At 37.6% G+C, this 144,179-nt stretch overlaps 2 long non-coding RNA genes across 2 annotated transcripts; both read right to left on the bottom strand.

Annotated features, from left to right (window-relative positions):
* Nucleotides 1-23,009: 23,009 nt before the first annotated feature.
* Nucleotides 23,010-75,567, bottom strand: LOC124383089. The gene is made up of 3 exons (XR_006925212.1): nt 75,512-75,567; nt 23,904-24,033; nt 23,010-23,247 (listed from the first exon to the last, which is right to left on the bottom strand). It is a non-coding gene; the product is annotated as an uncharacterized LOC124383089 (long non-coding RNA).
* A 30,483-nt stretch (nt 75,568-106,050) lies between these two features.
* On the bottom strand, nt 106,051-108,282 carry LOC124383088. Its single transcript, XR_006925211.1, has 2 exons — nt 107,934-108,282; nt 106,051-107,359 (listed from the first exon to the last, which is right to left on the bottom strand). It is a non-coding gene; the product is annotated as an uncharacterized LOC124383088 (long non-coding RNA).
* Between the last annotated feature and the right edge of the window lie 35,897 nt (nt 108,283-144,179).

The raw sequence follows: 144,179 nt of genomic DNA, 5'->3' as shown, positions 1-144,179 counted from the left end.
CATTTATACCTTAGTAAGACATTAGCTTTAGATGAAGGATTCCTTGTTTATTGTGTCACCACAAATAACAATTAATTAAATATAGTTTTGGAGATAAAAAAATATTAAATTATGTACTAATTTAATAATGATGTAGTTTATTTGAAACATTTGTATTGTATTTTACAAAGATCATTGCTGCAATTGCAACTATGAAGTCTGATTGAAAGGTTTGAGAGTTCCAATCCCAGTACCACCATTGCTGGGCCCCTAAGTAAGGCCCTTAACCCATATCTGCTTAAATAAATTAAGAGTAAGTCAATAAGTTAAATATAATGTGATAAATCTTATCTAAGATAAGATAAGATAAGATAAGATAAACCTTTATTCGTCCCACAGTGGGGAAATTTCTATGTTACAGCAGCAAGACAAAGAAATAAAAAATAGATGCAAATATATATAAAAAAATAAATAAATAAATGACTAAACCCGCTATAACGGTTTAGAATAAAAAGGACAAAACAGTCTTCATCATTGAATTAATGAAAACCTCAGCAATGATAAAACTATAAAGTATAGACATTTGGTGCAGCCTTAGTGAGGAGGGGCATCCTTTAAATCCTGGTTTCTCTTAGGGTTTCTACCTTATATTATCCCAGGGAGTTTGTCCCTCACCACTGTTATTTCTGTTTCTCTCACTTTGTATATAATTCTATAGATAAGGTTATAGAGACATTTTATGAATTTGAAATATATTTTTCTTAAAGGGGACAAAACACGTGGTTTGGACCAATCTCATGTTAATCTTAAGCACCTATAGAGTAGTATCGCATCCTTCACATTCCCGAAGTCTTTAGATTGATCAGATTTATAAAACAGATTTATGCTTCTCTCCAAAATCTCCTGGAGGCAGGGGCGGAACTAACGAATCGCGAACTAGCTCAGCTTTTTTTTGCATATCGATCATCTGCGAGCTGTGACATGGCTATAAATAAAACAGGAACAAAACCTCATAGTTCTTAAATGATCTATGACTAACAATGATCCAGTTGTAAATATTTGATCTTGAATCGAATCCCAAATTTGAAATTAAAGATCAAAGAAATCAAAAAGCAGCAACAATGACTAGTTTTTCTTCCCTCACATTAAAAAAGCACACTTTTTAGCAGACGATCTTCTGAAGCATGGTGATGGGTGTGGCTCTGGTTGCAGTGTGCCCATATAATGAATTCCATGAAGGGCCATTCTCGAAAAAAAAAAAAACTTGAAACTTATACTCACAGAAATACTCCATCGTACGTCCAAATACTTTTTTGAAACTTTGGCCATGTTTAGCATAAGAATCCACCATTGTACATACTAAGATGTTGTCCACTAACAACTTGCCCACAATACATGATAAGACAAATCATGTTTTGACCAAAAGATAACTTTTTTCATTAAAATATAATATTTATAAAAATATGATCTTTTTTTGACTCAAAAGTATAATTTTATAATAAAATTGGGAAACGTCATGTATGTGCTGTCACAAATACTCATAAGACAAATGGGAATAAACTGAGATTTTCATGTACAGGAGGCATACTGTCTACACTCAGAATGCATGAAATAGCAGAAATGAATTGAATTGAAATGAACTGAATTGAATCACTAGTCATTTGGTCCAAAAAGAAAATCAAAAAAATACCTTCTACAGGATACACAGAACTGTGTTCTCCCAAATTCTCTTTCACTTTCAGCATGACTTTGCCCTTGTACACAAAGCCAGATCCATTAAAAATGGATTGTGAAACTTGATGTCTAAAAGCTTGACTGGTCTGTACAGAGCCCTGACCTCGACCCCCGGTACAACACGTTTGGGAGGAACCGGAGTGCCGAGTGCCAGACCTTATCGCCTGACAGCAGTGTCCGACCTCACTAAAGCTCTTGTGACTAAAATCTCGGCAGCTATGTTCTAAAATCTAGTGCTAAGGCTTCCTAGAGGAGTGATGGAGCACAAGGTGGATTAAATCTACAATACATTAATGCATATAACAAGTTCAGATAAATGTAATGTTTGGGGGAACTGTATATTTTATGGATACAATATTTCCCATTGTTGGCCAAGCCACGAAATGGCAAACGTGAAGCTTTTAATGGTTGAAATAAGCAGTAATAGTAATGTATTACAAACTCGATGTTTAATTTGATTTACATTTATAGCGTTTTGGAAGATTTTGGCCTAAAAATCTGGCCCTTATCCAAAAAGACTTCCAGTTATCCAATCATCTCATTTATACAACTGAGTACTTGAGGGGTAGGGGACTTGCTCAAGAGCCTGGTGGTGGAATCTTGCTGGGAATTGAACTCATTTAGAAGTCAGTGTTGTTCCTTTCAAACTTGATTGGCCTCAAACAGTTGATAGGGAGTTGAAAAACATTGTGTACCGAGGCATGTGTTGGATTTTATATTAATTATAGTTTTATTATATTTATTTGTTATTATTTACAAATGTATAAACTTTCCTTTGCTGGAAACCAGTTAAATGGTAAAATAGGTGAGTTTCAGGAGGTTTCAATTCTTCCCCAAACTGTTACCACAAAGTTGGAGGCACACAATTTTATAGAATGTCTTTGGATGAAGGAGCATTGAATTTTAGAAGACACAAACCTGTTCCATAATGCCACATTGCACAACGTGAGCTCCATAAAGATATGGGTTGGAGTGGAAGATCTTCTAAGAATTGGAAACCTGACCACACCCAGGCGTCTTCACCCTCCCTACCGGACTTTATTAATGCCTTTGCAGTTAATAGATCTCCACAAGCCCACTCCAAAATCGAGCAGAACATCTTCCCAGAAGAGTGAAGGGTATTAGAACAGCAAACAAGCGCTAACTGTGGAATGTTAAAGAAGCAAATACGAATCGTATGGTCAGGAGCCCACAAGGTATTCATTCAAAAATCTAATTGAGAACATGATATGGAACATTGACGGTGGTCATCAAACACACATTTTTAAATAGACACAGGCTAAAAAGCTAAAAAGGGACTTGCTATGCCTTAAGAGACCTCAGTTGTGTCAATTTAACAATTGTCAATGACAACCTACAACACAAACATGGAATGCTATTAATGGAAAGTCATGATCATGCACCTTTTTTAGTAGGTATGCTAGCACAAAAGAGGCATTCAAATAAAATATATTATGCATACTTAAAATAAAAATATTGGGTGGGGGGTTGGATTGTGTGTCTGAATTGTGACACTGTGATTTCAATTCCACAGGAGTTTATAAATCGAACAATTATGTGCCCTGCTACGTCCATATTTGCATTTTTCATCCGAACCCTTCTGATGATGCCTCGGAATGAAAAATACATCTTTCCAAACACGAATATTGCGACGTGTATACGCTAACCATTACTCTTGATTCCCGCAAATTCAGAGCCAAGCAGACAGACGCTAAGCCGAAACGCATAGCAATAACACTGCTAACACACTTCTGATTGGTGAGTGATGAAACCGCCGGCCCATCTGATGTACAGAAATTTGAATTGATATGCAGGAATATATTTTTTTCTTACTTCATTAGGCTGCGACGCACACAGTAAATATATTAGCGCTCAGAAACACGGAGCGCCGCCTGAATTATGGGATGCTCGCTAGGCGATCTCTAACTCGTCAGGCCTAAAAAGTGGAGAAAATGACATGCTGAACTGTTGCTATGGCTACACCAGATAAAAGTACAAACGGATCGTCTCAAGATGCAGAACATTTCCAATAACAGGTCTAAGGATCGCATGGAATCAGTCAAATAATCTTTTTTGCCTTGGGGATAAAGTATGTTTATGAGCTTTCAGCTTTATGGGAAGTGCATTCAAGTATTAAAGCTGTAACTGATGGGCCCTTGAGCAAGGCCCTTAAGCTTTTTTGCTCCAGTGGCACTGTATCATGATTGACCCTGCTCTTGATCTTGACCACAGCATTGTTTAATCCTTGATTCTGATTGGCTCAGATATTCTAACATTAACTTTGAATATTTAATGAATGCGCAGCTATTTTAGATCATAGCAATACAGTTCCGCATCACTTCACCATGTTGGGAGAGGGGTAATAACGGATCTGTTAGCTTGCAGTCTAACACCACAGTATGCAGATGACACAATAAAATACATAATGTCATTTTTAATCATTATTTTATTACATTATTACTGCAGAGGAGATAACAAAATTAATATAAATATATATAATAAATATTGATCAGTGCTAACAGGGTTTTCTGTCTTATTACTGGAATTAAATCCCCCTCCCCGGTTTTTATGCCAAAATCTCTCTCTCTCTCTCTCTCTCTCTCTCTCTCTCTCTCTCTTACACTCTCTTTGCCCTCCCAGTAACTGCATATTAGTGGCACAAGCCTTTAAAAAAAACAAGTTCTACACACATGAACCTCCAAAATCCTGACAAATGCCTTAAAGTAAAATATTTGTACAATATTCTCGATGTGTTGTAACTGTGGTATAAACAGAATAATTGGCTCCAGGTCCTCTGAATTATTACAAAAGCAATGCATTGGATTTTTATTACTACTACAACTATTGCTAATAATAATAGTATTAATAATTATATATAAAATAATAATAAATAATAAAAAAGCTATACTTAATTATTATTTTTATTTCTTTACCAAAATAATTAGATTTTCAACATGTGAAAATCTTTAAAACCAATTGTCTATATTGTAATAATGGGTACATACAGTATATGAACTTTTTATCTATCTATCTATCAATCAATCAATCAATCTATCTATCTATCTATCTATCTATCTATCATCTATCATCTATCATCTATCAATCTATCTATCTATCTATCTATCTATCTATCTATCTATCTATCTATCTATCTATCTATCTATCTATCTATCTATCTATCATGTAGTTTAAGACCCACACATGATCTACATGTGAATTCATCATACAATCATACAAGATGTAGTATGTCAACTGTGATGTCGATTTCCAAGAAATGGTTCCCAAACCACTGTACAGACTTTGTACTCCTGGTTTCATTAATACACATAAAATCATATATACCATTTTTTTTTCCATTTCGCACTGGTACTATTTGTAAAGCGCAAGTTAAAGGCTGAAGACAAATCATGTTCAGATTTCCTTAAAAATCCATATTCATTCTGGGAGTAGCTTTTTCAGGATTTTGGGTGCTGAAGCGGGTCCCCAGGACCACCCCTGACTCAGTTGTATATAATCAGCTTTGTTTGAGAACATTATGTAAAGCACTTTTTGAGAAACTCCTGAGAAGGTATCAAATCAGCAACGTATATATATATATATATATATATATATATATATATATATATATATAGATAGATAGATAGATAGATAGATAGATAGATAGATAGATAGATAGATAGATAGATAGATAGATAGATAGATAGATAGATAGATAGATAGATGAGGCTGTGTGGTATTAAGGATGGTTTGGGTGATGATTAACACTCAAAACACTTTGCAAATCAACATTTCTTTCCTCCAAATTACAGGTGTGGGGGTTAATTAAGTAGTTATCACATTCAGTTATTTTAGCTTCAAGATATTTATTTTTCTACCTTCATCCACTTTATTTTGAAAGTGATACTTTCTAAGAAATAAGTATCAAACTGTCCAATTAAACATATTGTATTATCCTCAAAAGTGACTTACTAAGTGAAGATATTTGTAACATACACTATGAGGACAAAGGTTTGGGGACATCTGACCAGAAGATCCATATGATCCTAGGAGAAACTGCTTTTCTTCATCAGGGATTCACCATGACCACGATCCTCACATACGGCCATCCTTCAAACGTCTTACTGCGGCTGAGCATATATCTTCTGTATATATCAAGAAGCTTTATCACCACAAGCAATAACATTGTTGTCTGCCATCTTGCTTAACGGTCTCTGGACTGGTCCGTGGCATGCGTGTAGTACTGCCAGGCTAGCATTCATTTTTATACCTGCAAAATTTCCCCATTTGACTTGAATGCCCCTTATAGCAGGCCACCTCAAGATCCTCCACTGTACCCATGTAAACCATATCTCCATGGAGCTCACTTTTGCACATCTGAATTGTCATGCTGGAACAAGTTTGGGTCTCTTAGATCTAAAAAAAATTCAATGCTTCCACATCCAAACACATCCTTTGAAATTGTGTGCATTTGTATTAACAGAAATTTGCAAAAGAAACTTTTATGGCCTGAAAAATTTGGCGTCCCAGTACTTTTTTCTGTATAGTGGATTTATTAAATGAGCTATTATTTGTATCAGAAAATGTAGTGCGCTAATAATACAGATCGAAATGCCATATTAGGATTTCCCCAGAAAATAGATTTGTCTCCATTTGAAATAATCCATTCTTAAACAGTGTGTATAATGTGTGCAAGATTGTCTATTATGAGTGAACAATTCCGAATTTCAATAATAGCTTAAATGAGCTGCCATTCAAACTCTCTCTATCCGAGCCCATTTATTTATACGTTGTTCCACCTGCAGCTGAAATTAGACATTTGCTTCGAACCCGAATGACAAACTCGCTGTCAGTTCGCCGGAACCGAGAGATTGAGGTGGAAATAAGTGCATAGGTTTGAAATTCTTTGACGTGGGTAATCATAGATGCCTGTCACATCCTGAAAGAGTCTGCTGACACTGTTAACCCCTAACGTGAGCGCACTTCCTGTTCCGAGTCTCTCCGGAGTGCATGACAGCACCGAAACGCTCCTGTTGTGACAAGTCCTCATAAATCACATTCGTCTCCTACTGTTGACACCTGCAGCTTTGTCCTTCACACACTTGTGCTCATGTGCAAGAGTTTGTTGATTTCTGCGCTGAACTTCTGAGTACAAACGGTATCACAAACGGTGACCACGGATTTGGGTTACCAGGGGTCCGTGATGTCTTTGTTAATGAAATCAGTGAAAACGGTCTTCAAATATAGAATTTGATCACAAATAGTGGAAATTGATGGAGAGCACCTGCTGAATTAAGAGGAGTTACCTAAGATGGACTGAGATGGTACCTTACAGTGATGCTTAGCTACTGGGAGAAATAGCTAGTAGAACATGTATGTTCTACTAGATGGAGACCAAGAAGCTGCTTTTTACGGCTTCGCATCTCCTCGGCACCCCACCTGCAAGGAGCGCTTCTCCATCATACTAACTGCCAACACCTGAACCTCGTTAACCTGGCCTACTAAAGGGCCTCGGCCCCCTCAGGGGCGTTGTCCATTATTGCACGTTGTGCTTCGAGAACTTCTAGAACTCTGTCTCATCGTGTGGGCCGTGCCTCTTTCCAGGCGCACCACGGATATTACCTTCACGCTTCGGCGTCCGTCTCGGACTGTGTGGGCCTCGCCTCTTTCAGGGCGTACCATGGATATACCTACTCATTTTGCTTTCATCCTACACCACTGCTGTCCTTTCCTAAATAAAACTCGCTTCACCTACTACGGGTTCCGCCTCCATTTTTCTCACCTAACACTGCTTAAGAGATGACATGGAAATATGTGAAGATCCTTCTGGATCTTCTGGAATCTGTGGCTAGAATAAAAAAATCTGAGCTGATATTTGTTGCAGAAGATCCTACTCTTTTCAAAATTGTACCAGAAAAAAAATATATACCGTAATTTCCGGACTATTAAACGCACCCACTGCACCCACTGAATTTTACAAAGATTTTTATTTTGAACATAAATAAGCCGCACCTGTCTATAAACCTGTCTACACTGAAACTAATGAACTTTACACAGGCTTTAATGAAAGACCATCTGTTACACGGCTTGTATCTAAACAGTAGCCTACCAAGAAAGTCATTGTTCACTGTCTTCCTCCTTCCTTTCACAACAATTTCTCTCTGGAGTTTTTCTTTTGGCATCGTTGTGCGTTTAAAAATCACCATCGGTGAAGCTTTTCTCCCGATGCCGTGCAGCTCAGAACACAGGTGAAGTGTGTTTTCATGCCCGGTTGTTTTCAGCGTGACGAATGATTCGCATTTCCTGTAGACAGTCCGAGTGAGCGGCAGGTCAAACATCAGAGGAACATCATCCATATTTATGATGTGGTGCGGCCCGATTCAGTGGGAGCGCATCTAATTTAATATAAAGAGTTTCATTGGTTCACCTGAACCCTTTCAGCAATTTCATTGGTCTAATATTATGGGGCTCAGGTTTTTGGCTTGAAGCTTGTGAAACCGGGAAAAACCCAGGAAAAATTCATAAATTAGCCGCTTCGTTGTTTAAGCGTGGGGAAAAAGTAGCGGCTTATAGTCCGGAAAATACGATATACATGAATTAACAGCAATCAATTGCATCAATAAATAAATCCCCCCCTTCTGAATCATTTTAATGGGGGAACCTTTTTAATATTGGCTCTATATTAACCTTAGAACCCTGATAAAAGGCAACAGAAAACTGTGGGAATGTGGAAAAGAAATAATCACCTTTGGTAAAAATTTAAATTCCCTTCCCTAGCATATATCAGGTCACGCACATAGCAATCTTTAATATGAAGTTTATTTTGCAAGGGGGAAGGAAAAAAAAAAAAAACATTGTTTGAGACAGTCATTTCATTTCCGTACCTCAGCGTGTTGGTTTGGAAACGCAGACCTGCCTAGCATACTAATTCCAATCGCGACCTCTCTGAAAGGCTTTAGCACCCTACTTTGCAACCAGAGCACACATTTAATAACTACATAACTCTGCTCGAATAATACAATCGAGCAAATTCTATCCAGACGACCGACGGAAAACACGCGGCCCTGAGCTGACAGTCTCTGGCACGAGCGTCTCGCGCTCATCTGTGTCGCCATGGCGTATGATTCCTCCTGTGTGTATCATATTAAAAGCATAACTCATCGGGGTCAGGCCAGCGTCATTCTGTTGCCCCAGATTGACAGCTTTATTGGACAAAAGGAGGCGAACGTGTTAGGCGTTTATCGGTAAAGCAGTGGAGTAATGTGGGAGATAATAATGGAGAATTTCTTTTCGGCAGCTGGAGGTGAGCAGAAAGCTGTCAGAGTCTTTTGTGCTATAATGAAAGGTGTAAAATGGAGCTTTTCTCCCCCTGCAGAGAGAGAAATGTGTCCGCTGTGGTGCTACTATGGGACGTATTCAAAGCTTTTCATTTCGGATTTATCAGCTTGCGGTTTTTTGTCTGTTTGTTTGTGCGCATTAGGGTTTTTTTTTTTTAGGGATACGGCGCACACAAAGGCAAGGTGGCGAAAGTATGGCTGGGTGTCAAATGCTAATTAGCATGGTTACTAGAAGTCAGTGTAAAAAAAATAAATTTTATAAAAACAATTGCCTGGATTGTTTTTTATATACTTTAGTGGTGACATTGAATATATACAGTATATTTATATATATAAAACATTCAATGCTGTAGCATTAAAATCTCCGTATTGAACTGAGAGACCCAAACCTGTTCCAGCATGACTATGCCTCACAAACGACTCCTCGGCTCTTGAGCAAGGCCCTTAACCCTCAACTACTTGATTGTTATTTTAAGTTCCTCTGGATAGGAGCATTTGCCAAATATCAGAAATGACAATGTTGCCTTTCAGGAAGATATGCTTCATATGGGTTAGAGTGGAAGATCTAGCTGTAGAACTCGAAACCAATTGAACACCTTTAGGATGAATGTGAACTTGAACTGAAACCCAGGGGTCCCCACCTACACTCACCTACTTTACTGAAGTTCTTGTGGCTGAATGAGTCCGTCTCCTCGAAATCATGTGGAACTTCTTCCCAGAAGAGTATTTTTCTTCTTGTACACATTAATTATCACGACAACATTTGCAGTCGATTGACTACTAAGCTTTTTTGGGATATGCTACAACATCAGAACCATTCTGGGCTTCGTTTCATTGTCATTTCTGATATTTGGCAAATGCTCCTATCCAGAGGAACTTAAAATAACAACCAAGCAGTTGAGGGTTAAGGGCCTTGTTCAAGAGCCCAGGAGGGGTTTGGTGGTGCTGGGATTTGAATGAGGATGCATTCCCTCTTGAATCTGATTCCACTCAAGGTTTCTTCCTCATGCCCTCTCAGGGAGTTTTTCCATGACAAAGGAAGGAACTCATAACCATTAACCAGTAAGCTACCACTTCCACTTCTCACTATAACCTAACATTCATGAACAGCAACAAGATTTTCACTTGTTTGAAAATGCTTTAGCGTTAAACACTTCTGTAGATGTTTTGTAGCTCGAGCTTCAAAAGACTTTATGCCTGATTTTAAAAGCAAAAGGCAAATCAAGACCAGAATACCAGCACGGGTATGAAAGCTCGTCCGGAAGAGGGATAGAGTGAAGAAAAAAAAGCACTGAGAGGAACGAGAGATAGCAGATGAGGATGTGCTGGTGAATGTTATCTCGCTGTCCGTGCCTGTCCCAGGCTTTAATCTTGTTGAAATGTGATTAAGCAAAGCAAAACATCAAAAAAAAAAAGAAACGAGCATAATATTTCCAGACGCTGCGTAAACTGTTCAAATACGCCTACGAACTTGAGTTTTCGATAGCGCCATTTTCGAGCGAGTGCTAAAAGGCTGGAGATAAGAGCGGGGACATGCCGTATGCTGACTGTGGTACGAGTTATTTGGGTTTATAATGTAGATTTGATTTATATTTGAGGGTCTTTTTTCCAAGACTCTGATTTAGACTCATAATGCACATGAAGATATATCTGGTTTGCATGCAGGAAAAGCTGTATTTGAGTGTGACTTAAAAAAAAGGAGGATACTCGTTTTTTTATCGGGAGTTTCACCAAAGGGTGAGGTTAAAGCAGTAAAAACGGGCCTATGAATGAAGTTCTTCAATGCAGCATCATTGGGTAGTTCGGCTAATCAGCTAGCCTTTAATTCAATTTCATCTGAAAGCTAGCTTTATTGCAGGAGCGGTCTAAATTTTCCAAGTAATAAAGTTTACTCACTCTCAGAGGCAAAGTTATCCAATTTTACTTCAGTGGGGTAAAGTTTTTGAGTAAATCAACTTCTTTACTGTATTTAAGTCATTATTTTGGCTACTTTCTACTGAGTATTAAAAAAAAGCAGCTTTGACTCTCTACTCTACATTTATGATTCAACAGATGTACTTTCACTCCACTATATTTTAGACAATGAGCGTCATCAATTACAGTAAATGTTGCACCTCTGTTGATGTCATTAAGGCTCCCCGATCCGCATCCTCTGCCGAATTTATCACTGCTGACCTCATTTTCAGTCCAAAAAACAAAACCCAAGAACTTTGAGAACCAACATTTGTTAAATAAAACTTGGCCCTCTCTGAAACTGAGAGGTGCATCATATCGCAGTCAGCTCTAATATATTTGATTTTACTTTATCTAAAATGATTTGTCGATTGAATACTAATAGTTTTTCTACTGACATGATACTTTAATTCTACATTTACATTTACGGCATTTAGCAGACGCCCTTATCCAGAGCAATGCCCAAAAGTGCTTTGAGTCTCTAGTAATGAATAAATCTACACTGGTACACCAGATTACAAACTTAATATAAATATAATTCTTGAATTCTACAAACTTATTAGGTGCTAATTTAAGTATTTCAGGAAGAGGTAGGTCTTCAGTCGTGGCTTGAAGATAGTCAGGGACTCCGCTGTATGGACATTTAGGGGAAGTTCATTCCACCATCTCGGTGCCAGAACAGAAAAGAGCCTTGAAGTGTACTTACCTCTCATTCTGAGAGAAGGTGGTACCAGTCGAGCAGTGCTGGAGGATCTCAGACAGCATGGTGCAGTGCGAGATGTGATGAGGTCACTGAGGTAAGATGGCGCTGGTCCATTTTTGGCCTTTTAGACAAGCATCAGTGTTTTGAATCTGATACATGCAGCTACTGGAAGCCAGTGAATGGAGCACAGCAGTAGGGTGGTGTGGGAGAACTTGGGCTGATTGAACACAAGCCATGCAGCTGCGTTTTGGATCATTCTATTTGTTAGTTGGAGAGACCTTTTGATCCCTTTACCACTTTGTCTTTTTTGTTTTTAATGTGTAATTCTGTTGAGGAGGCTATTGTGTTGATGGTTATTGCAGTGTCGAGGTGCACAATTTGATTTTGTATTTTTCGGAAAATAAAACCTCACAAATCAACAAATCGCATGTGATTTGGCCATGAGGACTTTTTTGTTTATTTGAGCCTACATTTAATATGAGTCAAATACTTAAGTACTGTACTCAAATCGGATACTCGACTTTTGGTCAAGTCATATTTGAATTGTTGAATGTGTGGAGTGATTTGTGATAGAAGAGTATCTGCGAGAGCGAAAGGGAAAGTTTATAGGACTGTGGTGAGACCTGAGATGTTGTATGGTTTAAAGACAGTGACATTGACTAAAAGACAGGAGGTGGAGCTGGAGGAAGCAGAGCTGAAGATGCTGAGATGGGGGTGACGACAATAGACAGGATTAGAAACGAGTTGTTTAGAGGGAATGTGGGCCGGTTTGAAGACAAGGTGATGGATTGAGTCAGAAACTGATAACAGAGGGAACGTTTAGCTTAGGTGCTTGCTGTCAGAATGCGAAACACAACATGGAAAAGCTTTAAAAGATGTCTAGAAGACAGATTTTGCATCACTCTTCTTGTCTTCTTTGTGGGAATGGGGTAGCTCAGTGTTTATGATGTTGTTCTTCTGAACAGAAGGTCATGAGTTTAAATCCCAGCACCATTAAGCTGCCACTGCTGGCATGCTCAGCAAACAGTGCATAGAACCCTCAAGGAGATCACTTGATTGACAGCTTGAGCAGACAGATTTCCAAGGTACTTATCTATTATCTATCCAGTCTTCTAAACTGCTACAATCCGCCATGCTTCTAGTAGTTCCTAGAATAGCAAAGTCCACTAAAGGTGGTAAAACATTCTAGCTTCTGGTACTCATGGTAGATCTCACTATCCAGAGTTTTGTATTGTTTTAAGATCATACCCTTGACATCACACGAATGAGGATGGGTTCCCTTTTGAGTCTGGTTCCTCTCAAGGTTTCCTCCATATCACTTCTAAGGGAGTTCTTAAGTTCTGTAAAGCTGCTTTGAGACAATGTCCATTGTGAAAAGGCGCTATAGAAATAACTATCGTAGATAATTTTGCCATGTTCATTATCATCAAAAATCTCTCGTCCACCAAAATATGTAAAGTTAACTGCCCACATTCTCCACCAATTTATGGAGAAGGTTTTGCTGTGCATGTTGCCCTGCTAAAATAATTGTAAAGTAATCACCTACCCTATTATAGGTGGAGATTAGCTCCATGTGACTTATGTCTGTACACTTCTAGATGTTTAATTGGAGCTCAAGGTTTAACAGTATTGCTCTTGCTATTGGTCAGTTTCCAGAATCGCCTTCTTTACTGGATTCTGACTTACATGAAGGTCACTTTAATGAAGGCATACAGTCTTGTTTTAAGCATGCTCACCTCTTTACAGGAAGATGTTTAGGAACAAAGCCTGGATTCTGTGCCTGTTTGATTGCAGTTGCCAAAAATTGTCTTTGAACACATAATAGTATTTAATCATGCGTACTCTTAGTCTTTTGATTGGATGTTCAGAGAGTGCACTAATTTACAAGCTCAAACATTTGTGTGGATTTAACAGTTGTTGTTTTTCTTATTGCACAAGGAGAAGAAATTTATTTGGTCATATATATGGCTTTCAAGGAAATTTACAAGATGGACATTTCAAGAAAAGATGGACATCGTGAGGAAGTCAAAACAAGTCGTAATACTTTTGTCGGCTTTTTTTTTTCCTCTTATACAATGTTTTCTACTACATCGATGGTTTCTATAGCCGTGGTGTCATAATGATGGTATTAAGAGGTTTATTCATTCAGGTAGGACACCACTGAAGGCCTGGGGGGAAAAACTTGGCCCACTGCTAATAAAAACATTATTGTGAATGTGCTCTAGATATGCATACAGTCAGATATAAAGTATATAAAGCCCTTCACCATGGACAAGTGCTTGGTCAATCCCAAGGGGTTTGAATTGGGCTACTAGTTTAATCAGATTTACAAAATCGGAAGTGGAAAACAGTCTCGCAGCGTCACACAGACAGAGAGCAAAAGAACACAAATAAATCTCTAAGTCTGAGCAATAATTGTATAGACTAAATACTATTTGGCTAAGCCCTATAAAAAGCTCTTTATTCATTATTCTTGGGCTTTGTGAGCTTTATAAAGGCAATATTTATGATAGTATCCAGTTCCTATATGATTGAAACAGTTTTTGACAGATATACAGAATTGTAATAAAACATACATCAAATAATTCATTTATCTCTATATGCATGGTATGTAGACCCTGTTACAAAAGACCTAATCTGAACATATATGAATGGACCATACAAAACTCGAAACCAATTTAAAATCTCTTCATTTTTACAGCTCACAAAGAAGCTATTTCTGTCCAACTGTGCTCCTTCCTCCAGAGGAGCATGCCCGTGGAGTTGTAGTCTGAATTTAGACCTCATCATTGCACTGAAACAGCGCTTGTCAAAGTAACTAATGGCTTACTTATATTCTCTGTGGATCGGTCTCTCTACTCATACCACCTAGTGCAGCATTTGACATTATAGAGCATAAAATGCTGCTTGATACCAATGCGTATTATGCCAGTATTTTGTATAGAAGTTCAAGCCTGGTTTAGATTCTGCATTGATTCTATGTTATCGTATTCTGATGATGGTTCATTGGAACACAGATTAAGGATACAATTTAGTAAAAGGAGTACTAAAACATAGTAAGTCTTTAGACATTGTTTAAAGACTGTTGGTGGAAGCTTTATGCAGTGCGGGGTGAGCTACAAGTTGTGATACAGTGCTGCCTTCAAAAACAGCTATAAAACTACAATACTTGATGTTTTCTAAAATTAAAAGTTTACTAAAAGTAAAGCTAATAGAAGCCATTCGTTTTCATGGACAATCGATTACTTTAAGTGGACAAGAAACATCGGCGGCTGATTGTCCAACAACATGGCAAAGTGCGTTCATGCAAAAATGAAGTAACTGCTTCCAGAGAATATCAATTGAAATAAACACAGAATTGTGTCTATGATCCATTTCCTGGTTTGTTGTATCTAAAGCACAGCACTAGTTGTGCCATCCATCGCTAAATAGTTGTAACAGCAACCAGTAGTAGGAACCTTAAGGATTTGTCACATTCTGTCACACACACACACACACCTGAACCCAATCAACGCAATCAAATTTGCAGTCTGGTCTTCATTCTTGGATCTGGTTCTAATTGATTCCTTTTTTTCTAGTTCATATCCTATTTCAAAAACGCTCAGCTTGTCTTATAATTTGCATTTGTCTGCCATTTATTAATATTTTTTAAAAAAGTGAATAAACCACTAGATTTCAATGGGTTTTTTTTTTCATTTCCAAAAGTGTTTCCTCAAGGTTCTTCAGTTTTGTGCCAACACTGGACCTGTCAATCACATGACAGTCTAAAATGCTAATTATATGCAAATAAATGTGTTCAAATAACATTGGCAGATTTAATCTCAGTGTTCTCAGCAGGATCACATACATTATTGTAGAGAGAACTCGAATGTAATTATACATGCATATATGTGTATATATACACAAACACACACACACACACACATTTATCCAGTGCAGACAAATCCAAAAAAAAAAAAAGATAATTAAGCTGGAACTGTTTCCAAATATTGCTGGTGTACATTTCTGATCTAAAAATAGAGCATGGTTGATTTGTTAAACAGATCTTCTATTAAAGGATTTAGTCTTTTTAAGGTGGAAGCAGAGGCACATTCTGCATGCAGGAGATAAGAATAGTGTTCATTAACTGAAATATGTGTGTGGAAAAACAAAGCATTTGTTTCTGGAGTCCATTAATCCTGCAGTTGTAGCTACATTTCAAAGCACAGACAATTAAACTTAAAAATTAAAGTTTTGAATAATTACAAATGTTCATGGTTATTGGTCTGTAGATTTGTTGGAAAACACTTACCCACAAGGGCATTAGTAACGTCAGGTAGTAATGCAGGTGATGTGAGATTTTACAATTTTATTGTCTCGCTATTGTCACCATGATATAAAAAAAAAAACTTAAGGCAAATTATCGTAGCTCTGGGAAAATCTGTGTATAATACAAAAAAGAGGACACGTTGAATGCACAAGCAGTTTATGTCAGTTAAATCAGTATTTCAAATGAATGGACCACCACAAAATGAACATGACAAACTGGAGATCAATTCAAATAAGTACAATTGGGAAAAATGGCACAAGGAGTTAACACCAACAGCTACATTAACATTATTAATAGAGACGTGACACTCACACGTGCATGTAGTTTACTCACACAATCTACTTTTTCTGCCTCTGATAAATATAAAAATTCTTAAAAATAAATTTTATCATATGCAACCACTTTTACTGTGTTTTAGAGCAGTTTTATACTGCAAATGTCTGTAAGGAGCTTAACTTATAAATGCATAGGTGACCATGATATAAGTGACTGGAAGGTCTGTGGGTTTGAGACTATCAGCACTGTCAAACTGAATGTCGTGGGCCCTTGAGCAAGGCCCTTAACTTTCTTACAACCTGGAATATGTGTAATTAATTTCCTTATTCCTCTTTTTTGTTGCGTGTTGAAATCATGTATCTCACACCAAGCCGTGGATTAATAAACCCAATTATACTGTTCGTGTTAATGCAATGCCAAAAAGTAAATAATGGCATTAAAAGGGAATCGTAGTGCCTTGGCTCTGGATTTTTTTTTTTTTGTTTTATTAAAATCTTATTTAAAATTTCTAACCTCGAATCAATGCTTGCAGTTTCCATGCAATTTTCTTAACAAGCCAATTTAAAATGATACTATTTCAAATATTCCAAGTAATCTAAGCCACAGCTTTTTATATTAAAGTTGTAACCATGTGTTTGGTTATACTGCACTGAATTCTAGTATATTTCATAATTTAATTAGTTTAAAAAAAATTTTTAAGTAATAAAGTAATGTGGCTGGAGTAGGATGGCGCCCTTGAGTTTTCTTTGTTCCTTGTCAAGGTTTGCAACGTTCATTCATCATTATTCAGGGTTTATTGTAGCATTCCACTTTATTTTTTTACTCGAAAGTTCATTTAGCTGTCAAACGGATTACATGGTGCAGGTCTATTTGGCAAAATGACAGTGAGACATTATTAGTTTTATTGTCCTTGAGGGTTTTTTTTGAAACCCTGTTTTTGTGGAGAATTCTGCTTTGTACATGATAAAACTAAATAGGAATATGAAATAGAAGATGTTTTATTGTATACACAACATATTTGTCTGACACATTATACAGAGGAAAACCCGCAGTGAAGAACAACTAGTTTAAAAAGTGATCTCACATCCAGTGATATATTGGAATCCAGATATCACGTTTCTCTCAGTTTGACGTTTTTAAATCTTTTTTAATTAGTGCTGATGAATTCCTTAATCTGGTTACAGATCATACAATACTTCAGGCTGTAGGTCTTCTTCTGAGACATCTAACGGTGTGTGATACCAAGACATAGTAGCAGTCACAAGGTGCTATTGGGGAATCCAGTTTAGCTAAGTGGTGTAGGACATGTCAAAGTAACATTCATATGAATGCCAGGTCCTTTACTTTCTTAGTTAATTGATTTTTGTCATTTGTATAGCGCTTCTTACTTTGGACATTGTCTCAAAGCAGCTTTATTCAAATAAAGCGGTTATAAGGTTATATAAAAGTCTTATAAAAGCATTACCCAGAGCATCACACTACCCCCACCAGCTTACCTTCTTCTTAGGCGGTGAAGGGCTTTGCGGTCCGAAACAGTGCAGCTGCTGAACCACACTGAGATGCAGTTTGGAGGATGCTCTCATGGTACAGCGGTAAAGGTTCCCCAGTATCCACAGACAAGACTCCTCAGAAAGTACAGGTACAGGTGTTGTGCCTGTCTGATCAGGAGAAAAGATTTCACAGTCCAGGTGAGGATCCTTGGAAACCAGGTGTGGACCAGGTGTGGAACTTGATGCTGGGTACATGTGCAGAGGAGAGACATGAGTTATATTGGTAGAAGAATGCTGAGGATGGAACCACCAGGTAGGAGGAAAAGAGGAAGGCCAAAGAGGAGGTTTATGGATGTGGTGAGGGAAGACATGCAGGTAGTTGGTGTGAAAGAGGCAGATGTAGAGGACAGGGGGGGTGTGGAGACGGATGATCCGCTGTGGCGATCCCTAATGGGAGGAGCCGAAAGAAGAAGAAGAATTATCTGGGTCATTTGTATAGCTTGGTATCCTGAAATTTACTATATGATGCCCTGTAATTAACTTGTAAAAACGAAAACAGTTTAAATATAAAAGTATATATGCTGTAAGTACAAGTATAAAAGGGTCTAAATGCTTAATACTGTCCTGTTTGTGACACTAAAATTTAAAGCAATGACTTAAACTCATTTGCTAAGACAAAAACATATGTTAGCTTAACAAAGTTAGCTAGTTGAATATGTGAATTATGGCAAAAAATGTTCTTTAGATATCTACGGAAAGCTAGCTAGATTTTTCAAGTATGTAAATGCATGTTCGGCTAACTCAAATTGTTTGCTAATTAGCAAGCTAAGCCTGTTCAACTCTTAGATTACTGATATGTAGCTGTGATCTTCATGGAACTGGCTTTATAGACAGGGTTCTTACTGGAACAGGGTTTGTGTCTCCTAGCTCAAGTTAAGGGAAAAATGAAATGCTATAAATATATAGTTAAAAGACATCCTATACAATTGTCTGCCAACTTTTTTCTGATATCCAGTGGTGAAAAGTGAGGAAGTAAATGTAATTCGTAAGTAGCTTTTTTGCGTATCCGTACTTTACTAAAGTATTTACATTCATTTAAGAAGACTTCGCTAAATTTCAAAGTCAAATATTTTACTTTATTTTGCAAAATCAGTCGTTACTTTTTATTTATGAGGATAAAAACTGGTCAAACACGCAGCAAGCCACCAATCAGGGTCGAGCACGGGCTCTGTTTTGAACTTGTATTGATTGGCGCTTGGTGGTATCTACTCAGCATGAACATCGTCAGTGAAACAGCAAGCAGAACATTTAGAGAGGAATAAATGATGAAAGAAAATCCTGACTCGAACTCGCCACAACACCCGTGGCCTAATTTGGGCAATTTATTTAAAATAGTTAAAAAGAAGATTTTGGGCTCATGAACATTTTTGAATAGAAATCAATCAGTGTTTTATGTATTAATATCATTCTATTAATAGATTGATTATTATAAGAACATCAAAGCAATAATAAATCTTAGAACTTTGGACATTTAAGTACATTTGCTCAAGTGAAAATTTACAGGGAACAGTTTTAGTTTACTGAAATCCTATTTGTACTTCGTCCACCATTGGTGGCAAAAGTAAAAAAGAAACATGGCTAGTGTCTTAATTGTGTTTTCCATATAGTGTAGCTGCTCATAGGGAATAAACTCTTAAGGACTGTTTTGTACATGTATGATTAATTACCGAGATATATAATAATTACAGTAGAATAACTCGGTACCATCTGGAAAGATAAAGATTACGGTCACAAAATTAAAGCACAAGCTGGCCCTGATTTGTGCAATCAAACATTTTCTGTGCAGTGTGAAAATAGGTCAGAATCCAAGCTTTCTATGTTAATGTTAATGATTGGAGGACATAGAGAAGGTTTTAGATTCTGGGCTTGGATTTCCTGAAAATCCAAAAAATATAGATATATAAAGGCAGGAAACAACTGATATGTACCAAATTCGTTAGTTCCCCTCGAAAACCCTTCATGAGAATTGCATGTCTGGATGTCTGTGTCAGGAAAGGGGGATCAACGTCTGGTCCAGAGCTTCTCCGTTAGAATGGTTGATAGGCGAAATGATAAGAGCATACTGCAATTTTATGTTGAAGTAAATTTTATTAGACCGTGAACTCAAGTGCATTTGACTACACCTGCGAATCAAGTCACTAAATTATATCAAGACAAAAACAACAAAAAAAAAAAGAATAGAGTTCTCTCCCTTTATTTTCTTCTGAAATGGCTTAATCAGTGTTTAGACCACTTTCCCTTCATGACTGCCTGGCATGACAGACAGACAGACAGACAGACAGACAGACAATCTTTCAGTATTTAGACTCTTAGTTTAACTACAACTGCAAATAAAGCCACTGAATTATATCAAACAAATAAAAATAAATATACAACAATGAATTCTCTCCCTTTCTTTTCTCCTCACATGTCTGAATCTGTGTTTCTCGCACCACTATCCCAGCATGCTTTGCTCTGACAGCTCACCCTGTCTGTTCATGGACTCTCACAGCTGGCTGTGTCCTAACAGAGACACGTGTCCTCTCTTGTCCTTGCTTTTTTTTTTTTTTCCTCCTGAGGCACTCTGACCGTCCTCATCACTTTTATCGCACTCTGTTTGTTCTTCTTCCTCCCAGAAACTTTAATGCTGTAGACACCTCCGGCTAACTCCACATCTTCACCGCGCACATGTAAAAAAAAAAAATTTTAAAAATACCATTGCAAGAATTCTTCTGCTTCTTTTTTCTTTCACTATTTCATTTGTTTTCCCGTTATTTTAAATAAAACTAAAAACCCAAAAAACTATTTATTTATTTATTTATTTATTTATAAACAAACACACTTCCAATAGCCTTCGAGTATTTTTTTTTACTTCAACCCCAATAAAAAAAATGTTGAAACACTGTGTAAATAAAAATAGAATGCAATGATCATAAATCCAACTCATAAATGCTCATAAATGGGAACGTACCATTTCAACTAAAAAGGGGTAATTTTCAAATAGATGGCTGCAACATGGCTGTGTAGCATCATGAGGAGACCAGTTGCTAGAGTTTTGGGAAAGGAATTTTATCACAAATGGGTTTTGATACAGGATTCTAGCTGCTCAACAGTTCTGGGTGTCCTTTGTTGTCTTTTTCCTTTCATGCTGCACCAAATGTTTTTAAATGGTTAAAAGGTCTAGACTCAGTTTAAACGTTTGATATGTTTTCTTTGTGCATTCTGTTTTTTTTTACATTTTGCACCATCCCAAATTATTTGGAATTGGGATTGTATTTAAATGTGTAAAAATCACATCAACATTTGTGTCTGAACCTTTCAATATATATTATATATTGCAGTATTATCCCATGTTTGTTTTCTCTACATTTCCTTTATCACAGCACTTATAAAGTGTCACAACTTGGGTTCTCATTTACAGATTTTTTCTGAATGGTGGTATTCAGGTTTGCATAGCTTTATCTGTTGGACATTAACACTTTCCCCAACACATGCACACACACACTCACACACACACCCAGTCTAACCAAAGCTCCATGACATCTATTCAGTCCAAAAGTTTGCTGAATAAAGCAGAATAATGAGTCATCAAGGCAACCTAGTGTGCTTATTGCTAGATGTGACCTTTTGCTATATAAAACACTAAGGAATAAAAAACCACAAAATAAAAACTGGAGAAAAAAAATACATTTATATGTTTTTTTTATTCTCCTGGTTGGCATCAGCCAGTGCTGTTCCAAGGTAACCTTTCTCTAATTGGTATTTTTGTGCCCATTTTGTTGGCCTTGGGCACAGCAGGAGTCTCTATGACAGTGATGCTGTTTAAGCTACCGCCTGTTTTCCTGCTGAGAATGAGACAAAAAAAAAAGGAGGAAAAAAGTAACAATTATAAAGATTTGTTTTCTTCACTTATTTAGCAGAATAAAGCTTGAGGAACAGTGTTAGTATTATTCATTCATTTTGTTTGTAAATGCAAAGGGGAAAAAAAGACCAAAACAAGGCAACAGACATAAATGTGATTAAATATAATACTAAAAGAACTAGCTTAATTAAAAAATATATCTTGGCAACAGACAGGTTTGTGTAGTCCCATTGATTGGATGTGGTAGGATGATGGTTAAGGCTTTAAATTACTCAGACAGTCAGGAGTTTGCCAATCTGCCACTCTTGGGCCCTTGAGCACGGCCCTTAACACTCTCTGCTCCAGTGCTGTTTAAAGAATGACCTCAGCTTCATAATGTCGAAGATTTGCAAAGAGTTTTACAGTAATGTATATGTGACAAATAGAAGGCTATTTTTCTTTACTTCTTTCTTTCAGAAGGCAGTGTAAATGATGTTAAATTCTGGAAAACTGGTCCCTGTCCATGGTTCTGGATGCACATTCGTCACTTGGCTGCTCCAAGTTTACAGTGGAATTGTCCATGGTTCTGAAAAATGCCTTCTTAAAATCCTTGAAGTATACTACATAGAAAAAGGTATTTTTATGTTTTCCCATGTCTTCCCAGCCATATGTTTTTTCCTCTTAAAGCTTTGTTTCTTCACAATGTTTTTGCATGTAATAGCTTTATATTTTCACTTTAACTGAACTTGGAAATTCAAACCTGTTCCAACAGGACAATGCCCCTGTGCCCAAAGCAAAATCCATTGTTGAGATTAACTGTCGTTTAATGTATACTTAGATGCAATGGTATTCTTCGGAAATTCAACCATGCACATTGCAGCAAAGAGTTTATATTTAATCAAAATTCAAATCCATCTTCATGATTCTTATGCGCAACCCTCTACAGCAACATCATGACTCTTTAGGCTGTTCATGGATAGCCATTTTTGAGCTACACTGAGTCTTCTCCAATAAATGAAATGAGAAGGTGTCAGGATTAATCAGGCACATCTGGAAAAGGGGAGAGAAAAAGATATACAGCAGCCAATGCACAGTAAATGGACAATATATTACTGTATTACACATCTAAGAAGCACATAGATACATATTGTAGGACAGTGTATATTTTTCCAACAAGTCAATGACTAGGAATCATTGACATTTCTAAAAAACCCAAGGGGAAGCCACGGTTGAGGTTAACATCATTTAGGTCATCAACTGTTCACTGATGGACACTTAAATGCAAAACCATTCGTGGCAAATGCAGCCCTGAGCTATTGTTGCAAACTGTTCTATCAATTCCAGTCCGAATCCATCTTCATGGTTCTTGAGTTTAACCCTCCAGAGAAACCCCATGGATCTTTAAGCTGTTCATGTGAAGCCATTCTCAGCTTATGGTTGAAGAGAACTACCATCCAGAAGTAAGAAGTAATTAATGAGAGGAGTATTCTATTAATAGTGTCAATCAGTTATATAAGATGAATTGTGACGTAGCCGGTGTTTGGTACGATTGGTCCTGAATGTCATGGTCAATTGTCAAATTCAAATACCTGGATCGAAAGAAAGAGAAAAACAAGCAATGATATACTTTGAGTATTTCAGCATGCTGAAGTCTTTATATACAGGAATGTCAAGTCTTCATTTGAAACTCATTAAGTTTTTGCATTCTGATTAACCAAAAGCATGACTTGTTTGTTCACGACTATCATGACTATCATTTTAATTGACGAAGTACAAAATATTGCATAATAAAACACGTAATATTATGTAGCATAGAATATTCCATTGTAAACTCATTAGTGTCTGAGATAAGTCCGAAAATATGAGTAATATAAACACGCCTGTGTAGGTGGCATGTGTGACACGGAATAAGTCAGCACACTAACATGTAAAGTGTGTGACTTTTGAGGTCAGTCGAGCTCACGCTAAAAGTGTGTGGGCGCAAATGAATTCAGAAAAGAGCACCATTAATGTGATACTAACGATTCGTTCACCGTTAGACATTCAGATCTCGTGGGCATCCGACCGTTTGCTCGTGGGCATCAGTCCATTGCTCTGTTCTTAATGTGCATTTGTTCCCTAACAGATAGTTCTTCTTTTTTTTTCTTGAAAGTGTCTTCAATCTAAATGAAAAACTCACAATAGGACATACAGTATGCATTGCTCCCGCAAGCTGCATTGTTCTGCGAGTCTGTGAGACACTCACTTCCCTCATAAAATGCTACATGATGAAAATGCCAATGCCGTTTGTCGATGCAAATCCCTGTGGGCTCAGTGTCCCTGTTGTCATGGAGATATAAGGCATTTCAGGGGTTCCGTTTCCTCTTGACAGTCGCCTGCAGGAGAAATAGGCGTCTCGTTTAGAACTCTGCATACCTGCGATTGTTGTGTGGGGTAAAAAAAGAAAAAAGAAAAACTGAAAGTGCATAGATGTGCTAAAATCCTCAAAACCAATAAATACACATTACACTCAATATCACGGTGGTACGATTTTTTTTTAATGTGTTTCGAGTTTGTGTTTGTGTGTGTGTGTGTGTGTGTGTGTGTGTGTGTGTGTGTGTGTGTGTGTGTGGTCTTCCGAATCTAGAAACTTCTCCCAGGATGATCGATTCAATAATGCAATGAACCGGAGCTGTCTGGAAAAAAAAAGAGAAAGCAACTGAAGGGGAAGAAGTAGTTATGGTTGTCATGGCAAACAAAAGTGGCCCCAAAAGTGATACCTGTCAAGCTTACCATAAAAGGATGGGTGATAGATGTGCGGTATAATTTGGCAGAAGGAAAGAGAAAAAGGTTTTTTTGTTAGCTTTGTGGAAAATAAGTAAGAACTCGGATAATAAGAACAGAATTGAAATTGGCTTAATAATCATATATTTAATGATATTAATGAAACATTTGACTGATGCCCTGAATGTGAGTGTTGAGAGTTCTGGCTTTTTCATAAAAAATCCAACACCTTGAACACTAAGCTACTATTTCCCTGGCAATACCACTTCTAATATTAATAAAAGGGATTCATTAATGATTTGTAGTTTCACTCATGATGAGTAAGTTTTGCCAAAGGTGAAAACCCCTGCAAAATGTAAAGATGAAAGGTGAGGCAATGTGGCGTTTTTTGCGACATATTTATTTATTTAGCATAAGAATAAAATATATACAAGAAACCCGACAAAATGAGATGCAGATGAGAGGCTATGAGAGGCAGAAAACCCAAGAGGGCTTATTTAAAGCCTCCACCTAAACAATAAAGAAAGAAAAAAAAATTATAATAACAAATATCTTATTCTTTTAGCTGCTCCCATTACTACTCTGTCCTCTACATCTGCCTCTTTCAAACCAACTACATGCAGGTCTTCCTTCACCACATTCATAAACCTCCTCCTTTGCCTTTCTCTTTTCCTCCTTCCTGGGGCTCCATCCTCAGCATTCTCCTACCGATATATCCCATGTCCCTTCTCTCCTCACATGGCCAAACCATCTCAATCGTGCCCCCAAAACATCCTACATGCGCTGTACCTCTAATAAACTAATCCATCCTCGTCACTCCTAATAAAAACCTCAACATCTTCAGATCTGCTACCTCCAGCTCCACCTCCTGTCTTTTACTCAATGCCACTGTCTCTAAACTATACAACATCTCAGGTCTCACCACAGTCCTATAAACTTTTTCTTCCTACTATCACAAATCACTCCTGCTATCACTCTTCTCCACCCACTACTCTTTGTCATAACTTCATGGGGTTACTAATCAACTTAATCCCCCTGTAGTTACTGCAGGTCTGCACATCTTCCTTATTCTTAAAGATGAGTACCAGCACACTCCTTCTCCATTCCTCAGGCATCCTCTCACCTTCCAGAATCTTGTTAAACAATCTTGTTAAAAACACCACTTCATCTCTCCTAAACATCTCCATGCTTCTACCGGTATGTCATCTGGTCCAACCGACTTTCCACTCTTCTCACACCCTCTCCTTACTAGTCAAAACATTTCTATCTCCATCCTTTATTGCTCTAACTTGCAGCACATACTTCCCAGTCAGTCCCTCTGCCTGGCCAATCGCTACAAATCCTTTTCTTCTTCCATAGTGTCCAACCTCTTATACAGCTCCTCATATGCCTTTTCCTTGGCTTTCGCCACATCTCTCTTTACTTGCTGCCGCATCTCCTTGTACATCTGCCTACTTTTCTCATCACTCTGTCGATCCTGATTTTGTTTCTCCAACCTCTTTCTCCTTATGCTCTCCTGCACTTCCTCATTCCACCACCACGTCCTTTTGTCTTCCTTTCTATTTCCAGATGTCACACCAAGTGCCTTTCTAGCTGTCTCCCTCATCACTTCTGCAGTAGATGCCCAATCATCCAGCACCTCTTCACCACCACCGAGCCCCTGTCTCACCTCTTTCCTGAATCTCACAATATACAGCCTTGATCTTTCAGTTTCCACCATCTTATTCTTATTTTTTTTTATCTTAACTCTCCCCCTCTTCTTCTTCACCTCCAAAGCCATCCTACAGACCACCATCCTAAGGTGTCTAGCTACACTTTCCCCCTGCTAACACCTTACAGTCTCCAATCTTCTTCAGGGTGCATCTCTTGCATAGCATATAGTCCACCTGTGTGCACCCTCCTCTGCTCTTATAAGTCACAAATTATAATAACAAATATGTAATGTGTAAATTAATTAGATGGGTCAAAAATCCCAGGAATAAAGCACTGCTGCTCCAGCACTCCTATGCTGTGATCTGTGGTGCTGTCTCTGGTGCTGGATCATATTTGTTCACATTTTTGGGTGTAGTAGCTTATTTATTATTTTACTCATCCATTCAATTTATGATCATAAATATATAAAATGAAGCCCAAAACTGGTCCAATGATGGTGCTAGAATATTAGCAACAGATGGCACAAATGTTTTCAAAATGTTCCTTAGACACTTGATCAGTGTGTGGAATATTACGAATGGAAGGATGTGCTGCAAGTTAGAGCAATAAAGGATGGAGATGGAAATGTGTTGACTAGTGAGGAAAGTGTGTTGAGAAGATAGAGGGAGTATTGAGCAGTTGATGAATGAGGAATATGAGAGCGAGAGACACTTGATGATCAGTGTGTGGAATATTACAACTTTTGATTATACGGTTCTGTGGACTGTCACAGATACCACATAGAGAAGAAGAAGACATTTATTATACATTATTAGATAAACCTTACTTTTATTTAAGATATCTTCATTTTGTATGCCTTTGGTATTAAAGTGAAGGGTAATTTCAAGGTGAAAGAATGGAGCGAACCGAAAGTGAGACACAGCTGAGTCACTGTACATTGAGTCATTAGTGAATTTCCAGCACTTGCTACTGGATCATATGCTATAAAAAAAATAAACATTTTTCATGTATTTACTCAATGTCAGTAAGTCTCCTTATCAGGCTGGTGGTGGATCCAGAAGCTACGCTGGCTGGATGAGCCATGGTCCACCATAACTTGAATATTTAATTGCAAAAGAACCACACCAAAACAAATGAAGACAAACTCACACCAATTTAGTGTCCCAAATCTCCAAAATAAGTAAGAACCAAGATAAAGATTATGTAAAACTCCAGACTGATGTATAACAAATTTGCAACTGATTGGACCTTTTTTTTTTTTTGACAGTAGGACTAGCTAAATGTTGGCCACCCTTTACATGACTGTAGATTTGTTAGTGCTAAAGTGTTGGGAGTAATGGATCAGAATGTTCCTTAGACCCTCCCTAATCGGTAAATTTCAGCACCGGATAGTTCTAGGGGCTGCCATATACAACCTTGCTAAAAAAAAAGAAATCTGAATAAAACTAGAGGCAGAAAAAGAATCGTAGTGTTTCTATACACATTTTCTGTCCTCCCCCTAATAAATATAGAAATAAACAAAAATATAGAAAATCCAGAAACCCGTTAAGCATGGGCATTGGGCTTGTGCTGAATGAAACGGAGATTGTGTCGGAAAAAAAATCAACTTTTATGACACCCAGGCTGTAATGTCACACATGCCGTAGACCCTGATATTACATCTAAAAACTCTGCGATATTCGGCAGCGCGTGAAAGTTGCTGTGGCGTCACTTCGTTCGAGTCGGCAATAGAGCCGGTTTTAAAGTGCTGAGGCGTCACTTTCTCACACGTCAATCACTTCTGAGAGCTTATTTCACCTTTAGGGAAGAGGAGGAAAATGTCAGAGATCAGAGCAAGGTTAATCCCTCGCTGATGGATGAGTTTAAATTTGCACACACACACACACACACACACACACACACACACACACACACACACACACACTTTCTGGCATGTATTGACAGGTAGCAATGGAGTCCATCAGCATGCATGCTATGAATAAAAGGTACCCATTTCTCTTTTTAACACACACACTTACACACACACTTACACACACACATGAAGCCACATCTCAGGCCATCTTCCCTACTGAACTGCATAGTGAACCGAGTTAATCCCTATTCATTAAAGCAAAATATCAGATGCAAACACGAAAACAAAAAAGTGAATGACTAATAAACAGCATGCAGCCTTCCCCCGGTGGTGTCGCAAACCAGTATAGGATGCTGGGAACGCATTCACACACACGAGCGAGCATTCATACACACATACGCATATCCACAGAGGCACCCTACAAGGCACAACATTTCTTTCTTCTCGTTCTCTTTTTAGTCTTTGTCTCTCTCCTGCATTTTTCTCCCGACTGTAAATGTTAAGCAAGCCGCAGGGAACAAGTGGGCGAGAAACAACAACAACTGAAGCGTTTCATGGAGGAGCTCGAAATCACCGCCATGCTTGAGATCGGTTCAATATGTTCCTCTTTCCTGCTGTTTATCTGCCTAGGATTCCGCATTTTGTATCAGTTTTATGCAGATCACTGTGTTGGAGGGATTTTTGGTTTCCATATACTAAAAGATACATTATATGAGCAAAAATTGGTGGACACCTGACTGGAAAATTGGTATGGGTTTCTTTTTTTGAACATCCCATCCCACATTTCCTGTTATAATAGCTGACTCTGTTTTTGGAAGATGTTTTACTAGATTCTGGAGATTTGTGGTTATTCAGTTACTGTACATGGTGGTATGGGAATGTGGTCATGATGTTTAATGGTTTTGAGGTTAGAGCTCTATAGCAGTAGATCTTCCATTCCAACCCATTTCAAGCAGACCTTCATGGAGCTGGCATTTATGGACAGAGGCATCGTCATGCTGAAAGTTTGGGTCTAATACTGAAATTTCATCCAAAGGTCTGCTATACAATAATTTGTGTTAACAGTTTGAGGAAGTCAGATGACCATATAATTGTTTAGATTAGATTGGGATTGGTCAACTAATCTTGCGCTGATTGGTGTAAAAAATGAAGGAAGCATTGGTAATTTGGTTAAATAATTAGTAAGGTTTCCTCTGAAGGTGATGCATGGCTGCATCTTGGACACACTGCGGATGCACGACGTCCTATCAAATTAGAACCACATTTTTTTGGTGCTAGAGTATTGGGAGCACTGGTTTGAAATTTGACCAGAATGTTACGGTTATAAGGTTACCCCCTATAACTTTGTTCCTTATAATAGGTTATTAAAAAAACCATTATCATCTGGGTGGCACCGAAATCCGAACTATGAGCTGATAAGTTTGTAATGTTTTATTGTAAAAATGCACAAAACGGTAACACACTGTCAGGCCCAGACGAACACAGGCGGAAACCGAAATTGCACTTTACGGGTTTTAATAAGTTTGTACTGAGAAGAGCAGGGAAAAGCACTGAAGGTACCGGGAAGTCAAAGTAATCCAGAATGTATCGGGAGATACAGACGTCGTACCAGGAGAGTCAATAGAATCCAGGAAGTCCTTTAGAAAGGTAAGGATAGTAGCGCCATGGAACGCCAAGAAAAGGCTAGGTCCACACGGTTCGAAAGAACGGGAAGTTCTACAAAGGTCCTTGGGTGTTCTGCCAGCATAATCTGTGAGAATGGACAAGGGTTTGAGGGAGAGAGAGCATTAAGTAGGCCTGGCTCTGATGAGCGCCAGGTGCTGGTACTTAGTAACATGGAGACTCACTCCTTGCGGGCGGGGTGTTAAGGAGAGGCGAAGCTTGTGGTTCCCTGACACACACATATATAAATCTAAAAACCTGGTAAGAAATATCTGAGAAACCAAGAAAATAGTCCATGAACCCAAAAACACGGAAACTCCAACAAGAGCAAAGAGCGTCTAGGAAAATAAAACAGCAAAATACCAGGGGTGACTCCGAAAGTCGAAAATTCAATGCTTCGATAAGAGGAGTTTGATATGATTACCAATCTTACAGTCGAATCTTTGCTGAGTCGTTATAAAACGAGGATCAAGCTATTTTGGTTATATGGGCGTCTTCATTGATTTCCCCGAAACCTCCAGTTTTTCTCCCAATAAGTTAATATACAGTCCATTATGATAACGTTGTAAATAAAAGCTTTTAATAAACTTTAACGTTCGTGAAAAAATCAGACTACCCGACATGATCCCCGATCTACGATCCGTGACCGACGCAAAAGCATCTTGGCAGGAAGGATTTCAATATTTAACAATGTCTGGGAGACTCTGTAAAAGGTACATTCAGTTCTAATCGAATTCTGAACATTAATTTTTTATTGTTTTTCAGTGCATCAATATTGTACTGTACTTAGAGGCAAGATTTAACAATCCTGATTCAACTATGTAAATCCTTAGTCGAAAACACTTACAAAACAAAATCATCGATCGGAAAGCACAGGTTACAAAAAAACAGTAAGCTTAAACAACACTATTAGAGCACAATCCTACAAAAACCACATCAGCCAAACTGCCACGCAACAGCCCTAAAAGCAGAACTATTTATAGTAACAAGCACCAGGTGGAAATGATTGGGGGAAATTGGGAATATCCAGGCGCCAACTAGTGGCAGGAACCGAAAACACGTGAAGGCATTACCAGAAAAAACCCTCCTGAATCCTGGCAGATTCTGCCTAAATTATAAGGCCAACTTCAAGAGCTATTAAAGCAGATGTTTTGATGGGCTGTAATAAACTCCACAGCCAGAAGAAGAAGAAAAAAAAGTGTGCACCTTTCATATGCACCTTTCATATGCACCTTGTGTACTTTAATATAATTCAATATAAAGAAACCAACAATTAATAAGGAGTAGAAGAAAAAAAAAGATGATCATTGTTTTCTTGAAGAATTGTATATTTCTTCAAGATATTTTGTGAGCTCTCAGTATGAACGGTGAAATCACTGAAAGGTAAATTGGATTAGAAATGGAGTGGCAGCTGAGTCACCAAATTATCGTCACTCAGGAGTCCTTATTATGGTATTGTTTCTGACTTGATCCTCTGCATACCATGATCCAGTTTACCTCTATGATAATCCCGAAGAGAAACATCTCTCCAGCTTAGTGTAGTCAATCCTTATTTCTCACTGCATTGCTGAACCATTCTTTTATTGTCTTTAAACAAAGGTATCGTTGCTCCTGACTTCACTCAGTCTCAGCATTGACTTTGGTGGCAGATGACAGTACAAGATCCTGCACAAATATTTCAATATTTTTTCTACCCCTTAAGGAAATGACCTTTATTTCCTCTTTGTCAAATGTAGACCGAATTTTCTTTCTACTGAGTTTCCATTCACCTTATTCACCTTTCTCTTGCAGTTTGACCTTCTCTTTCAACACTATGCCCTTAAATACCCTTGCTGGGCATTTTTGTACCATAAAACCAAACACAAACAGCAATCAGACCGAGTTATGTTCTCCACATCATCTAACTAACCGCTGAATAAAGTGCCTTGTAAAAAAAACTACCGAACGGATCCAGGTGCAGGTTTTTCGACTGCTTTTTATTAGCACAAAAACAAGCAGTCGGAAATGTAAATTAGGCTCAAGGTCAAAAAAACAGGCAATAGGTCACACGATGAACAAACAGGATAATCGAGATGAGACAAGAATCGGAAAACGGGAGGCAAGAACGGGTCAAGATCAAAGCAGCAAAACAAGTTATCAAGGCTTGGTATCGACAGGGACAAATGCAATGAAGTGTATACTTTGCAAAGCTCACAAAAAAATTGTGTGTGTGTGTGTGTTTGTACGGGAGTTCAGGGAACAGAACGCTGGAGTGAATTGAAACAGCGGTTCTTAATGGCCATGTTTGCAGGCAGCAGTGTTCCCAGAGTTTCCGACATTATGAAATAAAACAACTCGGGAAATCTACAGTCCCGTGGTTAAGACCTTTTTGAGAGCATTAAGGATGAAATTTAAGACCTACAAACACCACATCAAAAACACACACACAAATATGTTGCATCATTATACTTGCACTTCCCAATCCAAAAGAGATTCGCTCCAAAAAACAGAAAGCTGATTGGCTGCTGAATGTTGGGCTCATTTGTAGTCGTAATACAGCCAATTTCTAAATGAACAAAACAAACCTTCTGTGGAAGTGCTTTGGGGCATTTCAATGAGCATTAGAAGTAGCTATGTAGGGGTAATTATAATAATTCCGGACAATATTCAGAAGGAATTGCAAATTGTATTTGCGATCGCGAACAAACAATGACCACCGAATTTCAAAGAAAAAAAGCAAAGTCCGTTTGCAACTGTATATCCCGAGTTTTTTTTTATGAGTTATGCCCATGTCATATTTAAAAAGCAATATTAATTATCACGTTAGCTTTTTCACTTTCTCTGAATCGCGTATGTAGCCTGCCAAAACTGCTGTCAATCAAGTGTTAGGGGCGGGTCTATATTGTTGAGAGCATTTGTATTGGAAAGTGATGTCACTTGGCCAACAACGGAAATGCCAGTAATTGACAATTTTTGCGGAACGATTTGAACAATAGAGGTGGTCGGTGAAATCGTAGAGGACATTATGTTGCTCGCGCAGAAAGTTGATGACGGTTCATACTTTACATGGATTACAGTTTTCATAAATGTTTAAGCGATTGAGCCTCCGCAAAAAGAGCTTGATTGACAGGCGTACTCGTCATGGTGGCATGGCTAATCGGACATAGCAATAGTAACTAAGGAGGGTGGGTTTTATGTGTGTGTGTTTGTTTTTGCAACAAAAAAAAAACACCTGTCTGAAATAATGAAGACGTAACTATAGTGTCATTTTTATGCAACATCGCATTGTAATTGTCCTTATTTTTTTTAAAGGAGTGGTCTAGACATAATTAAACAAACAAAAAGAAAAAAAAAACATTCCCGAGAGTGTTCCTCAAGAGAAACCTGGCAGGCAATTAGATTTCTCAAACTGCCAAAAGTTAGGCGCTGAGTAACAAAGCGTATTTGAAAGTAAAATGCGAAAGAAAAAGAAAAAGAAAACGCGTTTTGATTTGACAGCTTTTTTTTATCAAATCTTTTACGGGACAATTCGTTCCATGTTACAACAAAGAAAATAAAAAAGGTGTTCTTCAAACAAAGAGATTTTTTTTTTAATTAAATACATTCAAAGATGGCAAGTGTATTGTAATTTCACACTCATTTTATATTTTATTTTAAATTTAATCTGTAATAAAATTGTAGCCCCCGTTAATCTACATACTGCACCTCCAGACGCACAAAATGTTCATTTCATGTTATGAAAAGTGCATCTCAAAAACCACCAAATAACACAAAATACTGTATAATTACACAGTCCATAAGCTCTGTTGAAGAGCTGATGGCATTCTTCTTCCATATTAAGTAGAAATTATATACATTCCAGCATTTGCAGCAATTATATACAAGCTGTTGTATTATACATCAGAAGCACACACAGTCACTCAGATACTGATTGGAAAAAAACTGTATCCAATCACAAATATACAGACTTTTATCTATTTGCACTTTGCTTGGTGCTTGGGCTACAGTAAGCCTTGTTATTTAGTGTTTTTTTGTGTTATTATTTCTATTTTTACCTTTTTAATCCTGGTTTCTGCCACTCAAAATCAGAAAAAGAAGCACAATCTGCATCATGTACCAAGTTAGTAATCAGATAGCTAGCTAGCTAGCTAGCTAGCTAGCTAGCTAGCTAGCTAGATAGATAGATAGATAGATAGATAGATAGAGTGCAGGATCAGCCATGATACAGAGTAGAGAGGGTTAAGTGCTTTGCTCAGGGGTGGTGGTGTTTAAACCTCGACCATCAGTAACACAGAAAAACCAATGAGAAACACATTCCTTTGTGGTAAGTTATTGATCTACGAATCTAAAAAAAAGGTGCATCCAATCACACATGACTTTAATTCATTCACTCTGTGTAAAGTATACGCTCTGTTTCCTAAGAGCTCAGATTATACAAAATCTTGTTATTGAATGTTTATTGCTCTGATTTCTGCCTTTTCTCACTTTTGATTCACATCTTTCTATCACACTTGACTCGGGTTTTCTCATGGTCCCGATACGGACTCTTTCGCAACAATCATCTGCAGGCTCGTGAATTAGTCATTAGAAACAAACAACCGAGATACAGAAACATTTTTGTCCGTTATCGCACATGACATAAAATATGGATCGTGTTCCATAAAAAATTCATCTTTAAACATGTTTCAAAGGGCCGTTTCCACAGTGTTTACATCTCACACAAAAGCAAATTTCTCTAAGCAGAAGAATACGGGCATGACCTTGTGTTTGCAGCCAAAAAAATGGTCAGGCTTCCGAATATGTATTCCGCGACAAGAACGGAGAAATCGCTGGATTTTGTTGTAGAATAGAAAAAAATTAATGACGACATGAATGCAGTACACATGACTACATTTTGATCTGAATTCTGGTTATAGGTTGGATGCTTGTATCTGATTGGTTTTCATATATCAGCAAATGTGACAATACTGTTAACGATCAATATCATAACGGATAATAGTAATGGCCGCTGTTCCCATAGTAACAGCTCATCTCACAGAGACGAAGCTCTATATATATTTTTTAATTTATACATATATTGTATGTATGTATGTATGTATATGTACAGAAATCCAAATTTAAATCACTATTTATAGGGACCTCATTTTGGGTTTCAATTCTTCCACATGGACACTTTGACAAGTATTTTGTAGGATCATATTCAGGTGTATGATTAACCAATTATCCCAAGCAGGTGCTAATTATCATCAATTTCTTATGTAGGTTGAGACACAGTCATTAACTAAAACAGAAACAGCTGTGTAGGAGGAAAGCCGGGTGAGAAAAAGCCAAACTCTTTTCTAAGGTAAGGTTGTGGAAGTCAGTTTCATGTCACAACTCATACAACATGGCAAGGCTGGTAGTTACAAGTTGGTATCAAAAAGTTTTGAGACTAATGGTGTAACTGGTGCTATTCTGACCATGTGCGTTACCACGTATCATGGACAAAAAGTTAGAGCAAAGATGACGTTCTGTGAGAAACTGCTTAAATCTACCACAGAGACGTTTGACATGACATACATTTGACATATGGCGATGCTGCGACAAGTCGTTGGAAGATTTCAACAACTCTGGAAGTGTTTTTCGTGGAAGAATTTTGCCTGAAAACGAGGTTTAGCAACTCAATTATTCACAAAAACATCGGAACTGGGGCAAAAATACCCGCTAAAAAGTGCTACAAAAACCAGTGCAACAGTGTAGCATGGTGGAGGTTTCCTTGAAAGTTTGGGGCTACATTTCTGCAAAAAGAGTTGGAGATTTGGTCTGGATTAAAGGTGTTTTCAATGCTGAGAAATACAGCCATCCATAAGGGAGGCATCTGATTGGCTGCAAATTTATTCTGCAACAAGGAAATGACCCCAAACATACAGCCAATGTTATTAAGAAATATCTTCATTGTAGAAAGAAAAAAAAAAAGTAACAGTTTTGGACACCCTAATCTCAACATCATGAAGAAACAGGAGGATATAGAAACAGGTGTGGATGATTTGTGATGTACAGGGGAAGCTGGGAATTGTAGCTTCTACGTATCCTCTTCCAGCTTTTCTGATTATATAGAAAAAAAATTAAGCTTTAACCTATGATCCAAAGTATCTTTGTAAAACTTTGTGGTGCGTGATGTAATAGCTGATTTAAAAACTTAAAATCATGGTGTAAAAGACTATATATTTCAGGGTTTTTTTCTTTTCGCTTAGTATGAATCATGAAAGATAAAAAGAACCAATCCACTGGAATCTAAGAACCTTCAGAAAATAATTTAAATCCCCTAAAAAATAATTAGCTATATACTGAAATCTGGCATATTAGCAAACCTTGTGCCAACTCTGCCACTCAGGCGGTCTTTTTGCATGAGATATGTCCAAGCCAGACGATCAAGCTAAAACTAACGGCCATGTTTGTTCGAAATTAGTGTTTCCTGACAAACCTGGCACATCACACAGCATGATACGCAACAGATGCTTTATCCTACTATCTGACAGATGATTGTTTAAAGCTGGCGGTGTTTCAACAGCAAGTAAAGTAAAAGAGTGTTATTCCAGACCTTGGCTGAGTTGTAGCATTTTTGCCAGATGTCGAAAAAAACCTTATTATATTTCACAATAATTATAAATCCTTTACCATTTCATGTTTTCATTTTTATTAGATTTAATGTACATACATATCTATTTGTGCAAGTATTCTAGAATTTAAATATATATACACAACTGTATAGGGATTTGATAACACAATTTTGCATTCACTTGAACTTGGAAGCCCACACCTGTTCCAGCAGGGCACAAAACACAAAGCATACCTAATGAAGATATATATGGTTTACATGGTTCTTGAGTGGGCTTCTAAAGAGCACTGATCTGAACTCTGCTGAACACCTTCGGGATGAATTGGAAGGCTGACTGCACCCCATGCGTCCTCACCTCACCTGTATCAGTACCTGACTTCATTAACATTCTTGTGGCTGATGAACACAAACATCCACAAGAACCCTTCAAAATCTAGTGGATCATCTTTCCCAGGAGAGTGGAGGGAATTACAAGAGCAAATTGGGACTAAATGTGAAATGCAAAGCTTAAGAAGCACCTGGATGTCCGCATATATATAGTGTTTATATAAAGTGTGACTGCTTTAAAAAAATAAGCGTTTGGAACGTTCAATTTATCAATTAACAAAAAGGAAAATAAAAATTAAAATCAAGTCAGTGTCTGATGTGACCACCCAATTGTTTTGTTCATTTTGCACAATTTCCACACATGTCAGGGATCTTGTAGGATCAGACTCAGTTGTGTGATTAACCAGTTATACCATGCAGGTGCTAACAAGCCCCAATTTCATATGTAGGTTAAAGCAGACTTATTCATTTACATTTGCGGCATTTAGCAGACGCCCATTTCCAGAGAGACGTACAAAAGTGCTTTGAGTCTCTAGAAATGAATAAATCTACACTGGTACACCAGATTACAAACTTAATATAAATGTAACTCTTAAATTCTACAAAGCAAATTTGAAAAGTGTTAATTTCAGTGTTTTAGGAAGAGGTAGGTCTTCAATCGTCGCTTGAAGATAGCCAGGGACTCCGTTGTACGGACATCTAGGGGAAGTTCATTCCACCACCTTGGTGCCAGAACAGAGAAGAGCCTTAAAGTATACTTACCTCTCATTCTGAGAGAAGGTGGTACCAGTCGAGCAGTGCTGGAGGATCTCAGACAGCGTGGTGCAGTGCGAGATGTGATGAGGTAAGATGGCGTTGGTCCTTTTTTGGCCTTGTAGGCAAACATTAGTGTTTTGAATCTGATACGTGCAGCTACTGGAAGCCAGTGAATGGAGCACAGCAGTGGGGTGGGGTGGGAAAACTTGGGCAGATTGAACACAAGATCATGACACATTCAATGAAACAGAAACAGCCGAGTAGGAGGTTTTAGACTGGGTGAGGAACAGCCAAACTCTGTGAGTACTGCATCAACAAAGACTCTCCCAGGCAAAGGACTCAAAGCAGACTGAGATTTCAAGATGTGCTGTTTAAGCTATCGAGGTCGAGGACCGTAGATCTAGTGGTCTCTGAGAAATCGTGATCCAGCAGATGAAAGAGTCATCATGCTTACTTTTCTTCAACATCGGAAGCTATACATACAGCCAATTTTACTAAGAATTATCTTGAGCATAGAGAAGAACAAGGGGTCCTGGAGATCATAATTTCGGACCCCACAGAATCCCGATCTGGCAAGGATCTGACTCAGCCGACATCCGTAGAAGATCTCGTTCAAAGTTTAAGATGTTTGGAACAACCTACCTGCCGAGTTCCTTCAAAAACGTTGTGCAAATATACCTTGAAGAATTGATGCAGTTTTGTAGACCAACTGTGGTCACACCAAATATCGTTTTGATTCAGATTTCTCTTCCGTTCATTCTGTTCTGATTAAAACAAACTAACAGTGTGAAATTTCCAAAGCATTGTTTATTTCGCAGCATTTATTTCACAACTGCCTACAAACGTTTGCACAATACTGTGAAATCACCAATAGACACAATCGAATCAACTAAATCAAAGACTTCAATGTCTTTATATGTATCTTGGTACTGTAGTATTAATAATAATTCTGTCAGATTGTGGGTGGAGAAACTCTTCATCCACAATAGTACTCCTGAATAGTACTTTTGAGAGTAAAGACAGAGCCAGAAAGTGAGTTTATAGCTCGTTAGAGCCAGTAAGCTTGAAACGATCGAATGAAAAATAAAAAAGAGAGTTAAGAATGCAAAAACAAAATTCATTCTCCTACATTAGCATACTGATTGCTGTTTATACACAGACTACTTAAGCCCTAAGAGGCCATGCATCATTTTCTTGTGGTTTCATGTTCTCATGATATTAACAGAGTTCAAAATGTTTGCATGTGATCGCAGCTTAATTTTTCTGTTCAGTCGACATCATTTTATTGTTCCGGATGCAGGAAAAGCTTAGAGCAAATCTCGAATCATGAATAAACAAATTCATTCGTTCCTTTTGGTTACCGTTCGCCAAAACGATCGTTCGAATTCGTTCGATTGTTTGTTCCGTGGGACGGTTTCTAGAATCTCGGCGCAAACTAGTTTTGACAGAGTGCTCATGAATGAAGATACAATTGAGTGTAAAATAGTTTTCTATGCCACGTAAAACATCCACCAGTCATTTTTACACGCTCATGTATAGAGCATTGTGCTAGCAACAACACAATAACAACAATACGGGCTTGTCTAGGTCTATTTTTGGGCTTCTCTTTCTTGTTCTCCTCTCAGTAAGACTCTTATAAGACCTGAACGAATGACTCGAGCCTTTGTTTTGCTCGTGAGTAACAATTCCCTGTTTGTACGGAATCAGTTGCGCTCAAGTTTAGACTCAACACCAAGTCTTAATCAGTGAGGCTTGTTCTTTATGGGACAAAACCATGAAAACTATTTTTTCCAAACTTCTGGATGGATGGATGGATGGATGGATAGATGGATGGATTTGTACAGGATCAGTTGCGCTTAAGTTCAGACTCAACACCAAGTCTTAATCAGTGAGGCTTGTTCTTTATGGGACAAAACCACAAGAAACTATTTTTTCCAAACTTCTGGGTGGATGGATGGATGGATAGATGGATGGATGGATGGATAGATAGATAGATAGATAGATAGATATAGAACTTTATTAATCAAAGGGAAATTGCAATGTTACAGCAGCTAGTTCACAGTCATACAACAACCCTACAACAAAATTTTAACACACAAAAATGACACTACATTTTAAACAGAAACTATATATACCAACCTCCAACCTCTCAGAAACAAGCAAGTAGATCGGAACTCTAAATTGCTTTAAATGTACACTATATAAACAACAATATTTGTATTTACTGACTATTCCATCCATATGTGATTGTTCCTCAATCTTTCACAACAAAGTTGGAGACCCACAATTGTACAGGATGTCACATTTACACAAACTAGGAGACCCAAACCTGTTCCGGCATGATGGTCCCCCTGTGCACAAAGCCAGCTCAATGAAGATATGCTTTATATGGGTTGGGAGTGGAAGATCTCCTGCTATAGAGAAGCTATAACTCCAACCCTATTGAAGACCTTTGAAGCTGAATCCTGGCTGCACCCCATGCTTGCTCACCTCCATCAATACCTGATTTTCATCAATCCCACCTTTCTCAGAAGACTGGAGTTTAATATCACAGCGACCAGGGATTAAATGTGTAATGGAATACAATGTTCAAAGAGCATATTATGGTAAAAAAAAACTAAAATGACTGAAGTGTGCTTTGATCATGATAGACATTGATTACTGTGTTCACCACCTCAAGTGCTACTTCCACCCACTGATGGGAGCGTTTTCGTTCTCCTCATGTTTGGAAATAACACAAAGATTGTAATATTCCCCTGCTGTTGGGAACGGGCCAAATGTAATAATGACTTGACAAACAGGGGTTTGGATTTTTTTTTGTTTTTGGCACAGTAGCAAGAAAAAGCAATTAGCTTTGCTCCAAGTCTTAATAGTCCCTAATGATGAGTGAGGTTAATGGTCGTGCTGTGCATCGTCGTAACTAGCGTGCGCACTCTGAGCATATTTATCACATCAGATGTATACGAGATTGTAAAAAAAAGATTTATTATATAAACATTTGTCATCTTTTGTACGAACACACATGAGACGATTCATAGAAACCTGCAGGAAATCTAAAATATGGTAACTCTGAGGGGTTACATTGGGCTACTAGAGTTTTGTGAGATATGAACTAATTATTGATGTACTGTAACTGCTTTTTTAGCTTTGGTTTGACCTGAGATGGGTTAGTTTTATGTATGTTAATCCTCTATCTCTATATAAGTTTGAAGGGATTTCGCTCGTAAGATAACGTTCTCGATAAAAACTGATAGAAACTTCAACATAAATGTACACTGGGTGGATTGCTCCGTGAAGCAACACAACTGAGTAAAGTGATAAAAGCAAGATGAAGCAAAGTAGAGAAGAAGGTCTTGCTGGCCCTTTTGGCCAGCCACTGATTATGTATGTACAGTATAAATATTTATAATTGCACATTATTAGAATTTATGAGTTTTCTATCATACCTTTTTTGCTCTGGTATACAGTAGGATGATACATTCAGAAGAATGATAGTGAGCAGTACTGGTGATATGTGTAGCATCAATGTTTATCATGATAATATGCGTATTTTTATACTGTTTCCAATTTTATTGCCTTCTTTTCATCACCCTGGTGTCAGATCTGGTATCATTTTTCAGTTTCACTTGGGTTCTCTATGTGCACATAATATATATGTCTACTGTTCAGGATTCAGGACTATTTAAGCATAAAATTTGACATCTTTCTTCTTTTCTCTTTTCCTGTGCAGACACGAACCAAACCTGAAATGACAATGTTTCTGCTCCTTCACCCTTCTGTCCTCACTCTTTTTCCTTTACGCATAGATAAACACGCCTGCCTCCACCGGTTCTCACTCAAACCCTTTCTGAAAAACACCATCTCATCCATAGACGGCCTAATGGAGTTATGATGTCGTCGTAACAGCAGGGCCAAGCGAGAGGCTCGAGGAGAGGACAAGGAAACGCATTTAATTTCTCTCCAGATCACGAAGACAAATTCTATTTACCGCTCGAGGACAGGGGGAACGAAGAGAAACAGCATGCGAGGGAAGAAGGGAGGAAGAAATGAGCGAGTGATGGAGGGCATTAATAAGTCATCCTGACAAACCTCATTCGGAACTTGGGGGAAGGAAAAACACGCTTGAAACGGGCAGTATTTATTTATTTATTTATTTGTTTGTTTTTTTTCTTTGCTCCCTTTTATCGCAGTCTATGTACCGATGCAAAAGTAATTGCACACAGCTGCACTTTATAAGGAAATCCTCTAAATAGGTCCTCAGGAATGTAAATGATGTAAACATATGCACATTTTGTAAATTCACCTTTTATTAAGATAATTTTAGTTCTATATTTTTGTAAATATTTTTTTCAAACTGGCATTTTTGAATATATTTTAAATTTTTTAATTTTTTTTATATTTGTACTTTTTAGTTCTTTTCACTAAAGACTATTTTATATATATAGTATTTAGTATATAGTATAAGTATATATATATATATATATATATATATATATATATATATATATATATATATATATATATATATATATGTGTAAAAAATAACCATGTTGTTATATATAATATATAATAAATGTAATTCATGCATGTAAGTAATAATTTAATTAATTAATTTGAATAATTGAATTAATAAATCTTTTTTTGTTTATTTTTAACACCAAAATTAATAAATGCAATGCACACAGACAGATTTGATCAGTGTATAAATAAAATAAGGTTGCCTCATTTTATAATAAACTACACAGTAAACAACCTCTTACTTTTTTAAATCTAAAAAACTAATAAAATTAATTCCAACATATAACAACAAAAAAACATTCATATACATTAATTTGAGAAATTTGAAGAATCCCAACATACAAAAAAAAAACTATTTAAACAATAAAAAATAAACACTTGTTTAGCTTGGTAATAAAAATTAATAGCTTGCCGTTTATTTATTTCAAAACGTGCTGCCCCTCCGTTAATTGTGCGTAATTAATACCAATCAACTATTCACACACTTTTTATTATCCATACAAATGTACATAAGCAGAACCTCACAGGAATGGCAGTTTGTTTTGTCCGGTTTATTAACTTCATTTCCAGGCACATCTAGTGATGAACCCGTTCGAAAAAATGGATTAGAGGGAGTGCATATGCAACGATTTCTTTTGTGGATTATGGAATTGCATCCATCCATCATTCCTGACTGGCTACTAGAAAAACTGTCAGAAGCGAGTGTGGAGTGTTTAATCTGCAAATGTGTGTACGACTTTTTTTTTTCCAACGTAGAGAATAAAATCCAGTGTTCAAATTGATTTACTTTCAAAAGCCACATATTTTCTCTGTATTCTCACAGTAGAACAATGACTTTGTCTTTTAGTACACCAGCATTTTAAAGCCATGATCTCTAAGTATCTCAAAATATTTATACTTTATACTTATGAGAATGAAGCAGAAATATTTTGCGAATAAAGTCAAATTATTTTGCGAATAACGTTAAAGTAGTACAAGATTAAAGTCAAAATATTTTGGGAATAAAGTCAAAATCTATTCAGAATGAAGTCATATTTATGAGAATAAAGTAAAAATACTTTGTGAATTAAGTCGAAATATTTTGAGAATAAAGTCAATTCATAATGAAGTGAAATTTACAAGAACAAAGTAGTATTTTAAAATTAAACTCGAAATATTGTCAGAATAAAGTCGAAATATATTCAGAATAAAGACAAATTCATAAGATTAAAGTAAAAATGTTTTGCGATTAAAGTCAAATTTACAAGAAAAAAGTCGAAATATTTTAAGAATAATGTCGAAATTACGAGAATAAAAGCGGAATATTTTGAGAATAAAGTCAAATTTACAAAAGTTAAAATATTTCATGAAAAATGTCTTGATTACGAGAATAAAGTCAAATTTACAAGAATAAAGTCAAAGAAAAAAATTATACATTTGCAGCAATAAAATCAAAGTAGAAAAAAAATAATCACAGAATTGCAAAAAAAAAAAACGCTTCACAGTTTTGCATAAATTGGATGTGGAGGATTTGGTTAAATCTTACTTTAGGTAAGGATTTAGCAATAAGGATATTCTTCGTCTCTTGGTGCATCAGGACGGAGTTCTAATTAGTAAAAACAGCGGTTCTGTAGGAAACTTAATTTATTCCGAAAAGCAAAATCAGACCGAGGAAATTGCCTCATTTGTACAGTCTGCATGCTATTCGGGGTGCAGATGTTGTTCCTCAAGAAACAATGAGGATGATGTTCAAAGAAATCGACCCTTAAGGAGTTGAACTACTTTATTCTTGTAAGTTCGATTTTTTGTTGTTGTTCTGACACAAAGAATCCACTACCATGGTGTGCATTTTTGATCATATCCCAAAAAAGAACAAATAATAATGCACCCAAGGATGGGTTATGAGAAATGATTTGTTCACCACTGCAGTGGGTGATTTGTTCATTTTTGTGTTGGCCACACAAGCACAACATCCTTTCATTGAATGTAAAAAACGTACAATCGGCTCTGTACAGGAAACCGAAACGATTAAGTCGACTGCTAAATCTTCTGGATCGAGTTGTGAACGACGCCAGATTGAAGTCTCAGGAGATGAACAAATCATTTCGGTTTCCTGTACAGAGCCTGTGTAGTTTGCACGTTAGCGAGAAATGATGTTGTGCATGTGCGGCCGACACAAAAATGAACAAATCCTTCTTGGAGACAAATCCTCAGTCCTGCATTTAATAAAAGATTTGCTGAAAATAAATAAATGGGTCATGAAAGACCCATCACTAGTCTCTTTTGCTCTCTCTCACACACCCAAACACACTTTACTGATTGCCTGTCATGGCGATTTCATGCCGAATATGATGTGAACATGTAGTATGTAACTGTTATTGAGTAGTTTTTTGTGTTCTTTTAATTTTTTTAATTTGTAACTTTACTTATGTAATATCTAACTGTACAATATATATACATATTCTACAATGTGTAACTGTAATTAAGTAGTTTTTTGTGTACTTTTTATTTATTATGTGAAATTGTACTTATGTTATATGTAACTGTACAATATGTACAATGTGTAACTGTAATTGAGTAGTTTTTTGTGTACTTTCCTTTTTTCAGTTTGTAATTTTAATCATGTAATATGTGATTTGTGTACTTTTCATTTTTTAAATATGTAGCTGTAGTTAAAATCTAGAACCCAATGGTTAATTTATACTCATATATTCTACTGTAGATTATTTACATAGAAAGTCCTAATACAGGGGCATTCAATAGGGGTTAAAAATAAATAAATAAATAAAGATTTATTTATTTTTTTTACAAAGAATGGAACGATCTCAATTTCAACTTTAAGGAAATGCCAGGTCTCTAGATATTAAAGACCTGACTTGGTGCCCAGGTCTATTCTCGAAACCCAGCAATGTAAATAATGTTGTGTAAAAACCTTTGAGGGCTGGACTGCAGAGAAATTTGCTTGTATTCCTCTTGTAGCCTGGAGCGAAATGCCGTTAACTCGGGCCGAGCTATGTGATGTTAGAAAACATTTAGATCTTGTAAAGGTAAAGACGTCTATAAGCACTTGACTTATGCAAAATTTTGTTAATCCAACATCATCAGATAAGCCGAGGTGGTCCGAGATCACAGCAAGATTTTGTGTATGAATGAAGTGCACTAATGGTGTCAGATATGATGAAATAGTTCAGCAAAGTGGAGTGAAGGGTCCTGAGATCACAAATAAAAGTCTGATGGCTTAATTGAGGCTTAGGAGGTGGCTGACACGAGTCACCATGCAATCCATACAACAAGCCCAATCAGTTATCATATTAGGATAGCAATGAAACTACTACTGAGGAACTTGCATAATGAGACCATGAGGTGATAAAACCAAAACCCTCAGCAGTCCATGAGGTAGGATTGGTCCTGTAAAAAATACTAAAGAAGTAGGTCAAAGCACCGCTCTCAATGGCTACATCACTTATAGAGGAGATAAGCATTAATGATTTATGCTATTAAAGCCAGCTGAATCGTGGAGATAGGACAGGACCAAGGACTTCCAATTGTCCTTAGCTTTTGTGTAGAGCGTTGGTGTCTATAAAGGAAAGCAGCAGTTGAGGTAATTTACCTGTTCATACAACGAGTGGCTGTGTTTGGACAGGAAAGATGGTAAAGGTGTTAATAATGAGTGCTTAAATGGGGGTGGTAGCTTAGCGGTTAAGCCATTGGACCTCCGAGCAAGTCTGGATAAGAGCGTCTTTAAAATACCAACATAAATATAATGTATTGAGTCTGAGCTATTTACATTTATGGCATTTGACAGATGCCCTTATCTCATTTACACAATTGGACAGGGTTAAGGGCCTTGCTCAAGGGCCCAGAAGTGGCAGGTTGGTGGTGCCGCCATTTAAGCTCGTGTACTCCCGATGCACGACATCCAAATACTTGTGTTACCACTACCAGGAACATGGGGGCAAAAAATAGGGGCAAATACTTGCAGTCTCTACATTCTCTCAGCATCTAAGCATCATTGCTTCAGAGAAGAATGAACAATGGACAAAGTACACAAATCATTTACGTGAGTTAAAGTAAAGATACACTAAATAAAATATGACTGCAGTAAAAGTTCTCACTTTAAACATTCACTTGAGTAAAAGTACAAAACTATTTGCCTTCAAATGTACTTTGTACCAAAGTACTATGATTTTTTTTATGCCTATTAACATTTTTGTCTTGTTTAATCAACGCAAATTATGTGAAAATTCTCGACTGTTTCTCTTAGCACACCAGTCTATTCATAAATTGATATCAATGAGTCAAACGCTGATCGATATCTATTCAAATCATAAAATCATCAAACAAATAAGGTTACGGATGATGTGGCGAGTTCTTCCATCATTTATTCATCACAAAATGTTTTGCTTGCTGTTGAACTGACGCCAAACTGTATGTTGGTGATAAGTAGATACCAACCAAATGCCGGTCGAAACAAGTTCAAAACGGAGCGCTCGCTCGACCCTCATTGGTGGCTTGCTGCTTGTTTGGACGGTAAAGTTATTATCGGCTTATAAATTCCAAAAAATATGACCGATTTCGCAAAACGAAGTTGAGTAAAAAGTACGATATTTGACTCTGTAATGTAAAGTAAAAGTCTCCCTAAATGGAAATACTTCAGGAAAGTAAAAAAGCTACTCAAGTACAGTAACGATTTACATTTACCGTATTTTTCGGACTATAAGCCGCTACTTTTTCCTGGGTTTTTCCGGGTTTCACAAACTTCAAGCCAAAAAACTGAAACCCATAACATTAGACCAATGAAATTTCCGAACGGAAACGAAGAAACGCACTTCACCTGTGTTCTGAGCTGCACGGCTTTGGGAGAAAAAACGTTTTTTTAAACGCACGACGATGCCAAAAGATAAACTCCCGAGAGACATAGTTGTGAAAGGAAGGAGGAAGACAGTGAACAATGACTTTCTTGTTCGGCTACTGTTTAGATACAAGCCGTTGTAGTGCGTTAAGTCTGGGTGAAGGGATAGCTCGCTAACTCCAGTTACAACAAAAATCATATAAGCACAGACAGGTTTCCAAAACTCGTGCTTTTTTATTTTTCTTGGCAACAGAGTTGCGGGTTAGTCAAAGAATCTTAGAAATGAGCATCAGAAAATAATAAGGAAATATTCCTCGGCCTTGCACACATGCAGTAATAACGGAAAAATGCGGCGGCAGGCTATTCCCCAAATACCGCTATGCTCCTAAAGGAAGCGCAACATATTTCACCCGTTACACAGTGTAACAGACACTGTCTTCGTTAAAGCCTGTGTAAAGTACATTAGTTTCAATGTAGACATTATTATATACGGGTGCGCTTTATAGTCCGGAAATTACGGTACTCCGTTACTGTCCAACACTGGACAGTGGCTGGAGACCAAATCGCAAAATGGCATAAAAGGAAATGTAAGCAACAGGTCGATAATCTTTTTAAACCATTGAGACAACCAAACAAGTGGAACCAAGTCTACCAAGCAATCTGGTGAGGTAGATGTTTCCCAAGTTCCTGATTCAGAATCACTGTTTCATATGTAAAGTTTCCAGTCCTGATCCCTGGAGAACCCTATTGCATTTTTTTTGTGATCCTCTGCTCCGAACGCAAAGGATTCAACTCAGCAGTTAATTAACAGCCCTGTATAAGTTGATGTAGGTGTGTAAGAAGTAAAATATTCAGGCTGGTAATCCAGGGGGCAGAGCTGTAAACCTGTGGTCTATTAAAGCTTTCCTATTATCATTATTACTCAATGGCTTCTGTCTATATAAAGGGAGCAATGCAGCAGTACTTCGGTCAGCTATTTCACCTCATCCAGCTGTACACCTTGCTTTAGCAGACCAAGCTTTTATGCAAATAATGGTGATATCAATAACTAGATAGTGGCTGACCAAGGTATGGTTGGAACCTCAGCCTCATGAAGAGCCTGGCAGGTCTTTTACCACCAGTTTCGTATTACCGTGGAGAAACGAAACATTCTCTATCATAGAGGGAATTTTGCTGTGCAGACCTGAACTTTTACACTTTTTCATGCTCTCATTTAGTCTTTCATTGTTCACACTGTGCACTAGTTAAAGGTGCACTTCCTGTCACCAAGCATGCCTAATCAATGGGATTTAAAAAAAAAGTTCATGTGAGTCATAGGATTTGAGACGTTCATTTTCTGAATTATGTCTGAATGAATACTTCATATTACTTTTGTACGGATTTTCTTTTTAGTTTTGCACTCAATTATTCAACAGCAAATATCTTGAAATGAATGTTCAGTGTCACGCAGATGAGGACGCGTTCCTTTTTTAATCTGGTTCCTATTATATGTAATATAAAGTAGTTTTTTACTCACTGCTGCCACCTCTGGCAGCCTCGGGGACTTCTGGACTAAAAGGGACTTATTAATTAATCGAAAAAGTGTGTTCTTAATTTATTTGTACTGGAAAAAAAATGATCAAATAAGCAACATCTTATAGACCTGGTTTTATTTTTTTATATCAAATTTCCGATATGAAGAAAGATCACTCGCTGTTTGTAATTTTTTTTTTTTCCTGTTGATATTTAGATGTACGTGTGCTCATATATGGGTATTCGGTTGTATAATGTCTGATAAAAATGATGTCTGATGAAAATGCAATGTTTCTTTTTCTTTGATTAAAACGTAAATGTGCAAATGCTATAAATAAACGTCCCCCTATAACACCCAATCTACATTTAACAATTTCCAACCAAAAAGCTGGACACTTAGTGCACTATAGTAGAACTTCCTGTCCCAGACCTACAGTATGTGTTCTGTAAACTATGCTTGTTCATGTATTTATGTTATGGTCAATCGTGTATGTATTACTCTATGTCTTGTAGCACCATTTTTTAAATATTCACTTTAGTGACGGGAAGTTTGGATCATTTTACCGACTTGGTTCCTTGAATCTTGCCAATCAGAATGGAGGAATCTTCCTCACATGTTCAAGTAAATCGTTACATTTAAAAAGCTCACCAACACGTCTACATACGTGAACTATAGTCTCATTGATAAAAATATGACAACGCAGCTAAGGACAAAAAGACAAAAAAGACAGCTAAAGACAAAAAAAACCAATCTATTGTATTGTATAGAGTCTATGGGAGTCAGGTGATGAAAGAACGAACGATTCGGACCAGGGGACTCATGAGATGACTTACTCAAATCTGTTTCCTGTGTAAAGCACTGCATATCGTCTATAGGAGTCACGTGATAAAAGAACGAACGACTCAGATTTTGTGATGCTTTGCTTACGTGCGTCCGGTAGAAAATTAACGTGTCGATCTTTGAGACGACTCGTTCTTCCGAGTCACATTAAAGACTCGTTCAAAATTGATGAATCGTTCATTGCATGAATACACTGTCGGTTTGCTTAGGTATACTTGCACAATTCTGTTGTACAGCATTTTTTTTAACTATCCTCAGAACCTCGGAAATCCAACTCCACTGAAGCGGTCTCCTTTTTGGTCCCAAAGGAGTCAAACGGCACGTGAAATAACCTCGTCATTAAAATCAAAGTTTGCTTCGAAATTACAGTGCGGCTCCTTCAAAACAATGTCTGTCCCGGTTTTAAAGTGGTCCCTCGTTTATGTCGCAAGTGTCTTTGAAGTGTGTCTTTGTCAGCACGATACGCTTTCAATTGAAAAAGTGAAATATATTTGTCGCCAAATACAATTCAAGTACAGGCTCGTCCTCACTTTGCAGTTTCCTAATTGCTGAATCGAATTCCTGCATGCAGAAGCAAGAAATGATCCAGGTTTGTTGATCGCACCTTATGCCAAATCATGTACTCCCAATTTGTTTATAAGGGTATTACACAAACATTTTGAGCAATATAAGATGTTTAAAGCTTACATTTACGGCATTGGGCAGATGCCTGTTTCCAGGGCAACAATTACCTTATTTAAACAACTAAGCATTTAAGGGTTAAGGGCTTTGATGGCAACTTGGTGGTGCTGGGATTTAAAATAATAACCTTTTGATTAAAACCTCAATGTCTTCCCAATTAAAGCCTGTATGATCATCTTAAAATCATATAGTGGATTTTTACTGTTTAAAATCGTGCTTTTTGAACATCCTGTTTCCAATATTTAGTCCCTATTTGCCCTTTAATAATAACCTCCACTCTCCAAGGAAGATGTTCCATTAGATTTCGGAGTGTGCTTTTAGAGATTGGAGCACAGCAGCCACATGGTACAAAGTAAAGAGCCCTGGGGTGCAATCAAGGTTCCAATTGATCCTATTGGTGTTCAATGGGATTGAAGTCAGAGCTTTATAATTGGCTACTTAAGATCTTCCATTCCAACTCATGTAAAGCTCTGGATTTTTTGCACAAGGGCATTGCCATGCTTAAAGAGGTTTGAGGCTCCTAGTTTGAATGAAGGGAAAATTGAATGCCAAGCATCTAAAGACATCTTATACAAGTGTGTGCCTCCTAATTTGTGGTAACAGTTTGGTAAAAAACTACGTATGGTTGGAAAAGTCAGGTGTCCCAATACCTTTTTTTTTTCATATAGTGGCCTAAATCAATGTTTAGAAATCTCAATTACGTCAATACTTCTTGTTGCCTTCTGCATTGCTTGTTGTTAGCTTCGTAAACTAGCCTACGTCTGTGGTGCACGAAATGATACACCAGTGGTAGGTTAAAAAAGCAGCACAGTGACAAAAAAATAGGCCTGAAAACGGCACTAATTAATTATGTCACAGAGTAGATTAAAACTAAAGTAAAAAGCCTGGTTTCAAAATGTTAAAAGTAGAAAGCACAGATATTTGTGTAAAACATTTGTGAATACCAAATAAATAAATGAAGTTAAGTAAAATACTGATATTAGAAAAAGTACAGTAACCCGTTTCTGGTCCCAAGGAACAAATAAAAGTAATCCAGTGAACTTCATAGCAGTAAACCTACGAGTAAACCTTGCTGAATAACTTATGAACAAAAACCTCAACAGCATGACCCGCCACAGAGCACAAATTCTATTCATTGAATAAGTTCTAAAGCGCCATTTGTGTTTGCCCTTTCAGAATGTCTAGCATCGCTTCTTTTAATTCCTGTAAAAACGGAGTTATGCTTTCCGTAATCCGTAGACGCGTTATCTCCACCGTAGGCGCTTGTGTTCCTGACAGACAATCCATTTCTTTCAGTCCGAGACACAATCTGCTGATGAATTGCTTCGCTGGATTCGTGTAGGCCTTTTGTGGGAATCTAATAAAGCCTACATAGCGTACGTGTGTAAGGAAGCGGCACGGTGTTACCCGAATTGGACGCACTTTAGCATCAGTTGCTTCTGGCTAAATGGTGAAACATTCTTTAGTACATTGCTTCATTTTGGTGCTCATGGAAGATATTTTGGTACCGACATGAACTTCTCATGTTCATGTTGCTTCTTTCTACTTTTCCAAAAACTAATTGTAGGAGAATTGGCAATACAGTGCTCTCATGGAGCTACAGCATACACATACATATACTATATTTCCAAAAGCATTGGGTCATTAGATGCGCTATATAAAAATTCTGCATTTACTTGAAATTGAAACTCAAACCTCCTTGAGATCCTTGAAGATCTGGTTTACATGCTTTGAAGTGGAAGATCTTGCTGCTATAGAGCTTTGATCTCATCCCTACTAAACACCTTTGGGATGAATTGGAATGCCGACTGCACCCCAGGTCTCCTCACCTACATCAGCACCTGTCATTCATAACTCTCTTATGGCTGATGAACACAAATATCCATAACACACTCCAAAATCTAGTGGAACATCTTCCCAGAAGAGTGGAGGGAATTAGAATCCGCCATCACTGTACCCAGCAAAATCGTATATATCTGCAATAAATGGACATTCGGTGCAACCCAGATGAGGATGGGTTCCCTCTTGAGTCTGGTTCCTCTCAAGGTTTCTTCCTTATGCCATCTCAGGGAGTTTTTTTCCTTTAAATAAGCATACAATGCTGGCAAACTAAATATAATTCACCCTCGGTTGCTTTTAACCGTTTTGCATACGACTGATTTTTCATCCATTCAGTCTGAAAAGCAATGCGACAGTACATTTCCATTTTCTTTTCTGCTTTTTTTTTTCTGTCATGCTCCAGTAGGATGAATGGAGTGGACGAATAATTCAATTAAATTCAATTTTGTTTGTATAGCGCTTTCAAAAATCTCACAAAGCAGCTTTATGGGCATACATTTGAAATTCGTAAAAAAACCCCAAAAAGTTTTAGTTTATCTATAATGATCGCTCTAGTGATGGAAACAGTCTGGAAAACCAACTTGAGATTAAACAAGGACGTAACATTGACTTAAAAGCAAACTTGTGCTCATCCGGGTAACACCAAATGTCCATATAAAATATGAAACTGTTAATTAATATAATAAAGAAACACAATGCATTTCCAAAGTATAGTGATGATCCTGGAGAAAAGTTGGATCAAACCACACCCTATAACATTACATTTAAAAAATGCCAAGGTTTTCAGCAGGACATTGCCCAGAACATCATTCTGCATTCACCAGCTGACCTTCTCCCCAAAATAGTGCCTCCTAGTGCCACAGGTCTTCCACAGGTAAATGATACATATACACCTGTCTCTCACCAGCACCTTCTACTGTCCCTCCATGAACCAGTTCCAATGCACATTGAAGGGCTTTATTTGGTGTCTAGGGGTCTTTTTAAAAAACTTTGCCGCTAATTCCATGTTGGATTCTTTATAAATATGACATCGTGTGTGGGAAAAGAGGCTATTGACCACAAGCTATATCAAATAGTTCACTCTATATTTTTCATATGTGGGGTTTACTTTTACTCCATTTAGTACAGTAGTTGACTCTCGAGACAACGGTGATTAAAAACATATCTAGTCTTGCTTTCAATGATTCTGGAATAAATGTGACACTAAACTGCAACCTCAATATCAGTGATAAATTACATTATGAAACTGTGACCCAACTAAGCTAATTCTGCATTGGATTTCTCCGAAATGCGAAAAATATGCGGCGTGAAGAACAAAAGCCACCTTTAGCGATGTGACATTAGCGCAGCATATCGCTAGTAACCTCTCAAAGGAGTAACAGACATGCAGCATGAACAAACCGATCCACGAGACGTAGAATATGAAATATTTAATATAAAGTTATTACATGAGATGTGGAGTTTTACCGTACTTCACCTACGCTTAGCAGACGGCTCGCTACTCCAGACAAGGTGTTTGAATCCCTAAGACACCCAGAAATGACAGAAGGCCTGTGAAGCATTTGGAATATATTAAGCCCCTGGTAGGAAGCAGCTCCCATCTTGCTGTTACTGCAGAACAATTTGGAGGACAATTGGTCTATGTGAATACTGAGACGTCCTGAGAATGAGCTCCAGAATGGAAGCTTTTGTGGTAGACCATTTATGCATTATAGATTATCTGCATTTCTACAGATGAAAACTAAAATTATAACCTATTGCTTCTTTCAATGGATAGAAATGGTTTGTAAATGAGAGAAAGGATTGTGTGATGGCAAAAATGCACACATCCTTCACTCAAGTAGAAGTACAGATGCTTGTGTTTTTGATGACTGGCGAAAGTTGAAGTACTGACTAAAATATTTTTTTTAAGATAATGTAAAGACGTTTTCGTTTTGACACTTAAGTATAAAGTAGCCACAACTACTACCTGTTTTAGTGTCATGCTGGAAACTGGACCTCACATCATATCGATACAATATAAAAAAGAAATTTTGTTACCTAATGAATGTAGCCGGGCTTAACATCCACCATATAGAACACAATCAGAGAAAAGATGCCAATCAGGTGATCAGGAATGTCTCTGTTCTCAGTCATATTTACATCACTGACTCCCTCTGTCTCATTCACATTAACCTCATACTTCATGTTGCCTTCTGCCATGCTTGTTGTTAGCTTTATTAGCTAGCCTACATCTATGGTGCATGATAGCCAGGAAATGATAGACCAGTGGTAGCCTGAAAAAGCCGTGCAATGACAAGAAAAATCTAAAAGTAACAAGCCTGGTTTGAAAATGTAAAAACTAGGAAGTATTGGTGACAGTGGGAGATACTTAAGTCCAAAAAAATTTACCTGTGCAATTATTGGCAGCATCTCAAGAAGAACATTTCACACACAGAACCCACCAAGTAGTCAGCTAGGTCAGCCTAACCTATCTCCTGTCACAAAGGATCATGAGAAACCATCAAAGTAAAAAAAAAAAAAAAAACAGGAACGAGTGGATGAGTGGATAAGTGGATGGGCTTGCATGAGCAAACATAAAAGGGCAGCTGCGAAGGGATGCATGCTACTGTACTTTGCATGGTTTAAAACCCTTTTCAGCACCGAGACCTATGGATGCTTGTAATTCACTTCAGGTCCGTGGGCAGAATGTCGCGATTTTCCTTCCTCTCATCCTTCACCATGCCTAGTGTGCAGAGCATGCAGCCAAGAATGGATCAACTGGATTTATAGATATTTTTTCTTCTTCTACAAGAAGACAGAATGGATTGAATTGGTAAAGGTGGAGTATTTCATGAATACGCTCTACAACACATTCAGCATGTTCACCTGAGAAGAAAAAAAAAAGACCTTTCAATAATTAGTCAATAATTGGTTAGCTCTAATGTCTTCGTCAGCAATAACAAGTGATCTTTTATTGTAACCTCTCAGCTCTAGGTTTCTGTCTGTATAACGTTTTACGTCGTCTTCGCATGTTTCTGTTGCTTTCCTCTACTTTTTCCAAAAACGTGCTGGTAGAACCTCCTATGCTCAGTTACCTCATGGTGGAATTGAACGTGAGTGCAGGGTACAAAACAGTGAACTAGCATTCCATCCAGTGTTCCCATGATCAGGTCCAGATCCCCACATGAATGCTAAGGTTCCCAGCAAAACATTCCCTAGAACATCATACTGCATCTACTGGCTGACATTCTACCCGTAGTGCCTTGTGGATCTAATGTAGTATTCCATCCAGTGTTCCCATGATCAGGGTCCAGATCCTGCCAAAATAGGCCACTGTTTTTATTGTTGTCAATGTTAAGGTAGGTGGCATCACCCAAACCAAAAGGTACATAAATGGCAAGGTTCAAGCAAAACATTGAAAGGAACATCATACAGCATTTACTGGTTGGTTGGTTGGTTGGTTGGTAGGTAGGTAGGTAGGTAGGTAGGTTGATAGGTAGCTAGGTAAAAAATGTAAACATCCATTAAAATCCATAAAAATATTAAACACTCATATCTTCATTGGAATAAATAAATAAATAAATAAATAAATAAATAAATAAATAAATACAAAGTAGAAGTCTGTGAATTGTATAAATGTAACTGTTTTTTCTTGGTGTTCAGTTCTTTAATAGCTCTGGGGTAGAACTTGTTCTTGAGTCTGTTTGTGCGTGATGTGATGTACCTGAAGTGTCAATCACACGCACACACACACACACACACACACACACACACACACACACACATAAATATATATATATATATATATATATATATATATATATATATATATATATATATATATATATATATATATATGATGCGAAAAAAAAAACAACAACAACTCTGACTTCCTTCTATAAGTTCCCGCAGTAACTTTTCCAGCAATTTGTGCTACAGTAACTCTTCTGTGGATTCCCCTCAAATGGACTGAGCTTTGCTCCCCATAATTGACCCTTGGATTCCCATGACCCTGCCACTGGTTCATAGATTGTCCTTATTCAAATACCCAGCTATCAGAATTTGTCCAAATTGGTCTTGCCCATTTTTCCTGCTTCCAATACATCAACTTCAAGCATCATAGTAACAAATGAATCAGTTTAATTAACATCCCTAGACATTTAAATACCATTAAACTGATCAGTGCACATTAATTAAAAATGTACATAATTTCATTATGCATATGCATTTCCGATTAGCATAATAATGCATATATGACACATTGCATGTGTCCATTAGTATGCCTGGACAATATTTAAAAAGGTTAAAGGCAAAAGGTCTTTTTAGAGGTCACATGTACATTACAGTAAAATTCTTATTTCGCATATCAATGTTAGGAAGCTAGGGTCAGCCATGATACAGTGGCCATGGAGTACAGACGGTTAAGGGCCCAAGAGTGGTGATCCTGGGGCTTGAACCCCCCCAAGCTTCCAGTCAGTATCACATGATAGGAGAATAAACCTTCTAAATAATATCACATGATAAATAAAAATATAGCTGATGATAGTAGTTGTGACGAGTTTTTCTGTGTTTATGATTAAATTCCTAATATAAAAATGTCCTGTAATTATATAGTACAGACCAAAAGTTTGGACACACCTTCTTATTCAAAGAGTTTTCTTTATTTTCATGATTATGAAAATTGTAGATTCACACTGAAGGCATCAAAACTATGAATGAACACATGTGGAATTATATATGGAATTATATACATAACAAAAAAGTGTGAAACAACTGAAAAATGTCATATTCTAGGTTCTTCAAAGTAGCCACCTTTTGCTTTGATTACTGCTTTGCACACTCTTGGCATTCTCTTGATGAGCTTCAAGAGGTAGTCACCTGAAATGGTCTTCCAACAGTCTTGAAGGAGTTCCCCGAGAGATGCTTGGCACTTGTTGGGCCTTTTGCCTTCACTCTGCGGTCCAGCTCACCCCTAAACCATCTCGATTGGGTTCAGGTCCGGTGACTGTGGAGGCCAGGTCATCTGGTGCAGCACCTCATCACTCTCCTTCTTGGTCAAATAGCCCTTGATGCCTTCAGTGTGACTCTACAATTTTCATAGTCATGAAAATAAAGAAAACTCTTTGAATGAGAAGGTGTGTCCAAACTTTTGGTCTGTACTGTATATATAATATTTTACATGATAATTTACTTGAGTTGCCTCCTATAGTTTTCTGACCTCTAACCTACTGAACCCCATTGACTGTATCCTATGTTAGTGCCTGATATTACCCAAATTCTTGTGAATAAATGATTACATATCTCCACCACCACACTCCAAAACCCAGTGGAAAAGTTTCCCAGAAGAGTGGAGATTATTATAACAGCAAAACGTGTGGAACAGGATGTTCAGAACCTACATATGTATCTTATAGTCAGGGGTTTGCAAACTCCTGTCTGCCAAGAAGTATCATAAATCGGATCATTATTATTTTCCATGTTGAACAAAAGATTCTTTAGAAACTAAAAACAGTTTGAAACAAACTAGACTCCGTACTGTCACACGAGAACACCCATGCATGACCGAGCAGCACAAAGCAATCAGGGAAATATAAAGACCTATAAAGAAACTTGACTTGGTTTATGGTTCAAGATAAAAGTCCCAGAGAAAAGAAAAATAAACGCCATACACTTTAATTACAATCTAATTTGAGCTAACCGAGCCATAAAATAACGCCATTCAGAGTCAGCCTCGCTTCTTAATCAGCAGATGACTCAAAAGTCTGTTCGCATTCCACGAATTGTGGCACCTGAATTCAACCTTGTATGAAAAATGCATATTCCTTTTGTTTATAAGAACCAAACGAGGTCAAAGGCAAAGACACACATAAATTGGACAATAAATAAGTGGAAGGAAGTTCAAATCGGACCTTTTTTCTTCTCTAAAAGAAACAAATAATGCAAATAATGTATATATATACATACACACACACACACACACACACACACACACACACAGAAAAAAGCATTGGGACACCTGACCTTTCTTGCCATTGCTCAAAGATGCTCAGTTCTTGAGCTCCATGAAGTTCTGGTTTACATGCTTAGTAGAGAAGGATCTTGAGTGGCCTGCTATAGAGCTATTGAACACCTTTGGGATGAAATGAACGCTGACTAAACCCCAGGCCTCCTTACTTCACCATTACCTGACTTTACCAACACTCTTGTGGCTGATGAACACAAATATTACAAGCACCCTCCAAAATCTAGTGGAACATCGTCCCAAAAGAGTGGAGGAAATTAGAAGTGTGAACTGTGTATGAACTGTAAGTATATTATTAAAGTACAGAAGAAAAATCATCGCGGTTGTCGCTGTTCTTGGGACTATTGGTGCCTTGTTCACCAAATCCTTTATATCGCAATGCTTTATGATGCTTTGAATAAATTGTTGGTGGAAATATTAGGTCACTCTACTCCTAAACCCAAAGTGACACGACCTGAACTCCCCATCACTCTCTACTCTATATTATCTGTAGCATCATTTTTTCTGAATTAACTGAAGCCTGAACATCTACTGATATTATAACTACATGTGACCTTTGAAGCATTTGTCACTTTTGAAGCAGTTGTTATTAAATTCTGTCTTTGCTCGTTTGGCCACATATCTGCAGATTAATTATCTTTGCTACCGTTTTCGCTCAGGTTTAAGATACGTTTTGTGTAAGAAGCGACTAGCCCAGGCAAGTCAGGTCGAAGATCCCTAGTTCCAGGAGGCTACCTCGGCTTTTCGGGAGTCTGACAGGCAGGGAGGGCAAACTTTCTAAATCAATAAACCTCTCAGCATGATGTTCTGGCTACTTTTCCCTCCCACTTAACCTCCCCTCAGTCTTCACACTGTATGATTCGTACAAGCCTGCTACTTCTTTATGAGCAAGTCACGCTGAGCTGCCTTTCTCTGTACTCTGTCTTCAGACAAGAAGCTGTGCTGGACTTAAGGACTTAACATTATTCATAATGTAGGGAAAAGAAAGCGGGTCTGGTTATGTAATATGTGCAGTGTGCACCTAATGGCAGGGAGCAGCACCACCGAGTGCAAATTTACGTTAATGTTCTTATCCAATCGGATTTCTGCCGTCGCAGCACCTATTGCCGCAAGGCTCTTGGTAGCTTCACTTCATTTGACGGTCCGCTAGAAGGCATAGAATCACGTCAGCATTTTTGCGTCAATTGATCGGATGGTCAGAGGGCACACAAGTCAAAGCTCGCAACCTGCATCTGTAGCAAACTGCACAAGCTCAAATAAATATATGTGTGGATTTATAGTTTTTTCATTCCATAACGCCTTTAAGAGAAATCGCACTTACAAGGCCATTTACAAGATGGATTTATCAAGAAAAGCTGAAAGGTCGACGAAAACAGTTCAAAAGAGTTGTTGGGCTTTTTCATGAACCGTTCACACTTTTGCGTTTTCTTTCCCGTACAATTTCTACAAATGCACAAACACAGAACTGCAAAGCATGGGGGAAAAAATGCACAGAAAACCCGAGGTCATTTTAAGGGTAAGATTCGATGCTTCTGCTAGAGCTGATGTAACCACTGGTAGCTCAGTGGTTAAGGCATTGGGCTTTGGATAAGAAGATCACAGGTTCAAATCCCACCACCACCAAGCTGCCACTGCTGGGCCCTTGAGCGAAGCCCTAAAAGCCTCCCCTGCTCAGTTGTAAGTCGCTCTGGATAAGGGCGTCTGCCAAATGCCCCAAATGTATATGGGTGGTGCAGTTGTGGCTCCAGTGAAAGGAGACTTGTGTTGTATTGTGGTCCTTGGGTTTCTTTCTTTGGTGAGACGTTCATTCTCCCTGTATGAGATTCCTGTCTGTGATGCGGGTTTCTATATAATATTGATGGTGTCTAGAACCGTGGCGTCATAATGAAAGGAGATTCCGGTAGGACACCACTGAAGGCCAAGGTTGGACACCAATGCTTCCTAAATGCTCAATTCTGACTGGCTGGAAGATGCGAGTTCAACCTGTTGAGGTAGTTCTGATCAGGTTAATATCTTAATACCTTACAGACAATAAGAAACATTTTTAAATACAAAGTCAGACAGCTGTAACATTCTTAAATGACCTTATTGAGCGAAGAGGATGACATTGAATTGATCAACTGGACAGAATATATATTTTTCATTCATATGTTAATAATAATAGAATTTTTTTTCAAATATATATATATTAAAAGCAAAATGTGTTAACACCAACAGCCTTATTATTAGAAAAACGATGGAAAATGACCATGTTATATGTGAATAATATATAGCTAACTAATTTTTGCTCTTTATGCATACATTTTTAACTCCTTAATCAATTATTTTTCCATCTCTAAGCATTCAGTATTATATAGGGGACGTGAAGAATGCAAAAGTAAACCCAGTGCACCCAAGAACGCACTAAAAGCTGCAATAATTAAGGTTAAACCTCTTCATTGCCTCCTGCTCTTTGAAGTTTGAAGCCACAAAGCAGCCCTATAAATATGCCGACAGCTGAAGCTGATGTCTATAAGTGAATCCAGCGAGTGCTTCGAGAAAAAAAACACATATTAGAATCTCGAACGTAACGTTATTGCCTTCCTCTTGACATCACCCATCTTCTTCAGCTTCGAACATCTGCTTTTAATTGGGGGCTTATTACAGGAAGGCTTATCTTCGTCCATTTCTAATATCCTGCGTTAGCTGTAACAATATTTCACCAGAATACGCAACTATGGGGAGGACCTTTTGTTACGTAAGTGCGTTGCGTGAATCATTCGTGGTGTTTGGTTTCACGTTAGGATGTGAGGGAAAGCTCCATTTGTCCATCATTATGGATAAGTAAAAGTAGCAGAAAGGAATGCTAGTGATTTATCTGGGTGCCTATACACCTTTTAAACAAAAGAACATCCTTGGTGGATTTAAATCGTCTCAGTAGATCCCATTTCCCCCGACTCCTGGTTTATGTCTATAATTATTTTTTATGGATGCTCAGTTCGGTCTCTGAGCCCACAGCAACAGAAAACAGGACAAACTTGCCAGCTGCTTTGTGCAGAGTAAAAGTTTGTGTCGATAAATTGTTCTTATATGAGCTTTTCAGTCAGTCTGAAAGCACAGTCTAGGCCATTTTATGAGAGTTTCTATATACATGATATACAATACTGGGCAAAAAGGCTTTAGCACATGTATAGAAAGAGAACTGGAGATGTGCTGGAAAAAGTACTGACCTGAAATGTTTCTGCAGATACACAGTTCTCTTTTGCACACTGTATTGTAGAAGACATCATACAGTTGGTTTACTGTCGGTGGATTTTGGGTTTTGTGTATATGTCCTACACTGTCTTGTGTTGTTTGTTTGCTCATAAAGGATCCATAAAGGATGGGGAGTGGTTAAGGCGCCGGGTTACTGATCGGCAGGTCGGGGGTTCAAGCCCCGGTATCGCTAAGCTGCCACTCTTGGGCCCTTGAGCAAGGCCCTTAACCCTTGGTGCTCCAGGGGCGCCGTATCATGGCCGACCCTGCGCTCTGACCCCAGCTTCTAAGCAAGCTGGGATATGCGAAAAACAACATTTCACTGTGCTGTAATGTATATGTGACAAAGTCTATTCTTCTCTATTCTTCTTCTTATTTGGCGAGGACAACTTTCTTTAGTCATATGTCCTGTTATGAAGCTCTATGTTGTTTTATGAAGCACCAGGGTTCTGGAGAAACGTTGTTTTGTTTCAGTGTGTACTACGTCAGCTATTGCTTATGTGGATAAAATAAAAATAAAAGCTTTTTGACTTGATTTCCGTGAAATGTATACAATTATTATACAAATGTGTATATTTGTTTGAAAACATAGCTTGTGTTGTGTTGTAGCTCTATGTTGTTGTTTAGTGTAGCACCAAGGTTCCGGAGGAACGTTGTCTCGTTTTTACTGTGTACTGTGTACCACTGTGTATAGTGGAAATGACATTAAAAGTTTCTTGACTTGACTTGAAAACAGTAGGGTGAAGTTGTTATTTTTGTAATTTTGTAGTTTGTCACGCAATTCTGCCATTGTTGAATTTTTTCCTTCTCTGTTAGCCACTCCTACCTATTTAAATATGGTCCTGTTGAGACATGGCTCAGGCACGAGATGGAGAAACAGATTTAGGAATAAAACTTTAGTTCAACATTCAAGGTAACACGAGAAATCGCGTAACAGCCATTTTTACATTTTTATTATTAAAGAAGAACATCTCGCACGGACTCATAGGTTTTGTGACAATGCAACGAGACCTTGTTTCTGTACAATGATTTCTGGAGGTGCTATTTCTATTCTATTACAGGATCGTGACCGTTTTAAATGTAGTGTCGCTTGAGGGCCTGAAAAACACAGGCATTGATATTGATTTTCACCATTTCTCCAGATTCTTTGGAGCTTTTGATGATATTATCTACTCCAGATGATGAGATATTCAACTGTTTTGCAGTTATGTTGAGCAGTGGCAAGAACAAATTCTTTCACAATTGGTACCTGGGCCTTCAGCGAAGACTTTCCCGACTTAATCCACCTTTTAATACCACCACTATCACGTCGCAATTATAGAAACCATCAATACTATAAAATAAACGCAATATAACAACACGTGGCATTACAGAGAGAGAGAGGCATTTCACATATGGAGAGTAAATACCATTTTACTAAAACAAGCTCCAAACCTCTACACTACAACCGCAACTGTGCACCTACAACATCTGGAGCAGTTCAGAATCAATATTTGTCTAATTACATGACAAAAACATAAAAATATAAATAAAATCCAACCTACTCACCAGAGATGCAGACTCATAATTTGCACCGCTTATTAGGAACGTTCATCTTCAACATGATCTTTACAGTGGCCGAGAAGTGCAAAACAAATGAACAAATGCAAAAACAATTGAACAAATCAGACAACCAAATGAACCAATCTGAAAAGACAAACTAATCAGAAAACAAATACGAACAAATCTGAAAACATAAACCTGAAAAACAAATGAACAAATTCGAAACACTAACAAAAATCTGAACGAATGAACAAATCTGAAAACAAATTGACATCCAAAAACACTAACAAATCAGAAAACAAATCAACAAAACAAATCCCAAAAACAAATCAACAAATCAGAAAACACAATGGCAATTCAAACAAACCAGAAAATGTTCATTGGATATCTGTTTTCTGATTTATTAATGTGTTTCTGAATTTGTTCTTTTGTTTTCTGATATCTTAATGTTTTTGGATTTGTTAATTCGTTGTTTTTGGATTTGCCAATTTGTTTTCCGTTTTGTTATTTTGTTTTCGGATTTGTTTATTCGTATTTCGGATTTGTTACTTTGTTTTTGGATTAATTTTGTTTTTCCGATTGGATCATTTGTTTTACGCTTCTCAGCCACCGTAGACTTTCTATCAAGAAGCTAAATATTTGCACAATCACAAGCCATCAAAGATTTGACTCTATATTTAACCTCTATAATTTACCATACACCGGGAGGAGAAAAAGTTAAGATCGAAATGGTTCATGGTTCCCACTTGGAATGATTAGTTTGTTCTTGCTTCACTTTGTAACATGTAATTTTCTACAATAAACAGTTAGAGACACCTGGATAAGTCATGAAAACCTTTTCATTCGTTTCAGTGGATACACTGCTCATTATAATGGATCTGTAGGAAAAGTGCAAAATTAAAATGGTCTTCGTGCTCCTGCGTAACCCTGCTGGTTAGCCGGAAGAAATCGACTTTGTTCATCTGTTCGCACCGATCGAATATGAAGCCCAAGAGCGCCCCAAGCCCCCCACCCTTCTGACACTGTTGATTGCCTCGGTTGAAAACCTAATTATGCGCGAAGTTCCACCCCAACTAAACGCATTTCATACAACCCCCCAATGCAATTTGGATATGGCTGATTCATTGACTTTGAAGCCAAGGGTCACAAATGGATCGAGACCGGCCTGACCGAATCGGTTATTTTTTCGGCACGACGCACAGGTCGTGACAGATTGCCGGTCATGCCGTGGGGCAGTTGCAGGGCTCCAGATGTGCATTATGGGACTGTGGGTTCAAAGTTAAACGCTAACACATGTTCACGGGCGCCCTCCTGGACAGCCACGGCAGGAGGATGAATACGTTTGTCCTCCTATATCCTTACATCCAGCTATCCTGGGGGAGCACATGGAACCCTGGACCGTTGTGTGCTTCACATGTCAGCACGCTCCCCCAACATGTAAATCACTGCTGTTTTTACATTTCCCTAATAGATGAAATTGGTCTCAAAGCCGGATTTAATAATGGGGGGTCTGGAGAAAGAGAGCCTGAGAACTGTGGGAAGCTGATGTAAAGAAGAAGAAAAGGCATTCTCTTGGTTGGACACACAGAGGACAAATAAGGAGAGAGGAGGGTTGGAGAGAGGTGCAGGGAAAAGGGGAGGAAAGAAGGGAAATGGGAACAAGAAGGAAAGGATTGGGTGAAGGATAGCATTTACCTTTTCTCCCGGAGAGATAATAGGCTCTCTGGGGCGCTATAAAAGTTTCATTCTGTCCCACCTCCTGGCAGCCAAGAATAATGACGGTGGCATTTCAGGTCAGCAAGGTCACAAGACTGAAGATTTGGCGCACACCAGAGCAGCCGGCTGAGACGAATTTTGACGATGTTTTTACAAAGCGGCCGAGTAAATACGTCTCTCTCGGACGAACATTGTGCTTTGAGCACATTTTGAAGGATACATTTTCCACTGCCCGTGTCACATTCATCATACACAGTAGGAGTCCACGAACCCAAAGCAATAAATTGCGCTTAATGGATTTGTTTGGACCTACAGCCATGTCTGATTTCCTTCGAAGATCCACCACAGAAAATCACACATTTCATTTTAATTATGCCACATGAATATCAAAGTTCCTCATGTACAGTACAATGAAAAAAAAAACAACTCTCACACTGAGCGTTTTGTCCTGCTGTGGGTAAAAAGAATATCAACATTAAATACATTCCTCAGGTAAGATGTGGCACTTTTCTTCAGAATGATATAAATCCTATATGGCTTTGGTACTGTAATGATCCTCTCAACTCCGAGACATTTTTATACTGTATAAAATCCTATTCAAGAGCAGTTCCTTCAGGAAACACAGCGACATGTTTGAAAGCAGCATGTCACCCGAGCATCAAAAAAGGAAACGAGGACATGGGAGCATTTGTTTGTTGGTTGGGCGAGTGGTCATGCTGAGAAAAGACAGATTTGAGAAGAGAAGATGCTGTCGCCTTCATTCCGCATTCTCTTTGAGCTCCATCACAGTGACTGGCCTCGGTTACTCACATCACCTCATGCTTGGGAGAGCTTGAGAGAGAGAAAGGTGGCAAGAGATCGAGAGATTGTGAAATAGATAAATACCTAAATAAATAAATAAATGAATAAACGAAACTTTTCTTATACTGAAAGATAGAATAGCGTTTATTTGTCTCATATACATTAATGCACAGTGAAATTCTTTCTTCGCCTATCCCAGCTTTATCTGAAGCTAGGGTCAGAGCACAGGGTCTGCCATGATACAACACCCCCCTGGAGCACAGAGGTTAAGGGCCTTGATCAAGGGCCCAAGAGCGGCAGCTTGGCAGTAAATTCCCAACCTTATGCTCAGTAACCCAGAGCTTCAACCACTGGACCACCAATGCCCTTGATGTAGATTATGGAAAATTGTGATGGAAGATAAAATGCACAGATGATAGTGTTATTTTTGTGTGATTTTCAAATTTTACAGTATGCCACAAAAGTGAGTACACCCTTTACATTTCAGCAACCATTTCAGAAGATCTTCTCAAGGGAAACTTGAAAAGAACTCAAGATACAGCCATTATTGTCAAAATAGCTGACAACAAAAGTGAGTACACCCTAAGTGATAACAGCTGTACGTCGTGTAACAATGCATAGCCAGTGCAAACTCGCGAGTAACCAATAATCGTGAGGTTTTGACTCTCCTTTCTAAGAACTGTACTGTAAATTCAACAAAGATTGTGAATTACTTTAAATGAATAATACAATAATAAAATCGTTTTTCAAGCATTTTATGTAAATGTATTTGATTTGAAATGTTACTCCGAACTTTCGAGCCACTCGCGGCTTATCAAAAACTCAGATTTTTCACAAGTTACTCTTAGTCCGGTTCCAAATTAAAAGTTGCCAACTATCGAGGTTGCGAGTATTATGGTTCAACTGTATGTATATATATATATATATATATATATATATATATATATATATATATATATATATATATATATATATATATATATATGAAGTGGTGCCAATGAGCTGCAGTCCAGACCAAATTGCATGGTGTTGAAGTATAGAATGGTAGCCATTGGTTGGTTCAGAAATCCTTTCACCATTTAACCATTGTATGTAATGAGTTCATAAAGGTCACGTATGAAAATTAAAAAAAAAGAACATGCAACCGTCAATCTTTTAAAATGCACTGTAATTCTGTCCATCTGCTTTGAGACAATGTAAATTTTATTTACTGTATAAGCAAGTTTGGTGCAAATGATTTAAAAGGGTCAAATCAATTTGTTAACAATTACTGAGGGTAATACATACATACACGCATATAATAGTTGTTTTATTTACTGTTTGCTTTGAGATGTGACACCGAATTGAGAATTTCTGATTCAGATTCTAAGAAGGAGCACATCCTTTAAAAGAGATAAGTTGAAATGTTATACATGGGGAAATTTACATTCTGTACACAATGATGTCAGAATCCCTGCAGAAATAACAACCATCGATTGCACAATAGCTTTGGTCTCTGAAGAAGTTTGTAGAAGAAATAAAATGGCCAGGTAAACATGGCAGTTCCACAAAACATTTCCAGGGAAAATAGGTTGAAGTAATGAGCTCAGCACCAGGGTGTCTGGGAAACTCTTTATTGGAACACACATCTGTTTTGTGTTATGGAGAAAGAGCTGATGGATGTATATGAGCTTCAACAGCACTGAAAACTCATTTCATCAAGCACCAGACCTACATGGTATGGACAATTTTATGATGATTTGGCACATTTCAGTTAGAATCATGTTTTCATATTTGAGAAAAGGGCTTCATTGTATAAATCATTTGGTAAAGTTTTGTGTAAATGTAGGAGAAAGTGTACAAAAGCAGATGGAAGCCACTTCTGACTGAGGCCATGTTAGAAAACCAAATAGCATTCAGAATAAGAATTTGTAGTCTCATGAAACTCAAATTCATCCATTTGATCAAAACGCCAAAGCATAACAATTGGCAAACAATTCACAGCCCAACACCCAGGAACATCATTTCTATGTTCATGCAATGTGGTAATAACCTTATGCTTTTACCCAGGTAGGAATTTTCTTTTTGCATCATAAAAAACAAGATGTTGTTAAGAATTTATGGAAATTTCAGAAAATGTCTGGATAAATATTACTACAGGCCAAACCAATCTAAACTTTCTAAATGTCAGTCAGCAGCATTCATAACACTAATTATTTGCATTCTCCAATGCCGACTAAACCCCCATAAAATTTCACAATGACTTAAAAAATGATGACAAAAAGGCAAAAGCACCTCCTGAGCATGCTCTCACACCTTACAGCTTTCAAAGCTCATATCTAAAGCAGCAGAAGAACAACATATGAAGCTTTGAGATGAAGATGTTAGGATATAGCAAAGCTTGAAAATGTTCTTAGGGGCCCTGTAACAGCTATCATAAGCAGTGGGAAGAAATTGCAGTGTCCAGGCCCTTTTGTCAGACTTTCTAGAACAGGCTAGCTAGAACACTGAAGGAGTTCATGGACAAAAATAAATGATATTCATGGACAAAAATATATTAAAATATGTTAGTGATTCTAATCCTTGCTGGCCCTGATGGCCTCCCATATATGGGCTTCCATATTATGTATATTATATATATATATTTATTTTTTATTTTTTATTCTCAAGTCCATGAATACTACAGTTGTAATGTTAGCGCTCCTGTGATTAGCGGTCCTATCAGAATCTCTTCCTTCCAGTTTGGCTTTAAATGAAAACCAACCATTATTAAGAATATTGGTTTGGGATGACATTTGGAAAGAAGCCAAACACTCTTCCTACGCTTGCTAACTGGTCCAGGGTTCTACACGACACTTCAGCGAACCTTTCACACAGCGCTAATTATGCTTGCTATGGAAGCTACGGGTTTGCTAGTTGCGGCGTGAAGTGAAACAAAAGCGGGGTGATTTGTTCTGCGCTTCAAGTCGAGCCTAAAACAGCGAATGGCGCTCTATAAGGCTCCTAATTCGCAGGCTACGAGCAACGTAATTAGGATGATTACTGCTTTTGTGGGATCATCTGTTGCTGTGATACCATCTAATTAACCTATTTCCAGCTAGCCGTGTGCATTTATAGCCTTAATGAGCACTTTCAACGTCAACTGAGGAAAAAATCATTGACGAAGCCTGATCCCCAGTGGCTTGATTTAACAGATAGAAAGGGTTATGTTTCACGCTCATGGTCTGCAGAAAAAAGACAGAAGGGGACAGCTAATGACAAAATCCGGTCATTTCTGCCTCCTTTCTGACTCGTTATGCGGTCTCCAATGCGCAAAAGGACCATAGCTCAGACACTTGAACAGAGATAGAAGGTAAAAAGTGATATGCCAGCACTATAAAAAGTGAGAAACAAGCCAAATACCTAAATGCAATCGGACACGGGACACCACTGAAAACCGTGTAGTCTGTGTTTACCAGTATAGCAGAGACAAGAGACAACAAGAGACATTGTGGATATTTTAAGGTTTCTATAGGGCACAAGTTTTCATAAAGTAAATGATTTGTTTTCTCAATGCCTTTAAGAGTTTTCTATTTGTAGCCTTGATTACCATTTATGCAAATATTATGATTAATTTGCCTATTTAACAATTTTTACCGGACTTCAGACTACAGCATCTGCTAGCTACTCGCATTTTTTTCCCCCTTCCTGTGTATATAGTAGAGTTGTTTCAGATGGATTGCCCCCAATCTTACATCATATGATCTCAAGAAGTAAAGATCAGACATGTAGAAATGTTGGAAATTTGTCTTTTAAGCTTGTAATCAAATCTAAATGAAGGCATTGGCATGCTGTGAAGCAACAATCCATATAAGTATGTGTGATCCAGTGATGAGTCGTTCATGAACGATTCGTTTATTGGGAACGAGTCTTTAATGTGACTCAGAAGAACGAGCGGTCTCGAAGAGCGAGTCGTTCATTTTCTAAAGGATGCGCATGAGGATATGAACAGAAACACAACCGAATCTTTTTTTTTTTGGTTAAGTGACTCCTATATACCATATACAATATATATACTTATTATTATATATAAAGTATTGAAACCATTATCCATGTTTGTGTATGTAGACGTGTATATTAGAAATGTAACAATTTCTTTTATTTTTGATTAATGGAACGAAATAAACTAAATGACTCAAAAAAATGATTCATTCAATTCGATTCACGAGATTCAAAGAACCAATTCACTAAAATGATTCGATCTTTTCATCATCAGTGTGATCATGTGACCCAATTTAACCATTAAAAATGCAAAATGACCACTAAATAACAACCACTACCACAAGAACGCAAGATACACAGTGATCAATGTTGCTTCCATTCAGTTACATTGTTACACTATGTGTTCCAAAAATATTGGCACACCCAACATCTTTCTTCCTCAAACTGTCGGAGACACACTGTGTCTTTGAATGCGGTAGCAGTACATTTTCTTTTCACTTCAACCAGGAGACCTAAACCTGTTCTAGCATGACAAGATTTCCGGCTACAGATCTCCGACTTGGGATGAATTGGAATGCTGACTGCACCCCAAGTGGCTAAATAAATAAATCAATAAATATCTCCACAAGCACAGTCCAAAATTTTGTGGAAAATCTTCCCAGAAGAGTCGGGACTAATATAACTTGGAGACTAAATGAAAAATGGAATGTTCAAAAAGTGTGTAATATCTGGCAAAGAAAAATGAATATAAAAAGGTTAAAGTACGGTTTTAATTTTGGGTTTAGACAAAGATTTTTGGATGAAAGGTCAATGGAAGGTCATCACACTCCATACATCTGTTTCTCTTTTTTTTTTTTTTGTAATATACAGCATTCCTCCTCGAATGAAAAAGCTCAGCAGAGACAGCTCAATGAGTTTCAAATTCCTGTTAAATTGCAAAAGCAGCAATAAAAATGTCAAGTGTGAGCAAAGTGGCCAAGAACGTGTGTTACTCAGGCACAGGGATGCCATGCATATCTTGCTCTAATACCCCTCATCCAACTGATGAATGGCTCTCTAATTAAAGAGTTGAATCGAGTGGAGTGCAGAAAATTGCGCAGAATGTTATACAGGTTGACATTGTACTTGTATATGTATTGTACAGGGTTTTTTTCGTTCTTCCTTTTTAATAAAGTCGGATCTTTTTTCTCATCCTACTTCCTCACTGTATTGCACGAGGCTGTATTGCAGCAAACACGCTACTCGCTTGTAACGCTCGCAAGCATTATATACAATAACATTATTGGGTTTTTTTAGCTATGCTTTATGTTTTTCCCTTCCACCTCCCACTCACAGCTTTTATTTAGAGAAAATTGTGAGCTGTTTCACTCATAAATGTGTCAAGTGAAAGAAATGTGGGTTATGATATGAGTAACGATCATCCATTTTAATGAACAATGGTAATAATAATAGTAGTAGAAGTATTCTTATTAGTAGCAATAGTAGTTTCAGTAGAAGGAGTATCAGATGTAGAAATAAGGGTTCTAGTAGTAGTACTAGTTGAAATAGAAGTTTAAGTAGTAGAAGTATCAGTAGTTGTGGTAATAGTAGTAGCAGTAATAGAAGTTTCACTAGTAGAAGTATCAGTAGTAATATATAGTAGTAGTAGTAGTAGCAGTAATATAAGTACAGTACCAGCACCAGTAGTAGTAGCAGCGGTAATTGAAGTATCAGTAGTAGTTGTAGCAGTAATAGATGTTTCAGTAGTAGCAGTAGTAGGGTTTCTAGTAGAAGTTAGTAGTAGAAGTAGTAGCAGTAATAGGGGTTCTAGTAGAAGTATTAGTAGCAGCAGTAATATAAGTATCAGTAGTAGTTGTAGCGGTTATAGGTGTTTCAGTAGTAGCGGTAATAGGGGTTCCAATAGAAGTTAGTAGTAGAAGTAAAATTAGTAGTAGTAGTTGTAGCAGTAATAAGTGTTTCAGTAGTAGAAGTAGTTGTAATAGGGGGTCCTAGTAGTAGTTAGTAGTAGTAGTAATAGCATTAATAGACGTTTTAGTAGTTGAAGTATCGGTAACAGTAATAGCGTTTGTTGTAGTAGTAGCTACTGTAAATACTGTAGCATAGTAGTAGAATTAGTAGAGGTAATAGAAGTAGCACTAATAATGGAAGTGATAGTAGATGTGTAAGTAGTAGAAATAGCAGCAGTAGTAGTATGGGAGTTTTGGTAGGATAAGTATTAAATGTTTTTATAGTATTATTTTTTAGGGTTTGTATATTATTAACAGTAATAGTATTAGGAGTTTCAGTAGTACAACTAGTAGTAGTAGAATTAATAGGAGCTCCAGTAGTTGAAGTAGCATAGTCGTAGTTGAATTAGTTGTAGTAGGAGTAAAGTTAGAGATAATAGTATTAGTAGTCGCTTTGTAATAGCTTTCCCACTATCACTGGCTTTCCCACTATCTCACACTGAACGACCTCCATGAGCCAAACAAGTCTGACCTCCAGTCTGACTTTATCATATTCTGTTATATCATGTAGCAGGGAGAACCTCCACGCTAGCATATGGTGTCCCACAAGGCTCAGTACATGGTCCTATTCTGTTCTCCCTCAACATACACATACAATTCCTCAATCTCTTTGTGAGGTCATTTTCATACCACTGCTATGCAGATGACATTAAACTTTCGTCCCCCAACCATTCTTTTGATATGCTGAGATCTACTTGGAACATGATTGGACATCTCACATATAATGGCAGTTGTGCAGGTGAAATTAATCACAGGAAAACACAGGAAAACCTAGGAAATTAATCCACACCTCAAGGTCTTGTGATCTTCCTTTGTGTGCAACTGTGTGGTAACCATGGACAATCACCTGACCTTTTATTGCACATTGCTAATCAGGCAGGCTCATGTCAATAAAAAGGAATTGCAATCGTCCTTCAATCTCTAAAGGTTTAACTCTTCTCCCAGGCAGAAAAAGGAACTTCCGCTAGACGTCTAAAACACCTGAGTCATAAGCATTCTTTAAATGATGTCTAAATGATTGTTTGTAAATTAGCATTTTAAACGTGTGTGCTTTTCTAACTATATTCCCTCCCCTAAAGGGATTTTAGACTGACGGTATTCTTAGCCCATGACCTAGTGAACCAGTATCAGGAGATATTTATTGATAGAGACACTTCTGTAAGCCGCTCTGGATAAGGGCCCTGGCAAGATGCCATAAATGTACAAGCAAATACGAGTTGCAAGAGAAAATCCACCTCCAAATGGCACAACAGTAGTGACCTAGTCAATGTCCTGAATTGTACCCCAATGAGATGCTGTGGCAAGAATTGAAATAAGCAGTTCGAAATTGAAACATGTCCAACGTGGCTGAATTAATGCAGTACTGCTAATAAGAGTTGGCCAGGATTCCATAGCGGAGATGTAAAAGAGTTTCTTGTAGTTCTCAGAAGTGTTTGAGTTTTGCTAAAGGTGGCATGTCGAGCCATATATTTTGAGAGGAAGTTATTTTTGTACATGGTTGATATAGGTTTTGTGTAACTTTTGTCTTTTAATAACTAAGACGTTATAAAAAAGTTTTGTCTTTCTCTATGTATATGTTTTAATATGAGGATTTTAATCAATTTAGTGTGAAAAATATGCACAAAAAAACACAGCAAAACCAATTTAACAGTCCAAAACAATCTGGTTATATAACACTAATAACTTCTTACATTAACATATCAGCTTTCCATCCTGTAAACCAAGTCTGTTGAGTGAATAATTTATTGTTATCCATTGTAATCCGTTGAATATAAAATAAAAGTTCACCAGATTGCAATAAGCACACAAGCAAGATGGTTCTACAGACATGGTCAGGTTGCACAATTGCTGCTTTTGTTTCTCCTTGTGAACTATGCAGAACCATAAATAAAGGGAACTGGGTAATTACAGGCTGAGTGAGACCGTGCTTTCAGCATGACTATAGAAAAGAAGTAGGGATGGATGGGCTTCCACATTGTTTCCTTAACAAAGGCAAGACCGAGAAGCTAATAAATTAGAGGGATTGTAACGCAAAGTCCACAAGTCTGCATCCGCTATCCGGGACTGATTTTTCACCCCCAAATGATCAACAATTAATGCAATGTGTCTCAAATAATATTTCTTAAAGCTTTTATTCTTTGTTAATAGTTAATTAAAAGCAGTGGCAGTACTAGAAAGGGGCAATAGAGCTGCCATAGGTTTTAACAAAGCATCGAATTTTAGACTTTTGAGTGCACACATGGCTTTGTAACTGTCACATGTACATTACAGCCCCTCTGATAAAGGCCCCTTCGAACTTTGGATGTCATGCATCATGGCTGACCCAGCTTCTTAACATTGCTGGGTCAGCCATGATGCATGACATCCAAAGTTCAGAGGGGCCTTTATCAAGGGCCCAATATAGGCAGCTTGGCAATATTGCAGCTTAAATCCCAGACCTTTCAATCACTAAACCAGAGCCTTAAGCTTTGAGCTACCACTTATTCTGAGCTAGCATATTCATAGCACATGACCTAGTGTACCCACCTACACAAATTGCAGAGTTTGATGAATGTATTGTCCAGATATTTATCCTAGAGAACCTATGAACTGGAATTTCTTGTCATAACTGGTCTAACACAGACAACTATTGTGACCAATATGATAACATGTATGCAATGAATGCAATGCAGTTAATAAACAATTGCAAAACATGCAAAAGGACCCAACAGTAGCAGCTTGGTTGTTCCTGGACTTGAACCCAAGACCTTCCAATCAGTTACCTAAATCTACAACCAATCCCAATTCAAGTAGATTCAGGAAAAGGGTGGCCACTGTAGTCACCTCAACTCCTTGAAAATACATAGAATAGTCGAGTACAACAGTAAGTCAGTGGTCACAATCGACTGTGGACTTGAAGGGAAATATTTGTGCAAGAATTGTATAAAAATACACACTGCATTTGTTTGTCATTTAGAATCGGACCGCATGTTTATTGCGAAGAGACAGATTTGATGCTTTATGCATATCAGATCTTGGAGAGAAGATTTTAACTGGATCGGCATGCAAATTTGGTGACACTCAAGTCAAGTCAAGTCAAGTAGGCTTTTATTGTCATTTCAACCCCATACAGTGAGGTACACACTGAAACGAAACAAAGTTCCTCCAAGACCAAGGTGCTTCTCAAAGAAAGTGGTCAAAAGAGTCGGGGTACATGACTAGTACTGCCTCTAAACTGTTTTCAATTCTTGCAGGGAGCGAAGTTTTAGTAATTTGATTGGAAACAAGCCTCCCAAGAGCTTTCAATGGATAGCAAAGCAGCAGGCTTATTACCTATTTGATGGAAGTCTTGGGGTTCTGGGGACCTTACTTGAGTGACATCCTGATTTCAGTCAAAAGCCTGGAGGACCACAAGGCATGGTGATGTCTTGTATCAGATTGCTCTTTGAAAGGGGGTCTTTGGCTGCAAATGGACAAGTTGAATAAGGATGGTATTACACTAATTCATAGATAGGGTGAGGTTAAATGAGGCTTGATGAGCTGTCTATTGATAAAAAATATTTGTTATGAGGAAGTCATTGCGGTTGTTCTGAAGGTGGTGAATCAGGAAGTTCTCATTGTGCTGCAAGAAAGAAGATGCCTTTTAATTAATTCCATGTGGTAGCCCGGCATGGATAGACTGGACATTGATGAAGTGTGTGGTGGTTGGAAGTCTCTGATCATCAGCATCAACACGCAGAGGCTCGTTTTTGCAGCCCAGTGTTTCAGATAATTGGCATTTCCCTTCAACTCTGCAGAATTTCAGGACTGGTTAAGTGTATTTGTAGCTGACATGGGACCACACATTTGCCAGGACACACAAGGAAGGAACACACCCCTGATATGTTGACCAGCTATAGGGGATGAGTGATTCTTTGTTTTATTCTTGTTTCTCAAGAACATAATGATCATTAGGACCTGACTTTATGCCTGAAACTGGACTGGGGGAAGGGCTGTAGTGTATAGAAATAAGTGCATTCCCCTTTAAGAAAGCTGATGGACGTTGATCTAGTTCCTGTTTTTTTTGTTGTTGTTGTTGTTGGTTTGACTCGATTTTACTTGTTCAGCTGAATTATAATGTAAACTCCTTCATTAAACACCGGTTTCCTCCAACCTACTCCAGAATTGTATTCTTCTATTCAATATGACCTCCCTGTTTTCTCCCTACTCCCCTAAAATTCCTACAACAATTAAACATAAAATAAAAACCACCATGGTCTATAACAATAACTACAATACCCTTCCGTTATAGATTGAATGCATTGGCTATACTTTTTTATTTGTTCATCTTCACAAATCACTATTGTCTGCTTCAGGATGGTGATGTCTGCAGATCCTATCCCAGTCAATTTACACATTTATTTATCCCCAGAGGCATTGAAATATATAGCCAATCACATACGAAATCGTACGTAGTTTTAGCTTTAGCTAAACTTGAAAACATTCGGGAAACCCATTTAGGCATGAAGAGAATATCTGGGACACAAGTATCCTGGGCTCAGGATTGACCCAGGAACCCTGATTACTCTGAACATGTGCTTTTCAGATGTTAATTATAAAATAATAATAATAAAAGGTATTACTACATAAATGTAAGAGTATTAACCACTATTAAAGTTTAAAATTCCAAAATAAGAAAGTGTATAACACAACATATATATATATATATATATATATATATATATATATATATATATATATATATATATATATATATTTAAGTGAAACTTGGAAGAAATTGGGAGAAAGTGTCAACTTACAGTTCAAAGCCTGTTGGAAATCAGCTGAGCTGAGTGTTGCGAGTACAGTAGACGCGCCAGTCATTTGCATTAGCCTGAGGAAGAACAAGGAGGAAAAGCAGCATGTCAACAGTTTTGCTGTCAAAATGTATTGAATAAATCCTCCTCTTGGTTGTGATGCAAGAAATCTTCAACAACTTGCTCGGTAGGCAATAAGGCAATAAGGCAGACTGATAAAAATTCACTGCCTATGCCAGCCCTCTAGAATCTCTTTATAAATGATGAATTCGGGGAACGAAAGTAGCTGCTGCATGATGACAGAAATCACTCTGTAGAGTTTACAAAGAAAAGAGTTTGGATGGGGCAAAGAAGATGCAGATAATATTTAAGGAATGCAAGGCAATAGTAAACTTGATATCTACAGTTAAACTCCATTCGTTTCCATTTACATCTCCATATTAACTGGTAGATTAATATATTGAGAAATAATAAGAATTCTACAAACTATATAAAGAAAAGTATTTGGACACCTGACCGTAAGATTGATGTGTGCTTTCTGAACATCCAATTTCACATTTATTTGCCATTTAACCTAAACTCCACAGTTCTGAGAAGATGTTCCACTTGATTTTGGAGTCAGTAGTCGGTTAGTAAAGTCAGACTGTCAGTGTTCCAACCAGTGTAACACATATCTGCATGGAGCTGGCTTTGTGGACAGGGTCTGGAACAGGTTTGGGTCTCCTAGTTCAAGTGAAGAAACGATTATTTGCCTCCAACTTTGTGGTAAAAATTTACAAAAGAACGACCTAAACATCTGACTCTACCAGCCATTATGTGGTTCTTTGTCAGCACTTTAAAACAGTCTAGACGTCTTCTCTACTTAATGGGTTGTCTGTACCATGTTACTAGCTACAAGCTTCCCCTGTATTATCATCTAAAGAAAACAAAATTGATTCTGATGAGCAAATGTTTTTAGCTGTGAGTTAAAGAATTATAAAAGAAAATAAAGTGGAACATTCAGACATGTATATATTTGTTTAGTCAAAATCAGTCTTCATACCATTAAATAAATGAGTTTGTTGCATAGAAACAAAAAACATGTATGTGTCTCACAAAACCCATAAAAGACTGGATGTTTTCACTCGACAGGCACGTGTATATATATATATATATATATATATATATATATATATATATATATATATATATATATATATATATATATATATATATAGATCTATGTGTGCATTCGCAGTTAATGAATTGATTTGCAATTGTTTCCTTGCTGTTTTTGCATATTGTTAGATGGGGGAAAAAATGTGTTCAAAGAATTCTTTTAGGGCTGTCGATGTTAACGAGTTAATAACGCATTAACGCATATTCCTTTTAACGGCACTAATTTTATTAACGTGCTTTAAAACACTGCACTGCATTTATGTTTGACGATTTTTATTCAAAATAGAAATAAATAAATATAAAAGAGGCAAATTTAAAACCTTCAACACAACATACATATATTCACGATGTCTTTTCTTTACTCGGATATGAGAAAAAAAAATACACCAATTTTTTTTTTTTTTACTCACCTAGCATTTGTTTTACTGATGCGCTCAGATCAAATACGAAAATCCGCTTTGAAGTGCACATCCGGCGATTAAAACCGTCCGTGTGGAAACATAGCAAAGTTCAGCTTGGTGTCCTGATGATTTACGTCAATTAAAACACTATAATTACTTTAAAATATTTACCAGAACATTATGTCTTCATGCTTCATGTTTAGTTTGGTTTCTCAAATAATTAAAAAAAAATACATTTGCATCAAGCATCCATATTTGTTTGTGTGTGAACATTTTGAACAGATAAAAATGTGCGAATAAGTTACAATTAATCACCAGTTCATTTATGAAAAGCAAGTTTATAATTATATTTATATATGATTATATTATATTATTTTATATTTATACATATTTAGGATTTTTATTAAATGGCACAGTCTAGCTAATGAAAAATTATAAAATGTATAAAAACTAAACTATTTTTAATGCATAGTTTTGATACATTTAAAACAATCCCTGTCTCTTATTTTCATACACATTGTTCAGTTTACCTCCACAATCTTTCCTAAATATTGAGAAGATTTGGTCCATGACACTGCGATGTAGTAAACAGATGTCTAGGTTGAAACTGTGTTAATTCCGAAAGCCCTTAACTCTTTTTTTTTTTTTTCCTCATAAAATGCTGACCTGGAGTTAAAATCCGTCCAGTTTGAGCGTTAAACAGACAGTAATTCGACTGCCACACTGCTTTTCAAGACACATAACATCCCAATTAGCATAATGCTCTGACCTTTTCCACCTGACCCCTAAACGTTTGTCAAGTTGTTTTTGCTGTTGTTGTTGTTTACACCCGGATGATAAACAGGTCCTTTGTCAAACCAGCATTATTTCTTATGCAGTGCCAAACTCATGCACCTCCAACGTGCTAATTCAATCGTTTTAATCTAATTCTATCTTTCTAATAAAAGGGCCGGCTTTTGTTTTATTTAGAAATATATATAGTATAATTTATAACAATATATTCATCATACATTTTCACTTTTCTTCTCAGTTAACACATACTTCCGAATCCTAAACACACAATTGACAGCACTTGATATGGATAATGTCGTAGCTTAGCGGTTACAGTGTTGGATTTCAGACCAGAAGGTAGTGAGCTCAAATCCTGTAACTGCCACTGATTGGCCCTTGAGTAAGACCCTTAACTTCTAACTCTTGAGTTATGAGTTAATTGCAAGTGGATTAGTCTCCTTCCTTTTCTTCTTCTTTCAGTTTATCCCATTAGGGGTCGCCACAGGGGATCATCTATCTCCATACTTCTCTGTCCTCTACGTCTGCCTCTTCCAAACCAATCCGCATATTTGATTTGGCACATGTTTACCTCTGGATGCCCTTCCTAAACAAAACCCTCCCCATTTATCCATGCTTGGGACCGGCACTATGAGTTCACTGGCTTGATCAACCCTAATGGCTGGGTTCAAATGCAGGTGGATAAGTGTTGTTTTTTTGCTAAATGTCAAGATAGTGGTAGACCTGATCCTTGGGCACTACATAAAAAGCACTAGCCTTTTACATGTTTGTGTTATTGTTTACCATATGTTGTAATGTCATTGTTGTCAACTGCCTAATCCATATCCAAACAGCTCTACAGAGAAGTTCAAGCTTTACAAGATTTGAAGGCCAACTGGGTGCCTGCTCAAGAGGCGCCCAAGCCAAAGGATAATTCCTTTGCAAGCCATGCCTGATGGTTTTAAACATTATCTTGATTCCAGCCTGTTAGTTTGGTGAACGACTGACCAAAAGAAGTAACCGAAAGAAGTGACATTTTTTGCCTCTTGCTCAAGTGATTACACTGGCGACCAGGCCCCCCTTAAAAATCAACGTGGACCTTTTGGAATCATGTTAACACAAAAATTCTCTGCCCATAGAGCAGCCACTACACCTATAACCTGTGTGTCAGTCAAGCTTAGTCAGCTGAACACAGCAACAGCTCAGCCTAATGCCTGAGGCCAATGCAACGGGCTCCCCAGCTAAGTTACACCAAAGGCAAACAGGGCGGCCTCCACGGCTCAGCCAATGCCAGAGGCAAATCAAGCAACCTCTCCAGCTCAGCCAGTGCCAACGACTGAGAGAGACTGAGAGACTCCCTACCTGAACTTGTGTTCGCTATTAAAGAACTCCACCACGCTCGCATCCGTCTCTCTAAACCATCACTGACGCTGGAAAAACTTAATTAGTTCCACGAAGTGAATTATTAACAAATTCACTGACAGTATTAATTAAAGAGAATGCTATTTATGATATAAATACACATCTGGAATTCCTTTCAACCCAAAAATTATGAATTTTTTACAAGTAAAAAAAAAAAAAAGTGGATCAAAAGGTAACAAGTTGAAATCCCACCACAATCAAGCTGCCATTGATGGCCCCCCTGAGCGAGGCCCTTAACCTGCTTAACTGCTCATTTGTAAGTCGTCCTGGATAAGGGCACCTGCTAAATGCTATAAATGCAACCTGCAGAATTTATTACAGGAAGTCTTTAAAGCTAAAAAATGTCTGTTGCTGAACCGCATGAAATGTGACCTACAAACAGTTCAAATAAAAAGCAAAATGTATTAGTTTAGATGTTTATTAAAAGGGCAATTATTGTATTTTAAGTATATTCGGAATATATAAATATTCCACGTTTTACCTCGTATATTCATACATTTTATATATTTTTTTATTTTCTTAAAACTTACAGTAGCTATATATATTTATTTATTTTTTATTTATTAATTTTGAGCTACTTTAATTTGGTTGTAAAAATGTGCAAACAATTTCTGCGTCACTATTTTTGTACAATTTGTACAATTTCTTTAAAAAAATCTCAGTAAAATTATTAAAATAAACAATAATTAAATAGAAATAAACACTACAATATGTCTGAATATCTCCAAGTTAGACTTCACAATGAAGATTCTTCAACTTTTGATCTAAGATTAAAGATTACAACATCGAGCAGTGTGATCAGAGATGTTACATAAATAGAAAAAAAAAGAAAAAATTGATCTTAAGAAAAAATAATTTAGCCGGTTAATCTCTCGACTCTTTTAGTCTGAGTCATTCGATCTTTTATCATGTGACACATTACGCAATGCATTACATAGGAAACAGAATTGAGGCGTTCATTCATGAGTACTTTCGTCCGAGTCGTTTGTTCTTCTCTCACATGACTCCCATAGAAGCTACGTAATTATATATACATATATAAATTATTGAGATGATAAAGTGTGTGTGTATGTACATGTGTTGGTGGATCTGCTTCTGGAAAAAAAAATTTATTACTGATCAAATGAACTAAATGACCAAAAGATTCGTTCATTTTGATGAACGAGATTCAAAGAAGCAAGTAAAATGAAAGACGTTCTACGGCACCGGATCGTTTAGGTACCACATCGATTTTTCATTTGGTTTCAAACGATACTTTCTGGATCGAAAAAACAAAACAACGCGCAGTAATTCTAGGTTCCGATGAATGAAGTTCGTGGCGTGCGAGTTTACACTCGGCGCGGATCGATTTCTTTTTAATCGCTATTATTTTTAGCTTCGTGTCACTAGTCCTCTTGGCATTTTAATTGCACGAGGAAATGTCATCAGCTGTCATCCTCGAGCAGCTCGAGCTGTGTGATGTGCCAGCGTCACCCCTGGGCAGAACATGTCTTGTCCATCACAAACAGAATGATAATGGCACTCAAGGGAACAGATGAGAAAGGGTCACAAGCAGATATGGCTTCTTCATCTTTGCCATTCTCGGCACACACACACACTTCTCGGAGCAGCATTTATTAAAGCATTTCGGTTACATTCTTCCTTTGAACTGATGTAGTGTGAAATGAGCTGCTGAATAGAGTCATGTTGGAACAGATAATATCATCTTACTGGTTGTGTATCAGCTGAATTCCAGGCTGCATTTGATCCCAATCAGATTAGTGCAAGCTGCATCAATTAGTAAATTAGCATCATTTCTGAGGTAAAAAGTAACTCCAAACCTGTCAAAATGCCTCAAATGATACATTCATATAACTAGATATTAGTCCTGTGGTACTTAAGACCAGATTTGGACTTGAGACCAGAAATAATTAGACTAAGTCATTGTGTTACATATCTCTCACTTTATGCGTGATTTTGAACCAACCAGTGCAATGATATATGATTACATGGTAACGCATGCTAAAAGAATGGCCTGCGCTTGACATATTCTATGTACTGTAAGTAATTTTAGTTAAGGAGGAAAAAATAAAACATCTGAGCTGCTGTGTCTTGACATGGACCCAATGTGTCTTGTCCACTGTAATACTTAGTCTTGAGTCAGACCACATTGGTCTTAAGCCAATTAAGTCTCACTCTCCAGTGGTCTGTATTGTTTAAAGATTTATGATTACACTCTTGATGTCACCCAAATGAGGATGGGTTCCCCTTTTGAGTCTGGTTCCTCTCAAGGTTTCTTCCTCAAAACATCTAATGGAGTTTTTCCTTGCCACAGTTACCATGGCTGCTCATCAGGGATAAATACACACTATTTACCTTGACTGTTGATTTCTGTAAAGCTGCTTTGAGACAATGTCTGTTGTGAAAAGCGGTATAGAAATAAACTTGACTTGACTTAAATCAAGTTCAAAGCAATGGCCAGTGGAGTCTTAGTCAGGACCAAGATAAAAGCCAGTGGAGATAGTCAAGACCAGTACCATAGCTAATGTAGTCTGACTCAAGACCAAAACAATAGCCAATGAAGTCTAAGTCAAGTCCAAAATAATTGGCAATTAAGACCCCATCAAGACCAAGACCATTGTTTAGAGTCTGAGTCAAGAAACGACTCAAGCTAATGTTAAAGTGAATCAAGACTAAGTCCATATCCAATGCAGTACAATTCAAGAGTGAGTATAACAGGCGACTATAGCAAGGAAAAACTCCCTTAGATGTCATTAGGAAGAAACCTTGAGAGGAACCAGACTCAAAAGGGGGAACCCATCCTCATTTGGGTGACATCAAGAGTGTGATTATAGTCTATAAACAATACAGAACACTGGAGAGTGAGAACTAACATGAGCACTGGAGTGTAAGATTATAAGTAATGTTCTTTCTACAGTCTTATACAGTCTTTGTGGTTATAAAACTAGGAGCTACTGAGCTACTCAGACTACATTAGCTATGGTACTGGTCTTGACCCGGTCTCTATTGAATATTGTATTGGTCTTAACTCAGGCACCATTTACAAAAACTTGGCCTTGACTCTTGGTTTAAGCAATGTCTCCTTTTTTATGGTAGCCTTGATTTGGTCTCATCTAAGGTTGTCTTATACTTAACACTATCTATATCCTTTATTAGTAGGGAGCTACTGAATAATTCATAGCAATTGAATTAGATGCTTTAAGGTGAACAGCTGAATAATTAGCTACCATAACCATGCCCAACATGCTTTAAATATATGTATATATAAATATAACATTTCTACATGTCCTGTTAATGCCGATATCACCCAAGAAAAGTCCAGCAATTACTACCAAACATCAAAATGAGGACAAAATCTGATCTCTCGGACTTTATTCATGGTATGTTTGTCTTCAGATTTTCACACAAAACAGTCCACACTGAATAGTGTGACAAAGGAACCTTCAAAAAGCAGCAGTTCTGTGTGTACTACAGTATAAGTACGGTTTTGTATGTCCATTCATTATTGAAAAGTTTGGTGTGATTACTCATAAGTGCATGATAACACACCAAAAAAAAAGCTTGTATGAGCAGAAAAGCATCTAAGAATCTATCAAACAGAAGAAGTCCACATTAGGTTGCCCTCCTGCGAGCCAAGACTGATTCCAAAGAACATAATGACTGCTCCTAACCTTAATTTTGTATATTAAGCAATGTTAATACTAATCATTTTCCTTTTGACAAACTCTTTTAAATAAAGTCTACCAATTCTTCTCTCTCTCTTTGCCTCTTTCTCTCATTAGAATGTTTAATGAAAACACGTAATGCTCTACCACAAGTCGAAAAGACATTCCGGTTCAAATAAAACCTCTAAATGTAGTGCAGAACAGCCTGTATATTCTTTTTTCTTTTCTTTTTTTCCAGAGAACATCATGCTGTGTACTCCATTCAGTAATGAGGTAATGCATTTGTTTAAAACACACACTGCTCTCCAACTCGCCATGAATTTATCCAGCAATATTACAAGCCAGTAGAACCACTTAGAAAAAAAAAAAAAATAATACTCCACTTCTGATTCCAGACTCTTTTTTTTTTTCCTTAATGCACAACCCCCCTCCTTTCCCTTAGCAACCATTTTCAATTAATCCCTGTGCATAATGCATAGCTACATTGCACAATCCAATGAATTGTTATGGGTTTTCCGGCTGGCACCGGGACTCTATTAATGATTATAAATAGGAGATATACCACTTAAGAAGAATGAATTACTTGACAAAACATTTCCTGTAGTATGATGCCGGATGGAGTTTGTTTTCTTTTTCAATTTTTGCTCAGCCCTAGCCCCTAAAATAGGTCCTTTGGTGAGCTCACAAAAGGACAGTTTTTATCTTGGTTATAAATGCCATGGATTTGCACTTCATGAATTTTGAAATGAACAGTGGGAGATCAATAAATGAAGAAATATGTGAATATTTAAAACACGATTTAAAAAAAAAGATGATTAAATTCACTAAATTTGTAGTTAAGGAACGGAAATGGAACATTTCCGAAAAGATGTTCTTCTGAGATTAAAACAGAGACAGTATGAGAGAAAGAAAAGTGAGGTATAGTTCCGACGATCGTCCTTTTTTCCCCTCGGGCCTTTCGAGGTGCCTTCATTCTCTCCTTGTCGATCCCCTCATTATTTTTTGCTCTCTCTCCACGGATTCAACGTTTTCCTCCTGACCGTTATGCACCACACCTGCCGAGCGAGCTGTCTGTTGCCTGCAGTTATGCTATCACACGCTAACTAAACGAATTCTTCGCTGCCTTAAAGGACGGCCATTGTGTCACTCTGGGAACTTTTCCTATATACTCAACTGGCTGAGGTATGACGTGAGTAATTCGGCTTGCAGCCCAGAGTGAGGTTAAAGTTCTGTTATTACCAGAAATGGCATTTGGTAAAAGTAACTCCTTAAGATTTCCAAACCTGTCAAAATGCCTCAAATGATACATTCATATAACTAGATATTAGTCCTGTGGTACTTGAGACCAGAAATAATTAGACTAAGTCGTTGTGTTACATATCTCTCACTTTATGCGTGATTTCTAACCAACCAGTGCAATGATATATGATTACATGGTAACGCATGCTAAAAGAATGGCCTATGCTTGACATATTCTATGTACTGTAAGTAATTTTATTTAAGGAGGAAAAAATAAAACATCTGAGCTGCTGTGTCTTGACATGGACCCAATGTGTCTTGTCCACTGTAATAATCAGTCTTGAGTCAGACCACATTGGTCTTAAGCCACATTGGTCTTACAATATTCATTAGAGACCGGGTCAAGACCAGTACCATAGCTAATGTAGTCTGAGTAGCTCAGTAGCTCCTAGTTTTATAACCACAATGACTGTATAAGACTGTAGAAAGAACATCACTTATAATCTTACACTCCAGTGCTCATGTTAGTTCTCACTCTCCAGTGTTCTGTATTGTTTAAAGATTATGATTACACTCTTGATGTCACCCAAATGAGGATGGGTTCCCCTTTTGAGTCTGGTTCCTCTCAAGGTTTCTTCCTCAAAACATCTAATGGAGTTTTTCCTTGCCACAGTTACCATGGCTGCTCATCAGGGATAAATACACACTATTTACCTTGACTGTTGATTTCTGTAAAGCTGCTTTGAGACAATGTCTGTTGTGAAAAGCGGTATAGAAATAAACTTGACTTGACTTAAATCAAGTTCAAAGCAATGGCCAGTGGAGTCTTAGTCAAGACCAAGATAAAAGCCAGTGGAGATAGTCAAGACCAGTACCATAGCTAATGTAGTCTGACTCAAGACCAAAACAATAGCCAATGAAGTCTAAGTCAAGTCCAAAATAATTGGCAATTAAGACCCCATCAAGACCAAGACCATTGTTTAGAGTCTGAGTCAAGAAACGACTCAAGCTAATGTTAAAGTGAATCAAGACTAAGTCCATAGCCAATGCAGTACAATTCAAGAGTGAGTATAACAGGCGACTATAGCAAGGAAAAACTCCCTTAGATGTCATTAGGAAGAAACCTTGAGAGGAACCAGACTCAAAAGGGGGAACCCATCCTCATTTGGGTGACATCAAGAGTGTGATTATAGTCTATAAACAATATGCAGGTTTGATTTGATGAAGTCGTGACTTGATTTGATTACGACCAGGGCGTATAATGCGTACCTATATTAGGCGGCGAGATTGTAAAGGTATACTTGCATCGAATAGGGTTAAGATCCACTTATTTTTGATCCCAGTAACCTGCCAGGTGCACAGTCTGTAACCTGGACTCTAACATTTTACTACATAGAATATTAAACCCATTATTTATTGTCATAATGCCAGCTGCTGTGGGACAGCTTTAGGTCTACTTTCAGGTCAGTTTCATTGTCAGGCAAATCCAATTGTTGTATACTTTGTGGTAGAAAACATATTTACTCCATTTTTTATTTTTTTTCCCCCAAGGGCACTTGTTATTTTGAGGCTCAAAAAACAATGTTCTTGTATTGACCGGAGGTGTGACAGTGAAATGTGACACGACATGACTGACACTCTACAGACGCTAGAGGAATATGCAATTCACAACATGTCCTTCCATCATACCCTCAGAGTTATTTTTATAGAACGCAGAAAAAATTTTGATTTCGCTTGTTGGGTCAGGTAGTCGGGACGATGTGACCAAAATTGGATTGAGAATTTTAGGCATTCTGGGTTGGGGATGGAGACCTCAAAGGAACAAAAAGCATTGTGTTGAAATTCATTTTTAGAAAAATTTCAACTGCCACCAGAAAATGACAGAGAAAGAAATAAAAATGGGTCATTTTCTGAGCGCATTATGGTTTTACAGTAGCTTGTGGTTTGGCGTAATCATGACAAAAAACATTATTTAAAAGGAAAATGCGAATGAAGGTTCTTCTAATAAATAAAACCATTTGGAATATTAGATAGATTGGATATTGTCAAGGAAGCAGATCCCAGGAACCCAGAATCAATACTTGGAAAATGAAACGGAAAAATCTAAAAACAACTATTTTAAAAAAAAGAAAAAGAAATGGAGTTCTGTAAAAAATGCAGGTGCAAATTATCCGTGAATGAGAAACAGGTGTGGGAACATATTTCAGTGGGTTGCAGTGGCTGATGGGGAACATAGTTTGTGTACATAATTCCTGACAGATAGACCTTATGTGATTATATTAACAGTGTATATGAGGGACCAAATTTTAATTACTGACAATATTACTACGCAGTAATGGAGTCATTTTTATTCACATTTTTAGCCCAACATCCATGCCAGGTTGGTCCATATAGGACTTCATTCTATTGACCCAAGCTTGGGTTATTTTTAAACAAGGAATATTGTCACTAAAGAAAACAAACATTGACATTATGGATTCCTATAATGCTAACCAGTCATAAAATTGCAGGAGAGGTGTTTTGAATGAGACACTGAGGAATGAGAAAATATTCTTGGGGTTGTTGAGTTCCAAAATCTGTAACACCACAACCACAAGCTGTTTGAAAGAGACACATAGCTGAAACTTTTGCAAAAAAGCAACCCACAAATTAGCACCTGGAACTGCAATTGCTTTTTAGAATTTGTGGTTTAATGAGGAAAAAAATAAATCAAACGAACACAGGAAAATATGAACATTTCAGATTCCACAGTTAAATAAGTGTCGAATATTGGGAATATTAATATTGAGCATTGTGATAAATATAATTTCTTTCATATTTTTCATTGGTGGAGGGCGGCAGTAAAGGTTGTTCTTCTGGAAGGTTCTCCTCTCTCCACTAAAAAAATGCTGGACCTCTTTCAGAGTGACCATTGTGATCTTGATCACCTTCCTAACTAAGGCCCTTCTCCTCGAATCGCTCAGTTTGGAAGAGTCCTGGTGGTTCCAAACGTCTTCTATTTACGGATAATGGAGGCCAGAAATGTATCTGTCCCTTTTCCCAGATCTGTGCCTCAAGACAATCCAGTCTCTGAGGACTACAGACAATTCCTCCAACTTCCTTGCTTGGTTTGTTCTCTGACATGCACTTTTAACTGTGGGACCTTCTATAGACTCATGTTCAATCAACTGAATTTACCACAGGTGGACTCAAATCAAGTTGTAGAAACATCTCAAGGATGATCAGTGAAAACAGGGTGCACCTGAGCTCACTTTTCAGTGTCATGGCAAAGCCTGTGAATACTTTCGATAGTGTGAATATTTTTTTCATTTTTGTAATAAATTTCCAAAGATTTGATACAAAATTCTTTCACGTTGTCATTATGGGGTATTGTTTGTTGAATTTTGTGGAAAATATTAAGTAATCTCCATTACTGAGGCCAATATGATTTGCATAGCTAACGATATGATACATAAGAAGCAGCTACAGATGCGATGCGATACAATTCACCCGTTACGATGCAATGTGACCCAATTTCAATTTCCTTCAACACAATGCGATACAATGAGAAAAATATGAAGCTATAAAACTCAATATGGTACAGATAGCTCGCTTTTATTTTTTTGCTCAGACAGAGAGCAAATCATGCATTTAATCATGCCTTTAGTCTTCTCACGCATGGCCCTTTCACAAACAGGCATTTGTAGTGCAAAAAAAGAAAAAAGATTGAATTAAACCAGTAATTTTTTGCTGTTGTGTCTTCAGAAAGATGCAGATCTACCTCTGCCATGTTAATCTGTATTCTATGTGACTCTCAGGACACGCCTCGGTCTGTGTAGTGTTGTGATACGTCACATTCACGTAGCAGCAGCGGTGCTATCTATCAAAATCTATCAAATATTGGTCTCAAATTATTGTTTGTTTTTTGAATAAAAGTATAGCACATTTACTAATAATTATATATAAAAAAATATTTTTTTACCAATGCAAATATGGTTTATAATTTTTTTTTTTTTTTTTTATATATATATATATATATATATATATATATATATATATATATATATATATATATACACACAGTCATTTGATCCCTTTACAAAGAAATGAACATTCTAGAATTTTTTATGGTAGGTTTTTTATTTTAACAGAGAAGGACAGAATATAAAAAAATCCCCAATAAAAAAAATGTAAGAAAGATTTTAAATTAATTTGTATTTGATCGAGCGGCATAAGTATTTGATTCCGTATCAAATTAGCACGAATTCTGACTCCTACAGACCCAAATTAGTCCTGTACCTTTAGGAAAGAACCCCTAATATCAACTCATTATGTGTATAAAAGACACCAGTCACAGAATCAACCTGTTCCATTCAAAGCTCTCCACCACCATGGGAAAGACCAAAGAGCTGTCAAAGGACATCAGAGACGAGATTGTAGACCTGCAAAAGGTTTTTATAAGGGGGTAACATCAGCAGGGGATGTAAGGGGGTAAAATCAGCAGGGGATCAAGTACTCCCTAGTGTATTAAACTACATCCATGCTCAGCCAGGAATATAATATTTGGTGCGAAATTTCCTTGAAAAAGTAAAAAAAAAGAGGTCAAAAAGTTTCCCTTCAGTGATACTTTGTACAGAATTTTCTGAATACAAATCCTCGCCAAACATTAGTCTGATTCTGACTTAATCCGTCGATCATTTTAATGACCTGTCTGTGTGTGTCTCAGTGCCACCCATCCGGCGTGCCAGTCCGTGGCTCTTTCCTTTGAGCTGATTTACACAGCAAAATGGCTTTTCACACGGCACGTCAGTCTGAGTGACAGTCGCATGGACCGGTTTTTAGAGGTGTCATTGTTACCGCTTTACTTTTTCATATACATTTTTTTGAAAGGGTGGGGAGGGATGATGGGGGTCAATGTCTAAAATGTATTAGCTGTTCTTATCCTAAATAAAATGAGCAAAGTGAAGTAAATATACCCATCATACAGTATGCATTTGTGCTCGTATGCCTGTAGTTCCTGTCTCATGTCTTGCCGTTTTGTTATGTTGCTCCTGTAGACCAGGTTTCACCAACTAGCTGGCAAAGTAGAGAAGAAATGTGTGGTACAGGGATGCTGGTCCATTTGTGAGTGATCATCAGAATTTTAGATCTGATTTAGAAGCTACAGGAAGCCAGTGAATGGAACGTAGCAGTGCGGTGGTGTGGGAGAAGCTGGGAAGGTTCTTTAGAGTGGGAATGTCTATAATAATAATAATAATAATAATAATAATAATAATAATAATAATAATAATATGAACAAACCCTGTGTAATCCTATAAATCTTTTGAACTCATATAGGCTATTAGCAACATCTATATTTTGCTAATAGACTCTTTTAGATCAAACCTAGCAAGAAATACCAGACGTTTGTGCTAAATATACCCAAATGCTAATAGATTATGTAAATCCACTAACAATAAAAAATGTTCAAATCATGAATGTTTCCCTATAAATGTATTAAATCCAAACGAAATGCTAAAATTATAACTAGCTAGCTTAGCGGTACCGTCTTGGAAAACTATATATAATAAGTTGATCTATTTATTTCTTTTTGTATATTGTCTTTGGTAGAAGATTGAATCTGTATTGCTATTGAAAGATATTTGATCATCAAGGTCATGTCAAGGTGGTGGAGGTGAATAATGTTTTTAAAGGGGAGTGGTGGGTGTATGGGGGAACAGATCCAACATTAGATGTAACTCAAGACCCTACACAGATGGGGCAGTAGATGTATCTATTGTTAGCTGTTGTAAAGTGAGTGACATGTTTGCGTAATTTGATTTGCCTCGAGTCGTCCTCCGTGAACCGAAGCCATGTAAGGTTATAGCCTGATCTGAAGACTGTGTGTAAAATGATACGATGATACACTGAAATCATGCCAGATGTGATGTTGCTTTGAAAACATTTGGAAATTTGAAGATAATCAATAAATAATAAGCTAGTGGGCTACATGGAGTGAAAAAAGAGCATTACGAACCAGCAATAGAGAACTGAAACGAATGTTTAGGACCAGATATGACCAGATATAGACGTATGCCTTCACTGTTATGGTATACATCATCTCCAGCAGAAGCATCAGTATTAACCTCATAAACGACTCTGGGTCTGCCGTGCCTTTTTTTTGGCGCATTACATTTTTCCTGGGGATTTTTTAATTGGGGCAAATTGTATATTTTTGTGCAAATTGTACAGGAAAGAAAACCTAAAAAATAAGTCTTTTTTATTTTAAACAAAAGCCTGTCTTGTAAAATGTCCTTGTAAACGTATCTGCCTGTATTAAATGAACAAATATGTTTGAGCTTGTGCAGTTTGCTACAGATGCGGTTTGCGAACTCTGACTAGCGCAATCAATTTAAAGGACATAATGTTGTTGTACGCCTGCTAGATGGACCCGGCGTCACTAGCTCGGAATCTGACTGGTTAAAGGCTCAAACACTGTTGATTTTGAATGCCTTTAGCCAGATGTCATGGCTGAAATATGATTGGATAGAAACTCCAACCCTCCTGGATGCAGAGCAATTGAGAGAAATGCTAGAAAAAGAAAATAGACTATTGGGAATAATTAAGGACAATTACAATAAAATCACTAATTTGTACTGTCAATATCTGCCATACTCCTTCATATATATACATATATTTTCAAATATTTTAAATTGGAATTAATTTTTATGCATAGCCCAGGCTTAAGATTCTCCCATGACCCATTAGATAATGATGCCTGCTTTTCTCGTTCGAGAAACGTCGCTCTAATAACATCCACACCGTTAAGTGAGGACTCCTATGGAAAGCAAACTTTAAACTGGGAACTGCAACAGAAGGAAAGCAGGAAATTGGGAGTTAGGGCAGATGAACCACATAGATATCGGATAGGGGCTGAATAGGAAGAAAGCATGGCATGTATGTACTGTAAGATAAGAACTATTTGTGGTTTGATGTACTCACAAAGATTTATTCACCCAGTGAGATCAGGTTTTTTCCAAGCTGATGTTTTTGTCAAGCTTCTAATCTGCATCTGTCTGATTTGATGCAATGATCTGCTGCCACTTAATTATATAATTATATAAACGAAATACAGGTAACAGCAAATAAAGTGGCCAGTCAGTGTTTAAAGCACAGGATGTGTTGAAATAAATGGATGTGACAATAAATAGCAGAAAATATATGAATAAAAAAACAGACTTTATGGATGGACACCTGACCATAAGATTCCTATGTGCATTTGAATCCTCTTATTCCACATTTGATCCCCATTTTTGGTTAAAATATCCTCTACTCTTCTGGGAAGATGTTTCAGATCTGTTCTAGATCAGATGTACTGATGTAAGGTAAGGTGAGGAAGCGTAGGATGCAATAAGCATTTCATTATATTCTAAAGAAGTTCAGAGATCTTTCCCTCCAACCCATTTGAAGGATCTCATCATGGAGCTGGATTTGTGTACAAGAGCACAGTAACAGGTTTGGGTCTCAGTTCAAGTAAAGGAACCGAATCCTAACAGTTTTTTAGGAGAAGCACAAATGGCTGGAAAAGTCCAATACTTTTCCTACATCACGCTATTATTATATCTGAGCTATGATTTCATTAAGGCAGCGTTTTGGCTGTGCTGCATCGATGTTCGAATTTTCCCGGATCCACGTTTCCTCCTCATCTGTCTCGAGAACGCACCTTTGATGAAAGGCGTTTGGAAATGAATGCACCCAACACGAAGGCCTCCCATTCAAAGCATATTAATAACAATAATGATAATGTTAATAATGGAGGCTATATTAAATGGCCCTAGAGGAGCAGCGTTGTTTGATTGTCTTTAATGAATTCTGCGCTACACGGGCTTTGTTCCAGCTAATGAAGAGAGGGGTGGGGGATTGAGGGAGGGCAGCAGCTGCAGAGCAGCAAAAACGTGAGATTAATAGATCGAATTGAACTCCATCGCTGCTGAAGTAATGAGCTGTCACTTTTCTGTTACAGAAGCCATGAGTGAGTTTCTCGTTTTTTTGCTTCTTCTGCCCAGTCAAAGACAGAAAAAGAGACAATGAAGACGGAAAGGAGTTTTAGGAACCAAAAAAACATGAGTTCAAGTGTGTTTTTTATGTGGGTGGGGAACTTGTCAGATCAGATGCTGACCCAATGAAGTCCAGATTCGTGTTGACAGAGTGTTTAACCTCAGTGCACTTCAACACAACCTTGACTATTGCATTAAACATAGGGAGGATTCCTTATCTAAAATACATGAGAACATTAAAGGAATGTGGGGGGAGAAGGATCTGACATGATTTATCTTGGTTTAGTTTTTTTTGTTTTGTTTTTTTCATTTTGTAACAGGGGTGTTTAAACTTTTAACACCCACTATATTTCCGTATTAGACCTAAAGTTGCTTTAGTATGGTTCCAGGGAAGATGAGAAGAGATAAGATTCATGCAGTGGCGAGCCATCAGGGCCAGCCAGGCCTTCTGTGCTGGCTTAAGCTCTATCAGAATCATTGGCTTACTTTATAATATTTTTTGGTTCATGGATATGTATTAAATTATTCCCAGTAGTCTATTTTCATTTCATAGCGTTTCTCTGGAGTTTCCGTCCAATCTGTTTTTAGCCGCCACATTACATGTTGCTGGGGATTTTTTTAGCATGAACTCCATGTTGCATAAAGCTGTCGCTTTAACCAATGAGATTGTGATTTGGCCACTCCGAGGCCTATTAAAAGGCATTTTCACAACCTTTACAACACTAGTCAGAGCTCGCAACCCACATCTGTAGCAAACTGCACAAGCTCAGATATATCCGTGTGTATTAAATTATACATTTCTTTTTTCCAAAAAGGCTGTCAGAGGAGAAGAAATTGATTTGGGTGCAGAACGCTTACAAGGACATTTACAAGACGTACTTTTCCAAGAAAAGTTGGACACCGTAACGAAAGGTCGGCCAAAAATGGTTCAAAACAGTTGTTAAGCTTTTTTATGAACCATTTATACTTTTGTGTTTACTTTCCTGTTGAATTTGGACCAAAACTCACAATTGGCTTTCATTTAAAATCACCAGGAAAAATGCAATGCACAAAAAAATGCATGGAAAACACAAGGTCATTTTATGAGGTTAATATCGATGCTGCTGCTAGAGATGATGTATCTGGATGGTGCAGCTGTGGCTACAGTCTACAGGCTACAGGAGACTTGTTGAATTGTGTTTACTTGCTTTCTTGCTTTGGTGAAGCCGTTTTAAGATTCCTGTCTGTGATGCAGCGCTCTGATATACTGCGTTTCTCTATAATATTGAGGGTTTCTGTAACCGTGGGGTCATATTAAGAGGGGATTGACTTATGTAGGCATAGGTTTGAGATGCACCACCCACTACTGAATTCATATGAAAAAAAGTGATTTGTAGCAAAAAAGATTGTCTTTTTTCATGTTAACGAGTGCTCTCATTTTTTCCTTTTAAATTCCTTGTTGAAAGTACTCAGAGGAAAATATAAAATAAGACATAGGAACAAGGAGTACAACTTGGAACTATGGAAGAAGGATAATGACCACAACCCTAGGGGGCAAGCTTGAGACAATCTGTGAGGAGCAAAACGACACTTCAATGCGAGGGCTATACAAGTCATGTGACTTGATCCGAGGCCTATTCCTGTGGCCCTAGGCAAAAAAACATTTTGCGCTTCCTGCATATGTCACATATGGGCTGGTTACCAGTTTTCATTTGTATCATGTTGGACCAGCTGTAAGTGGAACTCGAAGTAAAGCAAAATTCAGGCTAGCCCGATATTAACAAAGGGCTTGACTCACCAAGGTTGACTACCTTGCGTTCAAGAATAGACCTGAAAATGAATACTACGGTCAAACCATAACTGGGGCTCTGTAATAAAAGGCTCTGCCCCTGCTGTACTGTTCATTATTCTAGGTACCAACAAAAAGCCTGCACCTTTAATCAAATATAAGCCTGTACCCTTTGATTAAAAGCCTTTTTTTTTTACTGGCAGACCATAAAAGACTAATAGATATTGTCTGGCTTTACTAGTCATTGCTGCATTGGTCATTAGTGGTATTTTGATTTTAATTACATTTTAGTTAAATAGTGTTTTTAACAATGGGGCTTGCTTTATAGAAACAAATCGATTAAGAATCTGTTTAATTCCTAAACTATTCCTATAAGTCTGCCACTAATAAACAAACCAGAGGCAAGTGTGGCAAGGAAAATCCCTGAGGTTATATTAGGAAGTAACCTTGAAGGGAACCGGTCTGGGTGACCCTGGATATACATTTTATAAATCAGTGCAATAATTTAAGTAGGAGCAGTGCATTGTGGATAATATGTGGCGAACTCCAGTGCAGAAGTAGAACTACGGGTCTATAATATTTTTAAGAAGGGTTACAGTACACAAAAAAAATGCAATTATGGTCTCTGGTAAGAGAGTAAGAGTCCATCTGTAGGGAAAGCCAGAAGGTAAGATAGATATGAGGGAATTCTAAGAAAAAAAGTGTACAGACACTCCACCACCAAACAAACATACCTTACCAATTTAACAACATTTTTTTTGCCCATGTATTCTTCAGCTATGTGCCTTTACCTATGAGAAAGCCCATTTTAATATATATAATTTAGGACGTAATTTGCCTGTATAATGCTACTGACATGTCTTTTACCAGGAATCTGCTTCAATTTGCACTACGGAAATTCACCTGTAGTATCAGATGTCCTATTCAGCTGCTTCTCTCTAGCAAATCCAGTCACTTGTCTTGCCCCAATTCTGAGGTAAATTTCCAGACTCAATTGCAAAACTAACAAAAGCTGAACAAGTGCAATAGTAATTACCCATAAAAAGATCAGACCCTAAACATAAAAGTATACACGTTGAAATCCAATTTGAAATTGAGCTCCTTAAGCACTAAAAGCATTAAAAATAAATCTACTCTCCCCAGTCATCTTGTCAGAATGCGTGGTAATTTGTGTAAAACCTGACCGATCTAAGAACTGCGTCGGTATCTGTAAATGTCTTCACGATGGCTTTTGACCTGCTAATGCAACAAGATGAGCAGAGCTGTTGAGGCAGCCCTTGATGTCTTTCAATTCATTTAAAGTGATGCTGGCTATCTATAAAACAATCTTTCCTGTACAAAACTAAACAATCTTTGTCAATATTAAATTTTGTACTCCTTTTTTTGTTCGTACTTCCAAACATCAGAATTGTGCGCACATGTCTGAAACTGGAAAATTGCTAAAGACTTCAAAAAAAGTCCATTTTAGATCCAAAGAAAAAGAAGTCATTTTAGCAGACGAATAGACTCACAACCTCAATGCTCCACCTTAGAGTAACTCATTAGTGACCTTCTTGTCCTCAATTTTGTTAGACAACCTCAGTGTTCTCCGTAACTGATCTAAAATGAAGGGCCAGATATGATGTACTGTACACAGGTGCCTTGGGCTCCAAAGAACTAAAGAAGCATACAAAGGAATGACCCCATTTCTCACAACTTTCAAGCTTCATGGTTGTGAAAGAAGGGGTTCACAGGTGTGTTTGTAGGTTGATGTGGGGCTAGAAAAAGCGAAATTACTTTGTCTCTGTTTTGTTTTCTTTCTTTTTTTCCATTCTTTTTTCAAACTTTTTTTTATATACAATTAGATTTTGCTAAGTCTATTGATATGCTAATTTATATATTCGAATTTCTTTCAGCGGCGTATTTCAAAATAGACACAAAGAAAGAAAATAGATTTAGCTCTGTAAAAATAGATCTGAAAATGAACTTCCAGAGATTACATTGTAAAGAAACCTATGAGGAACAACATTGAGAAGAGAACCTGCCCTCATCCTCGTAACATCAGATGTGATTGATCTAGATAACCTTTTGTTGTTTTTTGTATTCCATTTCAGTTTGAACAATTTTCACAATGGAGTTATACACCGTTTGCTAGCTTTTGAGATGGAAATTATTATTAAGGTTAAGCTAAAACTAGGTTTTTTTAATCAAATGTGAAACCTACTGTAGTCTTCATTATTCTAGGTACCAACAAAAAGCCTGCACCTTTGATTAAAAAGCTTTTTGTTTTACTGGCAGAGCATAAAAGACTATTAGTTTGCTCAGATATTGTGGTGCAAGTCCATTCATTGCTTCATAGGTCATTAGTGGTATTAACATTTCAATTCAGTTTTAGTTATATAGTGCTTTATTTCTTGCTTTAAAGCAAACAAATCTTTCACTAATGAGTAATTCGTTTTCATTCATTCATTTATTCATTCATCCAAGTATTGTGTCTTACTAATGAAAACGCAGTTGTCAATAAAAAAATTGTCATTATGTTAATGAGCATGGCAGTTATTTATACTATAATAATTATACATACTTTATTATACTGTATTTGTACTTTATTCACTATTGTAATTATAATAATGATTAATATATAGAATATAAATAATCTTGATACCACCTCGTATGCAAGTGCAGATTATAGAGTATTATTACGAGCTAGCAAAACAGAAAATGTAAACTGTGGTTCCAAAGCAAATAACATACAGACTATGTGCAATACTGTGGCCCACGTGACAATACACAACCATTATAATTAATACCAGTGGCTAAAATATTAGAATTATATATAATGATGCTAATCAAGGTACTTGTCTCAAGCACTTTCACCAGTACTGAAGCACTGGGGTACATAGGTAATGTATTTCCGCAGCTTTTTGGTACTACTGTACAGCATTTATCTGTTTTATTTGACATTTCCGATGGAAAGATCTCCACAAATGGCTCACCATATCCCCACTGGATCTGAACCGCTATGGAAAACCAGGTGAAATTCTTTTCTTCAGAAAAGCTTTAGCTAGTTATGCACATTTACACATTTTGAAGAGCATCATTTTCTATGCAAAAAAAATGGTAAAAAGTTTATGAGTCAGGCACCCAGTATAGAGAGCATGCTTTCTACTTTCCTTATCGATTATGACAGTGGACTGATGATGTCACCGCTAAAAGTGCGGACTAGACTTTAAACACATAAGCCTTGAAGGCTTTTGTTTATTATCAAAAGTAATTTACTGAAGTCAGAGAACATCGCATTCGTCTCATTTACACAATGAAGCATTTACGAGACTTGATCAAGGCCCCTGCTTGGCCCTGCATGAAGCTCATATGGTTTCAACTTGACCCATTTTAGCGTGAACCTGACGATCAATTTCCGTATGGATTTACAGCAAGGTTATTATAATAAAGCCTGCCTATCACGGACCGAAGTATTTCCGCTAATAAATTCTCAAATGTGTCAAACATGCTGCTAATGATAAATGATGCAATTACACAAGCTTGAAAATCCAACCCGAAAAAAAATGTTCCAAGTTTATGTAATCAAAGCTCCCTGGATTTCTTGATTGCAACTCAAACAAACTAAACAAGATGTGACTTTATTCTGCAGCCACTTGGACATCTGTTCGTAAGCTAACTACAGGCAGGGAATATGGTACTTCGTGTGTTGCCCCAATTTGTCACCAAACATCCAATTAACATGGGCAGAGGAGATTAGCGTCTTCAGCACTGAGGGGATTTATTGAGCAACTGTTAATTGCGATTTGGCAGGACTCAAACGTGGATTTGTCATTCTGAGCTTTTCGGATTTTTCTAGCAGCAGGCAGTATAAGTTAATATGGACACCTGGATATCATAAAAAAAAAAAAGCAGTCGGAAAACACCTGTGCTTGAAGAATTCTTTAGTCTACGGGTTGTACTATGGTTGTTTGTGTTACTTTATTGCTGTACTTGAACTCTCCATTGTTTTGGTTAGCCTATCTGACATATAATTTGTTATGTCTCATTTCGTTTTATTTTTCCTCATAGGCAGTACAGTACACAGGGTTTTTTGTTTTTTTTTCCCCCTCAGGCCTGGCTAACCTTAATACAACACAATGCATGATCTGTGCTTGTCCTTTGCAGCTATTTCTGGGAATGCTTTAGTTGTTGCAGCTTCAGTTGCTCTATAAAAGCAGCATGAATCGATGTTTTCACATCTTACGGGCAACTTACAAGTCCTTTTTCAACTTTATTGTATCACAAAATGTATCTGTCCAGATAAATATAGGGTGTTCGTCTGTTTCAATTTGTTTTTCTACACCAGTATGAAGCAGTACATAAAAGTATGATTGGAATAGACTTGAATAGCAGATCACAAAAAAAGAAACGTCAGAATTTTTATTCGATTAGCATTTCAATAGAATTTGAAGCATTTAGAATTGTAGAATTTCTATGCCACTTCTAATACGCTTCTATTATTAATGCAAGTCTCACCCTCTTTCGATGGATACAATTTACAATTTACACTGTCATATCGACATTTTGCAATCTAGCAAACCAAATTTGGTTAAAGGAATTTTTACATTTGCAATTTGTTCAAAAAATTGGAAGAGAAAAATAAAATGGCAATTTTATCTTTACCAAGATATCAATCATCATATCAATCAGCCTATGCAAGTTTGTGAATATTATTCTATTAAACTTGGGAGCCAAACATCACTGTCATGAAAAAAAACGAAACAAAAAAAAGATATATAAATTGTGTGTATAAATCAGATTGATGATATGGGAATTTATGGAAAAAAATTCTAATTTTGTAAAGCAAATAAAATTTATAAAAGGTCCCGCTATGTCAAAATGTCTTCATAAGCAACTAGCATAACAAAATGGCATACACAAAAGACGTCCTTGTCGTTGATATACAAAAACTTGGTCATTTAGTGGTCTGAAATGTTACTTTAACCAAACGAATATACAATTGTACAGATGAACTTTATATTGATTGAAAATTTTGAAAAAATCTTGATCTTGAAATCCCACCTTTAGTTTCAACAAGACATCAATTTTACTGGCCCGTGCAAGCTCTTGAATTTTATCTGTTACTGTTCATTGTCAGAATTAACGAGTCAAAAATCAATAAGTCATGACTTAAATAAATAAATCGGTCAGCAATATCTGACATATTGAAAAATATAGAAAATAATTCTTTTTTGTAAACAAATTAGTAAAGATCTGACTATGTAAACATGTCTTGCAAACATCTCGATAAGCAACTAGCATAACTAAATGAAATACAGTATCGAAAGTGTGAAGATACCTAGTTTCAAGCTTGAAAGCAACATGAATCGATGTGTTCGTAGCTTACAGGCAACTTACAATTCCTTTTTATTATATCACAAACCCCATCTATCCAGTGTGTTGGTTTCGATTTGTTTTTCTAAGCCACAATGAAGCAATAAAGTTTGTATGATTAGAACAGCCTTTTTAGAGTTTGACAAATTTCTATGCCACTTCTATCCTGTTATTCTTTTAGTCTCATTATTCCAATTGATAAAATGTACGGTTCTACACACTCACATCGAAATTTATCAATCTAGCTATCATATCAATTGGCCTATGCAATTACTTGAATAATAATGTATCACACTGTCAAAGTTAGTGAGCCAAAGATCAATATCATGACAAAAAATAAAAATACTATGGAGTTTCTGGGGTATGTGCAAATCAGATGGACAATTTGCGAATATATGGAAAAAAAAATAATTCTCATTTTGTGAAGCGAATTACATTTGTAAAGGTCCTGCTTTGTAAAGATTTTGTACAAACATGTAGATAAACAACTAGCATAACTAAATGACAGCGTGCCTGTTAAAAGTGTGAAAAAAACGCAACAAACTATGTCATTTTATTGCATAAAAATTTACTTTGAACAAAAATATAGAATTGTACAGATTTTCCACTTTATTTTGATAGAAAAATCCTTTCTTGTAGCAGGAATAACAGCTTTACCCACTTTGCCATATTAATTTAATGTAATAGATCAGAATTTTCTTTTCCTGATTTGTGTTCAAAAACGTAAAGCCTGGGACCATTTGTGAAAAAAAAAAAAAAAAAAAAAATTGGGACAGATGGTCTCAAAGTAACTGTCGCTAATACATCACGAATCGCCCAGAAGTCAATTAATAACAGTGGATAACTTGATTAAAGCGGTTTAATTTATACTTAAATTTAAATTGTACCTTCAAATCATAAAACGCAACTGTGTATCCGGTAATGAAAGCATTAAAGACACATTAAAAATCATTTAGTAGTACTTTAAAAGGTAGTTTTGATTTTCTCTGCTTCAGCACTGGTTAATTGCATGTTGTGTTTTAATAGTGATTATGTCTTGATTATTCCGAGAGTAGAAACTGTTCTTTCATCCAGGATATCACACACTTTTTGTTTTGTTATGGAGCGTTAAATACACAGGCTTAACATCTTATTTTAAGGAAGTTGTGGCAGATGGAACAGATAATTTAATAAAGAGATTTTGCATATAGGAGGCAGTGTATAATGTAAAAAGCTTGTACAAAAAAAAAAAAACAAGGCTTCAAAAAAGATTTATTCAGTTACTCAGAAACTCCCTAGAACTTCACCAAAGGCAATTAAACGCAAGCCGAAACATCCCCGGTGTTGTTCTTGTAGCTCATTAACATGTTGTGGCTGTAGGTGACTTTTTATAACCCTGCGTTTTATTTAGCAGCTGGAAGAGAGGTTTGAGGAGAAGGCACCAGATTGTGGCCAAAACAATTACCTCTGCTGGGAAACAAACAGCAGAATAAAACAGGAAAGTCAAACTCGTTCTCATCTCGCCGTCACACTCCGATGTGACAACTAATAATGTGAAGAATCAAAAAAAGGAAAAGAATTTTCAAAAAGGCATTGCATTCGAAAAGTAAACCATAAATCAGTTAGACAATATTATAATGTTAAAATCATACATTATTCACACATTCACACTAAGGAATATTATGCCTGCCTTAAATCTGATTATTCTGCATATATAGTAGATGGAAATATCTGATCATTTATGTTTTTTGAGACACATTCATCATTATGTTGCTTCTAAATACTGGAAGAAAAAGTTATGTGGACAAATGAGTCCAAATTGGACATTTTGTCTATAACATTAAAATCTTTTACAAGACTGTCTCACCCCCACAGTCAAACATGGAGGTGGAAGCTTAATGGTTTGGGGTTGTTTTGGAGCAGGAAAGTTTGGAGACTTATTCTAGGTGAAAGGAATCCTGAACCAACATGGCTCTCATTCCCTACTTTATCACAACATCATGAAAATAAATAAATAAATAAATATATATATACACATACATATATACACTTACTATTTGGACACACCTTCTCATTCAAAGAGTTTTCTTTATTTTCATGACTATGAAAATTGTAGAGTCACACTGAAGGCATCAAGGGCTATTTGACCAAGAAGGAGAGTGATGGGGTGCTGCACCAGATGACCTGGCCTCCACAGTCACCGGACCTGAACCCAATCGAGATGGTTTAGGGGTGAGCTGGACCACAGAGTGAAGGCAAAAGGGCCAACAAGTGCCAAGCATCTCTCGGGGAACTCCTTCAAGACTGTTGGAAGACCATTTCAGGTGACTACCTCTTGAAGCTCATCAAGAGAATGCCAAGAGTGTGCAAAGCAGTAATCAAAGCAAAAGGTGGCTACTTTGAAGAACCTAGAATATGACATTTTTCAGTTGTTTCACACTTTTTTGTTATGTATATAATTCCATATATAATTCCACGTGTTAATTTATAGTTGTGATGCCTTCAGTGTGAATCTACAATTTTCATAGTCATGAAATTAAAGAAAACTCTTTGAATGAGAAGGTGTGTCCAAACTTTTAGTCTGTACTGTATATACACATACACATACACATACACACCTCCAACCAATCACATGCTCCCAGGACTGATAAAATATACAGTACATACCTCCAACCAATTAAATGCTCCCAGGACTGATAATATATACATTACATACCTCCAACCAATCACATGCTCCCACGACTGATAATATATACAGTACCTATCTTCAACCAATTACATGCTCCCAGGACTGATGATTATATATACACCTTCAACCAATCACATGCTCCCAGGACTGATGCTTAGCTCACTGTTGACCCTAAACACTCTCACTCTTTAAAATTCCATTGGCAAATGAATAATACATACATTAAAATATATTCTACATTATGTACATAATGTATATAAACACATCCCAGCTACAAATCTTGCTACAATGGTACACAAAGCAAAGTTCAAACTGAAATGTGGCTGCGGGTGTGTATTGTGTCTGTAACTGAAAAAACAGGCGGTGAATGGGGGCACTGTACCATGTGGGATTTGGAGTCTAAGAATGCGGCCATGATTTAAGGTCACAGTACTTTGGAATGGAGATTCGCTGAGACCTGACAGCCACCACAATAAGCCGTACTCGCAGTGTGAGAGGAATGGTATATAGTACTTTTTCTCTCCTTTATCAAATCACCACATCATAGGCATCTGTGAGTTCATGTATATAGAAGATGTAGAATGCTACTCCAAGTGAATCATGATGCTGTGCGACTTCTCCTTTGATAAGATGCGATCGTCTGGCTTCACGGATCTTGAAAAGAAGGAAGTGTTACCAGTCAATCCTCTTCACTGAAGTATAATTGAGGAGAGCTGAGTGATGGAAAGGAACTAGCAGGTGATCACGGGGACAAAAAAAAAAAAAAAAGAGACAACGTAGCTGATTATTACGATAGAATATAGCAAATAGAGCATATGATGAGCCTTAGACAGCGAACGATTGAATCTAAATCCGCAGTGGATTGTGGGTAGCCATTGTCAGAGTTGAAATGAAGCTCATGAATTGTTAGCGAACTTAAGCAGCAGGTGTCGAGAGCAAAGCAGCAACTCAGCGTGACTATCATTACTCAGCTCAGCAGGGCGATTCTCAATGGAGTTAGAGAAATGATCATTTCTTTTCGTGTGGTCTGCAGACACCACATGTCAAAACACATTGCTGCAATCTGCTCTTACGCTTCATGCATAATGTATTACCGTTACTTTATAATGCGATTATGTTTAGTTTTTTTCCCCGATTTGATTATTCAAAGAAATAAATGTTTACAGCGTTTTTCTTTCCGCACGTCTTTACCACTTATTTGTGTTATCGATTTGCTTGCAGTTTTGCCGCGTGTGCGCGTGTGTGTTATGAATCGTTGAAAATGCCTGCTTGTTTTGGAATGATTATTTCAGGCGAGCGAGCGAGCGTTCTACCAGTCCAAAGGGCTCCGAGGAAGCGTGAGCATGAAATACCACGTCCCATTAGGAGGCCTGAGACAGATGAATTTATAAATGTTGCTCAACACAGAGACCATTAATCATCTGTTTTCTTCGCCGAAAGAAGCTCGCGCATACAGGCGCTGTATAGACTGCATTCAGCCCACTTTCTGGCAGCGTGATCGCGGACAGACGCGAGTCTTCACACCTCCCCTGCACAAACATACATACAGACACCGGATTAGACGGATGATTGGTCTTTTACGTTGAGCTTCAAGTTAAAACTTTCAATTATCGTCAGGATGACATCAGCAATGAAACGCACTTTGAAGTATTTTGAAAATGTGGTCCCCTTTTTGCTGCCAAAATAGTCCTGATCAATCAAACATTCACAGTTTTTTCTTCTACAGCAATTTAAACTACTAGTCTGTTTGTTTCAAGCGGAGAAGTTGGTGGAACAATTGGCACTATAGAAGCACTGTATAGCATTTGCACCTGAAGCATTCCAATTTATGAATATATAATGACAGATGATGACCTTGGACTTTAAAGATGGGACCAAATGACAGCCGTACCTGCCATTGAGTGTTATGAGTATATGTAAGAAAATATAATAGACCCGTTTATTGTCATATTAGGCGCTATTATCATCATAATGCTAATTCAAACTAATTATTGACCATAAATGAACTAGATATACAAGAATATACAAGAATCTGCAGGCTGATTGATGCTGGCTCGGCTGATATGTCATGTGGTCCGTTTTCCACCCTTTTAATAAAAAGATAAACAAAGAACGAGTTTGAAGAATGAGTTGGTAAGCAGAATCTATAGATTGGATTCATTGGGAGAATTGGAAGGAATCACGGCAAATACTTTTGTCGTCGACTGTGAAGTGATGAAATGACCAAATGGTCTTCCATTTGGTGTTTCTTGAACCGCTGAGTTGGACAGGCATTTAGAGACAATTAATACAACTCAGTTAAAGCTTATGAAACCCAATGAAATGTCTCTTCCTCATTTGCATTCTGATCAATTTTGCATGAGGCCTCCTCGGGTAAATAGATAGGCGGCCGTTCTTGTCGCTGCCTGCACCGAAGAAGCTGGTTCTGAGCGAACAGAGTGGGCGGAATAGGTAATAGAGTTGTGTACCCGTATGAATCCGAGCGAATATGTGAAACCTTTTGCCAGATAGGATGCCTGATACTGATGTCTCATGGAAAGAGGTCATGCTTCCATGAGAACTGGTAGCTCAGAGGCTGAGATGTTGTGCCAGGGAAGGTTGTAAGCTCACATTTTAGTACTAAACCGTTTGAGCTCTTGGATATGAATCTTTTCCGTTCACTTAGCAACAACAAATAAGTAATTTCTCTCTTTCTTTTTTTTTTTTTTTAGTAAGGCATTGCGAGTTGTAGAAGGTTATAAACTCCATCCATAAAGTCATTCCTATACGTACAGCTTTACTGACAGAACTCCATGTGCATGAAGATCATTGGCTGTGTCGCAACGTTCAATTCAATTCAAGTTTATTTCTATAGCACTTTTCATAATTGACTTTGTCTCAAAGCTGCTTTACAGAATGTAATTTTAAATGTAAGTGAATTATGTGTATTTATCTCAGATGTGCAAACCTGGGTTGACTATGGCCAGGATAAATTCTCAAGATTTTACCCCAATAAAATCTTTGAGAGGACCCAGACTTAAAAGGCAACCCATCCCCATTTTTGTGATACCAAGAATGTGATTACAAATCATAAAAACATTACAAAGTGAGAAATATCATGAGTGGGTGATGAGTGGTGTCCTTTCTAAAGTCAATTAGAGTTTTGGAACCAGGCAACAATGAATTAGCTTAACATCTGAGATCATTAAAGAGTCAATACCAACTCCTCCATGCCCAAGCCTTGTAGAAGGATGGAGAAACAGCATATGAAGAAGTTTTTTTTTTTTTTTTAGCATGGTTGTTTATATTTAAAGTCCAACGTCTGGAATCTTCATGAAGTGGAATCAAACTGGTGATCTTCTAGATGGCTAGTGTCGGCGAATTCTCTTTGAAGGTCTGAAATCTTCATGAGGTGGGACCCAACCGGCACTGGTATGTCTCTAGTTGCCTCAGGATCCTCGTGGGGTCAGCATCTTCTTTTTGAAGGTACGAAATATTTATGAGGTGGGACACCACTGGAGCTGGTGCAACCCGTAAATGCCTTGGGATCCATGCGAGTCGGCTAGGAGAACCCTTTTGTAAATCAGAATGGCATTATCCAATCGCAAGCCAATCACACACATACAATGACTTGACCGGAGCAGCAGTTTGACGTTGAATCCTTCCTTCCTCTTCTTCTAATTTGCTTCAATACTTAGCCACAGATATCAAGCCATGGAACACCTCTGCAATGAACCAGACCAAAATAAAATTGTGAGGATTTATGTGTAGACTAACTGGACAATGCTGCTAGGAGTTTAATCTTTCTCACAAGAGGATTATTAGCAAGAATTTGCAAAGTAAATCTATATAATAGCAGAGCAAACAATTAATGAGCAGAATACATTTCTGGTGATACTGACCTCTCTTGGTAGGCAGGGGTATTGCTCTGGGCTTAAGGCAGCCAGCCAGAGTATCTTTTCAAACTGCTGTTCCTGTCAACTCATTGTACATCTAATGTCATTTTGATTTACACAAGAGTTCCCTCCTAGCCTTCTTACACTGACAGCACACAGATCTCCACACAGATTTATAATCATTCTGATTTACAGTATGCAACCAAGATGCTCAAATGGTAACTTTTTTTTTTTTTGCACAGAGAGGAAGTGAGCTTGTAAATAGCATAAGAGTTTGGGGTACATGGATTGCAAAAATGTTTAAACACAAGCTGTGTTCTAGTGACCAGCTGATCACAAAACAGACACCAAGATGAAAGTAAAAGGAATATCCTGATTATACAATTGAGCTATTCATACAAATAGATAGGAGTTATGTACAAATGAATAACAAAAGTATTGCTACAATAGACTTTTTCAGGAAAATTTGGTTGTTCCCCAGATTGTTCCCACAAATTTAAAGGCACACAATTGTATAGGGTGTATTTGGATGTGTAGCATTATATTTTCCCTTTACTTGAACTAGAAGATCGAATCCTGATGATGTAGTTTACATTCATTGGTGTGGACGATCTTGAGTGGCCTGCTAAAGAGGTCAAACCTTATTCACCAACATTGGGATAATTGGAACACTGATTGCACCCCAGACCTCATTGTCACCTACATCAGTACCTTACTAAAGCTCTTATGGTTGAATAAGGACAAATCTACAGCTAAATTAAAATCTGGTGAAAATCTTCCCAGAAAAGTGGAGATGGGGACTAAATGTGGAATGGGATTCAGTTCAAAAGCCACATAGCAATCTTTTGGTGACAGTTTTTTGTCCATATATTTGGATGTACTGTAGTGGCTGATAGGAAACCTAGTTTGTGTCTATATTCCTGACAGTGTTTTCCATATTTCTTTATGATTATGGATTATGACCTTTTTATACCAAGTGTTGTATTGCTTACATATAAAAGCAAAGCTATTCCTGTCAAGAGTTTATTATATAATGCACTGAAAAGAGATAGCATCTGCAAACGCCTTATAGTCCTCCACCTTTCCTCTCACTGTAATGTCCCACAAGATGGCTCTTTGTCTGAGTTTTAGTAACCAAACCAGGGCCCTTGAAGAGCACAGTAGAGCCATTAGTAGCTTGCTCTTGCCTCAGGGACTATGCATTAAACACACACACACTTGAGATAGCATTGAAATACAAGATTAACAGTACAACGTTGACTCGTTTGCCTGTTTTCCAGACAAGCCTGCCAGTGTTTCGGCATGCCGTCTCTGTGCAGGCGTTCAGCTCGAAAGTCTCGCCTCTTTCAAACCCGTAATTGAAGGGGAGTTCACAGAAGCTGCCACCGACTCGCCGCTATGCCGTCTCGATCGCTAATGGGAAGTGTTAGCATCTCACTTCACTTCCAATAGCTGGTGGCATGAGGGGCGCTGGGGTGTCAAAACGCTGCTTCAAAGCATTTGCATAGATTCCTTGCCTGAGAAAAGAGTGCTGAGGTATTTAAAATCTCGGAAGGTGCCACATTTCTTGGCGCATTCCCGGGGTGCAAGCATGTCAAGAAGTTTAGGAGAGCCCTAAAAGCAGTATGAGACATGATTAAAAAGTGGTCGGCTGCGATTTCCAGGTCGGTAAGAGACAGAGTTGCCACAACAACTGATCAAAGTGTATGCGAAGAACAGTCTGAGAGCAATCAAGCAAAAATAACGAACGACTCAAGAGCTTGATCTGCGCTGCCCGAACATATTCAAATAAATGTGCCAACACCAAAGGAGCTTTGAGGTAGCATACAGGACTGTGAGTCATCTGTAATTCATGCAGCATGTCCCATGATGTCTTAAAGGCACAGCAAGAGGCAGTATCCCAAATCTTGCATGCGACTTATTGAGTTCAAACAAGTATTTATTATCACCGGTTCCAGTCATTTGCTGGCCAGTTGGTCATGCACAAGAAAAGGTGCTGCGTATTTCTCCCTGAAGATATGTTCTTCAAAACATGTAAAAGTGTAAAGAGTACCTGAAAATTATACTTGAGTAAAAGTATAGATAACTTACATTGAAAGTCACCAATTCCAATAAGACTTGAGTAAAAGTCTTTTGGTATCCGATTTAAGCAGGTCTTTCTCTGAAGATCCCGCCACAGCATTTCAGTCAGGGTTGAGGTCTGGACCGGGCCTTGACTCTGTTCTTTTTGTCATTCTGTTGTAAATTTGCTGATGTGCTTGGGGTCATTGACCTGGTCCATGGATGGACAGATGGCCTCAAATTTGATTCTAGGATACTTTGATATACAGAGGAGCTCACGGCTAACTCAGTGACTGCAAGTTGCCTAAGTGTTGTAGTTGCAAAACATGCACAGCTCATTACTTTTGTAGAGGTGGTGCCACTTGCTGATGATCAATTAATCAAGGGCACTTAATTAGCAGCACCTGTCAACTACCCCTGAAGTTCTTTGGAAGCAGTAGAAGCATACTAAAGCTTTTAAACATGGCTTTTTCCATTTCAGCTTTATTTTTTTGTAAAATAACTAATGATGCCCTATAATATGTCCTGTGGTGTTAATTATCTGAGGTTGTAATCACCTAATTTTAAGACCTACTAAGGACTTGGTGATTTTTTTTTATATATATAAATAAAAAAAAAAAAGTGAAAAAAAAAAAAAAAAAGAATATAATGAGGGTGTACTTCAGTTGTCGTGCCTGGGACTAATTTAATGGTGGGACAAAAGCACGTGTATGCCAGTGAACAAAGTGTTTTTCATATAATAAATGACTTCCCTGGTGTTTTGTATTGCTTTAAGATTTATAATCACACTCTTGATATCACCCGAATGAGGATGGGTTTCCCTTTTTGAGTCTGGTTTCTCTCAAGGTTAAAGCTGCCTTTAGACAATGTCCATTGTGAATGAAGGCTGTCCAGAATACGAACAAGAAAAGTAGAAATGTGACTGAAGAGTCTCTAAAAAAAAAATCCCAGTCGAACTGTATGAAGTGTATTCAAGACTGAGGAAAAATGCAAAATCATTTTTTGCCAAATTGAGGGCAGGAAAAAATATCCATCATTCATGTAAATCAGTCACTACTTTTTAAATGCAGCAAGCGTGGTCCTAACCGAACTTAGCTTTATCGCGTTTTGAGGAATATTTTCAGAAGACGACGTCATTGAGGATACCAAAGTGAAGCTATACTTAACTCGTGCAGTACAGCCTTGCAGTCTACATTTTTTTCTCCATAGGAATAGAAACAAATTGGTGTCTCTACATAGAGCAAACAAAGCTTCTAGACTAGACATGTACAACCTACAGGTTTCTTCTTACAACACAATGTTGGGTTTTTTTTTTACTCTTCCTTGTGTGGGTCGCAGTGGCAGCAGAGACATTCCAGCTCCTCCTGGGGCATCCTTGTCATCCTCACTGGCTATGCTGCCGGTACTCATGTCTACCCACAGTGCGTCACCGTAGATGAGTACAGAGATGCAGATTGAATTGAAAACAGAAGGATATGTCTGCATACTGAGCTCCGGCTTCACCACACGCCGGTCCAGAGACTGCTGACTCAATCTATTCATGAATATTACACTCATTTGACATGGAAGACAAAAGTGAAAATGCTTTAGTGATAGCTAGCAAACCAATTGCGTATGCTAGCTACAAATGATGAAAATATTGACAGCACACAAAATATTATGAACTCTCCAGTAAGGAAATGTACTTGTAAAATATGAAAGTTAAGGAAGCTTCAAGAGCTAGTGAGGGTGGATTCGTGCAGCGTTCACCAAGGAATCAGGGAATGTTGGGAAAACATTTCTTTAGTTTGGGCTAATGGAATTTATTTAGGAATTTAGCTCAAGTGGTCTGATACTTAAATGTTATCCAATGGCTTAAGGAATGTATGATTATAGAGAAATAAAGTGAGGTAGTATTTGATAGTTTACAAAGAGAATGTCGAGATTTTACATTTACTATAATCTAAGGATTTTTTAAAAATGTGTGTTAAGCAAAAAATGTCCAAAGTGAACAAAAGAAGCTTTTAGAAGATAAAATTAAACAAAGTATATAAAATAATTATTTCAAAAATAATAATAAAATAATAAAAAAATATAAATAATGTGAATAAAAGTTTAATTCAGTCATTACAAATTTTTGAATGTGAATAAAATTTTGATTATAATTATCTCTTATAAAAAATTATATATATTTAATATATAACAAAAACAAATATACAAAAAGTTTCACATCACAATGTCACTAATTATATTATAATAATGAATACAAAATACTAAAAAAGCACTAAAGGATTCACAATGTCATCTATAATAACATAATAAAAAAAAAATTATTATAAAATTATGCAAATACAATTAATCAAGTTTAATTCACGAATGTCATTTACATATATTACATTTTATTTATTTTTCTTTTTTGAAATGTCTAATAATCAAATTGAGATTGTAAAGTAAAATCTGTTATTAAAAAGATAGATAGATAGATAGATAGATAGATAGATAGATAGATAGATAGATAGATAGATAGATAGATAGATAGATAGATAGATAGATAGATAGATCTAAAATTCTCCAATAATCACATTAAATTGTAGGTTTATTCTCAAAAAAAAAAAAAAAAAAAATCGTAAACATGGTATAAAGTTTATAGATAGTATTTACTATAGATAGTATTTCTTTGATGACAGCGTTCACATATTTTCCCAATGTTTCACAATAGCTACAAAACAGTATTGCTTTATATTAGAAGGACGTCTGACTGGCAGTTTCCCGTTCGGTGCATGTAATAGGGTAAAGCCTTATCTGGAAATATGTATTTCAATATTTCTACTCGTTGTCACACTTGCCTACTTTTTGTTCATCGTGAATTGATGATGTAAAAAGAAGATAATGAAAGAGTAAACGCGTCGAGTTTTCAGCTGGCTGAGACAATTCATTCTCTATCTCCAGCCACACCTGCTATTCAAAGCAGGAGGACACTTAAACACGGGCGAGAGACTGATGTCCTTCCTTTGTCTTTGAAATACTTCGTCTTGAGCTCTGAATTATGAGAATTGTTTGTTGTTCTGTTATTTTATGTATAGATATAACGTTCAGGTTAGGCAGTGTCCTCGTCTTTCTGTTTAGCCTTTAAATATTCTGTCTCCTTTCTGCTTTCTCCTGGAGATATTTGCTCCATCCTAATGCCTTCTTTCTGGCTAGAGTTTTCTCCGCTTGAGTCTCCTCAAGCATTTCATTGGGTGCTTCCTTGAGAAATGTCACCATTGACACGCTCATTAGGAATGAGCTACTTCGGGACAATGTCTTTAGTTACAATTTCTATACAAATTAAATGAAGTTGGATAGGAAAAGAACTAGCTGTACGACAGAGGTGTATCAAAGACCTCTCAAGTGATATTTAGTTTTTCTTTTTTTTCTTTTTAATCCCTTTCAATATTTCATTTTTTTAACTTTGTTTTTTTTTTAAACAAAATTCGAAAATTTGGTTTTTCTTTCTTTTTCATGTTTCTTTGAATCGTTTTCCCCCCCTACTTTTGATATTTAATTATCTTTCTTTTATTTATTTAAACATTTTATCTTTTTTCTTTCAATATTTTGTCTTTCTTCCTTTCTTTCTTCTTTCCTTTATTTTTTCATGTTTTGTTATTCTGTTTTCTTTTTTTATATTTTATATTTAATATTTTTCTTTTCTTTCTTTCTTTCTCTCTTTCTCTCTTTCTTCTTTCCTTTCTTTTTTCATGTTTTGTTTTTTGTTTTCTTTTTTATATTTAATATTTTTCTTTCTTTCTTTCTTTCTTTCTTTTCTTTTCTTTCTTTCTTTCTTTCTTCTTTCCTTTATTTTTTCATGTTTTGTTTTTCTTTGTTTTCTTTTTTATATTTAATATTTTTCTTTCTTTCTTTCTTTCTTTTCTTTTCTTTCTTTCTTTCTTTCTTTCTTCTTTCCTTTATTTTTTCATGTTTTGTTTTTCTTTGTTTTGCTCTTTTTTATATTTAATATTTTTCTTTCTTTCTTTCTTTCTTCCTCTTGATTTTTTATATATATTTAAATGTTATTTTTCTATCTTTGATATTTTCTTTCTTTTATTACATTTGATACTTAGTTTTTCTTTCTTTTTCTCTCTATATTTAATTTTTGATATTTAGTTTTGTTTTCTTTTTTTATAAATTCTTTAAATATTTTATTTGTTCTTTCTTTTCTTTTTCTTTCATTCTTTTTGATACTTTCTTTTTCTTTCTTTTTATATTTCATTAAATATGTTTTTCTCGCTTTTTTAGTTGATATTTATCTTCTTTCTTTTTAATGCTTCTCATTCCTTTTCCTCTACATATTTTCTTTCTTTCTTTCTTTCTTTCTTTCTTTCTTTCTTTCTTTCTTTCTTTCTTTCTTTCTTTCTTTAAATTTTTGGCTTTTCATTCTTTCAAATCGGCCCATTGGCACATGCAGTCATGGGATTTAAGAATTCAGACCCTGTAATTATCCATAACAACACAATATGAATGATTTATAAGTGATATTATTATATAAAACCCACACCGTTCAAATTCTGATAATCAGATAAGCCTTATGTATATTTCTTCTAGTAAAACTCCATCCTGGTTCCTCAGGTGATGTAATCTTCTGCACTGACAGTCATTCTTTTTTTTTCCCTACAATATAAATAAAATTGCAAAGTGAGGCAAGATCACAAAACAGCAACCTGACAAGCAGGATATATTTTGTCCCTGTAATATCATTTGAAATGATTTTTTCCCCATGTTATTTGTGCCCTTAAATCTTGAGTGAAATACAATTGAATGCAGTTGATCTGCTGGCCTTGAAGAAGAATATATAGTATAAATATAAGAATTGTTGAGAAGTTAAAGCTCACAATGAAAAATATATGTAGCTGAGTTAAAATGAAAGGAACTACAATGACAGTCACTGTATAAAAAAAGGTGATGAAAAATAACTTAAAAAAAAAAAAAAAAGTAAACCCTCTAGAGATTGGCTAGCATAAATCCTGAAGTAGGTGAAAGACAGTAAGAAAACCGCCACGAGCTCAATCTAAGCTTTAAACTGCATCCCCGTGAGAAATAACAGATTTCTTTTATCCAGCTGAGTGTATAACAAGTCCTAGTTGCTACTAGGTATATCAGTGAGCACACACCGGCTTCTGATAGATAGCAGGCAAGAGTGGGGGTTATAAGGCCGTTTCTCTAGAACACACAAACTGTGGCTTGATGCTTTTAAGACTATGCTCAAGACTGTTGAGCTTGAATAAAAATCTCTGAGTGATACTTGTCTTTGTTGAAAAAATACAATTCTTTCTTACTTTCTTTTAATATTTATTTTTTATTTTGTATTTTTTTAGAAAAAAAGAAATATCACCTAATTTTATTTAATACCTACTATTATTAAAAACTGAGCCATGCTGCAAGAACTCACACTGAATATTTTACTTGACAAAAAGCATCACTAACTAGATCTTAACCGCACTGCCTGGAAATACATTTTCAATTAAAAAATAAAAATTATTTTTATCTTTCTCAAAAGCATAAAAGCAGAATGATGCCAGGAGTAAATCGAACAAATGCACACAATATAAAATCCTACTCTCTGCTCATAGCCTTCATATATTTTCGAGTTAAATATATCATGCAGCCTTCAGGTCACATCCTGTCGAACCGCACAACGCTAAAAAAGTCAATAAAACTGAAGTCTAACTTTAACCACTTTTATTTATTCGCTCATCACCTCCAATCAGAATGAGCAGAACTATGCTTTGTGATTGAGTTCTATAAAATTGAAGTCAGTGTGCATTAAATTAAGTATTCAAATAAGTGCAGGGAAGGATTTCAACGCCAACCCGAACTGCCACTTCCAGCATGCCAATTATCTTCCTGAAATGAAGGAGTTTGTGAAAGCATCAGGCCTCGAGAAAATAGAGCAGTCCTCCAGAGAAGCACAGAAACGGAGTGACCCTATCATGGAAATATGCGTTCGGGCCGAGACTCTTCATTAGCAGAATTTTTTTTCCCCTCTAAGCTGTAGTATGTTTGTTGCTAGAGTTAGTGAAAAGAGTAATTATTCATGGTTGAAGAGAGGGATGGGGGTATGGATACAAGAATAAATAAACAGATGGAAGGATGGATGAATGTATGGCTGAGGAAAAGGATAGATAGATAGATAGATAGATAGATAGATAGATAGATAGATAGATAGATAGATAGATAGATAGATAGATAGATAGATAGATAGATAGATAGATAGAATAATACATGGATAGTAAAAGGGTGGATATATGAAATAATCAATAGTTGGAATGATGGATGGATGGATGGATGGATGGATGGATGGATGGATGGATAAATGTACAAATAAATGGATGGATAAGCAAAAGGATGTCAAATGGATGGATGAGTAGATGGATAGATGAACAAATGGATAGATGGATAGTAAAATGGATGAAACTGTGGATTAATGTATGGCTGGATGGATGGATGGATGGTTGGATGAATGGATGGATGGGTGGATGGATGGATGACCAAATGGATGGATGGCTATTGGGATGGATGAATAGATCGTTAAAATTATGGATAAATGTATGGCTGAGTAAAAGGATGGATGGATGGATGGATGGATGGATGGATGGATGGATGGATGGATGGATGGATGAAATAATCGATGGATAGTGAAAGGGTAGATAGATGAAATAATAGATGGGTGAAAAAATATATGGATGAGCAGATGGATGGATGGATGGATGGATGGATGGGTCGATGGGCTGAAGGATAGCTGTTAGGATAGCTGTTAGTTTGCACAACTGGGACTTGAGTGTTTAAACAATACGACTGAATACCGGGATTAAAAACTATTCATTGACTTGAGAAACATGCATTCAGGAATTAAATATCACCAGAAATGATCCATTGATGAAAGGGTGAAACGTTGGCATTATAAAGTGTAAGGAAAGTTAAAAAGATGAGCCTGTTTGAAGTGCAAAAAGTTTCGAGCAGAAGTAGAATCAGGGAGCTTGGCAGTAATAGTACAGTAAGTGCATCTGGTAAATGAAATTAGATGCCATTTACAAAATATCTATCAGTAAAATAATCATAAGGGTGATAATGAATAATAATAAACAGGCAGTAAAAAAAAAAACTGGCCACACTTTGGGTATAATCGTAACGCCCAAAGCTCTCATCAAGGGCAATATTCGCGTATTTGTGTCAAGCCATAGCCAAGCAGCTAACAGCAGGCCTGGGATGCTGAGACTTAGCCCAAGCAGGAACCAACACACACACACACATACACACACACACACACACACAAAAACCCACACCTAGGACTCAGAGCCCTGAGCCTAACTGTGCCAAGAGAGTCTCACCAATTAACATCCAGCTGTTGCCCAGTGCAAACTGCCAGAGCCATGGAGGAGGAAGTGGCAGGAGCTTGTGAGGTAGTGAGCTCGAGATCCCAAAGGAGAAACCTTTCGAATGGAAATTTTCATTTTGTGGGTATTTGCAGCTTGCAAGATTTGTGGAACAAAACGCATGCTAATTATTTATTAAATTCTGTGCCACTATAAGTAACTTTGAACCTGTTTATTCATGGTGGCAGTTATCTCTTCTAAATGTCCTGATCTGGGACCAGAAACTTTTGCTTTTTTTGCTAATCATAATTATTTGGATGCCTTGGGGTTCATCTAAACAATTGGGAAAATTTTATCAGGAAAGTTTCGGGAAATTATTGAGAACACTGACCCTAGAATTACATTTTCCCTTCACTGAACTAGGAAACCAAACCTGTTCCAGTATAGCAAAGCCCCGGTGCACAATATAAGCTCCATGAAGATAAAAAATAACAAATATTGGTCCGGTTTTCATAAAATTATATTCATACAGTGGGAACTTCAGATTTTCACAGCAGGTCGCAATCTAATCTAAAAATAAAATCTGAATGCCCAGTTTAATTAAAACCACTAAAGTGGACTTGGACACTTGTATATAGTTGTTTTTTTAAAAAGATGCCCTGAATCATTTCCTCAGGCCTGTACACTGATTTTCTGTCCTATACCTTTCGCCATTTAAAGAAATTCGGCACAGCATGAAATGAAAAATACAACAAAGAATACCCAGAACTGTTAAGCAGCTACAAACCTGCATCAGACCTCTATGGGACAACAGTGATTTTTCCAAAACTTCAGCAATTGGTCTGCTCAGTTCCCAGATGTATACGGACAGAGTGGTAAACATGACCTTGTCTCAACTTTTTTGAGACGTGTTGCAGCCATCAAATCAGTGTAGTGTCATTATAAGTTCAATTCAATTCACATGGAGTTTGGTTCACTCCTCATGTAAGTTCACAAGAGCTAAGACCAATCCAGTAGTCGGTGACTGTAAATAATTGTCTCTTCACATCCGATCCACATACACTATATGGAGAAAAGTATATAACGCCATATGAGGTTCTTCCCCAACTGTTACCACAAAAGTTCAAATCAATTGTTTGCAATGTCTTTGGATGTGGTAGCATGAATTTTTCTCTTCAATTGAACTAGGAAACCCGAAGCCTGTTCAATGCCCCTGGGCACAAAGCCAGTTCCATGAAAATATGCTTTAGATAGAAGATATTGGAATGGAAGATCTTGAGTAGCCTGCTACAGAACCCTATAGAACATATTTTGGGATGAATTGGAACACAGAGTGCACCCCTAGACCCCCTCACCTCAACGAAATCAGCACCTGACTTTACTAACACCCTTGTATTAGTATGAATGAGCACAAACATACACAAGAACACTCCAAAATCTAGAAAAATCTCAGAAGAATGAAGCTTTAATATAAAAACAAATGGGGACTAAATGTGGACTGGGATGTTCCAAAAGCACATATAAACAGGTGTCCACTTATGGAACGTTTGTCCTATGTAAATTCATGTTTGCAGTCTGTCCCTTATATAAATTCGTAATTCATCTTCTCAGTGAAAAAAACATTCGATATGGCAGAGCACAATGCAGAAGAAATGCAGAAAGTAAAAGAAGCAACTTCATTACACACATGCACATATTCATAACGGTGTGGTAAAAGGTGCCATTAAATTCTCAAAGTTGTCTAAATAAATAGGTGATGTTCTAAAAGCTACCCGACGATCACTTCCACTGCGTGGCCGTGTGCATTTGTGACAGGTTGGTGATGAGTGAGGTGAAAAAATCCATAGGAAGCCGAGACTACGCTAGAGGGGTTTCCCTAGATCAATAGAGCTCTTGAAACCCAAGCTATTATGGCGGGCCCAAGTATTCCCGAGCCGAGGCTCAGGCAATTGTGCCTGGCCAAAAGCGGATCTTGGATAATAGCGTAGCCAGGGGCAAGACCCCAGTCGCAAGGCTTATGACTGCACTCCAGGCGTGCATCTGTGCTCCCTGAACCACTCAGGGCTCATAGAAAATATGACTATTACACACACAGGCCAAGAGGGAACTTATAGTCTAGTCTGAGGGCAACAAGGCAGGAACTTATTCTCTCCCTTAGGGTCTATTTCTGCATACACCTGCTTTTTTTTGAAAGATGTTTGTATATATAGTATACCATTGATGGAGTGTATAAGCTACAGAACCAGAAACCTCTTCATTTATTGGATTTTCTCTTTTAAACAGTAGTATGTTTGCTACTAGTAATAGTGACCAAAGCAATGATTCTTTGATGGATGGATGGATGGATGGATGGATTAAATAAAAGATAAGTAGCTGGGTAGTTAGATGGATAGATGGATGGATGGATGGATGGATGGATGGATGGATGGATGGATGGATGGAATAATAGATATATGATGGATAGATGGATGGATGGATGGATGGATGGATGGATGGATTAAATAATAGATAAGTAGCTAGAAAGTTAAATGGATGGATGGATGGATGGATGGATGGATGGATGGATGAATGGATGGATGGATGGATGGATGGATGGATGAAGGAATTAAATAATAAATAAATGGATGAATACCTAGGCAGATGAATGGAACAATGGATGGATCAAACAATGGGTTGAATTGTTCCTTAGAATGAGCAACGTATAAACAGAGTGGGTGGGTGGGCAGTTGGGTAGTTGGGTGTTTGGGTGGATGGATGGATGGATGGATGGATGGATGGATGGATGGATGGATGGATCAATGAAATAATAGATAAGTGGGTCAATAGTTAAATAGATGGATGGATGGATGGATGGATGGATGGATGGATGGATGGATGGATGGATGGATAGTTAAATAAATAAATGGATGGATGGATGGATGGATGGATGGATGGATGAAATAATAAAAAGTGAATGGACAGATGGATGGATCAAATAATAGATAAGTGGATGGATGGATAGATGAAATCAAACAGTGCTAAGTGGGTTGAACAGAATAAGCAGATTATGAACAGAGCCCTGGGGTGAGCACAGGACAGTCTTTATGATTACAGCAACAATCTCTTCTTAATTTGTTTTGATTTTGTTGACTAAAATGCTCAACCTTTGGTAGAGTGTCGGGTTATTATAGTTAATGCAAATGAACTATTGCAAAAAATTCATAATTGAGCTTACAAATGAATAAAAAAAAATGCAACTATGTAGTTTACCTCAAATGAATAGAATTTCAGAGAAAAAATAAACAAGCGAAAATGAACCGTCAACATGCAGAAACAGTCAGATTTCTTTCTTTGTTTTTGTGAATGATTCATTTTGTTTAATATTAAGAGGTGGATTTATTTAGGTAAGGCATCACTTAAGGCCTAGGCGTGAAATCCACGGGCCTCAACTGGCATCAACAGGTCCTTCTAGGAATATTTCGTAAACTATAAAAACTGTGGTAGAATGCTGAAGTGGCGAATAGGAGGTTGCATAAGATTCGGTTCAACTATTTATTGAGAAAGCATTAAAGAAAAAAATAGTTCTGAAAGACTAAAGGTCTGTCTATTTGGATCTGGAGCAAAAATTGGGATCATCGCACCCTAAATTACGACGATGTGCAAGAGAAATCCGAAGAAAAAAAAAAGTCTTCTCCAGTGCGTAACCCCATCGTTACACAGGCGTATGCTGCAAAACCAATAGGCAGAAGTGTAAACAGATAACGAGATACGAACCTGCATTAAATCCTCCACAAGGGCACCCAAATCTACAGTAAAACATTGTTTATTTTCTCCTTCAATTTCTATGGGTATTCTGAAGTACCTATGGGGACCCGGGGGTCCTCCATGTGTGCAGGTAACTTCTCAATTTGTCATGCCGTCGCTTGGCACGGCGTCATGAGTATTTGTAAATTAGCCCAATTGGGGGTGTGTGTGTGGGGGGGGGGATGTTTGGAAGCAGACAAAATTAGATTTTGTGATGAACATTCACTCGCAAATGAGCACACCTGGTATCGCACGGAGAACGTTTTTGCCCATGTGTGACAGAAGCATTTGAACGGATCGGGTAATTGAATAACTGCTCAGATGTTATTTTGTCAAGCTTCCGAGGTAACGGTGGATCCCAGACGGAAAACACGCTGCTTCAATCTGCAAGGTTTTTCCATGGGCTCGGAAAAAATGTAATCAATGATTAATAAATGAGGGACTGGCTTAAATCTTAAATGCAATAGAATCCAAAAACGAACCGCGAAGAAAACAATAAAACATACTTTGCGTTCAGACCTTTAAAATTATTTGTCCCTGGATAATGTCTATAGTCCAATTTGTCCATAGTAATTTTTTTATTCCACCTCAAGATAAATCAATAAATAACCATCTCTCTAAATACAATGACAAATGACGCATGGAGAAAAAAAAATCAAAAAGCATGAAGATAAATGGACGAATTTTGCCCGTCGCCACAAACGGCTTGGCAGGTTGAAAAAGAAATACCACAACGATGACTGACATGCACCAAGCAAAATGGGGGTCTGGCTCTTTCACGCTTGTCTGGACCAGAGACCAGAGTGCTTCATTCAAGGCTTTTAAAAAAGCTATGGTTTTTAAATCTAAGACCAGAGATTGAATGGGTTTAAAATATTAAAAGACGTTTTTATTTAAAGTCCTGCACAAGCATCTTCTAACCTGCTCAGAATCACTAGTCTGGTACAAAATGGTTTTCAATCGCTCTACAATTAGGAATAAAAAAAAAATCTTTTTAGAAGGAAGTGGAAACATAACACAAAACCTGAAATTTATCCCAAAATGGGCAACTGATGATCCATAATTTGGAAAAAATATATAATTATTATTATATCATTTATTAATGATATAATAATAATTATAATACTTCAGTGTTTTACTATAGAACTATACTATTATGTAAAAAAAAATGCACAAATACATTTTTCTTCATAAATTATTCCCAATAGTCTACTCTCCATTATAGTGACGTATAAGAGTGGAGGAAGGTGCACACAGGTGGACTATGTTCTATGTAGAAGATGCAACCTAAAGGAGATTGGAGACTGTAATGTGTTGGCGGGGGACAGTGTAGCGAAACAGCATCGGATGGTGGTCTGTAGGATGGTTTTGGAGGTAAAGAAGAAGAGAAGGAGAGTGAGGACTGACAGAAGAATAAGATAGTGGAAACTGAAGGAGGAAGACTGTAGTGTGAGATTCAGGGAAGAGGTCAGAGGGCTCGGTGGTGGTGAAGAGGTGCTGGATGATTAGGGAACTACTGCAGAAGTGATATGGGAGACAGCTAGAAAAGTACGTGGTGTGACATCTGGAAATAGAAAGGAAGACAAATAGACGTAGTGGTGGAATGAGGAAGTGCAGGAAAGCATATAGGGGAAAGAGGTTGGAGAAACAGAATTGGGGACCGACAGAGTGATGAGAAAAGTAGGCAGGAGTAGAAGGAGATGCGGCAGCAGGTGAAGAGGGATGTGGCGAAAGCCAAGGAAAAGGTATATGAGGACCTGAAGGAGAATTTGGACACTAAGAAAGGAGAAAAGGATTTGCAGGCAGAGGGACCGAGCTGGGAAGGATGTGCTGCAAGTTAGAGAAATGAAGTGTGTTAATAAAAATGTGTTGACTAGTGAGGAGAGTGTATTGAGAAGAGATGGTCAGAGAGGGCGCTAGTCAGAGCTCGCAAAACCGCGTCTGTAGCAAACTGCACAAGCTCAAATATATTTGTTTGGAATTAATATCTGTTTATTTTTCATTCCATTAAGGCTAACAGGAAAAAATCGATTTGGTCGCTTCTTCAGAACCATTTCTACTTTTGTGTTTTCTTTCCCGTACAATTTGCACTAGAATCACACAATTTGCCTTAATTCAAATCCCCTTTGGAAGCCGTAATGCACCAATAAAAATGCCCGGAAAAACTTTTTACGAGGTAAATATCGATGCTTCCGCTAGAGATGATGTATGCTAGAGGTGCGGGTGCAGGCTCCAGTGAAAGGGGACGTGTTGAACTGTATTCGTTGGGTTTCTTGCTTTAGTAATGACGTTCATTCTCGCTGTATAAGATTCCTGTCTGTGATGCAGCGCTATGTTATACTGCGTTTCTCTATAATATTGATGGTTTCTATAGTTGGGGTGTCATAATGACGGTGTTAAGAGATCGACTGACTCAGGTAGGACCTATATAGTTTCTATGTCTTTCAGTAAGTAGAATCAAACTTGTTCATTTCCATCCCTGTGGCAAACACCTACATAGAACACAGTAGTGTTAAGTCGCTGTGTCGCTGCTCATATAGAGACATTCAGCATTCTTACCGTTTACAGCAAATATGAATTCTCTCCATAAAATAACCCGATTGCTCAATTGCCTGGTCTGAACCTGTTAGAGAAACAGATTCTCCTTCATTCAGATGATATTCGCTGTTTCTGGCCTCTTCGGAAAGGAGTCCTTTTGATATGTGGAAGGCGCATATAGGGCATCTCTCCAGCTGGCTCTCGGGCCAGAGAAGACAAATACGCCAGCACCTGGGCAGCAGGCCCAATCCATCTCTTCTAGCCAAATAGGAAGAAAAAGGGAATCTGTGTTTCGGGGGGTTTTAGGAAGAGAGAGTCAAAAAACCTCTTTAGTAAGAGCAAGAGGAAAACAGAGGGCACAAAATAAATGAGCAAAATCCAGCTGAGGAAGAACAACAATGGCATGAATCGGAAAGGTTCAATGCAAGCTGATGTGAATAGGGAGGGGAAAACGAAAAGATCAGTGGACAAACCTCAATCAGAGCTTCTACCCACTGGTGCAGGTCTGCTTATAGAAGAATGGAATATATTGTACAACTGTTACTTGGATGCAATGAGGTCAATGTTTTACTACAGCGCCATGCAGTGTACCTCTCTACAGATCAGCGCTTCGACTCATAATACAGCGCACTTGACGCTATAGAGGTTTTGCACCTTTTGAAGAAAAAAAACACAATTGCTCACACCTTCAAGATCATAGTATTTATGCAAGCAGAACAACGTGAACTTTTTCGCTCCACACCTCTCCGCCTGACACCCTTGCCGGTTTATTTTTGGACTTTTAAATGTCAAACGATCTCTAAGCCAAGACCTTAGCAGAAAACGGAGGATTTTATTAAGTTTATCCAAATAAATCCTCGCCTCCAAGATTTAATAATGCTGTAATCTGAGCGAAACTACTCAAATGATACTCAAATCTATCTGAATGTCCCTGAAATTATTCTTTCTTGAAACACGCTATTGATCGGCTCAAAAATGCAAATATGTATATGCAGGTTACAAACATTACTGTAGCAGAATTTGTGTGGAATATAATGTAATGAGAGTTTTGCTCTAGGGAACTGGGGACAGGGTCACAGGGGCACTTGGGGGACAATTTCCCCAAGTGCAATCATTTCAACAACTCACCAACTTAATACAGACTCCTTCTTTCCTCCTCCCCATCATCTCTCTCCATTTTGCACTTCATAGACTTGGTAAATATTAAACGACCGGAGCACATGAAGGGTCAGCGCCGAGGATGAAGGCCCTTGACTTTACAATGTCATAAATCCAAATGGCTTCAGTCCTCAGTTCGCTGGAAGACCCTCAGGGAACCTTGTATTAGGTTTCTTGCCAGGGATATAAAGGTATGCAAATATCACACCTCTTTATGGCTGACTATAAGCAGCACCCACTTGAGAATGAGGAAGTTGAGGCGTGGTATGTCAGTATGTAACTCAGTATTTATTGTTCTTTTATTCAGGGTTCCGACACATTTTTTTTATTTCAAAATTGACTTTTACTTTTCAAAACTCAAATATGCAGATTACCGTTAAGATTTTGAAGACAATATTTAACATCCGAAATAATGATTGCGCATATATTATACATAACATGCGTTACGTTACAATCTCTGATGTATGTCTCTGATGTATATTCCCCAAAATGCATAGGAACCGTGTTTATTTAAAAGAAAATGATGTGTGGAATTAAATATAGCTTGAAGAAACAGGACATCCAAGTCTGTGATCATTTGTGCAGCTGACGATGGTTTCATTTGAACCTAAAGGTCCAAAAAGTTATTAAACAGCTCAAGAACTGTGAGGAGAAATTTGGGCTCTAATTAAAGTAAACAGTCTGTTATGGTTGGGTCGTTTTTGGAGTCTTGTTCCTCTCAGGTTTTCTTCCTCATACCACCTTACTTAAACTTATAAGCACTCAAACTATAAATTCCTGTGTAAAATAGTCTTATGAAAATGTCAATTTTTAAAAGCACTATACAAATAAAACTGAATTAAACCTAAACTCTATACAATTTGGTTTTATTTTAGTTCTGTTCTTCCACAGATTCCTCCGAAGACCATTTATTTCCTCTGGTTCATTATGAAACTTCCCAAATGCTCCATTTGAGATTTTTCTAAACATCTTCTTAGCAGACTCTAGCAATCTCTAGTGATTCCTTTTGAAATGTCCTACTAATGAAACTTTCACGATGGTTGGATTAAATGAACGTTATAATAATTTGTAAAATAAAAAAAAAAATAAAACATTTAATCAGCACTGATACATTTGCACCATTGGGACATCCTTTTCCAGAGTGACTTACAGATACAAATGAATAGTTGAGCATGAAGGGCCTTTCACAAGGTTTTTGGTGCTGCTATTTATACTCATGACCTTCTGGTAAAAAAAATTCCAATGTTTTAACCAGTAAGCTACCACTTTTATTGATACTAATGGAAATTATTTTTATTTGCTGTTGTTTGGTTGGATATCAATCTGCATTGATACATTTATCCAAAGCGACTTAAAACTCTAGCTGAGCAGTTGCGGGTTAGGGCCTTTCTCAAGGGCCCATCAGTGGCAGCTTGGTTTGGTCATACTGGGATTTGAACTAATGACCTTCTGGATGAAAGTCCAATGCCTTGATGTGCAAGCTACCACTTCCAATGGAAATACATTTATTTGCAGTCGTTTGCAATGGAAAGTGTTTTAATGCAACATTGGTGTAAATTCCAGCTGTGAGAAACTGTGAGGTGCAAATTTTCCTCTATCAGCATTTATTCGTCTTCTGTAACCAGTTTAATTCTTGTCTGGGTCATGCTAGAGCTGGGTCAATGGATGAAATTTCCCAACAATAAGACCATCTAGGCCATAAGGTCCATAACTGTGTAGATATGCAAATATCATTATTCCAAGTGGGATGAAACCAGATAACCAGGAGGAAGCAGGGATGAACAAGGAGGGAAATTCTACATGAAATGCTAAAGCTGAGATGCAGCAAAGCAATACCCACTACACCACTATGTTGTAGAGCAGATTGATGCTAAAGGTTTCTTTGCAATACTTCAATCAGATTTGCATTTGGATCTAATTATCTAAACGGGATATTAACTTCTCGTGGATTTATCCAGGTAGGATGTGAGCTTGAGTTGTTGTCGAAATGTTAACATAATACCTGATTTCAATGCTAGCATTCATGAGTCGCGGTCCGTTTAACTTCCTCTGTTTCTTTGCTTGTCCTCCAGAGCGAAGGATGAAAGAGGCTCTTTTCTCTGCTTATCATCCATAGCCACAACTATTTTGAAACTGACCCTGCCAGCTCGCCTGGGAAATATATCGTCTCGCTGGAAGGAGCAAGCCTCATCCAGGCAGAGTAAAAGAGCTGTCAGCCTGGGAATGGAGGTCTGATTACTCTCATATACACACACCTGCGTCTTCTGCAGACACACGCGCACACGTGCACACACACACACGCACTGAACCCTGCCTTATCCAAGAAAATGGTGGTCTGAGTCAGGACAAGCACACACACACACACACACACACACACACACACACACACACACACACACACACACACAGTTTTTTCTTTAAAGCACTTATTAAAAAACCAAACCATGCTCATGAACAAAGCGTTCGAAGCATACGTAATGCACGTGTGTGTTTCATAATGCAACACAATACTACTGTTTGTCGATGGACAGACAGACAGACAGACAGACAGACAGACAGACAGACAGCTATCTGATAGATTTATCTAGACTAACCCTAGATAGATAGATAGATAGATAGATAGATAGATAGATAGATAGATAGATAGATAGATAGATAGATAGATAGATAGATAGATAGATAGATAATGTGTGCTCAAGCAGCCATATGGGGCATTAGTATATAGTTATAGTGACAGACAGACAGACAGAAAGACAGACAGTTATTTAACCTTAAGCAGCCACAGGTGTATTACTATATAGTTATAGTGACAGACAGACAGACAGACAGGCAGACAGACAGACAGACAGGAATTTGTGCTTAAGCAGCCACAAGGGTATTAGTATTTTGTTCCAGTAGCTGACAGACAGACAGACAGACAGACAGACAGACTGACTGACTGACTGACAATTTGATTTTCCATATGATTTGTGCAGCCACAATGTTATAACTATGTAGTTTTATAAAACCACAACGGCAAAGGACTGAAGCCTACGGTTGTATACAATGTCTTCAGATGTGGTAGCATGAAATTCTCCTTTCACTTGAACTAGGAGACCCAAACCTGTCCCAGCATGACAATGCCCATGTGCACAAAGAAAATATTTTCTCCATGAAGATATGCTTTGCATGGAATTGTGTGGAAGATCTTGAGTGGCCTGCTATAGAGCTTTGACCTAAACCCTATTCAGATTAATTGGATTGCAGACTGCAGCCCAACCCTCTACTCGCCAAAATCTAGAGATTTTCCAAGAAGATTCTAAAAAGACAATATGTAAAAAAAAAAAAAAATGACATACAAACCTTATTATCGTGTGTCCACAAACCTTTTTCCATATAGTGCTGATAGACTGATAGCCAGAGCTAAAAATAAATATCTACATGAGTTCCTTGGTATTCGCTACAGCCCCTTTTCGGCTTTAATGATACACTCGAGCAGCATCGAACCTACAAGTTTGTATTAAAGTCTTACAATCTAATTTGCATCAAATATGGAAGTGTCGTCTGATCATACGCTTCAATAAGAAATAGTAGACACCAAGGAAAACCTGAGCTTCGGTACAAAGTAGTTAACATGGATGATATCGCATGAGATTTCAAGAGCATTATTCTGTAGGTTTTAAAATAAATGCTATATAGGTCAATAGGACATTCATTGTCAACTAGTGAACATCACATGGGCTAATGTTCATGCAAGAAACTACATTTTACAGTGCTATAGCTTGTGGAACACAAACCACAGACGGTCTGGCCCACTTTCCGAGTGGGCAATTCCTCATCTGGCCCCAGTGACAAAAAAGTTTTCTATTCTTACCTCAAATTACTGTATATGTATGAAATATAGACTAGTTATCCAATCTAACCAATCAGAACAGGTTCTTTATAATAAACTATAAAACATAATTGTTTATTAGGGTTACCACTGGGTTCTGGGGACCCCTTTAATGAGTAGCGACCTGTAACCCTAAGTTGTTTATGACTGGCGGTGTGTTTCATTACTTCTTATGGAACACATACTACATTAGAGATGTAACTAAAAGGGAATCAGTCATTCTGAATGAACAGATTATGAAAAGATCATCATGACTGCATGCAGTGTCTGTCAAAATTGTGGAAATGCAGTGTTTTATAGTTTTTAAGACATGTGTTCGTTTTGCTTAGTTGAAAGCCTTGAAGAATTGGACAGGGTATGACTGGAGGAAAAAGGTCTGCGGAGTCCAAATGTGACAGAACAATTATATAAGATAAAGAACAGGAGAGACGATGTTAGCAGTCAAACATGGAGGAGGAAGTTTAATGGATTGGGATTGTTTTGGAGCAGGAAAGATTGTAGACTTGTTCCGTGTGAAATAAAACAACATGGCAACCATTCCATACCTCAACATATACAATGCAATTCCGTCTAGACTGCGGCTCGTTGGAACCGACTTCACCGTACAACAAGACGATGAGCCAAAGCTTAGTTCTGTAATCGTTCTTTTGGCTGGAGTGGTGGAACGGCCCGTCCAGTCACCGCAACTAAATCCTAATGAACTGCTCGGGGATGGACTGGATCACAAGAAAGAACTCTCCAACTGGTGAAGAACACCTTTGGCATGTTTTACATGAGGAATAGGGAAGTCTTTCAGCCTGGGGGAAGGAACTGTCCGGATGCCAAGAGTGTGTAAAGCTGGTATACATGCTAACAAAGGTTTTTATATATATATATATAAATTAAAACATGTGGATATTTATATACTTGTTTGGTCAAAGTAAATCTTCATACCCTCAAATGACCTAGTTTGTTGCATCTAGACAAAAGGAACATGCATGTGTCTCTCAGAAACCATAAAAAAACTAGATGTTTCCACACTTTTGAAAGGCACTTTAAAGCTAAATGTGCCTGAAAGAAAACACTGCAATGGAGTTTATGAAGTTTAAACAATCATGAATTACAAAACCTCTGGTTTAAACCAAAACCAATGGGGATGTTTGCAGCAAATACAGATTGTAGAATCGTCATGTCTGGAGTAAAACTAAGGAACGAAATCGACATCTTTATCAAATTTACGGCATTTATCGTACTTTTTTTACACAGCAAAACTTAAAAAAATGGTTGAACTCAATCTTTTAATGCAAACACCCCAAGCGAGAATAAACCCCCACCGAGAGCACACAGCGAGAGTCCAATTACATCTCTGTGGCACATTAGCTGGCATTAGCAGGGGAGCTAAACCGCTAGTACATCTCCCCGTGTCCTGACCTCCTACCCACAGAGGAGGCGATTAGCATAACAGCTAATGCACGCTAATGCCTCATACTCCCGCTCTCTGTCTGTCTGTCTCTCTCCATCTCCCTCTCTCTCTCTCCATCGCTCTCCACATGAAGTCACGACCCACACCATTGCCAGACTAACTGAGATAAAGTCAACTAGTTTTTTTTCTCAATTACCAGTTGAAAGTGAACAAATGGTGCTAATTCCAAAGCCAAGAACCGGAGATAAATCAGTATTCGTTCTTAAATGCATTGTGTTGTGCATCAGTGGCCGAGCTACGCGCTGCTAGCAAAGGATAAACCGAACTGAAAGAAAAGGTGGCTGTTTATTTTTCCTTTTTTTTCCCCTTTACATTTGACTTTAACGGTGCCTTTATATAGCACTTTCGCAATTAGCAGTTAAATCCAATAAATGGTGCTAATGGGATTTGCTTCGCCCACGTAAGAGGCTTGAAATTTCGGGTCTAGGACTGTGTAAAATTAGCCTTTCATCTTTCATAGGCTATAACACGATTCCCCGTTAGGCGATAAAGTGCGAATCGGATCAAAGATATTTTATGAGACGGTTTTTAATCATTTATTTATTTATTAATTTATTTTAGAGTGCCCTCATAAATATTATACAGCGACAGCTAGTCTCATCAATCCGTGTTGCAGACATCGCAAATTTGATTGCTTGAGTGACCATTTGTGGATATTCAATGGTGGATGTGCTGAAAAGATCGATATGAGGTCACAATATCAGCACAAAAGAAGCATTCTTGGATCAGGTAGCCCTGCTGGACAGTGTTTTATGAAACAAAGCTTAATTTGTAAGAAGAGGCAAATCCTGGATACCTACCGGTGCATTACAATATACATAAATGAGACCCCAAGGTCTAAACCTTTCCAAGCCTCCCTATATACTATTTCCGGGTGGTTATTCTGAAATCTTGGAAAAGTATCAACAATTTGTGTCTTCTTCCATATTAAGCTTTGTCCAACTGAACACTTGTCCAGCAACATGATACGAGGTCTACCCCTTTCCAAGATTTCAGAATAATCACATAAAATGGGGATGGTTCCACATGAACACCCTAAACATCCATGAAGTTACAGAGCAACTCTAGAACTTAGGATGGATTTGGAATGTTATTAATACCAGTCAGTCTTCAGACAGCAGCTTGCATAAACAGTTTGGCATTCGAGAGCTCCTTCTTTGAACAACAGTACACCTGAACAAACTATAATGAATGGATATTCGGTGCCACCCAGATGAGGACAGTATTTAAGTCCAGTTCTTCTCATGATTTCTTCCTACATACTATCTCAGGAAGTTTCTTATTGCCACAGTCGCTATTGGAACAAACCTATAGACACTCGTCCATCGTCAAAAGTGCTCTGTAAATAAGGCTAAGCTAAATTGAATTAAATTGATGTATGAGAAATGTGCTGTATAGGTTATCTTATACTGCTTGGCCTTAAAAAAAGTCTTTTCTCTGTCTATTTTTCATTTTCGTGTGGTAACTCTAGATGCGAATCGATAAGGGCTGTTGTGTCGCCGTTTTGAGGAAAATCTAAATCTTTTATTTGAACTTTGGCCCATGTTTGACGATTACACATTGATTTTGGTCGGACAACATTTTTCCTCTAAAGTGCCCAGTCTTGGGGGAGAACACCAACATTTTTTAGCTGACTACATGGTCACTGTATTCAGTGCCCTCTTTTCATCATCAGAATTGTCTTTCCTGGCTGCTGGGCAGGTAAAGGCTCTGGGTCACTGATCATAAGCCCACCAAGGTTTAAGCTCACCTAGCTGCCGCCGAGCACTGTTGTGCTCATGAGCAAGGCAATCTTCCCTATCCACTCTAGGGGTGCCATACCATGGCTGACCCCAGCTACCTGACAACTTGGCATTTGTGAGCTGGATTACTTATTACTTATTTTAGAAGGTCAGAGGTTATTGGGGACTTTGAGCAAGGCCCTTAGCCCTCTGTGATCCAGGGGTGTTGTAACAAAGTTCTTAAAATCAGTTCGCTTTCTTTAACCCTGGGACTCCGAATCAAAAGTACATCCTGCCTTTCCACCATCAGAGCTACTGCAAATAATTAAACAACAATATGAGGTAATGCAGCGGTGGCAATTAAACCCGGCAGACAAAGATAATTACAGGCCCCGGTCTATAATTCTAATTTAAAAGTATGTCTGAAGATATCCGGACATAAGATGGCTTCCTTCCAACTCAGTTAGGGTAGCTCCGACCTCTGAGTTACATTATCTTAAAGCGCTTCGATAACACGAAAGCAGTGGAGCTTCGATTTCTTTGCAAATGCATGTCCGTCTATGACAATGTCACCAATCTTTGTCATTCCTGGTCCGGATGCTGAGGAAAGCAGTGTAGCAGTCCATTTACAGACTGATTTTGCTAGTGTGTGGACGAACCAAGGTCAGACTCGAGGTGACCGATCAATCATCCGGTTTCCCCAAAGCTGCAAACCACACAATATCACAGTTCTAATGTAAGCACCTGACCTACTCAACATAGGGTCAAAGCGTTTTGCTATTTAGCATACGCTTGTCAAATGAGCAGGAAAACGGTCATCTGTTCAAGTCGTAGGCTCTGCATTGCACTCTGTCACACACTGTAGCTCGAAGCTCAGCGCTGCTTGATTTCAAGGTTTATGTGCAGACATGTTTGGTCTTTCTTCATCAAACTTTCGAAATATAATATACTAAATATACAAACAGCGCACAGAATTTAGATGATAAACAGATTGTAGTTTAGATGATTAGATTCAACTCAGTAGCGGGCTGTGCATTTTACACCCATGCCTTCAGTGGTGTCTAAACCAGTACATCTCTTAATCCTATCATTATGACACCATGGCTACAAAAAGCATTAATATTAGAGATAAACACAGTGTAACAGAGCGCTGCATCACAGACAGGAATCTCATACAATGACGATGAATGCTTATTAAAGCAAAAAAAAACAATGAACACAATTCAACAAGTCTCCTTTCACTGTAGCCACAGCTGCACCACCCACATACATCATCTCTAGATAGAAAAATAGATAGAGAAAGAGTGGTCAAAAGAAAGATACAAGAGGCCATCGCAAAGGCCGACAATTTATCACGATGTCCAGCTTTTCTTGAAAAGTCTGTCTAGTAAACGTACTTGCAAGTGTATCTACAACTGAATCAATTTCTTCTCCTCGGTCAACCATTGTGGAATGAAAGCAAAAAAAAACAGCTATCAAATCCACACAAATATATTTTGAGCTTTGCAGTTTGCCACAGTTGTGGGTTGCGAGCTCCGAATAGCGCCCTCTCTGACCCTCCAATCATAATGCATGAAAAAGTGGATCTGATTTTGTGCCAGCTACATAGCCTTTGACCTTTCTTTCAGCTTCTCCCATTAGGGGTCTCCACAGCGACCATCCGCATATTTGATTTAGCACGTTTTTACGTTGAATGCCCTTCCTAACACAACCCTCCCCATTTATCCGGGTTTGGGACCGGCACTAAGGCTTGTGCAACCCTAATGGCTGGGGTCGGTTCCCTGCCCAGGGATCGAACCCGGGCCGCAGCGGTGAGAGCGCCGCATCGAAACCAGTAGACCACCAAGGAACCCAGCTACATCGCCTTTGATTTGGCCAATTTGAAATCTGATTGGTTAAAGGGACAGCCTTTAAGCAACATGGATTCAAAGCTCCAAGAGCCTGCAGTGGTCATCGTGACAGTGGCGACTCGATACGTACTGGAAACACTATTTGTATAAGTGTGCTTATCTTAGGAGAATCTGTAGTAAATAACTATTTCTGGTACGGATAAGGTAGCTTAAAATGGTACAGTATTAGAAATACCTGAAACTGTTGTAAATTGTTTCGGCATGCGTCTACTTACGTACTGTTTAAAGTATTTGCGTACATACACAGTACAAATAGCGTTCCAGTACGGATAAATACACGGCTGAAATGTGATTGGATAGGAACTCAAACCTGAAGTTGCACTCTGTGGCCCCGGCAATGGCATAGTGTAATACAGAAATGAGGTACATATCGAGTGACCAACAGGTGGATTATACAGAGATCATTACAGAGTAAAATAGCGCAAAGAAGCAAGTAGAAAATGAGGTATAAGAAAATCTATTTAAAAAAAAGACCTGGATGGTTTCATAATATTTATACACTTCAACAACCGAGTTTCTAATCATAATTAAGTAATGATTTTAAAATATAAAGCAAATTCCCCAGAACAGTGTGTATATCCTTATTACAGGGTCTTTTAATGGTCAGAAAAAGGACAGATTTCTTGAATACCATAAAAGCATAAAGCTGCTTTACACAACATCCTGCCTTGTGATTAGTGTGTGTGTGTGTGTGTGTGTGTGTGTGTGTGTGTGCATCTGTTAACAAATTCATGATGGACCATTAACTTGGTTTCAAGGCTTTACTACTTACTTTTAAGTTTATGTTATTGTTTTTTCCCCCCCAAGACATTCCTAAAGTCAGAAGCATCTATTTTTCTCGATTTTTCAGAGGTACATTGAAATCCAGAGGAGATTTTAGGGTGGGGTTAGAGTTATTAACCTTGTCACGCACTGTTGAGAATTCATAAGACGAGGATGTGTTTTCTAGAGCAGAAAGAACATGCAGAAGGTGCTGATGATGATTTTGAAGAAAAAAAAAAAACATTTTGCATGACCTGCTGTATTGTGTTTTCCTTCTGCGTATAGGTATATAGGGGAAAGGGGTCAATACAACACATTTGATATCTTTCAATATATGGTGAAACGTTTGTCGAAGCCTGAGCATCCCACCCATCTAATCTATTTATATGTCTTTTGTATAACAATTTCACATTACTGGATCTGACAGGCATACAAGGAATCCAAATGCCCAGAGCCCTGCCCTTAACCCCTCTCAGCACCTATGGGATGAACTGGAACATGAATTGAACCCCAGACCTCCTGACATCACTAATGCTTTTCAGACTCATGCAACCACAATGTGAAAGTATAGATATAGATATTCTTCCTCCTGCACCATTAGAAAGGCAAAAAACAGTACCATACAATCAAGTAATGTAATATATATTTATATATGTGTGTGTGTGTGTACTCAGGATTTGGTTTTGTTTCAGTTTTGACCACATTTGGATTTGGTTGTGTCTCGGTTTTGACCACATTCGGGTTCCATCTTGTCTCGGTTTGACAACATCTGCATTTGGTTTTGTTCTGGTTTGACAACATTTGGACTTTAGAATTAAACCCCAGACCTCCTGATATCACAAATGCTCTTTAGACTCATATAACCACAATGTGATGGTATAGATATAGATATTCTTCCTCCTGCACCATTAGAAAGGCAAAAAACAGTACCATACAATCAAGTATATATATATATATATATATATATATATATATATATATATATATATATATATATATATATATATATATATATATATATATATATATTAGAACAAATGTATTTATAAGCTTTTTCTGAAGTCGATCTTTCATTCTTAGTGACATGTTAAGCTAGGGCACGCGTACGTGTTTTGCAGAATGAAATGGCTTCAGAATGTAATTAAACTCAGTTCTGCTTCATCTGGGTAATTATGCTTGTAAGTGGGGACACCAAGTGTCATGTCACGACAGAGTTGCAGAAAACGTGGCTTATTTGAGGCATGACAGTGAAGACAGGGAGAAGATTAAACTCACAGGGCAGTGTTCTTTAATATTTTAAGGAGTCCTATTGGTTTCTTGTTCTTTCTGAAAACACAACCAATCCATTAGTTACAAACATGGTTTAAATTAGAAGCAGAACCTACTCTTTGTTTCTAACTTTTACATTGAAGAATATTTGCCTCTGTGTGTGGTTCAGGTGTGTTAGATTGATAATGTGTGTAGGTTAGGGGTGTATAATTCAAGACCGGTATTAAGAATGAAGTTGGTTATGAGACCGTTTTTTTGGTCCTGTCTTAGTTTTGACCACAGCTGGATTAGCCACGATTGGATTGACCACATTTGGATTGGTTTTGTCCTGATTTTGACCACATTTGGATTTGGTTTTGACCACATTCGGGTTCCATCTTGTCTCGTTTTGACAACATTTGCATTTGATTTTATCTGGTTTGACAACATTTGGACTTGCTTTCGTCTAATTTTGACCACATTTGAACACATTAGGATTCGGTTTCGTCTTAGTTTTAACCACATTCAGATTTGGTTTTGTTTCAGTTTTAAGCACTGTTGAATTCAATTTTTGACCAAATTCTAATTCGATCATGTTTAGATTTTGACTATTGGGGATTGTGGCAAAAATGTCACCAGAATTTAGAACAATGGTCCCAAAATTCTTTTATATTATATTACTATATTTATATTTCTTTTATATTTTAACACAGTGGTCCCCAACCCTTTTTTGCGCCACGGATTGATTTCACGGACAATATTTTCACGGACCGGCCTTTAAGGTGTAAATACAACAAAATAAAATGATACGACCACAAAAACTGGAATTTCATAAATATAATAAAAAACCTGAATCCACTGTGGTGTTGTTTGTTCATTTTGCTCGCTTGGGGGTTTGAATTTGTGGTAAGTATTATGTGTTAGCGGCGGAGCCCCTTTAAGAAGGTAGCAGATGGAGGTAAGACATGTGACCGATGCATCATGACGTGCATCAAGAGTGAGGCATAGACAGATGTGGCGGAGAGAATCTGGGAATTTTCCAAAATAAAATAGAATCAGAATCAGAATCAGATAATACATAAAACAGAAATAATGTAAGTTATATATTCTTTCTGTGCGGGCCGGTACCAATTGACCCACGGACTGGTGCACCGATGAATTGGAATGCTGAAAGCACCCCAGGCCTCCTCAATTTATAGCACAATTGTCCACAAAATCTAGTGGAACATCTTCCCGAAAGAGTGGACAGCAAATGGGGGTTATGGAATGATCTTATGCTCAGGTGTCTGCAAGCTTGTCATTTAGTGCATTTACAGGTATGTAAAGCGTATTTATGGGAACATCATAGACGAGTTTAGAAACAAATAAAAATCTTCTAAAATAATCCATTGTGGGGTTTTTTTCTACAAACAGCTGACTTTCTTGCGTCTGTTTTTTCTACAACATACCAATTACTCTTTGTTTGCCCGATACAGTTTGTCAGGCATTCTTTGAAAAACAGCACCCTGAAAAAACCCCTGACTGTATATTCGTAGGCCCTTTTGTAATTTGTTACAGCCGGAATTGTTTTGAGCATCCCGAGATTGGCCTGCCAGCTCGGATTGAGCCAAGTCAGTGAAATGGGCTGCCGTTTGGCACCCGCAAAGAGTCCTGAATTATTAGGTGATGGCAACAAGCTACTTAAGAGAGTCTTGGATCGGCTAAAGCATACGAATAAAAAAAAGGTTCTGCCAACCTCCGGCCAAGCAGACTGATCACACATGCGGAACCTGAATAGCATTTTAATCCGCATACAGATTAAGATAGGAATGTTAATTTCTTTTTCTTTTTACATTCTTCGCAGTCATTAAGTGCAAAAGTTTGTATCCCCATGGTTCCAGGAGGTGTTCTTCTGAATGTCAAATGTTTCTCCAAAGACTTTTCGTGGCTTTTAAATTCTGACGGTGTGGCACATTTTCACACGATGTCCATTCAAAGAAAGTGAAGTTATAGAATAATATCTACATACACGACAAAAACCTAACCGTAAGATCCGTATGTGCTTTTTGAACATCTCATTTCACATTTGGGCCCTGTTTGCTGCTAGAGAAATCTCTACTCTTTTGGGAAGATGTTCCACTAGATTTTGAAGTGTGCTTTTGGAGATTTGTGGTCTGATTACTGATGTAGGTGAGTTGAGGAGGCCTGGCGTTTCAACTAATCCCAAAGGTGTTCAGTAGGGTTTAAAGCTTTACAGCAGCTCACTTAAGATGATCTACTCCAACCAATGTAAAGCATATCTTTATATCTTCACAGGAGCATTGTCTGGCTAGAGCATATTTGGGTTTTGGGTTTTCAATGCAGCTTTACATATATAATGCGGTAATGAAGAATACGATTGCTCCTTATAATTGTAAGTTTGTCCTTCAAGGGAAAACCTTCCTGAGATAGCATAAGGAAGAAACCTTGAAAGGAACCAGACTCGACCCGTCCTCATCTGGGTGGCATTTCCATATCCATTTATTACAGTTAAATGATGTTGAGGTGAGCTATTGTAGCAGATTGTTAATATTAAGTCCAAATCTGTCCTTAAAGCTCCTGTGATGCTCCTTAATTTCATCAATCACCAGGTCGTGCAAAACCATCCCCAGCTGCTACCACGTCCAAAGAATTCCAACTTTGTGGCAACAATTTATAGCAAAAAAAAAAATTCAAATATTTCAGCACTTCGGTCTATAAAGTGTCCAAAAATGCACTCATCTAAAACATTTTTTACTTTTTTTTCATTAATTAGTATGTGATTGCCATTAAAGTCCTTGTCGTGAAATGAGAATTCGCTGCAAATCCCGACCCGGTTCTACTTGAGGGCGCATTTGTTTCAAATGGAAATGACTCTAATAACCCATTACGCTGCAGTGAACCTCCGACAAACCAAATGTGTCAGACAACACTATAAATTGGCATTGGTGGCATAATGTTGGGCTTGAAATGCATTATATATGCAAATCAGAAAGCTAATGAGTAGTCAATGACTAGGACAAATTGCGCATGGAAAGACTTGATTGTTAAAAGATGTTAATCGCCCAGAATAGCGCATTTAATTAACAGGCAGAGGTGCTTAATGCGCTATTAATGACTGGGCCGAAATTGTTCGAGACGATACATGAACATAAAATTGAGCGTGTTTACAGGTAATCGTTAGTATTTGTAAATGGAATTTGAATGGAAATATTTCATTGACACTACATTCACTATATGGACATTCTACATGTATGGTTTGCTGTATTAATAACCTCCACTCTTTTGGGTAGATGAACTAGCTTTTGGAGTGTGGAGATATGTTCTCATTCAGCCACAAGGCTCAGATTCTTATGAAGGTGAGGTGAGGAGGTCTGGGGTGGTGTCACATTTTAATTCATCCCTAAATCTCTAATCCCTTATCTCTAAAGGTGGCCATTTAAGATCTTCTACTCCAACTTATGTAAAGCATATCTTTATGGAACTTTATGTGAAGGAAAAATTTCACGCTACCACATCCAAGGACATCTAATACAAATGTGTGCCTCCAAAATTGTGGTAGCAGTTTGAGAAAAAATAAATAAATGGGAAATGTCAGGCGCCCCAATACTTTTGCCGAAATAGTATGGATTCTATTGACTTCACAACACCATTCAATCCAAAAAAGCTTCTTAGAAAAAAAAGTATTAAACATGCTACTGTGATGAGTTGAACATGCTGGTGTCTTCAGTTGGTTGATGGTATCTCCTATTTTTGATTTTTTTTTTACTTTCAAGGATAACGTTCCGAGGTGTTTTTATCTCTTGTCATTTCACCAGAGCTTTCCGTTGACGGTCCCTCGTGGTCACGCACTGTACGCCTGCGAGAAGATCGATACGCTCTCCTCATCCACTCTCAGCTCACGTGGAATTCAGACAGGTTTAAGAAGATAACGGCGTCGAAAAGTCACTTGAAGGTACTTAGAAACTTATTGCGTCAGGCGACGGCTTGCCAGTGGAGATTGAAACAGCTGTCTTCTCCTTTTTCTCTTCGAGTGGTTTTGAAGTTTTGTAATCTGTATAGACCGAGGGCTGCTATGTCAGTGCTGGAATGCGGTATGATGGCGTATAGGGTTGTAGCGTCGTATTAAATCAAAAATATTTTTGCATAATATATTTTTTTAAAATTTAGTTGGAATGGAAAGAAATGTGTGGGTGGAACAGTGTTTTGGGATGCAATAGTGATCGGCAATTGGTCTTTGAGAAACAATGGAGCTCACTGATTAGTCATTTGGAACAGTGGTGATCAATGATTGGTCATTAAGAGCATTGGTGCTTATTGTGAGGTCATCTGTAAAACATTAGTGATCAGTGTGTGGTCCGTGGGAACAAATGTTTTAGTGATTAGTTTTTGAGAACGAATATTGATCGGTGATTAGGTACTGGGGACAATGGTGATCAGCGATTGGTCATTTGGTGACATTGGTGATGAGGAAATGGTCAATAGATAAACCAGAGTTTTTAGTATATGATTATTGGTGACAAGGGCAATTAGTAAAAGATCATTCGGGAAACAGCGGTGATCCCTGATAAGATTTTGAAAAACAAAAAGTTATTATTCATTGGATATTGGGGACCATGTTGATCAGTGATTGGTGATTTGGAAACAATAATGTTCAGTGATTGGTTATTGGGAAACAATAGTGCGCAGTGATTGGTTACTCTAAAACAACAGGGTTCAGTAAATGGTTATCAGGGACAATAGTAATGAGTGACTGGTTATAGAGGGGCAATGGTGTTCAGTGATTGGTCTTTGAGACATAATAGTAATTGGGACCATGGTGATCAGTGATAGGATTATTGGAAAACAATAGTGATTAGTCATCGGTCTTTGGGGAGTTTTTACTAACAATAGGAGTTAGTCATTGGTAATCAAGGACCATGTTGATCAATGATTGGTAATTTGGAAACAATAATGTTCAGTGATTGGTTACTGGGAAACAGTGTTCAGTAAATAGTTATCAGGGACAATAGTAATCAGTGATTGGTTATAGGTAGACAATGGTGTTCAGTGATTGGTTATTGGGAAACAATAGTGATTAGGCATTGGTCATTGGGGACAATGGTTATCAGTGATTGGTTATTGGGGCCACTAGTATTTACTGATTAGTTTTTATTAATAATATGAATTAGTTATTGGAAATTGGGGACTTTATCAGTGATTGGTCATTGGGAATCAATAGTGTACATTGATTAGTCTTTGAGAAACAATAGTTGGTAGACACTGGTTATGGGGACAATGATGATCAGTGATTTGTCATTGGGAAACAACAGTGTGATTAGTGATTGGACACAATTATAATAAGCCTGATGGTGAGAACAAATCTGATCTAACAAAACTCATAAAATCGGCAGATACAAGCTGCAGTGCAATCCATAACAAGCTCACAGCTGTTCCCAACATCTGCTTTCCAGAGCCAGAAATTGGAAATGCTGAATTAATGCTGAATAATAATAAAAAAAAAAAAAAAGGAATATTGGCATAAAATTTATTATTGAAAATCGTTGACAATTTATGCTGTGTCAATGATTAGAATTGAATTGAGACTTTTTATAGCTCCATGGGAGTTTTGTCTGCTGTGGTCTAACCAATAAATACCACCATTCAGAAAAGTATTATTTTTATGAAAACTTGGGCAGGACATCACCTAAAGGATAGGGTTATGAAAAGTCTAATAAGGATCAAATTTTTTGACGTATTGTCTTGCATCATGACCACAATCAAAGATAAGATCCATCATTGTGGTCAGTGTGTTTAGAACATGCCAGAATCCAATAGGTGCACTCGGGTGTCAGGAATTTTCTTGCGTTACGATGTGCGGTTGCCAGATTGACAGTTCGAAATCTTTATCTAAAATCGGTTTAGCGTGTACAGCAATTTTTGACCTTGAAGCATCTTGCATGGTTATAATGGTTGGTTATTACTTGGATCTTGGATTTTAGAGTTACAAGATGTTTTTTTTCGTAGACTCCAGTTATATAAACAATGAGACTCCAGAAAGCGAATCGTACATGATCACTTACTTGAACAACGAGGTCGACATCGAGCAGAACAGTCTGTCTGACTGAAGTCATTATATTCTCTCTCCTCTGCCAAAAAAAGTAATGATTAATTATTGCTCTCATTGAGGTCCTTGACCTCCATCATGAGGCGCCACCCTCCTATGAGACGTCCGCAAATCTGTTTTTCCTCAGTAAACGAATTACAGATCCCACGATGTCGCTCACGGAGGTTTCTCCCAGTCGGCCTTGCAGTTCGCCTATGGGTTTTATCTGTTAAATCTATCCTGGCCTTACGTTGAGAAACTTCCCCTCAAAAGCCCTCAAATTCAATTTACGCTAATCACTGCAAGCCCTTTTTTTATGGCGTCAACACTTTTCTTTAGAAATCGCAAGAACGCTCATGTTCATGTTTTTTTCCAAGTGGCAGGCATGCTTTATTAAGAAACCCCTTCAAGTGCGGTGTATGAAATTATAGCCGAGTGTGTGCCAGGAGGACGGAGCTGCCACTTTTTTGGAAGTTTGAAACGCTTGATTAAAATGTATGTGTGTGTTGGACTCCATTTTCAAAAGAATGCATCTCAAACAAAAGGGAAAATGCAATTTGCTTGCACAGACACAACACAGGCCCTTTAGGCAGACTGGGAAACAAAGATTAGTGCTTGTTGCAAGCTTTTCTGGCCGTTTTCTTAAAAAGAAACACATTCTGGCCATTCTCTCAGACCTCTCATGTGCAGAGCAACAGGTCACGGAAGCTCGACTGTGTCAGAACGTCGTGGTCTCACCGTTGCGTCGCCATTCTTGGACGGCACCCGGCATCACCTGCTGTTTTCATTGAGGAGTGCTAATTAAATTTGGAATCCAATTACAGCAATGGTAATGAAATTTCCAAATGGGGAAACTCCTTAATCTGTTCATTGAGGTGTTTAATTACTGGTGGGCGTGCAAGCTGGAGATAGGCCATGCCACTGGATTTGAAGACGGGAAAAAAAAAGAAAAGTAAAGTGTTTCGAGAGTTAGCCTGGATGAGACATGGCATTGAATCTACACAAAGAGCTTCAACGGACCCTCGTATTGTGATGCGAGGCTAATCTGGGTGCAGAGAGAAATAGGGAAACGAGCGACTTGATTGAAAAGTGCCTGAGAATGAGGAAGGGGGGGTTCGCTATGGAAACTGCAGACATTTCAGACCGCCTGGGATGGAGGATTGTTGTTTATGCTTGAATAAGCCCAGTCAAACATCATGTACGGTTTCTTTTTGGAGGAACATCACATGGGACGGATCTGTCAGAAGGAGGAAGAGCAGTCCCTCTCGGATTAACCTCGGAAAGCTTCAGCCGACTAGAATTCGTTTAAAACCTTTTTTTTTTCTTGCACAAAGGCACAACTAAGGCTTAGATTAGACCGTCCTTCCCGAAGCAAAGTCCTGAGCCAGCTGAGGAAAGAGTCGGAATATCCATCCGGAATGCTTGCTGTTTATTGTTACGTATTCCAGCCTGACATTTTCACCATCGCTTCCGCTGCCTTCCATAAATAATACACGGAGGTCAATCGTCTCAAGAGGAATGTTTTTTCTCGTACTTTTTGACAGGAATGTTCTCCAGGAGATGTTTTGACACAGACCAGACTAGACGAGTGTATCAGAATAGAGCGAGGCTCTGCATATGCACTTGGCTGCACTCCATGTAACGACAGCACGGCCCTACTTTATTTTAAGTACTCTTGCGTATATACTGTAGGTCTTTATTTAACTCGAAGTAGCAAAGAGGGAATGCATTATTTCAAAAAAGTAAATGTCAGCCTGTGTACTAGAGAAAAAAAAAAGCTAGACGTAACCCTTGAACGGTTTCTTATTGAGATATTCATCAGCAATTATTGAATTACGACACTGACACAAATACAGCTATAATGGAGTATCGTGGGGATGGGGCGGGGGGGTTGGGGGGCAAATAGTTTTAATCAGTGGTGGTCAGTCAGGGTCTAAACTCTATCGGAATCATAGATCATTGAGCTTTGTTTATGAATTATATATTAAATGAGTCCCAATAGTCTATTCCTTTAATTTCATAGCATTAAAAGGAGTGTCAGAGTTTCTATCCAATCAGATTTCAGCCGTCACATCACAAGTTGCCAGGTTTAGCGGTATCTATCTGTGGTAAGGTTTTCAGAAAACAGCACTTTGGGCTTTAACCAATCCGATTGGTGGCACTAGGGCCATCTCGCAGGCGTCCATAAATTTTCAAGCCTTTTGATTCGATGATCAAAGAGCGCGCTGGTCAGAGCTCGCGAATCGAATCTCTAGAAAAAATGTATTCGTGTGGATTTAATAACTGTTTTATTTAATAGCTTGCCTCTGACAAGAAATCGATAGATACGCTTACAAGGACATTTGCGAGGCGGACCTTTCGAGTAAAAACGGAAATTGTGAGGAAACCGTCCAAAATCTTTTTCAGGAGCCACGTTTCTTTCCTGTAAAATTTGCACAAGAACACACAATCTGCCTTCGTTTTGGAATCGGCAGGAAAACCGTAACGCATGGCACAAAAAATGCACAAAAATGCACGGGGTCATTTGAAGAGGTTGATATTGATGCTTTTGCTGGAGATGACGTATGCAGACGGTGCAGCTGCGGCTCCAGTGAAAGGAGACTTGTTGAATTGTGTTCATTGGGTTTCTTGCTTTATCCTGTCTGTGATGCAGCGCCATCTATAGCCGTTATCTATATTTCTATTGAGCATTCTATTCCAGGAGTTTTTCCCCGGACTTCTTGGAAAAGCATTTCAATGCATGTCGTACTCTGTATGTATGTGTTTGTGACAAATAAAATTTTATTTGATTTTGATTTGAAAATGTTCCAACAAGGGTGTTAGTAAAATCAGGTACTGATGGAGGTGAGGAGGTCTGAGGTGCAGTCAACTCACCCCAATTGTGATCAATAGGGTTGGAGATCTATTTTAGATGTTCCACTCCAGCCTACGTAAAGCATATCTTCATAGAGCTGGTTTTGTCCACATTTGCATTGTCATGCTGGAACAGGTTTGGGTTTCCCAGTGGTACCATTCTGGAAAAGAAGCACAAATGGCTTGAAAAGTGCCATACTGATACTTTTGCACATCTATTGAGGTATTTTTGCCTTTAGACATTTTTTTTCTTTGGCTTTAGTATTTGTAATATAGGAAGATTCTGTAGTTCCTCCTCCACATTTCGCACCACGTTCTGTTGGATCCATTTTACTGTACAGCGTCTGCTCATTAAATCGACAGCATATACCGTACTGACCGTACATTACACACGGGACCTGAGTACATGAGGCATCCTGTTGGACTGAATCCCAATTACAGGACTGGTATGGATGCATCTTGAAAGTGAAGTGTAGTGTAAATCTGAGATTAAGTCTTCAACATCAGATTCAGGCCCTGAAGGAGTTGAATATATCTGCAAAACGAATCTTACAGCCAAACCATGGCAGACATCCAAGTGTTGTTTTAATCCGTCTTTGAGAGGATCTTTTTTTTAATTTCCAAAGGACAACTAATTACGCAAACCATTCCGAATAAAATACCTACATAACTACAAAAATATTTAATTTTAATTGATTTTAAAACCTTCAAATATCAGGTTATTACTTTTCAGTGGAACTGAATGTCTAGGTCACTGAATCCAACCCAGATCCTTCGACAAAGATACTTTGAAATGTAGTGACGTTAAAGTAAAAGTCTCCCCAAATGGAAATACTTTAGTAAAGATACATGAAAAAGCTACTTAAGTACAGGAACCAATTGCATTTCCTCTGTTACTGTCCAACACTAAAACATACATATAAATACCACACAGAAATACACATTTATACACTATTTGTCGATTTCCTGAAGACAAATAGTGTCCTGCACAAAACCCTGACCCCACATTGGGATGAACCTCGGTGCCTGATCTTGCTCTTGTACCTAAAGGATCACAAATCTCCACAGCTAGGCTTTAAAATCAAGTGAAATCTCATCCCAGAAGAATTGGACAAAAGTTTGTGGACACCTCAGCCATAAGATTTCTATGTAGTTTTTTGGACTAAATCTCGTTCCACATTCAGTGCCCATCTGTTGTTATAATATCCTCCAATCTTATGGGAAGATGTTCCAGGAGATTTCATAGATTTGTGATCATCCAGCTACAAAGGAGATTAGTAAAAGTCACTGTGTATCTCCAACATTGTGGAAACAATTTGGCCAAGAACCAGTTGGAGATGTGGAGATTTTGAAACAGGAAAGTATGTTGGCCTCCTTTGTTGTCTCTGTATGTTCACTTTATTTTTGTTTTATTACTACACACATTCTGCAGTTCCGTCCATGTCCAGACGGAGCAGGCTGCGGTCTCGAAATGGTCTTTAACAGCTCAGAAGTCTATGATGAGGCTTTGTGCTGAAGCCTGTGGGACACACGGGTTTAAGCAGATAAAGCTGTCCCATG

The sequence above is a fragment of the Silurus meridionalis genome, chromosome 3 (assembly GCF_014805685.1).
Source record: "Silurus meridionalis isolate SWU-2019-XX chromosome 3, ASM1480568v1, whole genome shotgun sequence".
NCBI classification, from domain to species: Eukaryota; Metazoa; Chordata; class Actinopteri; order Siluriformes; family Siluridae; genus Silurus; species Silurus meridionalis.
This window is presented reverse-complemented; position numbering and strand designations above follow the sequence as displayed.